Genomic DNA, 144179 nt, shown 5'->3' on the forward strand with positions numbered 1-144179 from the left:
AAGACGTGAGGCAAGTGCTCACCCCCGGTGCTTCCGGGTTCTTGAGCGAAGGGGCGGCTGTATACCGGGTGCTATCTCCGGTCCCTCAGCCTGTACCCCGTCATCCTCTGGTTCGGCAGCAGGAAGTGTTCCCCGAGAGGCCGCCATACTTTCCCCGTCTAAAGAAACGGCTACATGGATACCGGAGGTTTGTTTGCGCTCCACAGGCCGGAAACGTCGCAGTGGACCGCGCGTATTGATGACGCACTTCCGGGAGTTCCGGAAATCGCGTCCAGGGACTGGAGGGACGGTAAGGTAAGCGCCTGTGGCGACCGTTTTCTCTCTACACCCACTATGGGACATACATTGTCGGATGGGCATACCCTTGTGTATGGTAAACAGGGGGGTCTCAAGTCTGGGGGTTTTTTTCCCCCATACCGCGGCCGCGTCACTTCCGGTCTAAGTGTCCACACTATTTCTGGCCGGCAGGGATCTGCTATGGCTGCACTCAGCCTAGGCAGCAGATCCCTTGGCCGGTCAGAGGTAAGAGCATGTTTGATTTTGCCAGTATGGAGGCTTTGGCAGTTCTAAAGAGGGACTTCTCTCTGTCTTGTCTTTCCCAGATGGCGTCCTCTGGTAAAGCCAAGAGAAAGTCCAAACACACCTTCTGCAACAAATGTGAGCAGCCCATGCCGGAGTCTTATGCAAGTGACACCTGTGTATCATGTTTAAACCCGTCTGACAATACCAATTCATTCCTATCGTGGTTTAAAGGGGAGATGTCCAATACTTTTAAAGAAATTAAGGACTCTCTGGTGCCCAAGAAAAGGAAGAGAAGTTCCAGGGGTATTTCCCCCACTGCAACTATCTCCTCCGGGGAATGTAGTGCTTCCTCTTCGGATCCGGAGATACTATTTGAGGACCTAGATGACGATTTGTATTTATTACCCAAGTACAAAGTTCCCAAGCTACTGTCGGCAGTGAAGGACACTATAGAGTCATCCAAAGACGTATCGGCTAGGCCGAAGAAAGACCAATTATATTACTTTCCTCAAGTCCCAGATATGAGATTTCCGTTTCACCCCATTCTTGCTGACTGGTTCAAGAAGGACTGGCCCAACCCTGACAAAAAAACCGATGCAGGAGCCCGCTTTAAAACTTCTTATAGGTTGGATTCTAAGGTTTCGTCCGAATGGGAAAATCCACCCAAGCTGGATCTGGCGGCTGCCCGGATGGTTAAAAAATCGCTGTTTCCCTCTGACGAATCCTCCAAATTGTCCGACCCTTTAGAACGCAAGGCGGATAGCTTAGCCAAAAAGAGTTATCTAGCTGCAGCCTCCACCTCAAAAATTGCAGCTTCCTCAATCCCAGTAGCTAGAGCCCTAAGGGTCTGGCTGAGTCAATTATCCTTAGATATAGAAGAAGGGGTGTCTAGAGAATCTTTGCTAAAAGATGTTCACATGATGAAGTCGGCTGCTGAATTTTTATGTGATGCCCCGGTAGATGTCCTGAAATTTTCATCCAGATCCCTCGCTTTGTCTAATGCGACTAGATGGGCGCTTTGGATAAAGCAATGGACGGGTGATTTATCTTCGAAGTTCAGTTTCGTTAACATGCCTTTCCACCCTTCATCCATGTTTGGCCCTCATTTGAAGGACATCCTCAAATCTTACAACGAGGAGAAGGACGCTTCTTTTCCTGTAGAGAAGAGGAGGCCTAATAAACCATTTTATGGAAGACCCAGATACTCCCCAAAGAAGAATTATTCCTTTCGGGGCAGAAGACCGTTCTATAAGAAAAAGCAGGATTCAACCGCGGCTAAAAAGCAGCCCTTCAACAAGCCCAAAGAAGCCTGACGCCATCAACGCCTCTCCTCCTGTAGGAGGCAGGCTGAGGTTTTTTTCTCAGGTCTGGCAAAAGACATCATTGGATTCCTGGGTAACAGACATCGTTTCCAGAGGGTACTCCCTAGAACTGAATTCTTTCCCTCCACAGAGGTTTATGCTCAACAAGCCCTCCAACCCAGTGGTTCTAGAGTTAGTGGAGGAGTTTATAAAAAAGCATGCTCTAGAAAAAGTTCCAGATCGGGAGAAATTTCAAGGTCTCTACTCCCCAATATTTCCAGTTCCCAAGGCCTCCGGGGGGTGGAGGTTAGTAATAGACCTCTCTTTTCTAAACCAGTTTTTCGTGAAACGCAAGTTCAGAATGGAGTCGATTCGATCTGCCATTGCGAACATAGAAGAGGGAGACTTCCTAGCGTCAGTCGACCTTCAGGACGCATACTTGCACATCCCCGTCCTAAAATCACACAGGAAGTATCTGCGATTAGCTCTAATTTGCAACCATCAGATTCTCCATTATCAATTTACTTGCCTACCATTTGGCATCACCTCAGCACCTCGAGTCTTTACAAAAGTCGTGGTGGTCCTGACAGCAGCCCTTCGCCTACAGGGGATATATGTGACACCCTATCTGGACGATTGGCTAGTCAGGGCTCCCTCGGAAGTTGTGTTAAGACAGCATCTTCTCGAGACCCTCCGAATGTTGAGCTCTCAAGGGTTCATTGTGAACGTAAAGAAGTCCTCTCTGATCCCTACTCCAATCATTTCCTACCTTGGGTTCACGATAGACACCCTTCAGATGAAACTGTTCCTTTCTCCTCAGAGGGCTTCCAATGTCCAACAGGCAGTGCAGGATTGCAGTTCCTTTCTCCTGCAATCCAATCACTGCTCAGTGAGGAAGGCAATGAAAGTCCTAGGTATGATGACTTCGTCCCTGGAGGCTGTTCCATGGGCCAAGGCCCACTTCAGAATGCTTCAGAACTGCATCCTGTCCCAATGGGGCAGGAGCCGAGACTCTTTGGACAGGACTATCATCATTTCTTCTATAGTGAGGAAGGATCTCATTTGGTGGATACACCCTCAACGCTTCCGGGAGGGCAGATCCCTCAGGACTCCGATTCAGACAGTCCTCACCTCGGATGCTTCAGGCTCAGCCTGGGGTGCCCATGTAGGGGACCACTGGGTACAAGAGGCCTGGTCTCGGAGAGAGCTTCAGATGTCTTCGAACTTAAAAGAGCTTACTGCGATCAGGAAGGCACTCATTCATTTCAAGTCCGAAGTTCTTCACAAGTCAGTTCAAGTACAGTCAGACAATTTGGCATCAGTCTTTTACCTGAACAAACAGGGAGGAACACGGAGCCCCTCCATGCAAAGGGAGTGTGCCCGCATCATGCTCTGGGCGGAGGAGAACCTGTTTTCCTTAACGGCCACTCACATCAGGGGTGTGGACAATGTGAGAGCGGATTGGCTCAGCAGAAACTCGATCCTGCCAGGAGAGTGGGAACTAAACCCTCAGGTTTTCAGGAAGATCACCTCCAAGTGGGGTTTGCCCGAAGTGGATGCTATGGCGAACTCCCAGAACAAAAAGCTCCCCCAGTTCTGCTCCCTTTCCAGTGTGGGGGACCCGCTAGCGATAGATGCTCTCTCGATAAGCTGGAGGAAACTCTTTGTCTATATCTTTCTCCCGACTCCGCTGATCCCGAAGGTGCTGCAGAAAATTCGGGACGAGAAGGTGAGAGCAGTAGTAATCCTACCATTCTGGCCCAGGAGGGCATGGTTTCCGCTAGCCTTGAATATGGCAAGGAACCAGGTCTGGAAACTACCCATTCAGAAGGACCTTCTTCTCCAATCAGGGATGCTACATCCGGACCTCGAGAAACTCCAGCTTACGGCATGGAATTTGAACTCAGATCCTTGACAGCTCAAGGCCTGTCGCAGGAGGTTATAGCTACCCTCATGGCTTCAAGGAAGCCTGCTACCTTGAAAGTCTACAGCAGGTTATGGTCCCTCTACTCCGCCTGGTGCGCCAGGACTTCATCCTCTCCTGAGCAGGTAGCATCTCTCTTACAATTTTTACAAGAGGGCTTCCAAAAGGGCCTAAAGCCAAACACCCTAAGGGTCCAGCTGACTGCTATTAACTCCTGCCTGAACGGAATATTTTCAAAAACTCCTCTCGTCAGCAGGTTTTTCAAGGCAATTAATAAAATAAGACCAGTCTTCCAAAAACCGTTGCCAGCTTGGAGCTTGCCCTTAGTACTAAAAAGGTTAACGTCACCTCCCTTCGAGCCTCTGGAGAGTTCGTCCTTAAGGTTCCTCACATTCAAGTGCACCTTTCTGGTAGCAATTACGTCCGCCAGAAGAATAAGTGAACTGCAGGCCCTGTCATCCAAGGAACCCTATCTCAGATTACTTTCGGACGCAGTAGTCCTAAGAACTATGCCGGGTTTCCTTCCCAAGGTTTCCACCTCCTCAAATATCAATCAGGAAATTGTGTTGCCTGTATTTAAAGATAGATCTGAAGATAACCTGCACCTTTTGGACGTAAAGAGAATCATCTCTGCTTACTTGCAGAGAACCTCGGTGTTCAGACAGTCTGAGGCCCTGTTTCTACAGTTCCAAGGGCCAAACAAGGGGAAAAAAGCAAGTAAATCTTCACTGGCGAGGTGGATAAGAGACACTATCAAACACTGTTACCTTTTGGAAGGCAAAGATTCCCCTCTTCTCCTAAAAGCTCACTCTACAAGATCTACAGCTGCGTCCTGGGCAGAGAGGTATCATATTCCAATGGACCAGATCTGTAAGGCGGCGACGTGGGCTTCACCGAACACCTTCATAAAGCACTACAGAATAGATGTAGTATCGTCCGAGGGATCGGCCTTTGGCTCGAGAGTGCTTCAGGCGGCCTTAAACCATTGATCCCCCCCTTTTTTCTTTTTTGCACTGCTTTGCAAATCCCATTGTGTGCTGCCGTAGGACGACCAGGAATAGGAAAATTTATTCTTACCTGAAATTTTCTTTTCCTGTAGTCCGTAGGCGGCACAGCTTTCCCTCCCATTAAATTTACTCTATTGCTGCATAAAATACGTGTGTCTGTGTTCTTGGGGGCAGTTTATATGGCGGGGACAGGTGGTCCCACTATGGTTAATCAATTAATCTAACTTGTCTCACTGCTAGTTTAGCTCTTTCTTTCTTTAGGGGTTAGAAGAAGGCTTAACCCATTGTGTGCCGCCTACGGACTACAGGAAAAGAAAATTTCAGGTAAGAATAAATTTTCCTATTATACACACATTCTTCTATTTACAAATAAACATTTTATACATGGCAATGGCTTCCCAGAGCACAATGGATAAGCTAAGGTAAAGAGGTGATACAGCATAAATGGGTCCTTCCCAGGACCTATTTCTCTTATGTCTCTCTCTCTCTCTCTGTTGATCTAGCTCTCTCCCTCTAAAACTTTAGACAAAGAACTTTGTGGTAAACGTTAAATCATCACACGATAAACCATGTAAGCCTAACTCCAGCCAAAACTTTTTGTTTCGTTTTGGATAGAGCAGAGAAGGGTTAGAGCACCTGTCAGAATTGTATTGCTGTCTGTATCTCTTTTGGGGAAGTTTGTCAAGGCAGGAAGTCATGGGAATTCTCTTAAACAAAGACAGACAAAAATGAAAACACCTTTTTTATTGAGAGGGGTTAGGAATGCTGACATTGGGGGTTATTTACTAAAAGCAAATCCACTTTGCACTACAAGTGCAAAGTGCACTTGAAATTGCACTGAAAGTGCACTGGGAAGTGCAGTCGCTGTAGATCCGAGGGGGGACATGCAAGGAAAAAAAAAACAGCATTTTAGCTTGCACATGATTGGATAATAAAATCAGCAGAGCGTCCCCTCATTTCAGATCTACCCCTCACATTTACAGGGACTGAACTTCCAAGCTACCGGCAAGCTCCTGATGCTTACCGACAAGCTCCTGATGCTTACCGGCAAGTTTCTGATGCATACTTGCGATCGGGAGCTTTCTGATCATGTGACCTCTGTGACAGCCAATCACAGCAGTCACATGACCTAAATGCCCACCTCCGGTGATCTGACGATATGGTTCCTCCTATCGATATGGTTCCAGTCTTGACTGTGTAGGCGCAATCCTTGCCAACGGAAATCACCGAACCTCTTGGGCGACGTGGAATTTAAGGTAAGTGGCCAGTCGGCCTCGCTTCGCTCAGACGACTCGATGCGCTCACCCGGCCTCCTGGCTCTTTTTTTTAACATCCTCCAATCCACGGGGATGTTAAGGAATGAGCCTGGATGCCGCCCGAGGTTCTGAGATTTCCGTGGGCTTCGTCTGCGCCTGCGCAGCCAGGCGGGGAACTAGATCGACAAACCCCCGGCATTTAGAAGCTCTTAAAGGGCCAGGAGGTAGCAGGTGGAAGGGGTTATTATTGTATATGTCAAAATTCAGTGAGGATGTAAGTCCCAAGGCCATAACAAAGAAAAAAAGCCTCTGCTCCAGGTGTATGATGATAACCTGAGGTAGAATATCTTGTAAAGTGCCAGCCCCGGCCCCGCCTCAGTGGGAAACTTGTAAGAAAAGAAATGGCTGCACATCCAGGAATTCCGATTGCCTTTTATTGTTCAAAGTGATAACACCAAAGACACCAACACGAGGTCACGTAGACGCGCTTCACACAAACATCTTGTGCTTAATCATTAAGCACAAGATGTTTGTGTGAAACACGTCTACGTGGCCTCGTGTTGGTGTCTTTGGTGTTATCACTTTGAACAATAAAAGCAGCCCTCAAAATTGCACTCGCCTCCTCACATTTGGCGAGGGAATTTATGTGCAGTGCGAGTGAGGAGCAGGGCTGGACCAGTCTGACAGCTTTCTGACTGAAGCAGTGCAGGCTTTTTTTTTTTAAAGGACATCAGAGCGGCCAGAGGGGGATTCCCTGATCGATACCGCAACCCCCCCCCAGGGGGGGAGGGGCGTGCCGCTCCAGGTGCCACACACCGGGGGGTGTCAGGCCGGCTCCCCCCCCCCAAATAAAAAAAAAAAGACAGCGCCGCCGCGGGTTTAACATTGCGCCGATGATAGACTACATCTGTAATGGAGAGCCCGAGCGGAGCAGGTAGTGGCTTTGCGGGGGGGGGGGGGGGGGGGGTTTGCGAGCTGTACCTGAGCCAGTCGGCACATCTGAGACTGGCGCAACGATCCCCTTCTATCACGTCTCAGTCTCGGGCAGCGGCTGTCAGCAGAGAAGCCGCCTCCCCCGCTCCTCCTTTATGTCTATACAGTGCTCTGCATGCAGGAGGAGGGGGAGGCGGCTTCTCTGCTCGGCTGACACCCGCTTTCTGAGACTGATCAGAGCCGTGAGAGAAGGGGATTGTTGCGCCAGTCACAGATGTGCCGACTCGCAACCCCCCCCCCCCCACCGCCCCCCCCAAGCCACTACCTCTGGCTCTCTGTCTGCGGTGTGGGTTCTGAGCCAGGTAGATTATAGGTCTGAATGGGGGGGGGTTGTATTGTAAGAAGGGGGGGGGGGTCTCGGGTCTGTATTGTAAGAAGGGGGGGTCTGTATGGTAGGAAGGGGGGGGGGTCTGTATGGTAGGAAGGGGGGGGGTCTGTATGGTAGGAAGGGGGGGGTCTGTATGGTAGGAAGGGGGGGCTGTATGGTAGGAAGGGGGGTCTGTATGGTAGGAAGGGGGGTCTGTACTGTAGGGGGGTCTGTACTGTAGAGGGGGTCTGTATGGTAGGAAGGGGGGGTCTGTATGGTAGGAAGGGGGGGGTCTGTATGGTAGGAAGGGGGGGTCTGTATGGTAGGAAGGGGGGGTCTGTATTGTAGGAAGGGGGGTCTGTATTGTAGGAAGGGGGGGTCTGTATTGTAGGGGGGGTCTTCACCGTAGCGGGGGTCTGTACTGTAGCGGGGGTCTGTACTGTAGCGGGGGGGAGGGTCTGTATGGTAGGAAGGGGGGGTCTGTATGGTAGGAAGGGGGGTCTGTATTGTAGGAAGGGGGGGTCTTCACCGTAGCAGGGGTCTGTACTGTAGGGGGGTCTGTACTGTAGAGGGGGTCTGTATGGTAGGAAGGGGGGGGTCTGTATTGTAGGAAGGGGGGTCTGTATTGTAGGAAGGGGGGGGTCTTCACCGTAGCAGGGGTCTGTACTGTAGCGGGGGTCTGTACTGTAGCGGGGGGGAGGGTCTGTATGGTAGGAAGGGGGGGTCTGTATGGTAGGAAGGGGGGTCTGTATTGTAGGAAGGGGGGGTCTGTATTGTAGGGGGGGTCTTCACCGTAGCGGGGGTCTGTACTGTAGGGGGGGCCTGTACTATAAAGGGGGTCTTCACTGCAGGTGGGCCTGCACTGTAGCCGGGGCCTGCACTATAGGGAGGGGGTCTGCACTGTAGGGGGGTCTGTGTAACATGTAGGGGGCCCAGAACTGTTAAGGGGGGGTGTCTGTGTAACATACAGGCATCTAGAGGTGCAGGGTGCTGTGTAATGTAAAGGGGTCCAGAGGTGCACGGGCTGTGTAATGTAAAGGGGTCCAGAGGTGCAGGGGCTGTGTAATGTAAAGGGGTCCAGAGGTGCAGGGTGCAGTGTAATGTACAGGGGTCCATAGGTGAAGGGTGCTGTGTAATGTAAAGGGGTCCAGAGTGCTGTGTAATGTAAAGGGGTCCAGAGGTGCAGTGTAGTGTAAAGGGGTGCTGTGTAATGTAAAGGGTCCAGGGGTACAAGGGCTTTGTAATGTAAAGGGGTCCAGAGGTGCAGGGTGCTGTGTAATGTAAAGGGGTCCAGAGGTACAGGGTGCTGTGTAATGTAAAGGGGTCCAGAGGTACAAGGGCTGTGTAATGTAAAGGGGTCCAGAGGTGCAGGATGCAGTTTAATGTAAAGGGGTCCAGAGTGCTGTGTAATGTAAAGGGGTCCAGAGGTGCAGTGTAGTGTAAAGGGGTGCTGTGTAATGTAAAGGGTCCAGGGGTACAAGGGCTTTGTAATGTAAAGGGGTCCAGAGGTGCAGGGTGCTGTGTAATGTAAAGGGGTCCAGAGGTACAGGGTGCTGTGTAATGTAAAGGGGTCCAGAGGTACAAGGGCTGTGTAATGTAAAGGGGTCCAGAGGTGCAGGATGCAGTTTAATGTAAAGGGGTCCAGAGTGCTGTGTAATGTAAAGGGGTCCAGAGGTACAAGGGCTGTGTAATGTAATATTGCTGTTAATATTTATTTTTTGTAACTTCATTCTGCATAAAACATTTAACAATGTAATTTCATGAGATCGTTTATGAGGGTGTGTTTAGGGGCGGGGGAAGGGGTTGGGTGGGGCAACTGGTGGCGAGTAACTTTCAAGGCCTGGCTAGTGGCTCGTGACTTCAAATTTTGAGCCCTGATAAAAGGCAATCGGAATTCCTGGATGTGCAGCCATTTCTTTTCTAACAAGGCCATAACAGCTGTTAAAGGGGTTGTAAAGGTAATTCCCCCCCCCCTAAATAGCTTCCTTTACCTTAGTGCAGTCCTCCTTCACTTACCTCATCCTTTCATTTTGCTTTTAAATGTCCTTATTTCTTCTGAAAAATGCTCACTTCCTGTTCTTCTGTCTGTAACTACATGCAGTAATGCTAAGGCTTTCTCCCTGGTGTGGATAAAGACTTTTGAGGGGGGAGGGGGCGAGCAGGCAAGTCAGGACACTCTCTACTTTGCAGATATAGAAAGGAGCTGTGTGTTAGTGGGCGGTCTGACACTCCTGCTAGCCCCCTCCCCCCTCAAGAGGCTTTCTCCACACCAGGAAGAAAGCCTCGCATTATGGTGTATAGTTACAGACAGAATAACAGGAAGTGAGGATTTCTCAGAAGAAATAAGGACATTTAAAAGCAAAATCGAAGGATGAGGTAAGTGAAGGAGGACTGCACTAAGGTAAAGGAAGCTATTTAGGGAAAAACATTTTTTCCTTTACAACCCTTTTAACCCTGACAGAGGATTTACCATTTTTCCACTTTAAAAAAACAAATCAAAACTAATAAAAAGCTTTGTCTAGGGTGCTAAATGCACTAAATGAATACATCCAGCATGTTATGGAATGGCCTGCCCAAAGTTGAAACCGTGTTTAGATATTTTGGCACTCCCAGCCTGCTTTGAATTCTGGAACATCTGTCTGGGGATAACATAAGACTTTATGGCTGCAATCACAATGCTATTGACGTGAACCACTTTAAAACCACTCTCCCCCATTTTTAGTAATATTATTTATTTTTACTACATAATTTCCGTTATGATATACAGTCATATCCTTCGATCTGACCCTAATGGGCCTTTTTTAATTAGTTCCACTGATGTGATAATATGATATTTTTTTTTTTTTTTTTTATTATTATTATTATTATTATTTTTTTTTTAATGATTTCTTCTGTTCTGTGGATATTGTTGATCCACTCCATTTTATGTACTATCTGTTTTGATATGTTTACACATGTGTATTGCCTTATTATATTATACTTTTTCTGAAATACCAATAAAATATTTAAACAAAAAAAAACACTGCACCCATTTAGTTGGAATCAATAACTTTGTTTCGGTTAGCAATGTTTTAACAAATAACAAACTTTGAAAATGAATTCTAAATTACAGCCCTTAATCTTTTTCTAATAAATATCAAATAACACAAAGATCAAATAAAATGTCTAGGGCTTCATTCACATTTATGTGTACATTCTGTGCATTGATGAGTGATATACTATAGAAGCCCATTAATTTGAATGAAACCTAAAGCCTAAGTCTAGGTTTCAAACAAATTATTTAAAATATCAGGAAACCTAGACTTAGGCTTTAGGTTCCAGTCAATGTCCAGTTTTGGATATTTTTTTTTACTTTCAGGCAGAGCATGAAATAGCTGAAATTGTTCTCAAATTTCTTTTCCGTTTGTGAACAAAATCGAGTGGGGATGAATGCTTCTCAGCCATTCAGAGGAAGCCTTGTATTTTTATGAATGAATACAAATCTTCCTCTACTTGCCCAAGATGGAGAGGCGGGCGGATGATGTCACAATCTTCACTTCAGCCAATCGGAGAAAGCCTTGAATTCATTCATAAAAATACAAGGCTTCCTCTGAATGGCTGAGAAGCACTCAGCCCTGTTTGATCCTGTACCGGCAGCAGAGGGGAAATCTCCGTACTTCTGCAGTAACACAGCACTGCAAATTGTGTGTGGCTGTATCTACCACAATATTTTACAGTGCTGAGGGTGGCCACACAACTTCGTTATGGAAATAGTTTGTTTGGTCCAGACTAACCCTAATATTAACTATTTAAAATGTCAGGAAACATGGACTTCAGCTTTAAAGAACCTCAAGACAGAAACACTTTTAGCTGGTGCAGCTCACTACTGTACAACACACAGTGCATTTTTCTGAAGTGTAGGAGATTACTTTATACTGTGTATAAGTGTGTTGTAAATGCCTGAATGAATGACAACACATGTACTGTATACAGTGTATTGTGGTGAACATGTGTTAGGTGTGAATACAGCCTAATACAAATACATACATGAGCATCTAACTCGCGGTGCAGCCCTCAGTGTATATACAATTGATTGTTTACAGAAAATAGGTAGAACATTAACAATGTTGTAACTGTGTGAACTGACATTCAATATCTACAGCAGAAACTCTGGATAGAAGCAGAATTCAGCTCAGATTAGTTATATTTCGGTTGAAGAATTCAGAATTATGCATGAAAGAGAATTGAAAAATATGGTTTCTCAATCCATTGTCAGTTGCTTGTCTTATATCTTTGGTATATCTGCAGATTTAGAACCTGTAACACAAATAAGCAAAAAGGAACAATTGGTTAGATGAGAGACACACTTCTACAACTGCAATATTGCATTCTGCTAAACTGCCCATCTCCCACAATTACAATATGACTTCTTGAAACAGAAGGTATTTACGTGTCATCACTTCTAGCACAAATCCCAAAAAGGAAGGGTCCATTCCTTGTGCATTGAAGCACAAGGTCCGAGGCGAGTCCGGAATATGGGTACGCCCTTGACATCCTCCTGTTCAGTGCAGAGCTGCTGGTTCTGCATTGTACACAATGAAGTTAGCTGCGACCAGCTGCAAACAGATGAAGAAGCTTGTGGGAGTAAGGAATTAGGTAATATTTCATTTGTTTCCCTTCTCCTATAGCCAAATTAGCATTCAACTTATGCAGTATGGGGAACTCCATAGTTCAGAGTGGGCTTGGGGTATACTCAACAATGACAGCTAGTCATCTCTGGCCCAAACAAAACCAAAAATCCTCACCTCTAAAGCACTGCAAAATACAGTGGGCCAGATCCACAGACGAAGTACGCCGGCGTATCTACTGATACGCCGGCGTACTTTCAAATTTCCTGCGTCGTATCTTTAGTTTGAATCCTAAAACCAAGATACGACGGCTTCTGGCTTCGATCCGACAGGCGTACGGCTTCGTACGCCTTCGGATCGTAGGTGTAATACTTTGGCGTCCGCTGGGTGGATTTCGCGTCGTTTTCCGCGTCGGGTATGCAAATTAGCGAATTACAACGATCCACGAACGTACGTGCGGCCGTCGCATTTTCTAACGTCGTCTGTAGTCGGCTTTTTCCAGCGTATAGTTAAAGCTGGTATTTTGCAGCATATAGATAGAATTGCCATGTTAAGTATGGCCGTCGTTCCCGCGTCAAAATTTGAATTTTTTTTTTTTTGCGTAGGTCGTCCGTGAATAGGGATGGACGTAACTCACGTCTAAGTTAAAAAAATGACGTCCTAGCGACGTCATTTAGCGCAATGCACGTTGGGAAATTTCGGGACGACGCATGCGCAGTTCATTCGGCGCGGGGACGCGCTTCATTTAAATGAAACCCGCCCCCAACCCGCCCAGTTTTAAATCCGCCGCCAGAAATACACTACGCCGCCGTAACTTACGGCGCAAAATCTTTGTGGATTTGAAAGTACGCCAGGTAAGGTACGGCGGCGTAGTGTATCTCTGATACGCTGCACCGATCTACATGTATGTGGATCTGGCCCAGTGTGCTTTCTTAACCACTTGGGTACTAGCCTGTATACGCCCCTTCATTATGAGGCCATTTTTTTTCCCAATGATAATTTCACTGAAAATTACTTATTCATACCAAACTGTATCCAAATTAACTTTTTATCATTTTTTCAAATAGAACTTTCATCTGTTGGTATTTAACCACTGCATTTTTTTTACTATATTAAGAAAGAAACGCCAAAAATGTGGGATTGCTTTCATATACCTGTCTTTCCTTACTTTAATCAAAATGACCTTAAGGCTGGGTTCACATCTCTGTGCGGAGCGGCTCACAGCAGGGAGTCCGGTTCGTCCCTGTTGTGTTGTGTTGTGTTGTTGTGGGATTTTCCCAGGACACGTGACTCAAAAACCGCATAAAAAAATGCAACACAGGCACATTTAATGCATTTCAGTGAGAGGTGTGTTTTTGGTACGTTTGGATTTTTTACATGGCAACGGAAGCCCAACAGACCAGTGTGAAGACATACATAACATTTTAAGGAATGCATTTTTTTCAGCTTTTCTTGAGCTTTTCTCACTTCAAAAACTGCTCAATGTGAAAGCAGTCTTACTCCATTGTAAATGGGCTGAACGTTTGTGAAAACTGGCAGTGTTTACATTTGTGATGCTGCCATTGATTTATAAAGATCACAAGATACAGAGTATCACTCTGGTTCTGTACATTGTGATCTGAACTGTCCAATTATAGCTTGATCACAGGCACATTGCCCGCCTGTGTGTGTTTTCTGTTATAGCTTTTAGAAACCGTGATACTGAGGTGGTTATTAAAGAAAACCTGTTATGACAGAAGTATCTATGCTGCTATTGCTAATTTATCTTCCTGAAAAACACTATCACCCTTTTTGTCAAATTGATGCTTTGACTTCAATTCTTTGTCACTGACCCAGAAAAAAGGGCTATTTGTTGCATGGTTGCAGCAGATCAGTAAATCAGAAATGACCGAAGCCAGAGACAGCTAGACAACCACAATTTTCAGGAGTTATGCCGCGTACACACGACAGTTTTTCATGACGAGAAAAATTCAATTTTTTAAATTAGTCGTTAAAAACTATCGTGTGTAGGCTCCAGAGCATTTTTCTCGACGAGAAAAATGAGCATTAAAAATTTAGGGCCAGATCCTCAAAAGGGATACGCCGGCGTATCTACTGATACGCCGTCGTATCCCTGTTTCTATCTTTGGAACTGATCCACAGAATCAGTTTCCAAAAGATAGGCAGAAGATCCGACATGTGTAAGGGACTTACACTGCCGGATCTTAGGATGCAGTACCGCGGCCGCCGCTGGGGGCATTTTGAGTCGTAATGCTGCTTCGGGTATGCAAATTAGCACTTACGGAGATCCACGAAGCTTTCCTTTTTTCTCCGTAAGTATTAAGTTGCATGTGTAAAATTAGGGCTGCTTTTACAAAGTGTAAACTGTTTACACCTTGTAAAAGTAGACCCTTCTTACCCGCGACGCTGTTATTTTTATTTATTTTTTAAAAAAATTCCCGCCGTATCTTTTTTTTTTTCCCGACGCAACTTTTTTGACCCGGCGCGATTTCCGAAGCTCGGCGTAACGTAATTTCGCGCTATGGAAAATGACGTCACGAGCATGCGCAGTACGTCCGGCACGGGAGCGCGCCTAATTTAAATGGGACTCGCCCCCATTTGAATAGGAACGCCTTGCGCCGGCGGAATTTAAGTTACACACCCGAAAATTTCTAGGTAAGTGCTTTGTGGAAGGTAGGTAGAAATTTTCCGGCAGTGTAACTTAAATGGGAAAAGATACGTTACGGCGGCTGGCTGTGGATCTGGCCCTTAGAACTTGTTGTTTTTCAAGTCGTTGTTTTTCTCGTGTAGAGGCTTTAACAACGGGTGAAAAAACACGCATTCTCAGAAGCAAGTTAGTTATGAGAAGGGAAATTTGCATAATCAGCCCAAAGGGTGGCGCCATTCGAATGGAACTTCCACTTTATAGTGCCGTTGTATGTGTTGTACGTCACCACGCTTTGCTCAAGCATTTTTTATCACGAACGTGTGTATGCAAGGCAGGCTTGAGAGCAATCATGTCGAGAAAAACGTTGTTTTTTTCCATGGCATGAAAAACGGTCTTGTGTACGCAGCATAAGCCTACAATAATAGCATACTTCTTAAAATTATATTATAACAGGTATTCTTTAAAGGGGTTGTAAAGGTAAAATGTTTTTTCACCTTAATGCATTTTCAGTTTTAGGTTTAATACTGCTTTCATTTGTAGTTTGTACATTTCCAACTTGCAGTTAGCTATTTTAATATATACACTCATCAGTAGAATGCAATAAGCATACGTCATAAATTAAAACTTTTGTGTGGGACCAGCAAACTACAACTATTTTATCAGCCTACCTGTAGAATCTCCAGCACATCCCTTTGCATCTCCAATGTTTTTTGGTGTAGTGTGTATTGTACATTATTGTACATGATGCAGTTCTGAAGCATTAGCAAGACATCTCTCTGGAATTCTGCTTTTGTCCTAATTAATCCTTGCGATAAACGACGTTTTATTGTTTTGAGGTCCATAGGCCTAGAATTTTGTCAACATATACATTTATATTTGGACAATAACAGTACACTACTCATATAATTAGTGTTTTCAGCCTAAGGTGTAAAACTAAAGAAGGCACAGTGATCAACTACTCGTAGGCTATATAGGTAAGGGGAACCCAACCATCAAATCTTTATTTACCAGCTGTGTTATTTACCAACTCAGATTACCGATATATTCTGTAAAATTTAAAACAAAATGTCACTTTTCCTTCATATCTATTTGTCTCATAAAGTATATGCTTGTTATGCCCTGTACACACGATCGGTCAATCCGATGAGAACAGTCTGATGGATTTTTCCATCAGTTAACCGATGAAGCTGACTGATGGTCAGTCGTGCCTACACACCATCGGTTAAAAAAACGATTGTGTCAGAACGCGGTCACGTAAACCACGTACGACGGCACTATAAAGGGGAAGTTCAAATCCAATGGTGCCACCCTTGGGGCTGCTTTTGCTGATTCCGTGTTACCGCGTGTTAGTAAAAGTGGTTAGAGCTGATTCGCGCTTTTCTGTCTGTTACAGCGTGATGAATGTGCTATCTCCATAACGAACGCTAGTTTTACCAGAACGAGCGCTCCCGTCCCCTAATTTAGTCTGAGCATGCGTGGATTTTCAACCGTGCCTACAAACGATCGTTTTTTTTTTCTATCGGTAAGGTATCCATCGGTTAATTTTAAAACATTTTTTAACTGATGGATAAATAACACGATCGGTTTGGTCTGATGAAAAGGGTGCATCAGACCGTTCTCATCGGTTTGAACAATCGTGTGTACGCGGCATTAGCCTCTAGTACACTTATCAGGACTGTAAATATATTATGAAAAATAACTAAATGGGGTGGATAGATTCCTGCTTTAACCACTTGCCGACCGCGCTATAGCAAAAATACTGCTACAGCGCGGTCGAGTTACTGTGACAGGACGTCCCTGGGACGTCCTCGTGCACTTCCGCGTTTGCGCGTCCCCTGGGGCGCGCTCGCGGAAGTGTCCGTGCTCGCCGGGTCTAGAAGACCCGGCGCATCACGGATCACGGTAAATTGCCGCGAATCGCGGCTGTTTACCACGTGATCGCTCCGTCAAATGACGGAGCGATCACTTGTAAACAAACCGGCGTCATTTGATGACGCCGGTTCCTCCCTCTCCTCTCTGTACCGTTCGGTACAGTGCGAGAGGAGAGGAGAGAGGGGGGGGAGCGCGGGGTGTCAGCAGTGCTGTGGCTGGATCTGTGACAACTGCAGTCACAGATCCAGCCATCCCTCCCAGCTCAGCTATCCCTGCCCAATACATACAATACTCTGCCATACCCCGTTACTCTGCCATACCCCGTTACTCTGCCATACCCCGTTACTCTGCCATACCCCGTTACTCTGCCATACCCCGTTACTCTGCCATACCCCGTTACTCTGCCATACCCCGATACCCTGCCATACCCCGATACCCTGCCATACCCCGATACCCTGCCATACCCCGATACTCTGCCATACCCCGATACTCTGCCATACCCCGATACTCTGCCATACCCCGATACTCTGCCATACCCCGATACTCTGCCATACCTCGATACTCTGCAATACCCCGATGCTCTGCAATACCCTGCGCAATACTCTGCAATACCCCAATACCCTGCGCGATACTCTGCAATACCCCAATACTCTGCAATACCCCCAATACCCAAATACTCTGCAATACCCCCAATACCCAAATACTCTGCAATACCCGCAATACCCCAATACTCCGCAATACCCCAATACTCCCCAATACCCCAATACTCCGCAATACCCCAATACTCCGCAATACCCCAATACCCAAATACTCCGCAATACCCCAATACTCCGCATATATAATGTTTTGGGGTTCTATGTAATTTTCTAGCAAATAAATTGTGATTTTTCCATGTAGGAGAGAAATGTCAGAATTGGCCTGGGTGCTCCAGAACGCCTGATGGCGCTCCCTGCATGTTGGGCCTCTGTATGTGGCCACGCCGTGTAAAAGTTGCACACATGGGGTATCGCCATACTCGGGAGGAATAGCAGAATGTGTTTTGGGGTGTCATTCGTGGTATGCATATGCTGTGTGTGAGAAATAACCTGCGAATATGACAGAAACAAGTTTTTTTTTTTTGTTTTTTACAGAATTTTCGGTCGTTTTTCTTTTATAGCGCAAAAAATAAAAAACCCAGAGGTGATCTAATACCACCAAAATAAAGCTCTATTTGTGTGAAAAAAAGGACACAAATTTCAAATGGGTACAATGTCGTATGACGGAGTAATTGTCATTCAAATTGTGAGAGCACCGAAAGCTGAAAATTGGTCTGGTCAGGAAGGGGGTTTAAGTGCCCAGTGGTCAAGAGGTTAAATACAAGACTACTAGTTGTTGGAAGTGGCTGTTATCACACACACAACAGAGTTGTAGGAAAAATTGGCATTCATTATGGGAAAAAAAAAGATGAAAGTTCTTTTTCACTTAAAGCGGGAGTTCACCCGAAATTTTTTTTTAACATTAGATTGGGCCTAATTAAGGGAAGCAGAATCGGGTGTTTTGGTTAAAATCAATGCAGTACTTACCTTTTTTGAGATAGATGTTCTCCCGCCGCTTCCGGGTATGGTCTTCGGGACTGGGCGTTCCTATTTGATTGACAGCCTTCTGACGGTCGCATACAGCGCGTCATGAGTTGCCGAACTTTGGTGCGGCGCTATACGGCACCTGCGCACCGACATTTGGCTACTTTCAGAAACCGGTGACGCGCTGTATGCGACGGTCGGAAGGCTGTCAATCAAGTAGGAACGCCCAGTTGTATATGGCCTAGACATGTGTGCTTTGTTCCAATTCGAAATTTGGACACATTTTTTGTTATTTGGAAATTCGGATGTATCTGAATTTCCGAATTACAATAGTAATGAATTTAAACAAATGTTAAATAACAAAACAAAATTTGGGCAAAATTTGAATCGAAATTGAATCAAATTTTAAATTAAATTACAATAATGGAATACAATAGAATATAAAAGAAAGGAATACATAGAACAGAATGGAGCAAAACAGAATATAATATAAAATAATAGAGTGGAATCAAATATGATAGAAAATAAAGGAATAGAAAAGAAAAGAATATAAAATAAAACAGAATAGAGTAAAACAGAATAGAAGAGAAAATAAAAAAATTGAATAAAATAGAATAGAAAATAGGGGAACAGAAAAGAGTAGAATAGAAAATAAAAGAATAACATACAATAGAATAGAAAATAATAAAATAGAATAGAATGAAGTAGAATAGAAAAAACAATACAATACAATAAAATAGAATATAACCGTCTTCTGAAATTAGAATTCCAAACTGAATAGATTGGAATAGAATAGAAAAAATAAGAATAGAATAGAAAAACTATAGAATAGAATAGAGTAAAATTGAATATAACCATCTTCCAAAATTCTAATTTAAAAATAAATAAATGTGAATTCTAATAGAATAGATTAGTATAAAAAATAATAGAATAGAATTAGAAAAAAACTAAAGAATAGAATAAAGAAGAATATAACCATCTTCCAAAAATGTTAATTTAATACATTTGAATAGAATAGAAAAAAAGAGAATAGAACAAAATAGAAAGAATATAACGGTCTTCCAAAATTGGAATAGAAAAGAAGATAATAGAAAATAATTGAATAGAAAAACCAATACAATGGAATAAAAAATAAAAAAAAGGGGGAAGAATATAACCACCTTCTGAAATTCAAATTTCAAATAGAATAAATTTGACATTGAATGCCAAATTAAAAATTTAATTTGAAAACCAATAAATGAAACAAATTCCAAAAACGGATTTAACTAGACAAAATTATTTAAATAACAAATAAAAACAAAACTAATATGGCCCGTACAGAATAATTTTACTTTTGTTCATAGTGTGATTTATGGTTCAATAAAGAATTCATATTCCTAAATTGTACTTTAAGCAACCAATTATAGTTCACTCTGATAAAGTCACAAAAAAACAGAATTGGTTTTGATTAGTTGCTATGGGTTACTGCACTTAAAAATTACCAATTAAGAATAAGGGGCCAGATTCACAGACTAAGTACGCCGGAGTATCTGCTGATACTCCGGCGTATTTTCAAATTTGCCGCGTCGTATCTTAATTTGTAATTCACAAACAAGATACGACGGCATTTGGGTAAGATCCGACAGGCGTACGGCTTTGTACGCCTTCAGATCTTAGGATGCAATAATTCGGCCGGCGCTGGGTGGAGTTCGCGTAGTTTTCCAGCGTCGGGTATGCAAATTAGCTTTTACGGCGATCCGCGAAGGTACGCGCGTTCGTTACGTCGTCGCTAGTCGTCTTTTCACGTCGCAAAGTTACGGCTGCTATTGAGGTGGTGTAACAATAGACAGCCCATGTTAAAGTATGGCCGTCATTCCCGCGTCGAATTTCAAATTTTTTTTTTTTGTGTAAGTCGTCCGGGAATACGAAAGTGCGTTACGCACGTCGCCATTCAAAACATTACGTCGGGGCGACGTTATTTCGCGCAAAGCACGGCGGGAAATTTCAAAACGGAGCATGCGCAGTACGTTCGGCGCGGGAACGCGCCTAATTTAAATGGTACACGCCCCATTTGAATTAGGCGGGCTTGCGCCGGACGGCTTTACGTTACACCGCCGTAAGTTTACACGCAAGTGCTTGGTGAATCAGGCACTTGCGCTGAAAACTTGCGGCGGTGTAACGTAGAGACGATACGTTACGCCGCCGCAGATATCTGTGAATCTGGCCCAAGGACTCTTTGATAGGTTGCTTTGCCTTTAAACATTTTTAACCTATGTCCCTATGCTTTTTATTGGACATTTCAGTATGAAGAAAAGTTGCCTTCCGTCAGGACTATGGACTAGATTTACTGACCTTCTAAAGGCTCTTGAAATGTATAATTGTATACAAGCTTTAAGATGATGCTTAATGATATAAAGTTGTTACTGAACTGACCGCTTAACTATCTCTGTATATCCTGGAGCCTGTCCTTCTCTCACTGGCTTCAAGAATGGTCCTGCATATCTGCAATAAAATTAAAACGTGCCTTGGAAGTTAGCAAATAAGCAAAACGACTGACCACTATGGACAAGTTAAAAACGACCTATTTTAGTGGTATGACTGCAATATCTCTACTCCTCTATGTGGCTTTCTACATTTCCTGCCTCAACTGTATTTTGGCTGTGTTGGCTTTGCTTACCCAATTATAAAGCTGTATGGGGAAAGGTTGCGGAAGGTCAGTGCTGAATTTTCTGTGTATGATACTGTATACAGTGCAATCCGGAAAGTATTCACAGCGCTTCACTTTTTCCACATTTTGTTATGTTCCAAAATGGATTCAATTCATTATTTTCCTCAAAATTCTACAAACAATACCCCATCATAATGACAATGTGAAAGAAGTTTTTTGAAATCTTTGCAAATGTATTAAAAATAAAAAACAAGAAAAAAATCACATGTACATAAGTATTCACAGCCTTTGCTCAATACTTTAACGCACCTTTGGCACCAATTACAGCCTCAAATCTTTTTGAGTATGATGCTACAAGCTTGGCACACCTATTTTTGGGCAGTTTCTCCCATTTTTCTTTGCAGGACCTCTCCAGCTCCATCAAGTTGGATGGGAAGCATCAGTGAACAGCCATTTTCAGATCTCTCCAGAGATGTTCAATCGGTTTCAAGTCAGGGCTCTGTGTCTGCTTTCCCCCCTTCTTCACTCTGATCCTTTTCTGTCTGCCCCCCCCCCCCCCTTCGTCCATTTCCCTGGTTTCCCCTCTCTTTCCTGAAGTACCCCCCCTGGTGGGCTACCTGCTTTTAATGTACCTGAATGACCCTATTGTAAATAATTGATAATGAGTGCCTTTGGAATCTTAGCTTAAATGTTTTGCTTGATTTTCGCATACACTTCTGTGAATCCTGCTATTTAGAATAATGTAATGTGTACCACTTTTTACTTTTATTGTTTTATGTTGATAAATAAAAACATATCTGTTAAAAAAAAAAAGTCAGGGCTCTGGCTGGACCACTCAAGGACATTCACCGAGTTGTCCTGTAGTCACTCCCTTGTTATCTTGGCTGTGTGCTTAGGGTCGTTGTCTTGTTGGAAGATAAACCTTCCCAGTCTGAGGTTCAGAAAGCTCTGGAGCAGGTTTTCATCAGGGATGTTTTGTACATTGCTGCATTCATCTTTCCCTCAATCCTGACTAGTCTCCCAGTTCCTGCAGCTGAAAAAGATCCCCAAAGCACCATGTTGCCACCACCACACTTCACTGTAGGGATGGTATTGGTCAGGTGATAAGCGGTGCCTGGTTTCCTCCAAACATGACGCTTTCCATTCAGGCCAAAGAGTTCAATCTTTGTTTCATCAGACAAGAGAATTTTGTTTCTGGTGGTCTGAGAGTCTTTCAGGTGCCTTTTTGCAAACGCCAGGCAGTCTGTCATGTGCCTTTTATAAAAATATTTATATAAAAATTGTATTTTCATATTTATGTATATTTATTATACACCTTTGACACTCAAAAAATAGGTCATACAAATTTTCCTATTTCACTAGCGCCCCCTATCATTCATCTTCTCCCCCGATCGCTCAGCTTGCCCGGGCAGCCCACTCTAGGAAGAGTCCTGGTGGTTCCAAACTTTTCCCATTTATGAATGATGGAGGCCACTGTGCTCATTGGGACCTTCAATGCTACAGGGATGTTACTGTACCCTTCCCCAGATCTATGCCTCAATACAATGCTGTCTCGGAGGTCTACAGACAATTATTTGGACTTTATGGCCTGGTGCTGCGACATGCACTGTTAACTGTGGGACCTTATATAGACAGGTGTGTGCCTTTTCCAAATCATGAAAAAGTATAAGTGCCTGAGCTATGGTGTCTGCAATGAATAATCAAATATATTGATATAATTAAATTATTGATCAATGGGCTGCTGCTGACGTGTAAGGTAAAAAAAACCCTAGTGGTGATACAAAATAAATATACTCAGCGCTGCTCCTAAACATACAAATAAATCAATATGTAAACAATAATATATTAAGTGCTGTGCAAACACAAAAAGTGCAATCAAATAAAGTCCGTCAGTGCATAATACACGTGTACACTTCTACTTGTGAGGATATAAGTGCCACTCCGTGCTTCCCTCCTGGGTCCCCACTCACCAACAGTAAGCTTTAAATTTACAAGGTCTTTATCCTACATCAATGGTTGAGGTGTCTCCCTCCAAAATCAAGCTTTAAAAGTTCAACCTAAAGCATTTGCATACACTTAAAAAAGTGAATGTACAAAACAATATATCTTGCCTTCCCTCAAGAAATACCTGTGAGTAGCTATAATCTTCCATACAGGTGTTAACTTTTTTTTAAAAGACATTTCTTCTTCCTTGAATACTTTAGTGTTTACACGCAGTCTAAAAAAAAAGGATATGAACATAAGACTATATAAAAAATAATAGGATTCTATTTTATTAGCAAGATAGCCAAGTAACTAGAATTTTCAGTGGGAAAAATGAGCAATGCCAACCTACTCACCTCAGTATAGGTTTTCTTTTATTAGGTAGTGGGTACTTTTAACCTCTCCTGGCATAAATCCCAAGCATTACTTGTTGTTAGAATTCAATGTAAAAATGGTTACTCATGACCATTGCTGCATTAACCTTAAGCTTTAAACCCAAGTAACGCTCAGGGTTAATGCTAGGCATTCAAAATGGCAGAGTGGTGGAAGATCAGTGAACACTCATTCATGGATCTTCCTTCTCTGTTCTATGCTTAGAAGCACTCTAAGCATATCCAGGTTAGCACCTGGATACGACTGGTAGTAGCCAGTATAGGAGCAGATCAGGGACTATACATTTGATCAGCTCAGGCACAGTACAGATGAGAAATCAGGGGAACTTGCCATTGCAAAACACTACCACATAGAGGACATATCAACCTCTTGTTATGGTAATAATGTGAATGAAAAAAGAATACAATAAAAAAAAAGTAAGGATCCCACACCCTTGCCCCATGCTCATATGTAAACATGTGTATCCCCAGGACAAATGTGCATATGTAAATTTCAATTGTGTAAGACATATTGGGTATCACTGTGGATGCTGGAGTTAGAGGAATAATGCTAGTTCCATTGTTTATGAATAACTCTAAACTGCTGAGCTATAAAGGTTTTTAAAGCATTACCTGTTTGAGAACTGTAATTTTCTCACCATTTTGTGGATACATGCAAATTTAAGGCTAGACATATTTGGTACATATTTACTCCACACACTCTCATTTTTGAAATTTAGCAAAAAAATGGAAATTAGATTAGTTTGTATGCACTTTAATAATTTTTGTTAGTTCTTACTTCTTACTGAAAAATATCATCAACATTTGCAACTATTATCTTTTTATTGTACAGGTTCTCTGCTTTACAAAAATATATAATGTTTTAGGGGTTTAAGTCATTTTCAAGCACAATTTAACGTGTTGGAAAAAAAAAAAAAAAAAAAGATACTTTTTTTCCTTGTTTTCCAGGGTACAATGTATTACTAGGCAACTTAAACAGAACCTGTCCAAACTTAAAAAAAAAAAAAAACTGCAGGCGATAGCACAGAAAGTTTTTTTTAAGTTGGCATATTCTTAAGCTGGGTATATATTGTGACAGGAAGTAAGGTAAATCTGTGGGTGTTGTCACAGACGGGAGATACATTTCTGCCCTGTTTAGACAATACACCAATTATTATCGGGTGTCGGCTGCAGAAGTAGCCAGAAAGGTTTAAGGGCGTTGGAAAACTTCAGCTGTTCAGAATGAGGCAATTAAGGCCTTTATAAGTAATCCAGAGGATTACTACTGATTGCTGCATCCTGAGGCTTTCTGAGTGAAGGACTGCAGTGAGGTGAAATACTTCTGAAGAGGTGAGGTGCTATTGATTTTTCTGTGTGATAAAAATCAACAAGACTTTTGTTTTTCTGCTGTATGATCAGCAGTGTCTACCCAGCAGTAGGCTGTGCTAGACTCCATAGATAGGTTCCTGTGTGGTGAAGGTAGACGCCCCAAGTGGTCAGGGTTTATTTTATGTTTGATTTTGTTAATGCTGTTTTCAACCGTCTTCGACTGCCTTTCTGTATAAATTCAGTGTGTAGTGAACCCATCCAGGGGGTCACACACCCCACTCCCGAGCTAACCCCTTACAATATGTAACGAAAATTGGCCGATTCAGCAGGTGCAAGCCAAATTTTGTTCTGCGTACACCCGTCTGTTCAACAAAAGCGAGTAGTTAGACTATCTTCTGTCGAACGGTCCTACTGCAAAACTAGCATTTCAATCAGCGCATGCAGCCAATGGCTGCAGCGCTAATTTGTGTATTCTGATGGGGGGGGAGAATACATTAGAACAGCATGGGAGATCCCTGTATCAACACTGCTTGTGTTGATGTGTGGATCTGTGAGTTTTTCCAGACCAGAGCACAGAGCAGCCCCCTACCTCCTCTTCAGGAGTTCGCTGCCAGTGCTGTCAAAGCCATGTGCTATAGGTTTCCCCTCCAGCAGGTGTCCTCCTGGCTTGGCCACGCCTTCCACTCCCTCCTTACATGATTTTACTAACAGCAGCAAAAGCCTATGGCTCCAGTCTCTGCCTTGAGGGGGGTCAAGTAAGTGTTTGTAGGGGGTTATGCAGGGAATGCATTAAGGAAAAAGTACTGTCGGGCTTTAAAACAATTTTTATACATTGTCTTCTAATTTGTATGGTTAACATTTTCTTATGTTAGGATTGACAGAACACCATTGATAAGACACTTTCTTGATTGGGAGCCACTACAGAAATTTATAGCTCTAGTGCATGGGTCTTCAAACTACGGCCCTCCAGTTGTTCAGGAACTACAATTCCCATCATGCTCAGTCATGTCTGTGAATGTCATAGTTTTATAATGCCTCATGGGATTTGTAGTTCTGCAACATCTGGAGGGCCGTAGTTTGAAGATCCCTGCTCTAGAGACTATACAATGATTCAGAAGCTATATGCTGGACTACTTTAGTATGAATGAAGAACAGGAGCCCAGTAACTAGATCCCCAAATTTACAACTGTAAGAGCGGGGAAACGTTTTTAGCCCCTGCTGGGTTTCAAATTATGTCTCTGTCCCTACTGAAGCAATTTTTCTGCCAGAACCAAAATATTCTTTGTGTACCCATAAAGGAGATTTCTTATCCTTTTCTATCTGACACCTGTCACCTGGACAGGAAATGAGGAAAAGTCTTCCCTTTAGTGACAAAGACAAACAATAAAATCCTGGCAGTGGTTCTAAATCTAAATCTCCATTGCACTACTGGAAAATGTATTTTACTTATGTGTCCCTTTCTGCATACATTTATGCCCCACTTCCTGTTTTGTCTGGCACCTGTCAAACTGAAAGGGGGACATTTTCCCTCACTTTCGATTCTAACATCTGTCACTCTGAGAAATCTCCCAAATAGGTACACAGACAGTAAATTTACACACATGGCTGGTGATAGCCATTAATAGTTCTGCCTCAGACGATGTCTTGTTCATTTTGCTAGGTGTCCCACTAAGGATGAAAGAACCGAAAAAAAGAAGCCACAGACTATACTGCTACTGCACAATGAATGCGTTACAGGTCAGATCACATTGTGAAGAAGGGTTAAACCACTTACAATTTAAGAAGTGGAAGATTTTTGGGTATAACACATTTTGTCCTGTCATAAATGCAGATTTCATTTATACTGTTCAAAGTGGTAGAACCATGATCATTTTCCAACACAGACTTGCAATGCTGTGGGTGATCATCTTCTTTCATGTTTTCTGGGTCACTGCTTGCTTTATTGTCAGTTGGATCCTGATAAGTAAGAAAATCATTATGCATATTCTAAGAATGTAACACTGTGTACAAAAAATTAACAAACCGAATATATTACCAAAGTTACTAGTAAAGATGGGTTCTAAGTCAAATGTGCAAGGACATTTTTAATATAAAAAAATTTAAAATTCACCTTCAAACTTACTGGTTGCTATGAAGAAAGCAGCTCTTTCATATAATTGAATTTTGTTCTGTTACCTGTGAAGAGCTCACCAAAAACTCCTTTCTTACATCTGCTGTGTCCAAAGGCTGACTTTCACATGTCTTTTCTTCTTCACTCTTCCAGATACCATCGCAAATATGGGAGTCCATATTTTTCTCTAACTTTTTACCTGAGCCAAGTTCATTGTCTCTCTCAGTGAATTTCTCATTATGTGACTCAGATTGGGTTAGAGATTGGCAAACTTTTAAAACTTCTGTGCTTGTGGTAGATAAATCCAATTTAATATCTTTAGCCTAAAATTAAAATGTGAACACAATGTAAACAATACCTCAGAAAATAATGCCCCATATGTAAATGCCTTATAAGTCAGAAGTGCTCCAAAACAAGTTTTCACAAGTTCATCATTACAGAAAAAATAATACATGCACATATTTTTCCAGTAAAAAAATGTGCCTTTATTATCCCCCCCCAGAAGCCTGCAAAGCATAGCACCCATGATCAGTGGATCACAGGTGCAATGTCAGACTTCTTCAGGTGCATCCAGCTTTCTTGCTCATACCTCTGTATGGGCTTTCTGTTAGAAAGTTGTAGGAAGTGTCATCAGACTATGAGGCCACTCAACAGTGCCTTTTCAGTCTAATGAGAACTACCAGTCAATCTGCGCAATGGTCTGTACTTCCCAGGGATATATTTTGTCCCTTTTTAAAATATTGGCGCTACATTGGCTGTTCTCCAATCAGCTGGTTCCATTCCAGTCAGTAGACTGTCAGTAAAAATTAGGAACAATGGTCTGGCAATTACTTGACTGAGTTATATAAGGACCCTTGGGTGCAAGTCATCTGGTCAAGATGACTTATTAATGTTACATTTTCCAAGTCTATTTCTAATTCTGTCCCCTGTTAGCCATGAGGGTGCTTTCTGAGATGTGTCATGAGGATAAACACTGCAGTTTTGGTTACTGAAGCCCCCCGATCCCCTTGTGAAGACTGAGGAGAGGAATAAATACAATACCTTTGCCATCTCTCCATCCATAGTAACCAGATTCCCTTCATCATTCTTTATGGGGCCAATAAGGTCTGTCCACCCTCTTTTGTTGTTTATATACTTAAAACATTTCTTGGGATTTTTATGCTCTCCTCCGCTATGTGTCCTTCATGTTCTATCTTAGCCTCCCTAATTGCACCCCTACATTTCTTGTTGCATTCTTCGTAAAGTCTGAATGATGATCCCCCAGCCTTGTATTTCTTGAAGGCATTCTCCTTTGCTTTTATATGCATTTTTACATTGGAGTTAAGCCATCCTGGACTATTGTTCACTCTTTTAAAAAATTGTCCCAATGGGATGCACTGGCTAATGCCCTTATTTAATATGCTCTTAAAGCAAATCCATCTCTCCTCCGTGTTCTTTGTTCCTAAGATTTTATCCCAACTTCTAGCAAGGTTCGTAGTTTAGGGAAGTTGGCTCTTTTTAAATTCAGTGTCTTTGTATTCCCCTTATGTTTCCTATTTGTGTGATTTATACTGAAGCTAATTGACCTTTGGTCACTGTTTCCTAAATTGCCCTGTATTTCCACATCCATGATCAGGCCTGTATTGTTGGTAATCAGTAGGTCTAATTGCTGCTAATCCAGGTTAGGGGGCCTATAGCATACTCCCAGTATTATTTTCCCCTTAGTTTCATCCCTTTGGAGCTTTACCCATAAAGATTACACCTCCTCCCTAACTCCCTTAGTGATATCATCTCTCACATTAACTTGTACACTATTCTTGATATACAGACATACCCCTCCCACTATTTTACCCTCTCTATCCCTGCGATAAAGTGAGTACCCTTGAATGGTTGCCAGCCAATCAGAGTTGTTGAAGCAAGTCTCTGAAATTCCCACAAAATCAAAATCCTCCTTGTAAAACAGTATCTCTAGTTTTCCCATCTTGTCCGCCTTGCTCCTGGCATTGGTGAACATGCCATGTAGTTTAGACTGGTCGCATACTGTCCTCTTATTGGGTGTTCCAAGATTGCAAATAGGACTTGTTACTATACTTAACTTGGGTTTATGTGCTTTTGTCAACCTACCACTAATGCCCCCAATACTACTCTCTGAAATATGTTCCGCGCTGACTATCTCTACCTCTGGACCTTCCCCCGTCACCTAGTTTAAAAGTCCCTGTAACTTTTCGGCTATATTCACACCAGCAGATCCACACCCTCCTCATTTAGGTGCAGTCCGTCCCTTCTATAGAACTGGTGACAACTGAGAATTCAACCCAGTTCTCCAGGAACCCAAAACCCTCCTTACTACAACAGCTCCTCAGCCACTTGTTTATTTCCCTAATCTCCCTCTGCCATTCTGGTGTGGCTCGAGGTATCGGTAGTATTTCTGAGAATACTACCTTGGAGTTCCTTTTCCTCAATTCAGCTCCTAAGTCTCTAAAATAGTTCTTTAGGACACTCCATCTGCCTCTGACTTTGTCATTGGTGCCAACGTATACCATGACAGCCGGGTCTTCTCCAGCCCCTCCCACTAATCTGTCCACCAGATACATGATGTGCCGAACCGGAGCGCCCGGTAGACAGCATACAGTTCGGTGCTTCAGGTCTGTCACAGATTGCCCTCTCTGTCCTTCTAATAATTGAGTCCCCTACCACCAGAATCTGTATTTCCTCCCCCCACTCTCACTCGAGGAGTTCTTCCCTTGCAGCTAGGGGATTCCCTCAGCTCCAGCAGTGCTGATCCCTGACTGGTTTCACCAATGTCACTCATCTGTCATGAGATCAAAAGTTTCCTTAATATGTACAGACAGTAAGGATATCAGACACAGTTCTGTCCAGGAGAGAATCTCCAGGGCTAGAGAAGGATGCTTGATTGGGTCCCCCACCTTCTGATACATGCTGCGGTGTATCATTGCCTGAAATATAACTGCTATTTTCTCCTCTCTCCGGTACTTGGGGGATTGATTATTTAAATCCACCGCAAAAAACTTTGCAACCTTTTGGAATGGAGCAGGGTCCATGCCACTGCTGAAATTGCTGCCGTCGTTAGACCTAAAGTTGGCATAACCGGTCTCTTGGATATCTCTGTGATAGTCTTGGTCTTCCCGACCAAGGAGACTAATTTGCTAATCTTCTCTGTAATGAAGATCAATATCCTATTGTGCCTGTAACCTTGAACCAACTGCATAAGGAGACAGGCTCAGTTTGACTTCTCCACACTGACCGTTCTTCAGAATCTCTAAAAATGTTTGGAGCACTAGGTAGAGATCAAATCTTTACTTTTCTCTGTCCCTGAGAAGATAGAATAAGTGCCAAAATAAAGGCCAATTGGAAGGTGCGGGTAGGGATCCTGTAAGTCCAAAGAGACCATGAAACCCCCATTTAAATGGCAGGTTTTTAAATAAATGCTTTCAACACAAAATGTTGTGTATAAGAGGAAAGTTCAAATTTTCTTTCATTGTACATAAAAGAGAGAGATTTCTCTACCCCTAGCCTGGTATCACTTGTTTTATCTCTTTTGCTCACTTGGAAGTGGACCTCTCATCTTGGTGATGACCATTTTTTTGTGTTCTGTCCTTTACAGAAAAACATGTTTTTTGGTAGGAAAACTTGAACATTTAGGAAGAAACTGTATTCCTTTTATCTCCAAGGACCTGTCAAGTCTCTAAACCAGAACCACATCAAATCAAAAGTCACCTTCCCAGACTTTGAGCCATATTGCCTTTTTAGCTGAAATTATCGGGGCTTCTGCTCTTGCTGTGGCCTTAATTAATTCAACCTGGACTTGAACAGGTGCTGTGCCAGATGAGAGGAGCATGTGGCAGGAAAAGTATTCCATAAGCCGCACATCGCTGCAAGTCCTCTGTAAACGAGCATGTGGAAGTCTCAGCCAGGGCTACAACCAGGCCATGCCACCAATGCGTTTTTCTATGCCCCCGGAACTTAAGCAAAGATTCTGTTTTTCTGTCAATCTGACCTAAATGAGGCCAGAATCCTCAAATTATTGATCTGTTCAGATATGCCCTCAAATGGCGGAACCAAATCTTTTCCATCCTCTAAAACTGAAACTGGGATGTCAAAGTGTATTGTATGAAAAATTAAAGGCCTAGGCTCTGTGTCCCTAGTTTATTAACATGTTAACATATAGGGGGTCTTAGGTCTGAGATAACTGATCTTAAGAAGTAAAAAGTCTGACTGAAGAAATCTCATCCTGCCTAGTCTCTATCTTTGAGAAGCAGCAGGGTCACCTTGTTGTTTAAGCCACCTACCAGAAGTGCATTAGCTTCCACCACGTAACTCTGGACACAATGTTAATTCACCCATTCTTACACCGAACTGCTGATCGGGGAGCACCATACCACCCCAAGGGTGGTCAAGACACGCTACTATATTCCCCTCACCACTGCCCATAGGCGAGAAGAACTATGCAAAGCAGATCCAGCAAGCCCACCAGAGTTGACCCCAACACTTCACATGGGAGGTCCAGCTTAGCAGAAAGAGAAACTGTCAAGTAGGAAGGCAAGATACAGCACTGAGTCTGAGACCTGACTAAACTGATGGGGGCTGATGACCACAATCACCAGACCCTGGGAAACAACAAAACAAATGCAAATGATACCGAGGACAAGGGGCTAAGGGGGTAAGGGCCTTTAACCTCTCTTTGGTTTGTTTCAGTGTACTGCATATTCCCAAAGAAACATATTTAACCTGTCCTTCTGCACTTGATAGCTCTTTGAAGCCAAGGCAACTTATTCTCAGTTTTAGGAGTTCGTGCTGATCTGGACTTGTGTTAAGCTCACATATGGCTGGGAATCTGTTTATTGTCTGTTGTTCAGAGAAAGGAGTCTGTTAAAAAACAAAAACATTTAGGAAGACCTTTTAGTTCACTCTTATTTTGTTAAATTTTACAAGATAAAGAGACATACAGTTAGAACATTGTCCAGTACAAGCTATAGGTTAGATGTTCAAAACAATAACAGGGAGGGATAAGGTGATAAAGAGGGGTAGTGGGGAATCCTGCCATGACTAAACATTAAATGAATGTTTGGCCATGACAGAAAATAACTAATAACACATTATTCTGTAAGTAGCTCCTTGGAACTGTTGGTAATGATGAAACACCATCCATGTGGCACAAGTAAATGTTTGGAGATCCAATTTATTGTATTCTGTGGAAATTAGGTGTTCACGATGCACAACTGCATCCAATTTCATATACATGGCCCCTTTGATATACACTAGTGTCAATGAATAACTACTCTCCAAGCTGTAAGAAAATGACTCAAGATATATTTCCTAATAGCTTTAATTGTGCCAGGAATGTTCGACAGAAAAGTGGTTGTTGGAATATTTGGTATCTTAGTATCTGTCACCCTAGCATAGATTTGTAAGATGTAAGTCCAAAATTGTTTAATAGAAGCACATTTCCACCAGATGTGAATCATATTACCAACCACAGCATGGCATCACCAACATTCATCTGGAACAGAGGGAAATAATGCATGAAGGATAGCCAGGCACCAATAACAGCAAGTAAGAATTGTCTAATTTTGCTCTTATGCCTTGATTGCCATAGATAGTTTATGAGAGAGGCTGAAGGCCTTATCCCTGTCTTCCGGACCTATGTTCCATTCTCACATTATTGTGTACTTAGATGAACCTGATGCATCAGAATATTCTAAAGTTCCAAGAATATGTGTAGGGGCAGAAAGCTGTACAATAATTATTTTAAAGGCGGTAAGTGGTGACATCAGTTTAGTCTTGTCTGGGAAGAATTGTACAACATTTTACAAAATTTGTGAACTTTTGGTGGGCAAATCAATTAGCACTTCTCTTCTCTCTGTGGCATGTTGAGTGTCATATTGCAATGTTTGCACCACCCTTAGATGGGATGTTTTAGTCCATACCTCCAAATAGGGATCAGCCGAACACCCCCGATTCGGTTCGCAACAAAACAGGTAAAAATTTGTTCGAACACTGTTAACCACTTCAGCCCCGGACCATATTGCTGGTCAAAGACCAGGCCACTTTTTGCTATTTGGCACTGCGTCGCTTTAACTGACAATTGCGCGGTCGTACGACGTGGCTCCCAAACAAAATTGGCGTCCTTTTTTTCCCACAAACATAACTTTATTTTGGTGGTATTTGATCACCTGTGCGGTTTTTAGTTTTTGCGCTATAAACAAAAGTAGAGCAACAATTTCGAAAAAAAATATTTTTTTACTTTTTGCTGTAATAAATGTCCCCCAAAAATATAAAAAAAATTCCCTCAGTTTAGGCCGATACGCATTCTTGTACATATTTTTCGTAAAAAAAAAAATTGCAATAAGCGTTTATTGGTTGGTTTGCGCAAAAGTTATAGCGTTTACAAAATAGGGGATAGTTTTAAGGCATTTTTAGTAATATTTTTTTTTTACCAGTAATGGCGGCGATCAACACATTTTTATCGGTACTGCGACATTATGGCGGACACTTCAGACACTTTTGACACATTTTTGGGACCATTGACATTTTCTCAGCAAAAAAGGCTATAAAAATGCATTGTTTACTGTGGAAATGACAATTGCAGGGGGCGCTGAAGGGGTTAAGTGTGACCTCATATGTGTTTCTAACTGTAGGGGGGCAGAGCTGGACGTGTGACATCATTGATCGCCTTTCCCTATATCAGGGAACAGACGATCAATGACAGCACCACAACGAAGAACAGGGAAGGTGCGTTTACACACACCTCTCCCCGTTCTTCAGCTCCGGGGACCGATCGTGGGACTCCGGCGGCGATCGGGTCCGCGGGTCCCACGACTTTGGACCGGGTCGCGAGCCCGCGACCCACGGCTAGGCATTTAACAATCATGTACAGGTACGTGACAGTGCCCAGGCGGGCCTTAAGTGGTTAACCACTTCCGTACCGGCCCATAGTCATATGACATCCACAGGGGATCTTCCATCCCAGGTGGACGTCATATGACGTCCTGGGCTTTGTGAGGGGATATCTGAATAATGCCTGCAGCTAGAGGCATTATTCATATAACATTGTTTGCCGGCAGCGATTCTGCGCACCATAAGAACAATCATAGCGGCAGTTGCGCCAATTGATCATTCTTATAGACGGTGGGAGGGGACATCCCCCCTCCTGCCGCCATCCGGTGCTTCTCCGGGCTCTCCCGTGCCATCGGTGGCCCGGAGAATAAATTGTCCAGCGCCGGATGGGAAGCATAGAGATGACTGGTGACCAGATGGTCACCAGTCATCTCTATGACCGTCGGAGGCCCGGGTGATGAGGTCACGCCCGGGTACCTTGAAGTAAACAAAGCCGCAATTGCGGCTAGTAAGCATGAGATCAGTGATTTTTTTTTTTCACAATCTCTCCTCCAGGCTGGAAAGCATGAGATGTGGGGTCTTATTGACCCTGCATCTCTCCATAAAGAGGACCTGTCACACACTATTCCTATTACAAGGAATGTTTACAAAATGTAAAAAAAAGTGTAAAAAAAAAAATAGTTAAAATAAAAAATGTATAATTTTTTTTTTTTTTTTTTAAACGCCCCTGTCCCTGGTAGCTTGTGCTCAGAAGCAAACACACACACGTAAGTCCCGTCCACGTATGTAAACGCTGTTCAAACCACATATGTGAGGTATCACCGTGTGCGTTAGAGCGTGTGCAACAATTCTAGCACTAGACCTCCTCTGTAACTCTAAACTGGTAACCTGTAAAATTTTTCAAAGCTTCGCCTATAGAATATTTTAAGCAACGAAGTTTGGCGCCATTCCATGAGTGTGCGCAATTTTAAAGTGTGACATGTTGTTAGGTATCTATTTACTCGGCGTAACATCATCTTTCATATTTTACAAAAAAAATTAGGCTAACTTTACTGTTTCGTTATTTCTTAATTCATTAAACCATTTTTTTTCCAAATAAAAGGCGTTTGAAAAATTATTGCGCAAATACCGTGCAAGAGAAATAGTTGCAATAACCGCAATTTTATTCCATAGGGTGTCTGCTAAAAAAACATATATAAAGTTTGGGAGTTGTAATTTTCTAGCAAAAGAATGAGGATTTGTACATGTAGGAGAGAAGTGCCAGAATAGGTCCAGTATGGAGGTGGGTATAAAAGCCCTGTATTGAAGTGGTTAAAAAGAAAAAAAGAAATCCAACGATGCGATGCAATCCATTCTCGAGCGATACGGAGAAAAAAAAAGCTGATTCGATTCCGCTGCTACGAATGATACCGCTTCTATTGGAGGTGTCCGGCCGAATGACACGCGACCCGTTTACCCAGTGACGTGTACGGGTGACTCTGCCCTCTGATGCAACGGGAAACCTGCGTTGCATTAGAGGGGAGCGGGGTCACCCGTACACGTCACTAGATAACCCTGGCGTTTCCCCTTGTGTCAGGTGGCCCGCCCTCAGCTATATAAGACCACCGGGCAAGACTTGTGGGGATGAGGCCCTTGGGGAGGAGGTTGCCTGGTACGGTTCAGGAGGGGGGGCGCTCTCTCATCCCCCCCTCTTTTGCTGCGGCCTGCCAGGTTGGGTGCTCGGATAAGGTTTGTGTATGGATTTTTTTTATTTTGGCGGAGAGTTCCCCTTAAAATCCATACCAGACCTGAAGGGTCTGGTATGGATTTTGAGGGGGACACCCTACGCCATTTAAAAAAAAGAAATGATCACAGGGTTCCCCTTAATATCTATACCGGCCTGATATGGAATTTGGAGGGACCCCCCACACATTTTTTTTTTTAATTTTGGTTTGGGGTTCCCCTTAATATTCATACCAGACCCAAAAGGGCCTGGTAATGGATTAAGGGGGAACCCATGCCATTTTTTTTCAATGACTTTTATCTGTATTGCCTGGACCCGACAATTCATTATATCCGCGACTTTTTTTCCTTTAGAAATGTCATTTTTTGCAGAGACTGTAATAAATAGGGTTGTACCGATACCACTTTTTTAGGACTGAGTACAAGTACCGATACTTTTTTTCAAGTACTCGCCGATACCGAATACCAATACTTTTTTTTAAATGTGTCCCCAAATGCAGCCATGTCCCCCCCATATGCAGCCATGTCCCCCCACATATGCAGCCATGTCCCCCCACATATGCAGCCATGTCCCCCCCCATATCCAGCCATGTCCCCCCCCCATATCCAGCCACGTCCCCCCCATATATGCAGCCATGTCCCCCTTACCTACATGCTGCCGCACCGCCGCTTAGTTAATACAGGCGGGGAACATTGATTGGTCCCCAAACACTTTTTATGACAATAACTTGCATAGTAACCTTTAACCGCTTGCCGACCAGCCGTCGCAGTTTTATGGCGGCAGTTCGGCTCTGCTGGGCAAAATCACGTATATATATACACATCATCTCATTGAACCGCCCCCGACGCGTGTGCCTGGCGGGCGCTATGACCACCGGGCACCCGCGATCGCTCGTTACAGAGCGAGAACCTGGGAGCTGTGTATGTAAACACACAGCTCCTGGTCCTGTCAGGGGGAGAAATGCCTGACCGTCTGTTCATACAATGTATGAACAGCGATCAGTCATATCCCCAAGTCAGTCCACCCCCCCTTCAGTTAGAACACACCCAGCGAACATACTTAACCCCTTCCTCGCCCCCTAGTGTTAACCCCTTCCCTGCCAGTGGCATTTTTATAGTAATCAATGCATTTTTATAGCACTGATCGCTATAAAAATGCCAATGGTCCCAAATGTTTTTTTTACGAAAAATATGTAGAATACGTATCGGCCTAAACTGAGGAAAATTTTATTTTTTTATATATTTTTGGGGGATATTTATTACAGCAAAAAGTAAAAAATATAATTTATTTTCAAAATTGTCGCTCTATTTTTGTTTATAGCGCAACAACTAAAAACCGCAGAGGTGATTAAATACCACCAAAAGAAAGCTCTATTTGTGGGAAAAAAAGGACGCCAATTTTGTTTGGGAGCCATGTCGCACGACCGCGCAATTGTCGGTTAAAGCGACGCAGCGCCGAATCGCAAAAAGTGGCCTGGTCTTTGACCAGCAATATGGTCCGGGGCTGAAGTGGTTAAAATTAGCACTTTTGATTTCTACCATCTACTTTTAAAGAGTGTTCCGTGGCTTTCGAATTTGCCGCAAACACCTCAAATTGTTCGCTATTCGACGAACGGGCGAACAGCCAATGTTCGAGTCGAAGTCATGTTCGACCCAAACATATAGCTTGTCCCTACAATCAAATGTAAGTCTACACATTGCTGGGGGAATTGCAGATTGTCAAAGATTGGCGTCATAATACTCATGTAAAAAGAAATAGGCAGGTGGAAGAGAGTGCAGTCCCAGACTGTCAACATGATGGATCTATCCACCTAAGGCTCATAGGTCAATTTGTTTTTCACCCCGATATAGACAGGTGTGTGCCTTTCCAAACCATGTCAACTGAATTTATCATAGGTGGACTATGTACATGTGATTTATTTTTAATAAATTTGCAAAGATTTCAAACAAACTTCTTTCACGTTGTTATTATGGGGTATTGTTTGTAGAATTTTAAAAAACGTAAATAATGATTTTAATACATTTTGGAATAAGGCTGTGACATAATAAAATGTGGAAAAAGTGAAGCGCTGAGAACAATTTCCTGATGGACTGAAATACCAAATTATTATTTGGTAAAATGTAAAAGATGTTACACCAACTAAATAGATTACAAACATGTCACAAAACAAAATTTAGCTTGGTCGGTGAACAGCGACAAACTACGGTACATTAAATTATCCAAAGGTGATGGTTTAAAAGCTCTTACAGGTTAACAATTTAGAGTTACTCAGGAAGTCTGACACTAGAATTATTGCTCCCTTTCTGGCACCTCACATGTGTAGTGCAATCACCATTTATATTTGTGTGTGGGGCCTACGTGCGTATTGGCCTTTGTGCTTTCAATTTTTTTTGTTTTTACATTTATTTAATTACATTTTTTCTGATCAACTTTATTGCCATCACAAGAGATGAACAACATGCCTTGTGATAGCATGGCTGTGACAGGTCCTCTTTATGGAGAGCTCTGGGAAAATACAGATCTCTCCTCTGGCCTCCAAAGTAGCCGACTGAACCAAAGTCAGTTTGATCAGCTGCTGTACAAGCCGCTAATAAATAAAAAGAAAACAAGAAACCAGAAGTGAAAAAAAAACGCTTTCGGTTTCTGACATCACACAGCCAGAGGAACAATGTCAGTACTGCTCACATTGTGCAGGGAAGTCAATTGCGCCAGTCGTATCGGTACTGTGCTCCCAGATGGGATAGGAGAGCCCAGTAAAAGCAGCAGCAGAGGTGAGGGGCGGCAATAGCTGATTGGATCACTTTTACATAGTACTGGGATCAAGGTTGTAGCCTCTATAACCACCTTAATACAAGGCCATGGTTAAACACTCATGCATCCTCAGCAGGAAGAGTCAGTGCATTAACAAAGCTAGAACAGTGGGAATGGCCCACTTTTTAACCACCATTTGTATGTATAAAGCCTGTCAGTAAGTGGTTATACCAAGAATATGGCTGCAGCTGTAAGCCTTGATCTTCACTTTTGCAGTGCCGAAAAGGGCAGCGCCCTTCTCGCTGCTGCCCTCAGTGATTGCCGGACTCTCCCATTCGTCCAGGAGCCCGTAACAGCAGGACAACAGCCAGGGTGGCTTCACACAGAGGAGAGATGTTGGAACATCCTTGATCTTCTCTAGGACTAATGAAGCCCTGAGGAGACAATGATTTTGTCACTTCCAGTTTCAGAGCTGCTACCCCTGTCCCTGGCCGTTACATTAATGACAGCATTGAAGTTAAATATATATATATATATATATATATATATATATATAAAAAATAATAATGTTAAATGCGTGTTAGGACATGTGTAGGTTCAAAAAAAACATATGCAAACAGCAACTGCGTCATACATGGGAGGTATCACGTGAACGTCTGAGCGAGAGCAATAATTCTAGGGCCATTATTTATGATTAACATTATGCTGATAACCTGTAAAGACTTGTAAAGCATTACCTATGAAGGTACCATAGTTTGTCCCCATTTCTCAGGTTAACGCAGTTTTGAATTTTGACATGTTTGGTATCCATTTACTCAATGCAACATTATCTTTTATATTTTACCAAATGGGTGGGTATTATATTGTGTTTGTGTTCACTGAAATTCATTATAAATGTATTTATTCCTGAAAGTGTGCATTTGATAATCAGCTGCACAAATACTGTGTGAAATAAAACCTACTATTTTATTCTCAAGCCTTTGCTTTCAGAAAACATAAAATGTCTTTTAATTTCCAGATTAGTAACAGGGCTATAATAAACAAAACTGCAGTACTAAAAAAAATAAAAAAAGTCTTTAAATACAACCTGTATGAAAAAGAAAACTGTATATGGTAATGAGATTCTTACATAACGTAAAGCGATTTTTTTTTTTCATTTTTACCTATAGTTAAGCCTAGAATAAGGCTTACCTATAGGTAGTGGAAATATCTCCTAAATGTATGCTGTTTAGGAGATATTTTACTCGTAGTACGCCAATGTCATCATCTGCGCATGTGCTGTAAAGAAAACAGACCTCCGTACCATTTCTTCCCCACCATGTGTCGTGACTGATGTCCGTGACCCTAGAAGGAAGAGGGGCGAAGATGGACGCGGCCTACACAGGGGACAGTGCAGGCGTGGTTTGCAGGCACGTGTCACATAATGGAATAATATGCATTGCATACTAGCTCATTATGCTTTTAATTTGCAGGGAGCAAAAAGGAAGTAAAACCCATCAGGGTTTACTTCCTCTTTAAAAAAAAAAGTTGTTAAATGCATATAATGTTTGCAGTAATATGCCGTAGATTGGCAATCTTACCCAGAAGTGGGAGATGGTACCTGTCAAAACCAAATGTGGCAGTGGAGGGTGCGAACAAGCAGAGCTCCCCTTTTGGGTGGAGCTCCACTTTAAGGCGATGATTCATCTTGGGAAGCAGAAGTCTCTGATAAAGCAAAGCCAAAGTAAAATAAACTATCCTTTTTATCCTCAGGATTAAACAAAGGATACAAATTATTTCCCACCAAGTAAAGTAAGCTTTTCACATGCTGTAGTACACCCTACAAGGAGAGATCTTTTTATGACCTTCAGCAGTGGGAATCATGCAGCCTACAAAACCTCTGTGCTTTTGGAATCGGGCTTCAACAGTCAAGTCATCAAAGCTAGCAACCTTGAAGCAGGATTGGACAGAGTACCCCGAGAGTCAACTTGGAGTATGACAATGCCAGAGTTCCACGCCCATCTGGTGCAATAAAAATCACCAGAATGCCTTTCCTCTCTATCCTCTTAGGCAAAAGAGGCAGGGGTTTGAAGGGAGTGAGAGAAAGCATAAATAAGGTTGAACAAATTCCACAGTTGCGATAGTGTACCTTATAAGAAGCAGACTATCTTTGAGCATCACAAGGATAGCCAATTTTGAGATGGCTTTTCCTTTCAGAACTTGGGCTTCAACAGCTGTTAAAGGCAGCGACGGTGTAGCATCTGAAGAGCCCATGGAGCGTCAGTAAGGAGTCTGATCAGGTTGAAGTATCACATTCTTCTTTGCCAGTCCGGAGCTATGGGGATCACTGGAATGTCCTCAATCTTAATCCTGTGATGAGGTAGAGGAATAAGGAGGGAGAGTCCCAGACAGCCGAGTCTACTCCAGAAGACTCTCAAAGGCTGCATATATAGATCTGCTATTCTGTATGCAGACACAGGTAGGTTGTAAATAAGACATGAATGACAGAGGGACCAGAAGATAAAGTCTAGCTTGTAGTTCCAGGAAATCACATCTATCTGAGATGGCTCAAATGCCTGCAAAGACCTACAGATGTCCCGCCTCTTTGGAAATGGAGGGCACCAGCTTAAGATGAAGACTTATCTTGAAGAAATTGGAAGACTAGGGTTTGCGGGTGGACTGAGAGCCAGGTTTGGACTTGACTTTGCAACTTCAGGTCTAGGAATAACAAATCTCAGAGAACAGATGAGTCTTCTGGCACTGAGCCCTAGGCATCTTCTGCCGAGATAAATGGGTACTTTTGCCTCAATGACATCCTTGATAAGGGCGTCTAGCACAGCCCCAAAGAGACGCTTTTTGCATGTGAATTCTGAAGCCCAAGACCTTAAAACGAAAAATTCTTCCTCATGTTCATTCTTGGGGGAAAGGAGATCCCAAAAGCCCATCTACGCATTAGTCTGTGTAGGCTACTGGCATGAGCTTAAAATTGCTCTCTAAATAAGGAATCGGCTTGCATAATAACTGGATTTTTTTTAGCCATTAAGCTAGAGTTGAGCAGACTAGAGTCAGGTCCAGGGCAAGTTGCAAGGCAGGGCTTGTCAAAAAAAAAAAAAAAGTTTAGGAATGAGCCTCCAATCCCTACCGCTGAATTTATAGTGGGGGAAGCAGCCTTTTAACAAAGTCCTCCTCAAACATGAACAGGGCTGCTAGTCATTTGCAAAAAGTAATTATCTTTGTAAACAGGGCAGCTGGTGCACTGGAAAGGTCTCCGCAGACTTGGGGACTCTAAAAGAGCCTAGACAGGGGACAAATCTAATAGAAGCTGCAAGATGATTCCTTGAGTTTTAATAAACCACATCAATAAGAGCCAAAACAGTTTCTCTAATTCTAAAGGCTTGAGTATCCTTAGATGTAGCTCGGTTGGCTATGGATTAAAGACAGTCAAGCCTTCAGTCCAGAGACCATGTCCGATGCCAACAGGCCCACTAATGCTGCAGGCAGATTATATTCTGCAGGGGAATGACCTTACAGGTCTGTGACCTCTGCCTTCAAAATTAGCGATCAAGGTTGCCATTTGGTCCCTAAATCCTGCATGGCAGCAGTTAAATCCTGCCCGGTTAAGGGTAAGGAGGGGGCAACAACCAATAAAGCCAAGGAAGGCTCTGAAGATGCATAAACTCAAGCAGAGGGAAACATTTCATATTATCATTGTCAGACCATCTAGGGGTGTATATTATAGGTTACACCAGAACCATTAGTGGATCTTGAGCTTTAGACACGCAGGAATGTTACCCAAGTGTCTTGGATACAGAATTTTGCACTGCATAAAAAGGTGCCAATGTAGCGCAGAGTACAAAGCTAGGCCTTGCATACTTACGAATCAGGCTGCTTGTAACAACAGAGGTTCATGCAGCCAAGGTGACCAGCTCAAATGTAGGCTGGCAGCAGAGACAAACGGGGTATAAATTCACATGCCACTTACAGACAGGATCAGTGGCTGGAAGTTGCTTCCTTAACAATTAACAGCAGAAAAGAGCATGAAGCACGCCTGACAATGCACCCAGCAGTTAACGTCAGCCCTTGATTCCACAGTTCGATCCCCTTCTGTGGTAAACCAACAGAAAGTAGCGCTAAATTCTCAGCCCACACCGCTGACTCACAAGATCGGTCTTCAGTGCCAACTGGGGCTGTACCATGGCTCTAAACTTAGAAAGTCCTCGGGTGGCTGAATCAGAACACACAGATCTGGAAAGCAACACAATGCAGAGCTCAGTGCCGAAGGAAACATTCTGTGGCTAGTCTCCAATCATACAGTTCAGTAAGCCCTGGGTACAGCTTCCAGAGCTAGCACAGAGGGAACATCAAACTGTATCGCTACCAGTTCAAAACAGCTTGCAGAGAAAACTTCATTGAAGAGAACACATATCTTGGTAGAAGAAAAAAAAGTAGCTAGCAAAAAAGACTTTTCTGAGCAGATGTCCATCCTCCTCCTGTATACTAACCAAAATAGACATCCTGGAAGTAGAAAGGGTTATACCGAGCTGGCTCACATTTTTTTTTTTTTTGCTAGTGTCTACATCTTCCTGTAGGTGTAAATGGCCATAATGCCTCAATGAACAAGAAAGATAGTTTGTTTTAAAGCCTATCTCTAATCTCTCTAGCTGCTTGTACGGTTAGTGAATTCTTCCTAAAAACGATACACTGTAAAAACACAGAATGTTAGTTTACATTAAAATGTCTGTATGCTACCAAGATTCTGGTAAAAAAGAAAGCAGTTGCGATTTCCATGATTCTGTTGGGAAATTAAAATGTTTGTAAAGGCACACTGTTTCTGTACCGTTGCATACTATTCATAAAGGTAAAAAACCCTTTTGTGTGCAGCAGCCCCCCAAATACTTACCTCAGTCCCCTCTCGATCCAGCAATGTCTACGAGAGCCTTGGCGGATTGGCTCCCGCTGTTATCACAGCCAATGAGGAGATGGGGGGGGGGGGGATTGGGTGTGGCCAAGTCACAGCTCAGTGTGTAAAATTACACACAAAGCCACAGCTGGGAAACACGCCTGCTTGGGTGCCTCCTTTGTATAGAACCTCCTGCAGCAAAACTGACATTTATAAAAGACAAACAAATTACATTTAAAGTCATTGTAAAGGCAGGTTTATTTATCCTAATGCATTCTATGCCTTCAGATAAAAAGCCTTCTGCGTGCAGCACCCCCCTCTCAGACCAATCTCAATTCAGTGATGTTGCAAGCGAGACAAGGCTTCTCTCCTATCTCAATGGCTGAGACAACAGTGAAGCGCCATTGGCTCACGCTGCTGTCAAAGTCAGTGAGGAGAGAGAGGGGGCAGGGCTGGGCAGCTCTTTGCAAAACCACTGCACAGAGCAGGAAAGTATGATTTTTTTTTTTTATATTAAAAAAAAACCCACACGACTTTAATACCACTTTAAAATATAAATTTCTACAAAATGCATATAGCTTCAGGAGGTTAATGAGGGTTTGTTTAAAAGTGCTTTTACAACTTGTTCAGAATATGTACATACTTAAAGCAGAACTAAACCCATCAATTTCCTAAAACAGTAACATTCAAGGCATGCCATGATTGAAAACGGTCAGAGATGCTTGCGCTTTCAACTAAACCGTCAAGCCATGAAATGGCTGGTGTCATAACTAATCCAACGTGCAGCACTATGGCAACTGCCGAACAAACGGAGGCTAAAATTGTAGCTTCCTTGGCTGTAACAGATAGGAGGGTTTAGTTATGCTTTAAGTGTGCACAGTTTGGGCACAGGTTCACTTCAACAATTAACAAACATGTCTGTAGTGCATTTATTGCTATCAATGTAGCAATAAAGAACTAAGAAGAATATACTTACAGAACGGTGTAACCAAAGTTGACTTATTTAATCTGCATGTATAGTAGAAAAAACGACCATAGATACCACTAAGATTTTCTTTGGCATATAGCCAACATAGTGCTTTTTATTTTCAATTTAATCAACGTATACATTAAATATAAAAAAAAAAAAAAATACTATATTACAGAACAGTTTACAGAATTCCTGAAAAAATACTTACAGCTGGTCAATGTGTTATTTTTGGTAAGGATCTTGAAATCAAAGCCCAACCTTAAAGGGTCAGTCCACCCGAAAACTATTTCAGTTATAGGTGGAGTCTGGTTAGTCGAGTGAGCTGATGGCTTCCTAAATCTCTCTCAGACTCCAGTTGTTGGTATCCCTGCCATATTTCCAGACTCCCATTTTCCTTCTTCATAACAAACTGAAAACCAAACAAAAGTGGGACACCGCAAGCACGCGGATCCAGAAACCCAAACATAGAACTTCATCACCAAAGCCATAATAAGTTTAGGAAACCATTTGATTTAATTCAGAATTATCTAACAAAAACTGGGTTATTAGTATTGGGTGGACTGACCTTTCAAACTCAAGTCCATTTCATCTTCAGGGAGTAGAATCAGAAATGTCTAGGACATGACAGTCTGGGTAATCATAACATACCCAACATCACGGGCAGAATATTGAGAGGCCTAGGAATGACTGGTTCCTCAAATTTAAGTAAAAGACAATAGAGTGTGTACAGTGATGGAAAAAAGTATTTGCACCCCTGCAGACTTTGTACATTTGCCCACTGACAAAGAAATGATCAGTCTATAATTTTAATGGTAGGTTTATTTTAACAGTGAGAGACAGAACAAAAAAAGTCTAGAAAAGAGCATTTAAAAAAAAAAAAAAAAAAAGTTATAAAATCGATTTGCATTTTAATGAGTGAAATAAGTATTTGATCCCCTATTAATTAGCAAGATTTCTGGTTCCCTGGTTTTGGACATGGTGGACAGATTGGAATCTGATTGCTTCTCTGGACAGGTTTCTTCTGTACAGGTTACAAGCAGAGATTAGGAGCACTCTCTTAAGCCGGATTCACACCTATGCGAATTGAGTGCGGCTTAAACCGCATCCAATACGCAGAACATTTCTAAATACATTGTTTTCAATGAGGCTGGTTCACATATGTGCTATGCATTCGCACTGCGCATTGCAGAAAAAACGTGTGCATATTTTAGGCATTGCGGTGCAGCTCAGGTGCGAATTCAGGCCCATTGTCTTCTATAGGTACGCAGCTGATTCGCAGATGTGTTCATTTCTCTTCAGTATTTCTCTCATTCAGCTCAATACACTTCCCCCCTCCCCCCTCCCAGGTCTCCAAATTCGCAGCAAAAACGCAATAGATCTGCTGAACACATCTCTTATCTCTCTGCAGAGATAAGAGAGCTGAAATTCGCACCGCACTAGCGATTGCGGCCTTAAAGGGAGTGCTTCTAATCTCAGCGTGTTACCTGTATAGAAAAAAAAAAAAAAAGACATCTCTCCACCATGACCAAGACCAAAGAGCTGTCAAAAGGATGAAAAACACAAATTAACTGTCAATCGCCCTCGATCTAGAGCTCCATGCAAGATCTCACCTCGTGGAGTTTCAATGATCATGAGAATGGTGAGGAATCAGCCCAGAACTCCACAAAAGAATCTGGTCAATGATCTCAAGGCAGCTGGGACCATAGTCATCAAAAAAAACAATTAGTAACACACTACGCCATGAAGGACTGAAATCCTGCAGTACCCGCAAGGTCCCCTTGCTCAAGAAAGCACATTTACAAACCCATCTGAAGTTTGTTAATGAACATCTAAATGATTCAGAGGAGAACTGGGTGAAAGTGTTGTGGTCAGATGAGACCAAAATCAAGCTCTTTGGCATCAACCAAACTTGCCGTGTTTGGAGGAGGAGGAGGAGTGGTGCTGCCTATGATCCCAAGAACACCATCAAACATGGAGATGGAAACATTATGCTTTGGGGTGTTTTTCTGCTCAGGGCAAATTCACTGTGTCAAAGGGACAATGGACAGGGCTATGTACTGTCAAATCATGGGTGAGAACCTCCTTCCCTCAGCCAGGGAATTGAAAATGGGTCATGGATGGGTATTCCAGCATGACATTGACCCAAAACACACGGCCAAGGCAACAAAGGAGTGGCTTAAGAAGAAGCACATTAAGGTCACAGAGTGGCCTAGTCCGTCTCCAGACCTTAATCCCATGGAAAATACGTAGAGGGAGCTAGAGGTTGGGGTTACCAATTGTCAGCCTCAAAACCTTTATGACTTGGAGAGGATCTGCAAAGAGGAATGGAACAAAATCCCTCCTGAGATGTGTGCAAACCTGGTGGCCAACTACAAGAAACGTCTGACCTCTGTTTTTGCCAACAAGGGTTTTGCCACCAAGTACTAAGTCATGTTTTGCGAAGGGGTCAAATACTTATTTCAGTCATTAAAAGACCCCAGACTAAGTGCTATGTCACGAAACACGTCGGGGGAACTCCACTGCCGCCCCACTTGTATACAAGCGCATTTTATCTCAGCTAAATGAGAGTGTGATAGCTGTAAATAAACAAGTTTACGTTTTTCAAGACGGGATTACGCTATGTGGCCACTTCTTTCTCTTATCTTTATATATATCTGACAAATTGTGAGAAAATCAGCCTGGGGATCCCATTTCCAGCACAGCTCCCAGTTTCTTCCATCCATCTATCCAATAGAAGATAGGATGATCGGTTAAGGTGTGATTCTGCCATGGATCGTTTATGAAATCAGTCATTACAAGCCCTTTTTTGACTTTTGGTGGCATATGTCATCCTAAGTCAACGTGCTCTGGTAAGCCTGCTTTGCTTTCGGTGGCAGGATTATTGCGCACTGGAGAAGTCACTTATTGAATTTGCTCACTCATTCACTTGATTGACTTTCTGATTTATACAGACTTTCATACCTAGCACTGGTTGACTTCATTTGTTTTGCGTTTCTTTACAAAATATTAGGTGCAACAGCTCATGTTGTATCATGTGCTAGTGGCACATTTTTGTTCTTTGAAAAGGGGACTCTTATATCATTGATGCACATTCACAGTGTTCTCATTTTATATATTATGTGTTTTCATATTTTCACATTCACTGGTTATTGATTTTCATTAATGATTGTCATTATTTAAGCGCTACACATTTTTCTTTTGTCTTTTTTGCTTTTCTCAAACGAGCCGTGTTAGCAGCTACTATTCACCTATTGTCGGCAGCGCATCCATATTCTTCCAGTCATTAAAATACAAATCAATTTATAACTTTTTTTTAAATGTTTTTTTTTTTTCTGGATTTATTTTGTTTTTATTCTGTCTTTCACTGTTAAAATAAACCTACCAATATAATTATAGACTGATCATTTGTCAGTGTGCAAATATATAAAATCAGCAGGGAATCAAATACTTTTTTCCTTGTTAGCTTCCAAAGACAGGCGATTTGGTGGCTTTATGTTGTACAGAAAATAGCAAAATTAAATACCATGAATGCTGAATATGTAAAGAATAATAAATAGTAAAGACAACAAGCTATCAATCTGTGTGCGGAGAACTACTTATCATGGAATGCAGAATGCATTTCTATTTCACAATTCTGATTCAGTCATCCTCCATTCAAATATCCAAAATCTATACAGAACCAAGGAGTGTTTAGTAGATGTCTTATTCTACCTTTTTAATGTTCCAAATAAATGATGTGAACTGTAATCCAATTTCAAGTGAAACCTGTATAAATTCCACATAACCATAAGAAACGTTGTTGTCATCTGTACATATCTACACGTTATAATCAATACTGTCTGTATAGTGCCACTTCATGGGAGGACACAAAAACATGACTGTGCTCACTATAAGACCCAGATACTGGGGTTATACAAAGTAACTTGCTTAAATAGACATCACATGATACAGTCTTCATTGGTTACTACATGATATTCCATATGATGTATAGGCCGTGGTCACTTCATTTCTTCATTTTCATATCCGCTTCAATTGCACAGCGACGACCTCTAGTACCACCATCCTGTTCAGTGGGAAAGGCAAAAAGAAACAGAGCTGTGAAAAGCAATGCAAGCATCCATTCAAGGGAATAAAGGTTTGTAGCCACTTCACTGTGAAAGGCTTTGCTGTGACTCACAAATATCTTCTCACATACCTGAGATAATTCTAAGCTGGAACGTCTGCCTTCTCATCTTAGTGCTGCTGTATTAAACCCTGTCTGTATTCATAGTTCACTGTTCTGAAACGTTGCTTTAACTCAACTGCTACACTGTGTGAAATTAGTAGATCTTCTTTATCATGCACTGCACAGGAAGTTAACTGACTCTGCTACCTTCGAGATTAATAGACTGAAGAAAATTCTGCATGCATGTAAGCGTATTACAAATAAAACAAAACAACAGCTTGAAGTACAGAAAGAGGCACTAGGGAAGCACTGCTCGACAGATGCAAAGCAAAGGGAAGAAAGTCAAACAGCTCTAACTGAAGGCTACCAAATCTTGGTACATTCATTCCATCCATCACATTGCAGCTATTCAATACTTACAAAGAGAGAGAGAAGGAAGGCAGGAGAGCCCATGGGGACACTGTCCTGTTAAAGGACAAACAGAAAAACAGGTCAGATTCCACGGAGCATCTCCAACACAAAACACGGACAAGCTGACAACACAAAAGCAGAAGAGGAGCCAGGACTTTAACGTGAAGCTTAGAAGGAAAAGCAAAACTCGAGGTTTAAGAAGGCTTTTAGCCAGCACTGGCTTCTCTTGCTGCTCACATAAAAATAAGATGCCACAAACAACACAACAATTCAATTCCAATATGATGCATATATTTTTCTTCTGTATAACAAAACCTGAAGAAGACACTTAAAATGTACTTGGGTTGGGTACACGGATATCTGCCCCATGTCAGACAGATCAAGTCGTGTGAGAGCTTCTGTCTCCATCGATGTTGGGATAACAAAATAATTTAAAGCAAATAGTCATTTCAGTTTCTAAAATCACACTTAGCGACTCCCCCTTTGTCTGCCTCACTGTTGCGCATACTGATGGACCAATAGTACAGTACAGGATCAAGCAGGGTCTAGGCCAAACATAACGTCGGGAACCAAAGTCATCATTTTGATTCCAGAAGTCTGCAGACTTTGGAGGTTCCCATGAAGCCTTAATTATTTGATCATACAAGCAGGCACCCTTGGGTACCTCCAGTTTTGGAACTTAAAAGCGAAAACAGCAACACTTGAAAAAAAATAATATATATATGCCTAAAAATATTTCCAAATATAATATATTTATGGAAGAATCTAGATCATTCAATAAGACCAATATCAATTAAATTGGACCCTTCTTTGAACCGACATGCCACAGCTTCATCATCTAATTTCCCTGATGCATCAATCTTATTCTGAAGTGGACCTAAACTTGATTTTAATGTTCACTTTAACCCCTTGGTGACTCAAATGTTTATGCCTGAACACAATTTTGACATGCGTTAGTAAAACTATATATATATATATATATATATATATATATATATATATATATATATATATATATATATATATATAACCTATTAGGGATGCACCGATATATCGGTGCCGAAACATATCGGCCGAAAACAGCTGTTTTGGGCACATGCCGAAATGGCTTTAAAATTGCCGATAGGACTAGTGGCTGCAGAGCGGTAAAACACACTGAAACTGTCTCCACACACTGCTAGCACACAGCCCCGCCTGCTCCTAACCCCACGCTGTGATGAACAGAAAGCCGTTCTAATGCTAAGATGTGCTCTGTCTATCACAGCGTGGGGTTAGGAGGAGGCGGGGGCTGTGTGCTAGCAGTGTGTGGAGACAGTTTCAGCATACGGGCGACGGTGAGTTGCTTTTCCTTCTAGCAGCCTTCCGTCCACCCCGTCCCCCACATACCTCCCTCCTACTGGATATATCTTCGGGACTCTGTCCCCCCTCCTCCTCCCCCCCTGCTGCCTAGTCTGGCTTCTGTGACTGTCCCTGACGCCAATCCACTCCTGAGGTGACAGGGTTAATAAAGAGAACCTGTCACCTCCAATTGTGTAAAAAAAAAAGAAATAATAATTCAATGAATAAAATAAGTAATTAAAGTAAAGAATAAGAATATTAAAAATAAGAAAATTATACAAAAAAAAAAAAAAAAAAAAAAAAAAAATAAAAACGACAAGCTTACAAAAAAAAAAGTGATAAAGTAATAAAAAATAAAAAAATAAATAAACAAAAGGCAGGCAATTGGGGGCACAGTGAGGCGGCAATTGGGGGCACAGTGAGTGTATGTTTTAACATACAATTATAAGAAAAAAAAAGAAAAGTCATTTTCGGTTTCGGCCTGACATTTTTTCATAGCAACTACTTTGTGTATCCAGGTAAATATTGGTGGTAAATATAAAAAAAAAAATAAAAAAAAAAATCGGGAGATATCCGTTATCAAAAACGATCCCAAAACAGTAAAAAAATAAATAAAAATTGTTTTAAAACTTAGCTGTATTGCCAATTACCAGAAAACAATAGTGTCCATTATTGCCTTTTTTTTTTTTATCCTACCTAAAACAAACATACTGACACCAAATTAAAAAAAAAGTTAAAAAAATAAATAAAACCTAATCAAAATATATTGACCCAAACACTGACCTAGATCAAACCTTGATCCACAGTGGATATAATAATAAAAAAAATATATATAATTATGTCAAGTTTCTGTGATGTAAAAAATTGAGACAAACATAAATCATTTCAGAACCTTCCCCCCTTTAACCAATTTCCATACTGGGCACTTTCGCCCCTTTCCTTTCCAGGCCAATTTTCAGCTTTCAGCACTCTCGCATTTTCAATGACAATTGCGCCGTCATGCAACGCTGTACCCAAATTAAATTGTTATCATTTTGTTCACACAAATTGAGCTTTCTTTTGGTGGTATTTATTCACGACTCCATCTTTTATTTTTTGCGATACATCGTAATATTTTAAAAGAATTCCAATAAAATCAAATTTTGGTATAAATTTAAGCAAACTGTATTCTGCTACATGTCTTTGGTAAAAAAAAAAATCCCATTAAGTGTATAATAATTGGTTTATGTGATCACGGACAGATGTGTGCAGATGATAATTGGGACAGATGATTTTACTGTTACATATGTGTTTTCACTGTGTGGGGAAAATGTTTTGGGGACACTATTTTGGGGACATTCTGTGTTTACATTGTGTGGGAAAACTAGGACGGTGATCAGTGTGTAAAAAGCTGTATAAAAGCTCATACTCCCTGATCACCGACCAGCTGCAGAGATCCGCTCTCATCTCCTCACTGACAACTTTCGTGTGAGGAGAGCTGATCGCCTAGCAACTGGCTCATAGAATGCATTAAGGTGAAAAAACATGAGGGTTTACAACCCCTTTAAACGCTCAGTGTTTTTGGATACGAGGCATGGGACATCTTGACTTGGCAACATTTGCCGACTCTTCAGATTGCGAGGGCAACGCCTGTGCACAACCCTCTTAAGATCACCCCACAGATTTTCAATTGGATTCAGGTCTGGGCTTTGGCCGGGCCATTCCAAAAATGTAATCTTCTTCTGGTGAAGCCATTCCTTTGTAGATTTGGATGTATGCTGTGGGTCGTTGTTATGCTAAAAAGATGAAGTTCCTCTTCATGTTCAGCTTTCTAGCAGAAGCCTGAAGGTATTTGGAAATGTTACTAATTCCATCTACCTTGACGAAGGCCCCTGTTCCAGCTGAAGAAAAACAGCCCCAAAGCATGATGCTGCCACCACCATGCTTCACTGTGGGTTTGGTATTCTTTTGGCGATTTACAGTGTTGTTTTTGCACCAAATTTTTTTGGGGAATTATGGCCAAAAAGTTCAAACTTTGTTTCATAAGACCATAACACATTTTGCCACGTGCTGTTTTTTGCAAAATGTAGCCAGGCATGGATGTTTTTCTTCGCAAGAAGAACTTAAGCAATCAGGAAAGACCTACTAGAACAGCTGAACTTTATTTGGTGTTAATCAGAGGCACTTTAAAATAATGGCAGGTGTGTACTGACGCCTATTTAACATGAGTTTGAATGCGATTGCTTAATTCTGAACACAGCTACATTCCCCCTAAAATGTCTGTTTGTACAGTTTATAGGTCACTTTAAAGGCGGAAAAAGTTCTGAAATTATTTATCTTTCTCTCATTCTTTTACATCACAAAAACCTTTAAAACGGGGATGTGTAGACTTTTTATATTCAGTGTAGCTATTTTTTTCTTTATTTAATAGATCTCTCTCTCTAGATCTATTTATTTTTTTTACACACTTTAGTTTGGTTTACATCTTTCTCCCCTGCAAGGTGAGAAAGATACAATATATATTTCTCTCCATTTTCTCCGGGTTGGGAGTAATGGAACTGCACAGGGCCCGATCATTGTGGTAGGTAGCCAATCAGAGTCCATCACATCGATCATGTGAATGGGAACTGGGAGTTCCAGGTCCCGATCACTGGTACGAGACCCAGGGCTCTTGGCGAGAAGGTCTCTGTGCTGGGAGTGTGCAGAGCGGCACGCTCCCTGCACTACATTTACTGTATATGTACAGGCGGCGTGTCAATGGGTTAAAACCAGGGTGTCCAGTCACTCAAAAATGTATCCTCCCGATCGCTAATCAATTGCCTACTTCAATTTTACAGCCCTGCTGTAAAGGCATGTCTAGAGTCTTTGTAAGATCACTGGTTTAAGGTAATTTACAGGGGAGTGCCAGTCTTGGCAAAAATAATAAAATAAATCAAAATCAGTAGATAAAATACAGTAGCTGCTGACTTTTTTTGTAGTAAAAGACTCCTACCAGCCCGGGATCTAGTGCTGACTTCAGCCTGCTCTTCGCCGGTCTTTGGGTCTCCAAAGCCACCATGTTGACTGTGCAAAGCTAGCTTCAACTTCCTGTGGGCTCACAGCTGGCTCTCGACTGCACATTCTGAATGGTCCCAGAGCCTCCCAGGACCTGCGACATGTCCAAGGAGGTTACAAACGTGGATGAGGGGGGATGGGTGGTAGGCACTTTCTCTTGGCTCGCCTAGGTGAGCCAAGTGGAAGTGGGAACGGGTGCCTGTCAAAACTAAAGTACCCGCTTCCTAAAAAAAAAGTTTACGAGGAGAATGGAGGAATAAACGGTACTTCCTCCTGTCAGGTGAAGTTCCGTTTTAAGCCTTAAAAGGAATTTCCAAGTCATCTTATAGACAGCTTGACCCGGGTCTTTCACCCTCTCCCCTGTCTGCTCCCTCTATAGATGATTATAAGCAAATACTTCCCCTGTCTATAAATACTATTGTAATGAAAGAAGGGGATAACAAGCACTACCAATGTCTAATGTTGTGGTGATCAACCAAAGCCATTTATTGCTAATTTGGTGAATCTAATGATGGACAAAATAGGTCCTTTCTAATACTCCTTTACCCACAGATTTCTGAGGAGGAACCACACTTAAATAAAACCACACTGCTAATGTTTGGCATGTTATGCAAATCGGATGCTGCAGTGGCTCAGAGGCATCTAGTGCTTGCTGATAATATTTAATATGACAATATCAGAGCTTAAAAAAGAAGATCAAAAACCAACTGCAAAATTATCATAGGATTTAAATACTTATTTTCTTTATCAAGAAGCAAGTTGCGATATAAATTTGTGCAGCTCTAAAGACCAGTGGGAGGTCACACCTGATTCCACAAAATCTAATGGCTCACCACTCTAGTACCTTCATGTTAAAGATAGCAGCAATATGGATATTTTGACAACTAATTTATGTTTAGGCTCTAATCAGTAAATATATGCTATGGAAGGCCTCTAGAGCAGTGGTTCTCAACCTTTCTAGTGCTGTGACCCCTTGATGGGGACCCCTAACAGTAAAATTATTTTCGTAGTGTGGGTTGTCAGCACCCAAGGTAAGAAAATGAATTTGCGCCCCCAACCCATGGACATTTAGCACTCCCTGAGTCCCTTCCACTCGTACAATATTAAAACCCCTTCTGGTCCATTTAAGGATGTACCACTCTTTCTCTTTGTACTCCTTACTTTCCCTTTTATCTCTCTCTCTATTATAATTTCTTGTTTTTCCCCCCCATCCCTCTCTCTAGCCATATTTATTGTTCTTTCTCTTCCTTTTTCTTTGTTGCTCCCCCTCTTTTCCTCTCCCTTACATTATTCCTTCTCTTACTCCTTGGTGGGGGGTGGAGGGAATGGGACGAGTAGCAGTGCTGGCGGGGGAGTTGGGGTTAGTGGCAATGTTGGGGGGAGTTCTGATCAGCCAACTGATCTTGCTCTTGATCAAGGTCACCTGCTGATCTGAGAACTGTAGTGGGGATTTTTAATGGCAACTATAATCACAAGTAGTGTTACTCACTGTGTCTCCGACTTTGTGGTGTTTCGTAGCAGTGACACCTATGCCAAAATCAAGAGATAGGGTCTCCTCCAGCCCCTCCCACTTCACATTCCTCACAGTCAGCAGACCTCTAGTCTCTGCCATGAACTGAATGGGCCCTTGCGAAGAGGCTGAGTGGGTGGCTGTGGGCTCCAGGAACAGCCCAGCTGGGTGGCCACAGGCTCCAGGGCCAGCCCTTTTGGGTGGCTGCAAAAAGGCTGGGAGAGCAGTGTGGGCTTCAGGAACAGCCCAGGATATGGTGACCCCTGGCAAATCATCATTCGACCCCCAGGTTGAGAACCACTGCTCTAGAGAATTAAAAGCACATATAGGAGCTGGCTCTTGCACATGTGGCAATTCGTACCTTTTCAGAGGCATCCTGCTTGCGTGTAGAATCTCGGCCCCTCAGGCTCTTAGCGCTTATTCCAGATTCGGATGTTTGCATAATCAGCTGCGTGGCCAAAAATTGCTATAAAACAAGAAAATATAATGTACAGGAAGGATCAAGTCACCATAGGCTTCAAATGCATTCAATGCCAAACCCAACCTTATGCATCACCAAAGAAACAAGTCATTTTCCACAGGCTGACAACAGTAAATTAAAAGTAAAAAAAAAAAGTTAATTAAAATTAAACTATGCAAAGAACAAAAGATTTATAGGCATATTTTAATAACCAAAGTCATACCTGAATTTGTTCCAATACATCCCTTTGCATTTCCACAGCCATATGATAGACGTCATGATCAGAGCTATTATACATCACAGCATTCTGGAACATAAGCATGATGTCTCTCTGAAACTCAGCTGTGGTTCGAATTATACCCGTCTCAATATTTTTCTTTATCGTGGAAAGATCCATAGGCCTTACAAAAAACAGAAACGAGAGAATTATTTTGCATTCATCAGATCTACTGTAGATAACATGTACATGTACGTCGTTCTCCGGTGCCCTCTGCCGCTTACCGGAGCCATCGGTTGCGGCAGAGGCGATCGTGTCTTGTTTGGTATGGAGACAAGTGAGGGGGAAGATGGCCCCCACCCGTCTCCATACCACTGCAGGGTGGAAGCGACGCCAAAAGTCACTTCCGACCACTGCGTAAAGAGACTTTTTTTTTTATTGCATTTTTAGTGTAAAAAAAAGTGTCACTTTTATTCCTATTACAAGTAATTTAAACATCCCTTGTAATAGAAAAAAAGCATGACAGGTCCTCCTAAATATGAGATCTTTTTGACCCCAAGCTCATATTTGAGAGGACCTGTGATGCTTTTTTTCCTATTACAAGGGATGTTTAGATTCCTTGTAACAGGAATAAAAGTGACACTTTATTTTTATAAAGAACATTGTAAAAGAAAAATTATAATAAAAAAAAAAAAAAAAAAAAAAAAAGATAAACACTTTTTTTTTTTTAAATGCGTCCCGTCAAGCTTGCGCGCAGAAGCAAGCGCTTATGCGAGCGGCGGCCGCAAATGAAAACAGTGTTTAAACCACACGTGACGTATCGCCGCTATCGTTACAGCGAGAGCAATCATTTTAGCCTTAGATCCCCTCTGTAACTCAAAACATGCAAACTGTAGAATTTTTAAGGGTAAAAGTTTATGGCCATTCCACGAGCTGGCGCAACTTTGAAGAATGACATGTTGGGTATCAATTTACTTGGCGTAACATTATCTTTCACAATATAACAAAAAAGAAAATTGGGCTAACTTTACGGTTGTCTTATTTTTTTAATTAAAAAAAGTATTTTTTTCCCCCCAAAAAAGTGCGCTTTTAAGACCGCTGCGTAATTATTGCAACGACCGTATTTTATTCTCTAGGGTGTTATATATGGATATATATAAATGTTTGTGGGTTTGAAGTAATTTTCTAGCAAAAAAAACAAAAAAAGTTTTTATCTTGTAAATACCAAATCTCAGAAAGAGGCTTGGTCCTTAAGTGGTTAAGAGTCCGAGTTAGGAGACAACATGTAAAATAGCTATAGCAAGTTTTTTTTCTGGCTGTGAATTAGGTCTCATCAATGCAAACAAAACAGGTATATGATATTAACCACTTAACCCCTGGACCATATTGCTGGTCAAAGACCAGAGCACTTTTTGCGATTCGGCACTGCGTCGCTTTAACTAACAAATTGCTCGGTCGTGCAACGTGGCTCCCAAACAAAATTTAAATTTTTGCTATAATAAATATCCCCCAAAAATATATAAAAAAAAAACTATATTTTTCCTCAGTTTAGGCAAATACGTATTCTACATATTTAAAAAAAAAATAAAAAAATCGCAATAAGCGTTGATTGGTTTGCGCAAAAGTTATAGCGCTTACAAAATAGGGGGTATTTTTATGGCATTTTTATTAATATTTTTTACTAGTAATGGCAGCGATGAGCGATTTTTTTTTTTGGTACTGCGACATTATGGCGGACACTTGACACATTTTTATAGCGATCAGTGCTATAAAAATGCATTGGACTACTATAAAAATGCCACTGGAAGAGAAGGGGTTAACACTAGGGGGCGGGGAAGGGGTCAAGTATGTTCCCTGGGTGTGTTCTAACTGTAGTGGGGGGGTGGCCTCACTAGGGGAAATGACTGATCTTCTGTTCATACATTGTATGAACAGAAGATCTGCATTTCTCTCCCTGACAGGACCGGGAGCTGTGTGTTTACACACACACACACACACACACACACAGCTCCCGGTCCCCGCTCTGTAACGAGCGATCGAATGTGCCCGGCAGCGATCGTGCACGTGCAAGGGAGTCGGGGGGCGTGCGCATGCGCCCCTAGTGGCCTGCGCGAGAGCCGACGTATAGCTAGGGGCTCTCGCGCAGGGGAGCCGACCTGCCGCCGTAAAATGACGGCGGCTGGTCGGCAAGTACTTAAAATCACATGGAAAATTTCACATAGCCTTCAGCCACCACTTAGCAACTCTGTCAATATATGAGGAACAACAATCTCCCATACACCCAATAAGAATGGCATTTTAAGACAAAAAGGTAAAAAACAAAAGCGATATTGATTATTGTAGTCAAATGAAGACTTGGTATTACCTTTGTACAATGCTGTGATAGCCAGGAGCAATGTCATCTGTTACAGGCTGCAGAAAGACATTGGCATACCTAGATATAAACAAATGATAAAAATATCAAAGCCATTACAGGTTACATAGGTTTAATGAAGTAACTTTGTTTCAAAGATGTACTTATTGCTTAACATCAACCAACTCTAAAACTATATTGTTATGTTCACCTCAGCTCCTATTCCTCCTAGAGCACAGGTGTCAAACACAAGGCCCACTGGCCGAATCCGGCCCTCCAGGCCATTTCATGTGGCCCTCGCACCTCTCCTGCAGGAGCGCTCCAGCCCTCCTCTGGACCTCCTCCAGACCCTGTACTTTCTGCTTTTAAGCAATGTATCCAGCTTCTTCCTAGCAGCAGCATAAGGTAAGGGGGATGCACTGTGATGTAAGGGAGAGTGGGGGACTCTACATTAGATGTCAAGAGCCACCCCACCATCAGAAGTTAAGGGGACATCTAATCTTACAGATACAACCGGCACTTTTGAGGGCAATCATAATGCCGATGCAGCCCACAATGAAATGGAGTTTGACATCCCTGGACTAGAGCAATGGTTTTCTGAAGATAACCACTTGTCAGGTGCTTGAACTGACTCCTTGTCTGCCTTTTCCTTGCACGGATATACACAGAGTGCAATTGGCTGATACCAGATCAAATTTAGGTACTAAAAATACTTGAATTTCAAACATATATTCTAGGACAAGTGACTTATGTTTAAATTGACCCTAGTATGTGGATGCATTCATAGAAGATCAGACCTTAGATTATAAGCATCCTGAGGGAAGGGACTGCTGTGAATGTACAATATGTAAGTGCTGTATACATGTTATACATTTATATCTCGTTAGTGTTCAGCTTTACCGTAACAACTTGTCTGTGCATTTGCCTTGACATGAAAACTTGACTCTTACATTTTCCTGCTCAAGAAAGATATTGAAAATACATTTAGACCTGGTAAATACTGACCTGTGATTGGCTGCTGCTCGCCACACCAACATTATAGCTTTTTTCCAAATCTTCTGAGCTTGGATAGCCTCTTGATCTTCACTACAGACAGAACTGAAAACACAGAATAAGAATTTTAAAACGCACATAATCTGCTAAAATAACTTAAATTTAAAAATAAACTCCACCTAAATTCCCTTTGAGCAGAGAAGAGTTAGAACCACCTGTTAACGTTTGGGTTTTGTATCTGGGAGATTTTCCCTCATTTGACAGGAAGCAAAGAAAAATCTTCCAAATGGGGACATTGAGTGCCATAAAAACTCAGAGGTTCTAACCCTATCCACTCTGCTAAATAAAGGATTATTGATGTGCATGCTTCTGCTGGAGAAATTCCTGCTCATGTCCTGTCAGAATGACAAAATATATGTTGAGGGGGATAACTCAAACAGGAACACCAACACAGGCTCTAACCCATCCCCCACCGTTTTAAAAATCTGAAAAAAAAAAAAAAAAAAATCTGGCTGCCGTTGCACTTTAAAGTGGAGTTCCACCCATAAATATAACATTACATCAGTAGTTTTAAAAAAATGTCATTAGTCCTTTACGAAATTTTTTTATTTATTTTTTTAGATGCCTTTAAAGTGTTGTTGCTAGGCAGAATAGTTAATCTTCCCACTTCCTGCACCTAGGTGCTTAAGCTTCCTAACCTACACCGCACAGACTCCTGGGAATGTAGTGGGTGTAACTTTCCAGGAGTCTGTGCACTCCCCAGTCTCAAAGAATCATGTGACTTGGACAACACAGGTGCTGAAACCTGATCTGACACTGCTTGTGCAGCACTGAGCATGTGCGACATCTGCAAGGCTGAAATCCAGGAAGTCATACAATCTGGCTTCATGATGCCCACACTTAAGATGGCCCCAGTCAATTTCTATTTTATAAAGTGTCTAAATGCTGTAACAACCTAACAAAACGGACCTTAGTTTACAGACTAACTTTACTAGAATACATTAAGCTTGTGTATTACAGGGGTATTTATATTTAAAAAGTGAAATTGTGGCCGGAACTCCGCTTTAACTGCCAACCTACATAATTTAGTCTGAAATTTTTACTTACAACTGAGAAGATGCTGGACTGCTAGGAATAGAATCAGCAAGAGTGTGGGATTGAAGCTGGGCATTATGAATACTAAAGCCATCATCACTCTCACTAATTGGTGGCTCATTGTCCACCTCAGACAGGTACTCTTCTCCAGCCTCTTCTTCCTTGGGCTCCTCTGGACTGCCAACTTCACTTGTGACATCTTCCTCCTCCTCTTCCTCCTCTGCTTGCGAGTCCTTCAGAGATAACATAACTTGCGTTAATACACGCCAAATTCAAAAAGAAATACTGAGCAAACTGTAGTAGAGCATCAAGATACCTTGTTACTGCTGGATATAGGTTCTGCTTTAACTGGTTCTGAAACAGAAACAGGAAATAAATAGCATCCTCTATTAAACACACACTACTCTAATAAATACAATTTTACAACATACCACTTAGCACTGGATTATCTTCAGATCCTTTATCTTCTTCACTAGGATATGCTTCATTTGGGTAATTCTCACACTGTGGTGTCTAAACACAGCACAAATTAGCAACAATTAGTAACAAGAACAACCACTGCACCCACTAACTGGGATTCTGTAAAATCCAACAATATATCTGCAAACAGGGGTCAATAAAAGTACCTATTTATGTAAATAAAAACACTATAATCTAGCCTTATCACTATCCAAACTTCCACTGCTGGCTAATTTATGTAATCCTTTAAAAAAATACTGCCAATTGTTACTTTTAGACATTTAGCCTAAAACTGCAGCTAACACACAATAGACGGCCCAGTAACATTGCAACAATGTCAAATACTGTATTGACCACCAACACTGAGGCCTAAAGTCTGAAGGGCAATAAAGTGGCCTTTGTTTGAAAAGTTTGGAGACCCTGTCTAGCACATGTTACACTTGTATTCAGTGTGTAAAATGTTCCAAGACTTCCACCTGATCGCAGGTGCAATGCTGTGCAGGCTCCTGTGGGAAAAAATAAATGCAAAAATATGTGCAATTGTTATTTTTCACTAAAGTATGTTACTCCAACATTTTATACTCCTGATATGTGTCTGTTGTACCATTGACTTGTGTTAAAAAGTATCCTGTTCTATTTGTATTCCTTCCTTTTTGTGAAATACCTGATAATCCTGCCAGTCCCCCGCTTTCTTTTTTTCAAACTGACTATGCCAACCATAGAAGCACATCCATCCCATCGTGGTCAGTTTTCTGACTGTGCCTGCCTGTCCGATGGCTTCTCGGCTCATTCATTGGATGATTGATAGCAGCGCAGCCATTGCCTCCCGCTGCAGTCAATCAAATCAATGACGTGGCGCCCCGGGCCGAGTGATAGTATCACGGGTAACGCGCCCGCAAGCTAACCCCCTTGGGAGAGCGCTTCCCAGAAGGGGGTTAGCTCTTGCAGGGAGGAGGAGAGACAGCCGCCGAGGGACCCCAGAAGACAAAGACCGGGGCCAAAACAAGCTGCACAGTGGAAGTATGAGAGATATAGAATATATATATATATATATATATATATATATATATATATATATATATATATATATATATATATATATATATATATATATATATATATATATATATATATATATATATATATATATATATATACACACACACACACACATACATATACATACACATACATACATACAATTTAGCTCTAAATATATATTTTAGGGCTCAAAATTTCAAGTCCTGAGCTGCTAGCCAGTCTCAAGGGTTACTCGCCACCAGTTAGTCTCAAGGGTTACTTGCCACCAGTTGCCCCACCCAGCCCGCCCCTGCCCCTAAACAAGCCCTCATAAATCTCATGAAATTACACTTAAATGTTTTATGCAGAATTAAGTTATAAAAATAAATATTAACAACAACAACTGTATCCGTGTCCACCAAATGCAGCCCGTGTCCACCAAATGCAGCCTACCTGGTTCCTGTGTGCAGGGGAGGAGAGGAACAGGAGAGCCGCCCAGGTGATCAGAGCGCAGCGCCGGGAACACAGGATAACAGTTTTCATTTTACTTGCCGTGTTTCCGCCACTCAACGTCATTCAACCCCGCCCCTAGCCGGGGAACTTTGATTGATAGATGACTCGTCACCAGGATTTGACGGGTAATCTGTCTATCAACGTTCCGGGACCAGGAGGCGAGGCTGGATCTGATATCGAGCGGCGGGGAACACGGCAATTAAAATGAAAACCATTATGCTGTGTTCCCCGCGCTGCGCTCTAAACACCCAGGCGGCTCTCTCTCTTCCCCCTCAGCGGTCACTGGGAGAAGGACTCCATTCCACATAGGCAGCCGGCGGTGCTTGCCCCCCGGCTCCCAGGCAGCCCTTCCTCGCCAGACCTCAAAATCCACTCGCAAAAGAGCATTTTTAGAGAATATATATATATATATATATATATATATATATACATATATACATACATACATATACATATACATATACATACACACACACACACACACACACACACAAAAGGAACCTTTACAACCCTTAAAAAAAAAAGGGGGGGTCTCAGACACAGATGTCTATTTTAAACTAAATGAGTTGTTTTACAATGTGAAGGCTCTACTTCAGTAAAAGCTGAACTTCGCCTTTACTAGTTTCTCGATTTGGAAAAATACCTCAGTTTTAAGCTGGTGATCTTCTTCCTCTTCTTTAATTGTCTCATTTGAAGTGGTCCCTCTCACCTCATCTTCAGGCTTTTCAAGCTGAAAGGTAGCGCGAGGAGTAATTGAGGTCACCTCTGACTGGGCAGGCTGGACTTCAGACTCAGGAGGTTCTGATTTTATTTCAGGAGTCATTTCCATGATATTCATTAGTGTATCTGTCTGGACACAGGTTGGATCTTTGGGCCTTGGTATAAGAGACTGTGCAATGCTCTCCGATTTTGCTGAATGATCTTGGACAGGCTGATCCCAAGGCCCAGAAAGCGTTTGGGCGTCATCATTCTCTTCACAAAATGAGAGGGCTGCCTCCACTGCAGCTACATCTAGAACCTCAGGATGGTCATCCACCTGTTACAGATAGAAAACAAGCCATTCACAAACACAAAACGAGTAATTTTTACAAGTAATTTGTGAACTATGGTCCCACAAAGACACGTTACCAGTACAGTCTTAAAAAAAAAAAAAAAAAAAAAAAAAAATCCTCAAATACATAAGTGAAACATGCATAAATAATACCCGAGGACTGAATGAAAGGCATCAAACAGATTATTCCTGCCACACTGACAGCGTGGATGGATTTGGACTCCCTTGACTGTCCAATTACCCAAATACCTGCATCTGGTTGGCATTCACCCAACAATGTTATGACAGACTATTTTTTTTATTTTAATATTTCAGGAAATTACAGACTCCATAGACAAAAGTCAAACAAACAATAAATGGAGTTGTTGAACAAAGCGGTGCTGGCAGGGCCACTCACTGCTCGCATTTCAGCGAGCAGTAAATGACAGGCTTAAGATTAATGCTGGCCATAGAGGATTCCTCCAGTCTTTAGATTAAAGATAGCTATAGAATAATCCTTCCCACTGGGGCATTGTATTCGTCCCACTGTCAGAATACACTGATCAAGGGAAGCTGAACAGTCTAAATTTCAATCTAGGGCAAGCTTTAACCATCCGATAAGAAATTACTCTCTGCTTTAATTAACCCCGTTAACACTAAATGCGACTTTGAAATCGTGCTACTTCACTTGAAGTAGCACAATTTCAAAGACGCAGGCCAGTGTGGTTTAAGGTGCAACAGATGTCTATGCAAGTCCTGAAATTGCAAAAAATAGTGCAAGAACCTTTTTCCCAAATCAGTGCAGCACTGCTAAGTCAGAGTCGCACCGATTTATAACGTTTCAATTTCCGACAATAGGGTGCGACTTGTCAAGCGATTTGGAATTGTCAAATTGCATGACAAGCCGCACTTGTGTGAATGGAGGCTTAAAGCAGAGTTCCACCTCCCCCTCCAAAATTGAAATACACATACTGTAGCGGCTGACTTTTAATATTAGGACACTTACCTGTCCTGGAGTCCAGCAGTGTCAGAACTGCAGCCGATGTTTCCATCGGTTGTCAAATGCTGCTGCTGCCACCATTGCCGGTAAGGGAACCCGGCAGTGAAGCATTACGGCTTCACAGCCGGGGGCCGAACTCCTGATGTACCTCGTCGTGGCGAGGTCCAACGGAAGTGGGGGCAGGGTGAGAGTAGATTTTAGACAACAAGGAAAGTTGTTTGCAGCCCACACTATCCAAGAGATGTTATATAACACTGTTTCTATGTGTACACCTCTTCTGTTTTACATAGAGCCCTATTGAACACGTCTTGGCAGCAAAAATTAGATTTTTCCAACAACTTACCTGTAAAATCACTTTCTTGGAGTACATCAATGGACACAGAGCAGCCATAATAAATTACTGTGTTTTAGACACCACTTATAGGTGAACGGACACTGGCAGACCAATCAAACAGGAAGTCCTACTCTATATAACCCCTCCTACACAGGCAGTACCTCAGTTTTGTAGCAAAGCAATGAATAGCGCAAAAAAGATGCGATGTACTCAAAGAAAATTGTATTTATCCTACAGCTCACCTGTAAAATCCTTTTTTCTTGAACATACATCACAGGACACAGAGCAGCCATAATAATAATTATTATGTGGGATGTCCTAGAAATGCCCCTGAGAGGGAGACACAATCAAAGAAACTGCCACCTAAGAAGGACATATTTTGCTGACAGTAACATACTGTGGCCAAAGCAGTATCCTCCATGGCTTAGATATCCATCTGGTAAAATCTTGTAAATGTATGAACCAAAGACCATGTAGTGGCCTTAAAAACCAGAGCCACTGACAACTGATGGCCTAATGCCGCGTACAGACGATCGGACATTCCGACAACAAAACCGTGGACTTTTTTCCGACGGATGTTGGCTCAAACTTGTCTTGCATACACACGGTCACACAAATGTTGTCGGAAATTGCAAACGTCAACAACGCAGCAACATACAACACGAATGTCGAGCCCAGAAAAATGAAGTTCAATAGCCAGTGCGGCTCCACTGCTTGATTCCGAAAATGCGTGGAATTTTGTGCGTTGGAATTGTGTACACACGTTCGGAATTTCCAACAAGTGACAATTAGTGCCACCTGCCAGTGCTAACCAGTACCACCTGCCAGTGCCATCCAGTGCCACCTATCAGTGCCACCTGCCAGAGCAATAGAGTGCCATCTGCCCAAAAAAAATAATAATAATAATAATAATAATAATCATCGGCATCATATCGGCCGCCCCAATTTCTAAATATCGGCATCGGCCAGAGAAAAACCCATATCAGTCGCCCTCTAGCCTACACACAGTCGGAATTTCCAACAAAAAGTTCCCATTGAACATTTGTTGTCCGAAATTCCAAACATGTGTACGCAACATTTAGATGCCCCACACACACACACCTGGTAGCGAGTACTCTCATCAAAAAGGGGTGGGGACCTTGCCCTTTCAAGTCATTGGCTTGAATAATTAACTGGCAGATCCAATGAAAAAATTGTTAACTTGAATGCCTCCTGTCCTTCCTGGGATCTGCTGGCAGCACAAACCAAGATTCCTGACCTGCGCTGACAATTCAAGTAAATCCTGACCACCTGAACTACCTCCAGAATATGCAGTGATCTTACTCCTGCCAACTGAGGATTAGAAAAGAAGACACTGTCCTGATTCAAGTGGAGACTAGAAACCACTCTAGACAATTAAGATGGATGAGGACACATCACCTTATGATGTAAGACACAGGAACAGCTCCTTGCATGAAAGAGCGATCAGCTTACACTCCAAGACCAGAGCGATTGCTCGGCTTCGGCTGCCGACATCGCAGGCTTCCTGGACAGGTAAGTGTCCATATTAAAAGTCAGCAGCTACAGTGTTTGTAGCTGCTGACTTTTAATTATTTTTTGTTTTTAAGCCAGACCTCCACTTTAAGGCCAAATCTCCTTTCCCTTACCGATTGGAGAAATGAAAAAAACTCCCACTCATAGCTGTGAGTGCCTCTACCTGGCTTCACCCCAGCCATAAAATATTTTCAAGTCTTGTAATGAAGTTCCCCTGAACCCGGCTTCGAGGCTCTCAATAGTGCAGAGATAATAGGATCCAAGATCATTAGGTCCAGCTGGACTGGAAGTGTCCAAGGCTATGTCAGTGTACAAAGCCCTCCTGGGCTTATTTGGCTAACACGATTATTAGTGTTACTACCTCCCGGATTCAATTAAGCTGCAGTAGTTGTAGTAGAAACCTCCCTATCATTACTCTATACGTGGAATATGTACAAGTGACAAGAGACAACACCTGTTCTGACCCAGGCAGAAAGTGGTTCACTCAATATATGCCACCATAGAGGCATTGTTGGATTGAATCTACAACTGATTTGTTCAATAATCCAGAGCCAGGTGTACTGGCCAAAAGTTTCAAGATATTGCAGGGCAGTATTCTCTCTTGTGGAGATCAAGTCCACTGAACTGTAGTCACCTTCAAACCAACTGGAGAGTTTAGCACTAGTGGTTATCTTCCAAACTCATGAAAGGAAGAATTTCACCTTCTCCAGATTCCGAACCATCAACCACCAATTTGAGCTCTGCAATACCCCAGAAACAGAGCCCTCTGGCCCAATGCTTGGATCCTCATGTTCCAGACAGAGAGAATGTTCATCTACATAAGACCTGAAAGTAGGACTGTACGTAGAAATGTATCAAAGGAAAAACTGGAACTGACCGTTTCCTGAACAGAGATCATTGAGGTACACCGAGATTGGCACCCCTGCGTTTTCAGCACTGGGGCTGGGAGATTTGTGAACCCTCATAGCTGTGGCCAGCCCGAAGAGCAGAGTCACAAAAATAAAAAAAGACGACTTTGCACTGCAATTGCAGAAACCCTTGATGAGCCTGGAAAAAAGCGGGAGATGAAGACATACATCATTGATGACTATAGACCCTAAAAATCTACCTCTCGCAGGAGAGGTCAACACTAAATGGACAGATCTAAAACACAAGAATGTCCAGCAGCTTAAGATCTAAGCTAGACCTTATGTCCCCCATTTGGTTTTGCGACCACTACAGGTTGAGTTTTTTTTTTTAAATAACGAGCTCATACTTTGTGCTCCAAGAGTCAAATGCAAGCCAAAAAACTGACTACTCTGTGGTAGACCCAGAAGGCCCAAAAAGGCGTACCTAACCTATAGGGTTGTCCCGATACCACTTTAAGACCGAGTACAAGTACCGATACTTTTTTTTTATCTCATGCGACAGCGGCACATGTGTCAGTAGTTTTTTTTTTATATCTCTAACAACTTGTTTAAAAATTTTTTTTTTTTACATTTTTTTTTTATTTATAATGCTTTCATTTTTTAAATGGGGGGGGGGGTGGACTGTGTCAGTGTTTTTTTATTTTATTTTCTACAATAATGTTTTTTATTTTTTCAGCCCTGTTGGGCGGGCTTTGGTGAGATATCAAGGGTCTTAACAGACCTCTGAAATCTTCCCTTTGAGACAGAGAAAGGGACTAGTAGGGACACATGTTCCCCAGTCCCTTTCTCAGCAGCATCAGCTGCACTGAAAATGAATGGATAGAAGACAGCCGCTTCTCTTCATTTATAAACTGAAACATTGTAATCACAGTTTACGATGTTTCAGTTATGTGAATAGACAGAGTCAGTGATCACGGACTCAGTCCATTCGGAGCAGTAAGGAGCCGGATTTACCGGCTCCTACCCCGCTCTCCATCCTGACATTTCCAGGGGGTGGAGGAGGAGCACGGAAGGGGAGAGATACACGGCGGGATACACGGAGGGAGAGAGAAACACGGGGGGGGGGGGGGGGGACATGGAGGGAGGGAGACTGCAGCAAAACGGAGGGGGGATGGAGGAGGACACGGGACAGTCAGCGGTGATCGTGTGTGGGGGAGTTACAAGCACCGATCACCGCTGATTTTAAAGCAGCTGAAAGCCGCGCGGGCGGGGGAGGGCGAAGAGAGAAGCGGAGAAATTACTTTTAAATCTATACAGCGGTGATCGGTGCTTGTAACTTCCCTACGCACTGATCACCGCCAACAGTACAAGTATCGGGTGAAGCATCAGGAGCAAATGCTTGGTATCGGTCCCGATATCAATACTAGTATCGGTGTCAGGACAACCCTACCCTACCAAGCTTCTGCCGGCGAAAGATTGAGCAAACCACCTCAGAGACTGCACTAAGATCTACTGGCCTGAGATACTCTCAACACACAGCAGCCTCAGATGCCTTCCACACACAGGTGGGGGAAAGCTTACAGCATCTGGTATTCCCAGGCAGTCTCCTATCCATATACTAACCAGACTGGATCCTGCTTATGCTTCAATCAACAGAGATCAGGCATGATCAAGGTGAAGCGTCCGCAGTCCATCTGATAAAAAATGAATGCGTCGGGAAACACTGCAATGCCAAAAAAAAACACCACAGTGGCTCAGATGCACCTGACACCACTGTCCATCGGGAGATGTGGACACCACCAGATCACTGAACCCGAGAGCGGTGCACCTGCCTCTCCCGGCTGCCTCTTTTTTGGAACCATTTAACTGGTATATTAGGTAAATAACGTAGCAACTATATTAGCCAACCTAATACACAGTCCTCCAAAGGATGCAGGCCTAAAACAATGTTGGTTTATCTCTATGCAACCCCTTATGTATGCAAGTATGCAGGTACCCAGTTATGTAGGTACCTAGGTATGCAAACATGCAGGTATACAAGTATTCTTGCTTTTCATGCATTTATGTATGCAGTGCAAAGCAAATAGGCACATATGCATGCATCCCAAGGCACATAGGCACATATGTATGTAGTCCTAGGCAAATAAGCACACATGTATGCAGTTTAAACCAAGCATATACATATGTCGTACAAATGAAAATAAGCCAACGTGCTTTTAAGCAATATGCATTTATGGAAGCATGCATGTGCTTATTTAAAAAGTGTTTAGGCAAAAAACACAAAAGCGCATGTCTATGCAAACATACGCTTATGCAACACGTGCCCATGGGAACATGCAATAAGCAAGCTTGCATTTATGAAACGTGTTATTGCAACACGTATCTATGCAAACATGTATCTATGTAAACATAAGTTTTCGCAAACGTGTCCATGCGTCTACACAACATGCATCCATGCAAACACATATTTATGCAATATGCATACATTTATGTACACGTCTATGAAAACCTGCGTCTATGCAACACGCGCTTATACAAGCTTGTGTTCACGCGAGCAAACAAGCACGCACATGTCTATGCAAACATGTGCCTATGCAAGCATTATGAAACATGTATACTATTGCTGCACCTGGGCCCATACTAGTTTTGCAAGATTAGCCAAGTACATTGACATCCAATTCAGCCTCTATGCTGCTTCAAAAAGCCTAAAACTAAGCTCCTGCAGACCAAAATGCATAAAGCCGGCACATCCAGCATACACCTTGCTGGTACTCCGAGGATGGCCATACACGGCTATATCATCTTACATGGCAACTATTTCAAATTGAGCAATTATCTCTTTTAGTTTTAAAATGTATTAACTAATCTTTGTGCTGACTGCAATTTCAGCTGATTAACTTACCACAAAAATGCCACATTGTATTCATATACCTTTTTATGTCGACTGCTACCGCCTGAAAATCCTTGTTTGGAGGATACAGTTGATACGTAGCAGTGTAAACCAGTGATTTGCCTAATGCATTTTTTACGCTTCCGATACAAAGACTAAATATGTATACACGGCCTACACAGAGTACCGTTGCATATATACGCGTTATGCACCTTATTTATAGCATATATTTTTTGTGCATGCTCTGTGCCTTATCTATAGTACATATTTTTGCCTTATACCTATGTATTTCTCTTTTTATTGCCCAGCCTGTGCTGGGTTATTTTTTACAATCAGTGTTTCAATTCGGCACCCTCGGTCATTTTCACAATAACAACTTGTGCCGTGAGTAAGTTTCTAAAGCTATTGTGTCACTTTGGTCTATGGTGTCCACCTGTTATTCAGTAATTTATTGAGTAATTTGTAAATTATTATGTTATAGCTTGGTCTTTGTGTGCCCTCTGAGGTCGCACCACGCTCCTGGTGTCTTCTGCAATGCCTCATTGGCTCCTGTTCGGAGGTACCGGGAGACTGTTCTGGGTAAGCAATGATATGGCTAAACATGGCAAACAACAATATTCATTTATCATTTAAATATTTGTTTCTGGCTCTGTATGGCATTATTATATACCATTATAGTATATTGTATGCTTTCTTTTCTAAACAGTGACTGTTAAAACAAATCCCACGAGGAAGCCCCTGGTGGCGAAACATGTCGGGATACTTACTTCTTTTGTGAAAAGAAAAAGAAAACAATTCTATGTGTGACACACAATAAAACAAGTTGTTTTTGGTTCTTTTTTTCTTTCAAATAACAACCTTTAACTTTGTACAAATAAAAATGTGTAAACCTTATGGTACCCTAAAAATCCCCCCCAAAAAACTTCCCTGTATATACACTTTCCATTCAGAGATGTTGGTGCATTTTTTAATTTGTCATTAACCCACATCACAACCCATTCCCATTCTGGAGACACATTTCACAGATGCCCATGTTCTTGCAAACGTGCTTATGCCACATGTGTTTATTCAAACATGCATTTAAGCAACAAGTTTGAAAGCATGTATAACTATGCTGCACCTGCCCAACTGCACTTGGCCCCATGCTAGTTTTGCAGGATTAGCCAAGCACATATGCATCCCATGCAGCCTTTATTCTGCTTCAGAGCAGCCTAAAAGTATGCTCCTGCAGACCAGATGCACCATTATTCTGGACACAACACACAGTACAAGGATAGGGGGTGTATCGACTTACAGTTGTACAGGCCCCCCGGATTAAGCAGTAAGTATGCAGTATATAATCATGACTTGTCTGCCCACACATTTCTCCCATAGTAAAAACTCACACTTCATTAGTATTCATGGGCTGCTGTTATGGCTCAAGAGGCCCTGCAGAACCTGCCGTCCACATGGTAAACGTGGCCGCCCCTCCACTTCCTGCTTATATAGAAAAATAGGCCATACTGATCAAGCCTGCGCCCTCTAGTGGCTGGAGGAGAAACAGCAGCCCACACTCCTAAAAAGTACACAGATCATGTTTAAACAGCACACTGCTCCTGTGGCCACTGAGAGAAGACCAGACAGATTTCTCCCATTTTTTTTTTTAACCGCTTGCTGCCCACCCACCGTAAACTGACGAATGGACTGTGTGGCACTCGTTCTGGGAGGATGTCATATGATGGCGCCCCAGAACGGCAGCTATCATGTGGGGGCGCGCATCGATCGTGGCCGCGCCGTGTTGCTAGGACACGGTGCGACCTAGATCTCTGTAAAGAGCCGTGGCTCTTTAACCATGTGATTGGCTGTGTCCAATCACAGCCGGTCACATGTAAATACATCAGTGTCATGAATCAGCTCTCCTCACGCCAACAGTGAGTGGCGAGGAGTGCTGATGAGCAGCATCTCCTCACAGAGGAGACCTGGGCAGGTAATCAGTGCCTTGATTACAGGAAAACCCCAGCAGTGCCACCTATCAGTGCCCACCAGTGCAGCACATTAGTGCCTCCTCATCTGTGCGACAGCGCTGAAAGCTAAAAATGGCCTGGGAAGGGGATGAAAGTGCCCTGTATTGAGGTGGTAAAAAAAAAAAATAAAAAAAAAAAAAGAAGGGCAAACTGCAAAATGCAGACTTACCATTCCTGCTGCGGGACGAGTCTAACAAAAGTCCGGCCTTCACCCATCACGGCGGGCTTTGTCATAAAACACTTTCAGGGACTGGGTCCCCCTTAATCTGGGGTCCACTCCCCTGGACCTGTATAACACCCTTCAGGAAAGCACCTTGGTCAGATCAAACACTGCACAGGGTTCCATTACGCAGGGTCCAGCGCCGTAAGGCTGCATTACAAGCAAACATCAAGGAATCTGGTCTCTCCAATGAGGCTTGAGTACCATCTATTTTAGATGACAGCTTTTACAAATGGATCCGATTGAAGTCCACGATTCTTAATGGAACCATCTAGACATCCAAGTATGCTCCAAGAGCACATGTATCACATCAGTGACCACCACCTTACAGACACTGTTGAAAAAAACAGGTACTTCCTGTGTAGGAGGGGTTATATAGGGGAGGACTTCCTATTTGTTTGGTCTGCCAGCGTTCATTCACCTATAGGTGGCGTATAACCCACATAGTAATTATTATGGCTGCTCTGTGTCCCATGATGTACGATAAAGAAATAAAAAGTACCTTGGCACTTGGAAAAGAATAGCTCTGCCTGTGCTACTAAAACATAACCTATGAATTATCTTCACACACTATATCACTATCAGTGAGTGCATGTTGTTTACCTTGTCTTCAATTATTGCAATAATATCACCAACAGTTTCGAAGTCTAATTCCTCCCCAGTGTAGGATACAGCAATGTCCATCTTTTCTGCTAGGTCCAAATCTCCCTTGCTCTCAGATGATTCGTCCTTAGTTTGCATGCTTCCATCACTACTTGCCAAGCATTCTTTATTGATGGAGTCTATGATCATAGAAATGTCACTGCTATCCATGGACACGGTTACAGTGTGTTGATCGGAGGTAGAGTCGTTATCCTCCTGTTGGGCCACTGTAGTGTCAAACAAGATTCATCTTAGAAGCTTCCAGTGATAACTATTTCCAAAAACATGTCCCATGTAAAATCCAACTAAAATCATCCAAGCTAAATTTATTATTATGAGCTAAAGATGCACCCACTCTTATAATGTCTAAGAGAAGAAATTACGTATGACAAGGATTGATAATTATAGCTACTTCCTCCCTTTAGTGTAAAGCACATCATAAGACAAGCAGGAAGCCCAAGGCAAAGAGTTACCTGGGACAGCTGCAGTCATTGGCAGGGCTGACATCATAATAATGGTAGCCTGGGATTCTATAGGGGTCAGCAAAGATTTAGACGGAGATTCACTTGCAGCAGGAGCAGAGAAGGAAGCGAGAGATGTAGCGAAGTGTGCAGGACCAGCTTCTAGAAGCCGGGAAAGAGTGGGAGCACCTAACAGATCAAGAACAGGACGGGAAAACAGAACAACACAAGAGGCCAGGGACAGAAGAACGTAAAAACAAGGAAGGAAAAAAGGAAAAAAGGAAAGAAAAGGGGTCAATGAACAGTGTGGTGAACATAAGAGTACGGAACCAAGTGAAAGGAGAGAAGGGGATTCATAAAAAAGAAAATAAGTTGATAAAGATCTATTATGAGTTATGAGACAGAAATAAATTAATATATTTAGATAGTGGATATCTGTTTCCCCACTTCCCAAATCTGCAGGTGGACCACATACCCGATGCTGCTGGAGATGCAGGTATTGTGCCTGGAACAGGGTGCATCTCACCTCCATGCAGATTGGGGAGAACTCCAACATCCATTAGGACACTTGATCCAGAAATATGATTAGACGCTAAAGCCATTTCCCCTTCATTGACCTGTAAGTAAACAAATAGATATGGCAAGAAACTTGACTACTAGTGGAGTTTCCTCCCTAAGCATAACTATGGGTAGTGTTGGGGCACCCTCTGTGAGGACCAGGGAGGGGGTTCCGTACCAGACAGGGACTCGTGGGCAACAGACTGCCTTTCTTCAGAAGCTCCGATAACAGCGGGGAGGGGGGCGGAGTTGCTTTCTGTCCCGTCTTTTTCTGGGGAGAGTCGTCCATCACAGGGGTCAACGGGGATTCCAAAGGGGCAGGAAGAGGAGGAGGGGTATCAGGAATGCCAATGAAGGAGGAGGAGACTGGGGTGCTTGGTAAAGACCCCACACTTACCTGTAAAGAAAAGATGTAATTAAACATTGAAGTTGTAAATATAATACATGCTCAAAAACCCTGTTTCCAGAGTTCTTACCCCCACACTTCCCTCCTCTGTGCTGCTTGGTGTCAGGTCTCCAAGGCCAAACTCTCCACCGGGAGATGATGAGCCAACAGACGAACGGCCTATTGCAGTTGAAGATCTTCGAGGAATGTTCTTAGCTGCCTGGCGAGCTGGGATAAAAAACACAGACCACATTACTGAACCTGTATGAAAATATACTGTGCATGCATGGTAGCCTCACACAGCTTGCACCTTTATAATCCAAATCAGCAATGGCAGCTTTGCAAAGTTTTTATCCTTAACATTAAAGGATAATTTCTCCTTTGGGAACATGTTATATGTTCTACCCATTTTTAAGGGTGGAACATATAACATGTTCCCACTCCTGCAGCATCTCCCAGATGCGCTGAATCTAGTGACCCCAAGCAGGGGGATCTTCTTCCCTTGCTCGCTGTCACCATTTAAAAAAAATGCAGCCGCTTCGTTCATTCAGAGTTTTGTGAATAGGAAACTACAAGTACCAACAGCCTTTGCGGCTGTCAGGTTAACTACCATGGAGATGTTGAGCGCCCTATGTAGTTTGTTATCTCTTCCTGCGAGTGTGCAACTGCCTGCTTGTATGAGGTACAAGCAGACAGATACACTGACAAGCCTGTGTGCTGCACAGCACCCATGATCTGTTGGTTACAGGTGCCATGCTCTCCAGTCTCCTAGTTAAATGAAATAATAAATGCACATTTTTTCACTTGCAAAAAGATGTGCATTTTTTTTATTTTTTAAATAAGGTGAACTTAAATTACAATGTGGCCTGTGTGTCAACCGTATATGCTTTAAAAAGGTTTTTAAAATCATATACAGTCCCCCCCCCCCCCCCACAAAACTGGAGTTGCCCTTCAAATAAACAGACTAACCAGCCTAAATGATGCAATGTAGACCTTTTATTTGCCAACTGGATATAGTTTAGTGTAAGATATGAAGGACACTTCTTTGGGTCATGCAAATTACACACACAAAAAAAACAAAAACGGTTAACTGGAGAAAGTGATGAGATCTATAGGACCATTAACCTATTTATATGTACCACTTAAGGACCCATTCACGCCGATATACGTCGGCAGAATGGCACGGCTGGGCACATCAACGTACCTGTACGTTGCCCTTTAAGCCCAGCCGTGGGGTCGCCGGCGCGTGCACGCGACCCGGTCCGAAGCTCTGCGGGACTCGATCGCCGCTGGAGTCCCGCAAACGGTCCCCGGAGCTGAAGAACGGGGAGAGCTGTGTGTAAACACAGCTTCCACGTTCTTCACTGTGGCGGCGTCATTGATCGCGTGTTCCCTTTTATAGGGAAACACAATCAATGATGTCACACCTACGGCCACACCCCCCTACAGTTAGAAACAGAGATGAGGTCACACTTAACCCCTTCAGGCCCCCTTGTGGTTAACTCCCAAACTGCAATTGTCATTTTCACAGTAAATAATGATTTTTTTTGCTGTGAAAATGACAATGGTCCCAAAAATGTCCGAAGTGTCCGCCATAATGTCGCAGTCACGAAAAAATAAAATAAAAAAAAATAAATCGCTGATCACCGCCATTAGTAGTAAAAAATAAATAATTAATAAAAATGCTAAAAAATATTGCATTTTTTTCAAAATTGTCGCTCTATTTTTGTTTATAGCGCAAAAAATAAAAACTGCAGAGGTGATCAAATACCACCAAAAGAAAGCTCTATTTGTGGGGAAAAAAAGGACGCCAATTTTGTTTGGGAGCCACGACCCCGCAATTGTCAGTTAATGCGATGCAGTGTCGAATCGCAAAAACTGGCCAGGTCCTTTAGCTGCCTAAAGGTCCGGGTCTTAAGTGGTTAAACCACAAAATAAACCAGCAAATGCAGAGCTACAAAAGTGACCTTGGCCATAACCATTTTATTTTCTTTATATAAATGTCTTTCCAAAAAACACTAAAGGGGACAACCTTGTTGAAAAGGGAAAATGGGCCTTTTTGTGTCTCATCACAAAAAGGCCCAGTCTTCCTGGCTTTAGACCTTAATCCCTTCATGACAAAGGTAAAACATATCAACAATGATACCAGTTTGCAACTTTGGCATGCATTTGTAAAACTGTGATAATTAGAGAGATATCCATCTATCTATCTATCTATCTATCTATCCATCCATCTATCTATCTATATATTGGGGGGGGAAAAAGCTGCGCTGCAATACATTAATGAATCAGAAAAAAAAAGTATGAAAGACAAAACATCAAAGTGAATTGATAATTATCAATTCACTTTGATGTTTTGTCTTTCATACATCTTTGTCTTTCATACACAAGCTCACAGGTTGTCAGGGAAGCGTTCCTCGGCAGCTGACACCGCGTACAGCACCATGGGAGAATTAGCAGGGGAATCAGTGATGGATGGAGACACACTGTCAAGCAAGTGACACACCGTTTCACACCATTTCAGAGAATGGGGCCTCCTTTTTCCAAGTCCCTTAAAGGAGGCTATGTCCTCCGATATGCATTGTCATAGCAACGTTGTGTCACTCATGTGACAGTGTATCCATCCATTTCTGATCCTCCTGTTCACATGATTCTATACACAGTGTTAGCCCCCAGGCTGTGAGCTTGTGGTGTGACAGCTTGTGTTAGTGCAGGTCCATGGTGCAGCCGATGGCTGAACTATCATTCGGACAGTGAGGAGAGGAAAGAGGCGTTTACAGTGCAAAGCCCATACATTGGATGACGTCTCATACATGCCTACAATTGTGAGTGCAATTTTACTTGTATTTTATCCACTTAAAGTAGAAGTAAACCCTCCTATCGTTTTCAGCCAAAGAAACTGCCATCTTGGTCTGTTTAATCTCCAACTGCCATGATGCTGCACATGTGATCAGTTATTACACCAGCCATTGGATGGTTAGACAGTTTGGTTGAGAGCACAACCAATGTGATAGTTAGCATTTCCGGCATGCCAGGAATGTAACCGTTTTTTGAAACTATTAAATCGATGGGCTTACTTCCGTTTTAATAAAGGTCACCTCACTAGGAGCCGATGCGCGCTTTTCTTTTTTTCGGTTTCTGGTGCCCCGCCGGTTCTGAGAGCAGCAAGGCTTTCCAGGATTCTGTTTCCGAATGGTTATTGATTGCTGATCTATAGACTGGCAAAGCAGGTCACCCTTGGTAGTAGTGCATGTTACTAGTATATTGTGTCTAAATTAAATAATAACTCATTAACCTTGGTAAGCAGCATCTGTAGTCTTTCTCTTCAGCTCGGCTTCCTCTTCCTCTTGTTTCTTCTTGCTAGAAGACAAAGATTTCACTGAGTTCACTGGAGGCCAATGAAAACAATTAAATATACAATATGTATGGGGGGGGGGGGGGGGGGGTATCTTACGCCACAATGTCATTCCACAGGTCTTCAAGCTTGCTGTCCCTGTGGCCACTCTGAATCAGTTCTGCTTCCTTTTTCAACTTCCTAATAAGGGTGAACAGCATTATTAAGGACATGGATATATTAGCTAAATTTTTACCTTTACAGTATTTTAGCACCATAATTCATTTTGTTGTATAGGAAAAAAAGTGAACGGAAATATGTGGGGGTAGCATTACACAAGGTTATCAATGAAATTTAATAACAGACAAGACTCATTGAACAAGTCTGTTATGCCCTGTACACACGTTCGGACCTTTGTCTGACCAAATTCACATCGGAATTCCATCGGAGGAAAATAGAACATGTTCTCTGTAAACTCCGATGGGGCATACACACGGTTGGAATTTCCAATGAAAAAAGTTCGTCTGACTTTTTCCATCGTAAATTTCGCTCGTGTGTATGGGGCTTTACAGAGATCATATTTTGCAATCAATGAAATCTGGTGTGGAAAAGAAATTCAGCTATATAAGAAGATGCAATATATTAAAGAGGAGTTCCACCAATATAAAAGTCAGCAGCTACAAAAAGTGTAGCTGCTGACTTTTATTAAATCGGACACTCACATGTCCCAGATTCCAGCGATGCGGGCGTACGAAGCCCCTCTTATTTCTCCCACCTCTCTGCGGTGCCGGCATCGTAACTGTGGGCGCCCGACTGTGGCTTCACAGCTGGGCACGCGCAGAGCATGCACGAGCCGCACACCGTGATTGGCCAGGCAACCATCTGGGACACCTGTGACGTGTCCCAGATGATTGCCAAGAGGGAGGGGGAGGTGAACGTCTTTCCAGCGCCGCAGAGCCCCGGGAGGAAGTGGGTGCCGGAACCTTCTAAAAAGGTTTCTGCCTGCCCCCACACACACAAAAAAAATGACATGTCAAATGTGGCATGTCAGGGGGTCATCTTCTCTTAAAGTGGAAGTTCCATTTTTGGGTGGAACTCTGCTTTAAAGCAATGTCCTACCTAACCTAAACTCCTGTACCCTTTACAATCTTTGGTGATCATATGAATTCTGAAAACATTTAAGGCATCCTAAGTGATCCTAAATAATTTAATTTTGGCCAATAAGCAGCTGAAAGGAAAACACTTTGCATACCCAACCAGGACTGGAGCATTGCTCTACCAGACAACATTTTAGCACTTTGCAGCACCCTCACTAAGATAATAAACTGGTAGGTATCAAATTATGGGTCTCCACAGAACAAGCCCTGTCCCCCATACCACTACCCATGCTCATCTGCTGCACAAAGCTCACATCATTGGCACTCCACTTGCATCCAATGATATGGTCCACATAGTTGGCAGCCCAAACCATATTTAAACAAGGGACAATACCCACCAGCCCCTCCCTACTGATCCAATACAGTTATCTGAGAAAAGACGCTCACACAGGTGCACTTCATCGATCAATCATAGTGGCCTTCCTATGCCTTCTGCTGACATTAAGTTGGTCCCCAAAGGTCAATGCCGGTGGGGACAACTAGCTCTCCCCGAAATTATTTCCCCAAAAACATCTAGCTTTGACTGGCCTTTCTACTCACTTGTACGCTATCTCAACTAAACAGGATCATTCCTTTTGCTATAAATGCCTTTATGGAAATGGAGAATAACCACTGCCTTTTGAGTGGGAACAAGACCTACAAATTCACTTCACCCCTGAGGAACAGACTAAACATCTCACACCCCCTTGTCCTTAATGTCATCCATAAGCAGCAGATAAGAAGCATAAGGATACAAGCTTGTCCTGAGGTGTAACAAGCCCCCTTCAAACATCTCTTTTTATCATCCCAAACCCATCAGATCAATGCTGACATTGTGAGTCATCCTGCACGTTTTCTGGTCTTGCCTCAAAATCAGTCATTTCTAGGACCAAGTATAACTTATCACCCAGACATCCCCCCAAAGAGCCTTCTTCCTTCTCCATCAGAACGTTATTCTTCTCAAATCCTAAAAAGAATCCTTTGTTTTTCATACAGTAAAAGCTGCCTGAACTCCTATCCCTGCTTTGTGGAAACAAAATAAACTATAAAAGAAAAAAAAAAAAAAAAAAAAAAAAAACGGTCCGATGCTGTAAATTACATGAAAATCTGCTATTCCACTGAAAGTACAGCTGCTTAGGCAAAAGTTGATTGGTACATGAGTACAATAAAAAGTTTGGGAGCATTATTTGTTAGCATATACAGTGCCTTGAACAAGTATTCATACCCCTTACAATTTTCCAAATTTTGTCATGTTACAACCAAAAACAAATGTATTTTTTTGAGATTTCATGTGCCTCTCTCTTTTCAAGGCACTGTATATCTACATGAACGAGTTGAAAAACATTAAAAAGAACACCTGTATTTCTCCTGCGTGTCTTTTATCAACTTTTTCAGTTCCTCAATTCTTTCTGCTGTCAGTTTCCGTACAATTACATCTTCTACGGTCTCCACAACCTCTCCTCGTTCCCCTCGTTTCCGTCTAGAAATGAACAACATAAGATGACCAGTAAGGCTGTGAACCTCTACCCAACAGAGCCAAATAAAACCATTATGCTAGGGTAACATCGATAATTTAACCTTTTGCTACCGAGAGGCCCAGAGGCGATTCAGTTCGCATGTGTTGCGCTATACAAGTTTCTCACTCACTGAGAGATTTAAATATTTGAAATGTGAATACTGCCAACTATCAATACCTAAAGGAATTTAATTGCCAGGTTAGTCAGTTTATTCCAGTCAAGGAACCTATATGACCAGACTATAGTGACCCAAAGCATTTATACGTATATTTTGAGCAAGCAGTGACACACTTTACCCTCTTTGCTGACCAGCAACGTACCCCTAAGTCACTGGACTTTGAGTGGTTATATTAGTATAAGCTCGGTATTGTTTTTTTTAGCTCGAGGTCAGCTTTCTTGTAAAAATCAATCCTAGCAGCTGTCATGTCCATGCAATGTACAGACTGGACAGTAAAAGGGTTAAATGTATTGTTTAACCACTTGGCAACGGTTGCTTAACTCTGGGAGGCCGTTAACGGCCTTTCAGAATCGGGCGCGCACACAGGAGTGTCCGTGACCGCCGGGTCCAGAGGACCCGGCGCATCACGGTAAATCGCTGCTAATAGTGGCGGTTTACCACGTGATCGCTCCGTCCAATGACGGAGCGATCACTTGTAAACAAACCGGCGTCATGTGATGACGCCGGTTCCTCCCTCCCCTCTCTGTACCGATCGGTACAGTGTGAGAGGAGAGCGGAGGCTGCAGCAGTGTGAGCTGGATCTGTGACAACTGCAGTCACAGATCCAGCCATCCATGATCAGCCATCCCTGCCCCAATACTGTGCAATACCCCGCCCATACTGTTCAATACTCCGCAGTACCCCGCAATACCCACTTCCTACCCTCCGGCTGTCATATGACGTCCTTGATTTGTGCAGGGATATCTGAATGATGCCTGCAACTACAGTCATCATTCAGATATCGGCTTATTCAGCCAGCGATTCCCTACACCATAAGAACAATCATAGCGGCTGTTCCGCCACTTGATCGTTTTTACGGGAGGCGATACGGGACGCCCCCCCCCCCTCCCGCCGTCCTCTGGTGCGTCTAGCAACTGTCAATACTTTCAATATTCAGATATTGGCACCATATCTTGTGGACTCTATAACTTTCACAAAGACCAAATAATATACACAAATTTGTACTTATTTATACCAAAGATATGTAGCAGTATACATTTTGGCCAAAATTCATAAAGAAAAAATACAAATTTGCTAAATTTTATAACAGAAACAAAGAAAAATTCACTTTTTTACAGAATTTTCAGTCTTTTTTCTCTTATAGCGCAAAAAATAAAAAACCCAACAGTGATTAACCACTTAAGACCCGGACCAAAATGCAGGTAAAGGACAGTTTTTGCGATTCGACACTGCGTCACTTTAACTGACAATTGCGCTGTCGTGCGACATGGCTCCCAAACAAAATTGGCGTCCTTTTTCCCCCCCCACAAATAGAGCTTTCTTTTGGTGGTATTTGATCACCTCTGCGGTTTTTATTTTTTGCGCTACAAAACAAAAATGGAGCGACAATTTAGAAAAAATGCAATATTTTTTCCTATAATAAATATCCCCCAAAAATATATAAAAAAACTATTTTTTTCCCCTCAGTTTAGGCCGATACGAATTCTTCTACCTATTTTTGGTTAAAAAAAAAAAAAAATAGTGCTTACAAAATAAGGGATAGTTTTATTGCATTTTTATTAAAAAAATGTTTTTTACTACCAATAGCAGCGATCAGCGATTTTTTTTGTGACCGCGACATTATGGCGCACACATCGGACAATTTTGACAAATTTTTGGGACAATTGTCATTTTCACAGCAAGAAATGCTATAAAAATGCATTGTTTACTGTGAAAATGACAATTGCAGTTTGGGAGTTAACCATTAGGGGGCGCTGAAGGGGTTAAGTGTGACCTCATATGTGTTTCTAACTGTAGGGGGGCGGGGCTGGACGTGTGACATCATTGATCGTGTTTCCCTATATCAGGGAACACACGATCAATGACAGCGCCACAGTGAAGAACAGGGAAGCTGTGTTTACACACAGCCCTCCTCGTTCTTCAGCTCCGGGGACCGATCGCGGGACTCCAGCGGCGATCGGGTCGGCGGGTCCCGCGGTCACGGAGCTTTTGACCGGGTCGCGGGCCCGCAACCCACAGCTGGGCACTTAAAGAGGACGTACAGGTACGTGCTTGTGCCCAGCCGTGCCATTCTGCCGACGTATATGTGCAGGAGGCGGTCCTTAAGTGGTTAAATACCACCAAAAGAAAGCTCCATTTGTGTGAAAAAAAGGACGAAAATTTCATATGGGTACAGTGTTGTATGACTGAGCAATTGTCATTCAAAATGTGAGAGCACCGAAAGCTGAAAATTGGTCTGGTTATTAAGGGGGTTTAAGTGCCCAGTGGTCAAGTGGTTAAAAAAAAAAAAAAAAAGTATCAGACGTTTCTAGTTTTGTTGCTTTCAAGGTATGAGCATTGAAATTTCCAATATAATTGTAATCTTGAAGAAGTCTTTACTTTCCTGGGATTTTTTTTGCAGTCGGTTTACAGATTGAGTTTAGATGCAAGCTATTTTTTTTTTTTTTTACAATTTACTGTAGTCAATCCAGAGACTAAATCTAGACACAAACCAATTCTAAAATTCCAAATATTTTCCAACTCATTTTTTCTTGTTTATATCAACACGGTTTTTGTATGCTGTGTTTAAAGGAGATCTAAAAATAAGATCTCACTAACCTCCCTAGCTGCATGTACTATGAAATAATTCATTCTCAAAGATCATACAGGCAAGGACAGCCATTTCATGTCTTGCCACATAAGTTTTTTTTTTTTTTTAAATATGACAGAAGAAAAATATATACTCACTTTGGGGTCTCTGTGGTTTCCAAAAGCTCCGAGTACTGCGAGGCACAATGCTACACAACACAAAATTGGGTGCAATTAATACTCAAAAACAACTTATAGATCAAAATCACAATAAAAACCATGGTAATAAGAAGAGTAAACTAAAAAGAAAATATTAAATCACATCAAATCAATTTCAACAATATACTAGACTAAGGGCCCCATTCAGATTCATACCTTACTGTAAAAGGTGTTCCACCACGTTACTGAAAAGCTCGTAGTGTGGCGAGTATTATTTTAAAATGGCACACCAATGTGGCTTTTAGGCAACTGCATTGCAACACAACGTAACACATTACAAGTCAGTCAGCTAATGAGGAGAGAAAGGAAGTGGGCCTGGGCTGGGGCTCCGTGTTTGAATTAACACAGGGAGCTGTGGCTCGACTCGGGTGCCTCCATAGCAAGCTGCATGCTGTGGGGGCACTTAACAGGAGGGAGGGGCCAGGAGTGCTGAAGAGGGACCCGAGAAGAGGAGGATCTGGGCTGCTCCGGGCAAAACCACTGCACAGAGCAGGTAAGTATAACATGTTTGTTATTTAAAAAAAAAAAAAAAAACACTAAACTACAACTTATAAATAAAGTGTAAGAACATTCCGTGATAAAAATTGTAGCCACTGACAAATTTGCCCCAAAAATATAATTGTTAAAGTTGGTACCTTGATTTTTTTTGTTTTAGATTGTGGGGACAGATTGAACCCCTCTACTGTGTTTCCCCTTCAGGGAGACTGACCCCTCTATTTCCCCTTCAGTGAGACTGACCCCTCTATTTGTCCTGGTGACCATATTTATAGAGACAGAAAGGGAGCAAAAAACTTTGGTCACCAGAGCGAAAGGTGTGGATAAATTATCCAAAGGGGTTCTATGGTCCAGTAACAACTGTACAAGATTGGAAGCTCTCAAAAGTTTGGAGAGTTTCCTTCTCATTCCCTGTTGCATCTCTAGTACAGAAATATTTTCAGCGATACAGATAGACAAAAATTAACTGACAGGGGGGTATTTACAATTTGCTACTGTATACAAAGCTAAACGACAACACTTTTCTCTTTTGCGCACATTAGAAATTGCAATTAAGATGGTTGATAATAATGAAACTTAAATGTATACACATTCAAGTACTTACCTTCTGTGAGAACCAATCAGGAGGGCGCCCTGGTTCTGCAAATGGTTTGATGGCGCGGCTTACAGACACCCTAAAACATAAACATAAGAACGTATTTTGTTTTTCTGGGCATTTTTGGAACTCAAGCTCAGAATTCCAGAATTGTGATCTAATGACTTCAACAGAGTCAGATAAAGACAGCTATAGAACAGGTTACAAAAATGGCGCTCAGCTGCAAAAGTGTAGAAGAATATGTAAACCCAACGTTTCATATTCCTGTTCTGTGCCCGCTGGACCATGTATTGTATGAAAGAGTTTCCTGTTCTCTTTGTTTTGCTACCCCCTCCCTCAGTCACTGCCCCCCTGCAGCGTGACAGCACCATTCCCCTCCCTCAGTCACTGCCCCCTGCAGCGTGACAGCACCATTCCCCTCCCTCAGTCACTGCCCCCTGCAGCGTGACAGCACCATTCCCCTCCCTCAGTCACTGCCCCCTGCAGCGTGACAGCACCATTCCCCTCCCTCAGTCACTGCCCCCCTGCAGCGTGACAGCACCATTCCCCTCCCTCAGTCACTGCCCCCCTGCAGCGTGACAGCACCATTCCCCTCCCTCAGTCACTGCCCCCCTGCAGCGTGACAGCACCATTCCCCTCCCTCAGTCACTGCCCCCTGCAGCGTGACAGCACCATTCCCCTCCCTCAGTCACTGCCCCCTGCAGCGTGACAGCACCATTCCCCTCCCTCAGTCACTGCCCCCTGCAGCGTGACAGCACCATTCCCCTCCCTCAGTCACTGCCCCCCTGCAGCGTGACAGCACCATTCCCCTCCCTCAGTCACTGCCCCCCTGCAGCGTGACAGCACCATTCCCCTCCCTCAGTCACTGCCCCCCTGCAGCGTGACAGCACCATTCCCCTCCCTCAGTCACTGCCCCCTGCAGCGTGACAGCACCATTCCCCTCCCTCAGTCACTGCCCCCTGCAGCGTGACAGCACCATTCCCCTCCCTCAGTCACTGCCCCCTGCAGCGTGACAGCACCATTCCCCTCCCTCAGTCACTGCCCCCTGCAGCGTGACAGCACCATTCCCCTCCCTCAGTCACTGCCCCCCTGCAGCGTGACAGCACCATTCCCCTCCCTCAGTCACTGCCCCCCTGCAGCGTGACAGCACCATTCCCCTCCCTCAGTCACTGCCCCCCTGCAGCGTGACAGCACCATTCCCCTCCCTCAGTCACTGCCCCCCTGCAGCGTGACAGCACCATTCCCCTCCCTCAGTCACTGCCCCCTGCAGCGTGACAGCACCATTCCCCTCCCTCAGTCACTGCCCCCTGCAGCGTGACAGCACCATTCCCCTCCCTCAGTCACTGCCCCCCTGCAGCGTGACAGCACCATTCCCCTCCCTCAGTCACTGCCCCCCTGCAGCGTGACAGCACCATTCCCCTCCCTCAGTCACTGCCCCCCTGCAGCGTGACAGCACCATTCCCCTCCCTCAGTCACTGCCCCCCTGCAGCGTGACAGCACCATTCCCCTCCCTCAGTCACTGCCCCCCTGCAGCGTGACAGCACCATTCCCCTCCCTCAGTCACTGCCCCCCTGCAGCGTGACAGCACCATTCCCCTCCCTCAGTCACTGCCCCCCTGCAGCGTGACAGCACCATTCCCCTCCCCCAGTCACTGTCCCCCTGCAGCGTGACAGCACCATTCCCCTCCCTCAGTCACTGCCCCCCTGCAGCGTGACAGCACCATTCCCCTCCCTCAGTCACTGCCCCCCTGCAGCGTGACAGCACCATTCCCCTCCCCCAGTCACCGCCCCCCTGCAGCGTCACCGCCCCCCTGCAGCGTGACAGCACCATTCCCCTCCCTCAGTCACTGCCCCCCTGCAGCGTGACAGCACCATTCCCCTCCCCCCTGCAGCGTGACAGCACCATTCCCCTCCCCCAGTCACTGCCCCCCTGCAGCGTGACAGCACCATTCCCCTCCCCCCTGCAGCGTGACAGCACCATTCCCCTCCCCCAGTCACCATCCCCCTGCAGCGTGACAGCACCATTCCCCTCCCCCAGTCACTGTCCCCCTGCAGCGTGACAGCACCATTCCCCTCCCCCAGTCACTGTCCCCCTGCAGCGTGACAGCACCATTCCCCTCCCTCAGTCACTGCCCCCCTGCAGCGTGACAGCACCATTCCCCTCCCCCAGTCACTGTCCCCCTGCAGCGTGACAGCACCATTCCCCTCCCTCAGTCACTGCCCCCCTGCAGCGTGACAGCACCATTCCCCTCCCTCAGTCACTGCCCCCCTGCAGCGTGACAGCACCATTCCCCTCCCCCAGTCACCGCCCCCCTGCAGCGTCACCGCCCCCCTGCAGCGTGACAGCACCATTCCCCTCCCTCAGTCACTGCCCCCCTGCAGCGTGACAGCACAATTCCCCTCCCCCAGCCACTCGCTGTGCCCCTGCAGCGTGACAGCACCATTCCCCTCCCCCAGTCACTGCCCCCCTGCAGCGTGACAGCACCATTCCCCTCCCCCCTGCAGCGTGACAGCACCATTCCCCTCCCCCAGTCACTGCCCCCCTGCAGCGTGACAGCACCATTCCCCTCCCCCCTGCAGCGTGACAGCACCATTCCCCTCCCCCAGTCACCATCCCCCTGCAGCGTGACAGCACCATTCCCCTCCCCCAGTCACTGTCCCCCTGCAGCGTGACAGCACCATTCCCCTCCCCCAGTCACTGTCCCCCTGCAGCGTGACAGCACCATTCCCCTCCCTCAGTCACTGCCCCCCTGCAGCGCGACAGCACCATTCCCCTCCCTCAGTCACTGCCCCCCTGCAGCGTGACAGCACCATTCCCCTCCCTCAGTCACTGCCCCCCTGCAGCGTGACAGCACCATTCCCCTCCCTCAGTCACTGCCCCCCTGCAGCGTGACAGCACAATTCCCCTCCCCAGCCACTCGCTGTGCCCCTGCAGCGTGACAGCACCATTCCCCTCCCCCAGTCACTGCCCCCCTGCAGCGTGACAGCACCATTCCCCTCCCCCAGCCACTCGCTGTCCCCCTGCAGCGTGACAGCACCATTCCCCTCCCCCAGTCACCATCCCCCTGCAGCGTGACAGCACCATTCCCCTCCCCCAGTCACCATCCCCCTGCAGCGTGACAGCACCATTCCCCTCCCCCAGTCACTGTCCCCCTGCAGCGTGACAGCACCATTCCCCTCCCCCAGTCACTGTCCCCCTGCAGCGTGACAGCACCATTCCCCTCCCTCAGTCACTGCCCCCCTGCAGCGTGACAGCACCATTCCCCTCCCTCAGTCACTGCCCCCTGCAGCGTGAAAGCACCATTCCCCTCCCTCAGTCACTGCCCCCTGCAGCGTGACAGCACCATTCCCCTCCCTCAGTCACTGCCCCCCTGCAGCGTGACAGCACCATTCCCCTCCCTCAGTCACTGCGTCACTGCCCCCCTGCAGCGTGACAGCACCATTCCCCTCCCTCAGTCACTGCCCCCCTGCAGCGTGACAGCACCATTCCCCTCCCTCAGTCACTGCCCCCCTGCAGCGTCACCGCCCCCCTGCAGCGTGACAGCACCATTCCCCTCCCTCAGTCACTGCCCCCCTGCAGCGTGACAGCACCATTCCCCTCCCCCCTGCAGCGTGACAGCACCATTCCCCTCCCCCAGTCACTGCCCCCCTGCAGCGTGACAGCACCATTCCCCTCCCCCCTGCAGCGTGACAGCACCATTCCCCTCCCCCAGTCACTGCCCCCCTGCAGCGTGACAGCACCATTCCCCTCCCCCTGCAGCGTGACAGCACCATTCCCCTCCCCCAGTCACTGCCCCCCCTGCAGCGTGACAGCACCATTCCCCTCCCCCCTGCAGCGTGACAGCACCATTCCCCTCCCCCAGTCACTGCCCCCCTGCAGCGTGACAGCACCATTCCCCTCCCCCCTGCAGCGTGACAGCACCATTCCCCTCCCCCAGTCACTGTCCCCCTGCAGCATGACAGCACCATTCCCCTCCCCCAGTCACTGTCCCCCTGCAGCATGACAGCACCATTCCCCTCCCCCAGTCACCATCCCCCTGCAGCGTGACAGCACCATTCCCCTCCCCCAGTCACCATCCCCCTGCAGCGTGACAGCACCATTCCCCTCCCCCAGTCACCATCCCCCTGCAGCGTGACAGCACCATTCCCCTCCCCCAGTCACCGTCCCCCTGCAGCGTGACAGCACCATTCCCCTCCCCCAGTCACCATCCCCCTGCAGCGTGACAGCACCATTCCCCTCCCCCAGTCACCGTCCCCCTGCAGCGTGACAGCACCATTCCCCTCCCCCAGTCACTGTCCCCCTGCAGCGTGACAGCACCATTCCCCTCCCCCACAACAATAACAGGTGACTCCTGTGGTCACATCGCTCACCAGTTCTGGTCGCCGCTGCGCATGACTGAGGAGGCAAGGCACAGCTTCTCCCGGATGGACCATGGCTCGGTGGGTCCCGCGTTCAGCAGCTTGTGCTCTATAACCAGAGAACAGAAAGGTGTCACTCGAAACTCAGTACCGCACATTCAGTGTCATGTCGTATAACTCCTCTAAAAGAACCATACGTATTACCCTACAGACAATATGCTTTTATCATCACTATTTATCTGCCATCGCCACAATACTCACTGCCGATCCCCGCCGCCATTTTCCTGGACACAATACAGCCTAGAAAGGAAGCGCCGTCGCGGAGGTGATGATGCAATCCGAGCAGAGAGGAGGCTGCTGGGAGTTGTAGTATAGTGACACATAGGGGGCGGTGGGGAGCATGGTTTAGGCCTTTCTGATGGATAAGTGAGTGCTGGCCTTATAGTTCTTGCTACTTACTGTCCATCCTAATGCTAAGTTCCAGGTATGATCTTTATTGCATAGTTATATGGGTCCAGTGTGTACCAATGTAAGTATGCATGTTCTATACCTGGAAGCTGGAAATCACTGTGGTAGGTGGCGCTACAAGGTGCTCAGAGCTGTACCATTGACATGATTATATCTTCTTAGTCCTCTCCATAAAATGAGCAGAAATTTTTGCTTAAAGTAGAACTATAGGCAACACTTATTTTTTTCATTTTGGATATAGTAAGGGAGGGTTATAGCCCCTGTCAGGTTTTTTTTGTACCATCCCTGTCCCATTGCAGATATTTCTCTTCACTTCCTGCCCCATAGCCAAACAGGAAATTAAGGGAATCCCTAGCCCCCCAGGCCCTCAGAACTAGTGTACCCACTATAAAACTTCAGGGCGGGTCTTAAACAGTCTTAAAGCGGAGTTCCACCCAAAAATGGAACTTCCGCTTATCCCACTCCTCACCCCCTTGCATGCCACATTTGGCATGTAATTTTTTTGGGGGGGGAGTGGGGGCTTCAGGAGGAGTGGGACTTTCTGTCCCACTTCCGCCGAGGGGCTGGTAAGGCGATCGCCTTTTGGCAGCCCCTCCCTGTAGGCGATCGCCTGGGACACGTGACAGGTTCTAGGCGATCACCTGTCCAATCAAACAGCGCAGTGCCGGGCCGCGCGCGCATGCGCAGTGGGTGCCCGGCCGTGAAGCCGAAAGCTGTCACGGCCGGGTGCCCACAGTGACAATGAAGACGCCAGCCGGGGAGAGGAGCGGAGCCCCGGCCGGCGCGTCGCTGGAACGCTGGAGCAGGTAAGTGTCTGTTTATTAAAAGCCAGCAGCTACACTTTTTGTAGCTGCTGACTTTTAATAAACATAAATATTGGCTGGAACTCCCCTTTAAACAGCAAGGGGTGTGGCCTTGACAGGAAGGGGTGGGTCACATTTAAATTAGGGGGTGCACGAGTCTAGTCAGGCCTAGGGCAGCACAAAACCTAAATACACTACTGGATGGGGGCACACCATAGATATCACAGGCTGGATGGGGGCACACCATAGATATCACAGGCTGGATGGGGGCACACCATGGATAGCACAGGGGGCACAACATAGATATCACAGGCTAGATGGGGGCACACCATGGATATCACAGGGGGCCCACCATGGATATCACAGGCTGGATGGGGGCACACCATGGATATCACAGGCTGGATGGGGTCACAGGGGGCATACCATGCATATCACAGGGGGCATACCATGCATATCACAGGGGGCATTCCATTCATAGCACAGGGGGCACACCATGCATAGCACAGGGGGCACACCATTGATATCACAGGGGGCACACCATGCATGTCACATGGGGCACACCATGGATAGCACAGGGGGCACACCATGCATATCACAGGAGGCACACCATGGATATGATGGAGGAGGGGTGGGGCACTGATCTTTGTATGATGGAGGGGGGGCAATGACCCCTGTATGATGATGATGAAGGAGGAAGTGGGCACTAACCCTTGTATGATGGGGGAGGAGGTGCACTGACAACTATATGATGGAGGGCGGACACTGACCCCTGTATGATGGAGGGGGGCACTGACCCCTGTTTGATGATGATGGAGGAGGAGAGGGAACACTGACCCCTGTATGATAGGGGAGGCGGGGCACTGACCCCTGTATGATGGGGGGGGGGACACTGACCCCAGTATGGTGGAGGGGGGGACACTGACCCCAGTATGGTGGAGGAGCAGGGACACTGACCCCTGTATGATGATGGAGGAGGAGGGGGGCACTGACCCCTGTATAATGATGGAGGAGGAGGGGGGGCACTGACCCCTGTATGATGATGGAGGAGGAGGGGGGCATTGACCCCTGTATGATGATGGAGGAGGGGGGGCACTGACCCCTGTATGATGATGGAGGAGGAGGGGGGGCACTGACCCCTGTATGATGATGGAGGAGGAGGGGGGCACTGACCCCTGTATGATGATGGAGGAGGAGGGGGACATTGACCCCTGTATGATGATGGAGGAGGAGGGGGGGCACTGACCCCTGTATGATGATGGAGGAGGGGCACTGACCCCCTGTATGATGGAAGAGGAGGAGGAGGGGGGCACTGACCCCTGTATGATGATGGAGGGGGGGCATTGACCCCTGTATGATGATGGAGGAGGAGGGGGGGCACTGACCCCTGTATGATGATGGAGGAGGGGCACTGACCCCCTGTATGATGGAAGAGGAGGAGGAGGGGGGCACTGACCCCTGTATGATGATGGAGGGGGGGCATTGACCCCTGTATGATGATGGAGGAGGAGGGGGGGCACTGACCCCTGTATGATGATGGAGGAGGGGCACTGGACCCCTGTATGATAATGGAGGAGGGGGAGACACTGCCCCCTCTTCCATCATACAGGGGTCAGGGTCCCCCAGCATTGCTCACCTCATTTATCCCATGAAAGATGGTGAAAACGAGACATAAAGGGAAAGTTCGTTCTGCACACAGGATGACAGTAGCGGGGCAGACAGCATGACAGGAGCAGGAGGGGATACCATCTTTCATAGTGGAAAAATGGATATTACCGCGCTTATCAAAGGAGGGGAAACAGAGAGGGGAAGAAAGGGGGAGGGGAAATGAAAGTGATGAGAAGTGGAGGTACAGCTGCGGCACTGGAAGGTGTATCAAACCATAAGCAATTGAAAATGGGGAGGGTAGTGCTGCGCTAATCAGTGGTGAATGGATAAGTGAATAAGCAGGTGGGGGCGGGGAATGAAAATAGGTGTAATTGAAATGAGGAGCAGTATAGCCCAAATGGCATCAGCATAAAAATAAATATAAATGATCAGTGAACAATAACAGTAATGGTGCAAATCATATAACTACACAGGTTCCTCTTAATGTGATGAAATACACTATAAGTAATGGTGCAAAAAAAATTCCAGGTAGCTGTGCTAAGTGACACTCCTATACTGATGATAAACAGTCCATCAACAGAGTTTGAAAAATATTAGCAAAAAATATAAGTAAAATTTCAAAAGTCCAAGAAAGCAAAAGTGCAAGTGTAGGTCCGCAATATGGACTGAGAGGAAAATGGGTATCCAGTGATCCTTTTAGGGTAAGTAAGGATGTCCCCTTACCTTACTGCTGTAAGGTAACAGCATATAGATCCAACCACATTAGATGGTTCACTCGATGGGCTCTGATCCAACAACGGCAGGTCCTCCTTGGAGTTCTCGTCCCAGATTGGTCAGTTTCTCGCCCCAAAGAAATAAAGCATCGATGGTGTGATACCGTTTTAAAATTTTAATTCTCAAAGAAAATAGACAGGGGTACTCACATAATCCAAAATACAATTGAGCATATAAAAAAGAGGGGCAATCTGTCGCCAACGTCACCTCCGATACCTCTCAGTGGACTCATGCGCATTCGTCACTATCATGTGACTTCCTCAGGATACCAATCTGCACACAGGATTGTAGCATGCAGATCGGTGTCCCCTCCCCCACTCTGTCCTGTAAGGCCCGATCCGGTGGGCCCGCTCTGTCATGTAAGGGGTTATTTCTATTAAGTTGTGTGTAGCCGTTCGATCGGTGTGTGAGGGGTTAATCCGAGTCGGCTGCATTTGTCGTTTGTTTGTTTCTTTTGTCTGAAACTGGCGCATGCGCAATAGCGTCAAGAGGTACCGTCTTTCACAGGATACTGATTTTCATGCTAAAACGGTACCTCTTGACGCTACTGCGTATGTGCCGGTTTCAGACAAAAGAAACCGAGCGCAGAGCTGCTCACAACGAATACAGCTGACTCGGATTAACCCCTTACACACCGATCGAGGAAGACACAAACTCCATCTAGATGACAGCAGCTGCGTCAGTGTTGCCAACCGCCGTATTTTAATGGGCAGTCCGTAAAAACAAGGCACTTTCTCCCTGTCCGTGAAAGGGAGAAAGTGTCTGTAACAAATAGCCGTGAATGGGTCGGCCTTGGCGAGCTGCGCGACTCCCGAGCTAAGCCGCCGAGTCGATCCGATCCTGTAATCTGCCCAGTCTGCCCAATCAAATACAGCCTGTCCCATCACATTCAGCCTCTGCCCCATCAAATACAGCCTGTCCCATCAAATGCAGCCTCTGTCCCATCAATTTCAGCCTCTGCCCCATCAAATGCAGCCTCTGTCCCATCAATTTCAGCCTCTGCCCCATCAAATGCAGCCTCTGTCCCATCAATTGCAGCCTCTGTGCCATCATTTGCAGCCTGTCCCATCAATTGCAGCCTCTGTCCCATCCAGGGGGATTCCGAAAATGACATTCACCTTACAGTTGATTAAGGGGTGTGGGGGGGGGGGGGGTGACACCAAACTTCCGAAAATGGGGGGGGGGGGGCTGCTGCCGACATTCACATTAAAGTTGCTTAGCGGGGGGTTTTGCCGGGGAAGTGACATCTTGATCTAACTCAGATGTCAATCAAACTGCCCGGCCGTAGTAATAGATACTACGAGCGACGGGCAGAAGCTACTCGGCGCATTGGAAAGCGCTACAAGGCGGGACAAAAGCCCGCAAATGAAGTGCTGCGTCTGCAATCTTGTTATTGCATTTACGTGGCGCTTCCCGTAATGCACATAGGCCAGCGCCACATAGTGCATTTAGCAAAAGGACATAAAAAAAAAAAATCTTAAAGGGGTCGTTTAAAAAAAAAAAATTGTGACTACAGAAGGGGGGGGGGGGGGCGCCACTGGTTACAGTATAAAGACCAGCTCAGCAGCAGTGTATACTGATAAATTACTCCTATGGCTACTATGCAAACATGTAACATTAAACTGCAAAATTCTTCCTAGGTCCATTTTACCCAAGTTTTACAAACCAATAAATATGAATTTGTTCCAGAAATGTTTCCTGTGTAAGCCACAGGTATACAATGGGTGTGTAAACACGCATCTGCTTATGATTGGCCCAGTACAGCAACAGCTTCCTGAGGTCGGTTCGGACTAGGAGCCTAATGCACCTAAACTGATCCCTAACCTGTAGCTAGTACATACCTCCCAACCTTTTGAGATGGGAATGAGGGACACCTATTACCAACAGTATGTAGGCATAGGACACACACCCTCTTGCCACACCCACTTAAAGGAGAATTATACAAAAAAACAATGTTTAGTTAAACCCACAAGTGCTTTTTTATTATCACTACTGTTCTTTTATTTTGGCTTTTGAAATTTACAAATGCAGCCATTTAGAATTTGGATGAAAGGTTTAGCACTTGGAAACACTTTATTTTAAAAGATAAAAATTGCATTTAAAGCAGAGTTCCACACACAAATGGAACTTCTGCTTTTCAGAACCCTCCCCCCCTCCGGTGTCACATTTGGCACCTTTCAGGGGGGGGGTTGCAGTTACCTGTACCTTTGGGGAATAGACCCCTGCAGAATATGCGGGGGTCCACGTCACTTCCCGTCCCCCGCTGTCTTCTGGGAGACACACGGGTCCCAGAAGACAGCAGGGACCATTTGCATTGCGAAGCGCGACTCGCGCATTCGCAGTAGGGAACCAGGAAGTGAAGACGCATGGCTTCAATTCCTGTTTACCTTACCCAAGATGGCGGTGGCCTCGGGTGCTGACATCGCGGGCGCCCTGGACAGGTAAGTGTCCTTATTTTAAAAGTCAGCAGCTGCAGTATTTGTAGCTGCTGACTTTAAAAAAAAAAAATTTGGCGGACCTCTGCTCTAATATAAGATGTCTGCACCCCGCACTCCTCCATAGTAAGTAAGGAAGGGGGAAAGCGGACATCTTGTTACACCCACCGGAGTTTTCCATTTTACACGTATATTTTAACAGGAAAGTCAGTTTATATAGTGAAATCCAGTACTTAGAAGTCCGTCTGATTGGTTAGATATTGAATTTTAAAAGCAGAAAACTTCTGTTAGAATAGCAAACCTGTGAGATGAGCAGGCTTGCCGCTGATTTTAAAATTCAACATCATAACAGTCAGACGTAGTTCTAAGTACTGGATTTCAGTATATAAACTCACTTGACTGTTAAAGCGGGGGTTCACCCTATAAAAAAAAAAAAAACATTTTTTTTCCTCTAGCATAAAATTAGGCATAGTAGTGCGAGCTACAGTATGCCTGTCTTTATTTTTTTTAGCCCCGTACTCACTGTGCAATCGTATATTGAAGATTCCGACTCCCCGCGGGGAATGGGCGTTCCTATCCAGAGGGAAGGTGATTGACGGCCGGCTCTGGCACGTCACGCTTCTCCGGAAATAGTCGAAATAGGACTTGGCTCTTCACCGCGCCTGCGCATAGTCTGTGCGCAGGCGCCCTATAGCGCCGTGAAGAGCCGAGACCTACTCCGGCTGTCTTCGGGGAGCGTGACGTGCCAGAGCCGGCCGTCAATCACCTTCCCTCTGGATAGGAACGCCCATTCCCCGCGGGGAGTCGGAATCTTCAATATACGATTGCACAGTGAGTACGGGGCTAAAAAAATAAATACAGGCATACTGTAGCTCGCGCTACTATGCCTAAGTTTATGCTAAAATGTTGTTATGGAGGGTGAACCACCGCTTTAAATATAAGTGTAAAATGAAAAACACCGGTGGGTGTAACAAGATGTCCGCTTTCCCCTTCTCAGAGGATCCTTACTATGGAGGAGTGCGGGGTGTAGCAAGATGGCGGCGACGGAACGTCACTTCCGTTACCAATTCTGACGGGTCGCCATATCTGGCGGAACACAGCCCGTTGGCACAAGATTAGCCATCATTGCAGAATAAACTCCCTATAGCCATCATTGCAGAATAAAATCCCTATTGACTCTAGCCAGGTCTGTATGTTCTACATCAGGAAGCTAAACTTTTCCCACTCTCTATAGGGAGCACAGACTCCTCCCTACACTGCGCTTCCGCCGGAAGTTGTGTGTTAGCCGGAAGTAGGAGAGAAGAGTGTGGAGTACACGTGTGTGAGTGTGGCTGCCGAGTTCCAGGATGACCAAGGTGAAGAAAGAGAAGCGGCGAGAGGCAGAGGAGGAAGCGGAGACGGCGCCCGAGGTCCCGGAGCGCTCATATGAGGAGATGCTGACCAACATCAACCCCATCGCACAGCCGATGGCGGGACGGAAACTTACCAAGAGACTGTACAAGTGTATAAAGAAAGGTATGGAGTGGGCTGTGCGCCTCTACACTGATCTAGCTGGCATATTGCGCTCTGTTCCCTATGTCTCCCTGTATAAGGCAGAGCTGGTAATGGCATTCTGCTAACCCAGGCACACATGGGAGAGGTCTCCAGATATTTACCTGCATAGGGCTAGTAGTATTTCTTGGCTTGCATGTATTACATTTTTTTGCTCAATAGGGGGCAGGGCTGAGCTGCAGATGTGAGTGTGAATGGACGTGCAGAGCAGCGGTTCAGGGCCCCCATAGCAAGCTGCTTGCTGTGGGGGTGTCCTGTCTGAATACCGATACACATCAGAAAATGTAACGGCAGTGATGTTCTGAGCAAAAAAAGCTTACTGCGTGTGCACCATGCGTTCCAACATGGCTGCTATGCATTCCAATAGGTTTCCCAATCTGACAGAACACAAAGGGAGCAGCAGCAGACATTTTCTTCCACCCAGTCAAGTCTTCAATTTCGCATTTATTTTAGCAGTAAACTCGCCTCATGTACTGAAATACAGTATTTTTTAATCCGTGACACTGTTTTGATGTTGCATTTGAAAAGCAGAAAAAAGCCTGCAGTCAGAAGGTAGAGACGGCCATTTTGGTGCACTGCTCCGCGCCAAAGTGATAGTTGTTTGGTTCAGATAGACATTTGTTTGACACCCTGACTCGGTCGCAGTGAAAGTCTGTCGGTATATAAGGTGAGTTAAAGCGGGAGTTCACCCGAAATTTTTTTTTTTTTTTTTTTTTAGATTAGATTGATGCTCATTTTGTCTAGGGGAATCGGGTAGTTTTTTTTAAAATCGAAGCAGTACTTACCGTTTTAGAGAGCGATCTTCTCCGCCACTTCCGGGTATGGGCTGCGGGACTGGGCGTTCCTATTTGATAGGCTTCCGACGGTCGCATACATCGCGTCACGAGAAGCCGAACGTCGGTGCGACTCTGTACGGCGCCTGCGCACCGACGTTTGGCTACTTTCGGAAAATCGTGACGCGATGTATGTGACCGTCGGAAGCCTGTCAATCAAATAGGAACGCCCAGTCCCGAAGACCATACCCGGAAGCGGCGGAGAAGATCGCTCTCTAAAACGGTAAGTACTGCTTCGATTTAAAAAAAACTACCCGATTCCCCTTGACAAAATGAGCATCTAATCTTAAAAATTAACTTTTCGGGTGAACCTCCACTTTAACTGCTCAAATAAGTGTGAAATGTAAAACTTGCCCGGGTGTAACAAAATGTCCGCTGCCACCTTCGTGTTCTGTCGGATTAGGAAACGCATAGTGCCCATTCATGTGCAATACGCAGTTTTGTTTGCAACGTTACTTCTGTTGCATTGTCTGATGGGTAGCAGTATTCTGATAGAACAGGGGCATTCACAGGAGGGAGGGGCAAGGAGTGCTGGTGGGGGACCAAAGAACAGGAGGGTAGGGACTGCTCTGTGCTTTTTGCACTGCACAGAGCATGTGACATGTTGGTTGTGTGTTTTTTTTTTTTTTGCTTTTAGTATTACTTGCAGGCAAAACTTTGTTTTTCCTTTTTGGGGGTTGGTAGAGTAGAGGGATTTGAACACGTCTGGTTTTATTGCTGTCTGTGCCCGTTGGGCAGATTCACCTCCTCTTTGGGATTAATTTACTAAAGCTGGAGAGTGCAAAATCTGGTGCAGCTGTGCATGGCAGCCAATCCACTTCTAACTTCAGCTTGTTGAATTAAGCTTTGACAATGAGCCCATGTTCACGTCGGGCCGATTTGACGTGTCAAATCGCCGCCTATTTCTGGCCACGGCACACTGATTCCTAAAGGTAGTTCCTGCACTACTTTTGGCAACTTTAGTGGCGATTTCGATAGACATCTGTGCTGGAACCCTCACAGATGGCTCTGAAATTGTGCATTTCAGTCCTACTTCGGAAGCAATTTCAAACCCACCTTCAGCCCTGGTTCACACTGGGCTGCGGGAGTGAAGCCGTGCGAGTTCAGCTGAACTCGCACGATTTCACTCCCGCCGGCAGTCCCGATTTCGGCCGCGATTTAAGAGACATCTGTGCAGGTTTCTGCACAGATGTCTATGTAAATCGCGGCCCGAAATCGCAAAAAGTAGTACAAGAACTACTTTTTGAAATCGGTGCAGTGCCGCAGATGCGGCGTCGCACCGATTAGGACGGCGCCATTGCCGACAATTGGCGGCATTTGAGATGCGATTTCACATGTGAAATCGCATCTCAAATCGAATGAAATCGCACCCAGTGTGAACCTGGGCTCAATGTAAACCTGGAAGCTGATTGGCTACCATGTACAGCTGCACCAGATTTTGCACGCTCTAGTTTTAGTAAATCAACCCCTTTGTCTTGTTGACCGTTAACAAAAGTTAGTGATGCACTAAAATTTTAGCCGCTGAAAATAGGGTTTTTAGCATAGTGTAGAAAGAAAGTGCTGATAGTGGCTGACAGAATTTTGTTGTGAATTTTTTTTTTTTTTTTCCTTCTGGTGTGTTTTTCCATCAAACACAATACACAGGTGCATTTCTGATAGGCTCTTGCTGCATTTTCAGTGGGTATGCACGAACGATGCAACAAGCAAGATTTTTAAAGCAGAGTTCCACCCATTTAAAAGTCAGCAGCTACAAAATGTATAGCTGCTGACTTTTAATAAACAGACATTCACCTGTCCCACAGTCAAACAATGCTCCCCTCCGCCAGCATTGTAAGTGTAGGCATCCGGCTGTGACAGCTTGCTGCTTCACAATCGAGTGCGCACTGTGCATGCGCAAGTCGTGACGTCGAGTCAAAACCTGTGACATGTCCCAGAAGATTGCCAGGGGGGAGACGAGAACTTGCGCTTGGGGCCACAGCGCCAGGAGCAGAAGTGGGAGCTGGGTACCTGTGAACGCTGAAACCCCCCCCCCAAAAAAATGACATGTCAGGGGGTAAGGATTTATTGAAGAGGAAGCTCCATTTTTAGGTGGAACTTTGCTTTAACACCACTTCAAAAGGTGCAGATAATGACCGACAAGGAATTCATTTAAATTCATGATATTAATTTAAAAGTCGAACATTTTTTTTTTTTTTTTTTTTCCCCCTCTTGTTGTTCTTACACTGTTAGAACATTCATTGATGTACATTGCTGGGTGAAGCATTTAACTTCTTGAGCTAAGACCTACTCGGGAGAGGTGATCTGCAGTAGAATACACGCCCTGGAGAAATGGCATATGTCATTGTCCTTCTCTCTCTTTGTGGGAGTTGGGATATTTCTCTGGTGCCATATCAAGGTGGAAGGAAATTAGCAGCATGGCTTTTGGGGTGCTAGGCGCTGTCAGTCACCTTCCAACACGTATAATATTCATGTGCCCAGGCTCTGGTCACTTGCAGAACCCTGGTGATTGTCACTTGGAGTGCACAGTATCTGAGTTTTCTTGAGTCACATTAATTACAACAGTGTCAATATATTTTTGGCCAGCAGAGGGTCTTGTATAGTAGACTACCATCTCTTGATGTGACACTTGGTTACTCCTCTTCCAGCATTTACATACCGAAGCTTGAAGCTCCATTTTTTTCTTAAAATGGTAGTAAAGTCTTGAATAAAAAAATAAAAATCTCCTGCACGTTATTGTCATAATATGCTAGTATGCACTGCACACTAGCACATTATGAAAAACTTGCCTTATAGCAGTGTTTCTCAATTCCAGTCCTCAGGCCCCCCCCAACAGGTCATGTTTTCAGGATTTCCATTATTTTGCACAGGTGATTTGATCAGTTTCACTGCCTTAGTAATCACCACAGCCTTTTCATCTGAGGGAAATCCTGAAAACATGACCTGTTGGGGGGGCCTGAGGACTGGAATTGAGAAACACTGCCTTATAGTAAGCCCTCCAGAAAACTGTCACCCCCTGCTGGGGCTTCCAGATTCACAGGCTCCACTGTTTGTAATGTGTGCTGGAGCCACGATTGTGGCACAAAGCTCAGAAGGGACAACATACTGTCCCTTCATAGCCCAGCTTGCTTGTGCCCCGTGAGATCACTGGCTGCAGAAATGGTGAATATCTCCTAAATGGTGCACAATTAGGAGATATTCCTGGTACCTGCAGGTAAGCCTCATTAGCTTACCTGTAGGTACTAGTGATCAAGCAGTGTTTACTATTTCTTTAAGCTTGCCAAACCCAAATGCTCACTGTGGTAACCTGAATTTTATTAAACTATGTTTTAATGAATGTATTCATAAATATCTGTTCATTGTACATAGCAGAGCTCTGTAAATCTCAGGACTCTAATGCGTTTATTATCCAGAATGCGTGTTTGTGTCACTCTTTGGATGCCCTTTAGACATTGATTTTCTTCAATCCTACTAATATAAACAGGATTGGGCAAAGACTGGGATATTTATAGGGCAGTTGCATTTTTTTAATTTCTTTTTTTTTTAAAGTGGACTTGAACTTTTGGGTCTTGCACCTACCCTTACTATCTGTAGATCCAACATGCAGTTAATGTTTCATGCATGCCGAACACCCAGTGGTTAAATGCAATTTGTGGATGGTGATCAGCTCACAGCTTATATTCGGGATTGTCCAATTATCCGTGAGGCCGATATTCACAAACGTACCTGATATTACGATTATTGCTTCAAGGGGTCACACCGGTACCGTTTTTTATAGAGCGCATGGTCGGCTTTATTGTAATAACTGATGCAGCTCAGCAGCCCGCTCGGCTGTTCTTTCAAACAGCGGAAGGGGACGTGTCACCGCCTTCTGCCCGGGCTATCCCATCTGGAGGCCCGAGCAACCAGCCATCCACCGGCTGGCAGAAGACCCGACCAAAGCCGATGCTTTATTCGGATCTTGTAACCCAGAAGCGATGTCATAACATCACTTCCCAAATTGCTGGCATCTTAAAGACGCCAGTTTTAAAAATGTAATTACTTTTTTTTTTTTTTTTTTTTTTAAACGCTGATCTCTTGATGTTTTGAATACTTTCAAGTCCAGAGGAGGAGTTTTGGGACTTTTAGATCCCTGATCCCTCCATAAAGAGTACCTGTCAATGCCTATTTACTGTCAGACGGGATGTTTACATTACTTCTGCCAGTAATAAAAGTTTATTTTTTAATATCTAAATGTACAGAAAAACGGCCTGAGAGGTGGCTAAAATATCGGTATTGGCACTGAAAACTTTGGTTGATCCCTAGGGTATATCCAATTGTTTGCAACTTGAATATAGGGATGGTAAAGGACAGCTAACGATGCTGTTGTTGGAATACATGCGTCCTAATGACGGTGTCTTTCACATTAATAACACTTGGCAGTGCCCATGCCGGTTAATCCAGTTGTCTTGTAGAACTACCACTTCAGCGTCCTAAACTTATATAGGTGATTCGAGGGGCTGCTCTTCCCTGCCCCACACTCCGATTTCACTTGCTGGCGACTACATCACTAATGTGTCATAGCTCTGCATTTAGGACCTCCCATAATAAAAATACACATGTTTTTTCTTTAACTGAAGAATTCTGCCATAGTTCACATTTGAAATGCACCCAAAATAGGTGCCTGCTTTCCCAATTTGACATTTCCGTGATTATTAGCAACTGAAAGCACAGTGGTAAATGGCATAAACTTCAGGTGCATATTTGATAAATATTAACAGGTTGTTTGACCAATATTTTTTTTTTTTCAGCCGTCAAACAAAAGAATATTCGGAGAGGTGTAAAAGAGGTGCAGAAATTCATCAATAAAGGAGAAAAGGGGTAAGTTAGTCACTCGCATAAGAGATTTACTAAAACATGAGTACAAAATCTGGTGCAGCTGTGCATAGAAACCAATCAGCTTCCAGGTTTGAGGCTGGGTTCACACTAGTCCGACATACGCTCCAGCAATGTTTCCCTATGGGAGCCGTCTTAACTGGTCCGACACATGTCGGCCCGACTTTGCAAACGCTCCCTGTACTACTTCGATCCTACTTCGATCCTACTTCGATCCTACTTCGATCCTACTTCGATCCTACTTCGATCCTACTTCGATCCTACTTCGATCCTACTTCGATCCTACTTCGATCCTACTTCGATCCTACTTCGATCCTACTTCGATCCTACTTCGATCCTACTTCACTCCATTGAACATCATTGAAGTAGGATCAAAGTCGGAACGCAGTCTTGCACGCTCCGACTTTGGCATGCAACATGTATTCTACTGATCTTGAGGGGGAACTCCACGCCAAATTTTAAGCAAAAAAAAACCGGCATGGGTTCCCCTCCAAGAGCATACTAGGCCCATGGGTCTGGTGCGGATTTAAAGGGGAACCCCCCACGCCGAAAAAACGGCATGGGGGTCCCCCCAAAATCCATACCAGACCCGCAGCCCGGCCGGCCAGGAAAGGGGGTGGGGATGAGCGAGCGCCCCCCCTTCCTTCTTAACCGTGCCATGCCACATGCCCTCAACATGGGGAGGTAGGTGCTATGGGGCAGGGGGGCGTACTGCCACAGCACCCTGCCCCCATGTTGATGAGGACAGGGCCTCTTCCCGACAACCCTGGCCGTTGGGGTCTGCGGGCGGAGGGCTTATTGGAATCTGGGAGCCCCCTTTATCAAGTGGGCCCCCAGATACCGGCCCCCCACCCTAGGTGAATGAGTATGGGGTACCCCTACCCATTCACCTGGAAGTAAAGTGTTAAAAAATAAACACGCTACATAGGTTTTTAAAATATTTTATTAGTCAGCTTCGGGGGCCCCCCTCTTCTTTAGCTCTTTTATGAGGGGGGGCTTGCTTCTTCCGACGTCTTCTGTGGGGGGGGGGCAGTCTTTACCGCTGTCTGGTTCTCTTCCGCCGGTTGGGGGCCGCTTTCTTCTTTGGCTCTTTTACAGCGGCCCCCTCCCGGGCTTCCTCCGATGTCTTCGGGGTGCCCAGGCTTCTGTCGCCTTCTGCCTTCTTCTTCGCTGTTGACACGTCCCTTCTTCCAGCTGTAATGCTGTGTGCACCGACTTATATAGGTCTCTTATGACGTCACAGTCCCATCATGATGGGACCGTGACGTCATAAGAGACCTATATAAGTCGGTGCGAGCCGCGCACACAGCATTTCAGCCGGAGGAAGCGACGTGTCAACAGTGAGGGAGAAGGCGACAGAAACCTGGAGACATCGGAGGAAGCCCGGGGGGGCACTGTAAAAGAGCTAAAGAAGATAGCGGCCCCCACCCGGCGGAAGAGAACCCCCCCCCCCCACCACAGAAGACGTCGGAAGAAACAAGCACTCCTCGTAAAAGAGCTAAAGAAGAGAGCTGCTGGATGCGGGTGGAATCCCACTTTAAAGCGGAGGTTCAGCCAAATAACATTTTATATAAGACCAAATTCTTTATACTACCAGCATGTACAGTCGGCACTTTTTTTTTTCAGGCTGTACATACCTTATCTATATTTGCAATACGGCTTCTGGGTACTTCTCCCGCGGGAGTAGGCGTTTCCAAGCTGAGCCGCAGTGTAATCTGGGCGTTTGCCCAGATGATTGATGTCTATCAGAAAATGTTCCCCCCCGGCGGATAAGCCCCTGCCCCCCGTATTGCGTAGGCGCGTCACAGAGTTTCCGAAAGGAGCCGAACATGTAAAGGGGCGAGTCGGCTCTACATGGCGTCTGCGCACTGACTAGGAGCCCTGTAGAGCAGACTCGCAGCTTTACCTGTTCGGCTCCTTTCGGAAACTCTGTGATGCGCCTACGCAATACGGGGGGGGGGGCGGCCTTATCCGCCGGGCGGAACATTTTCTGATAGACATCAATCATCTGGGCGCAGATTACATTGCGGCTCAGCTTGGAAACGCCTACTCCCACGGGAGAAGAAGCCGGATTGCAAATATAGATTATAAGGTATGTACAGCCTAAAAAAAAGTGCCGACTGTACATGCTGGTAGTATAAAGAATTTGGTCTTTTATAAATGTCTTTTGCGTGAACCTCCGCTTTAATGGTTAGTTTATTCAGAATTTACTAAAGCTATATTTGGTACTTCGTCACTATTGGCCATATTTTCTTGGCCTTTAGGACAGTGCTGAGTTGGCGTAAGTTAGAATAGTGAAGCCTAAAGCGAACCTTGGATGCCAGTCATCAGAACAAAGTTCTTTTACTCTGAAATGTGACCGCCTCTTGCACATATACTATACACCTATTCGCCAGCACACCAAGGATCATTTAAAAAAAACGTCAAAATTTAATGCATGTTAGCGATCCAGAAAAAGCAACGTTTCGAGGTCGCACAGGACCTCTTCGTCAGGCAAAAGATGCACATATACGTCGGCAGAATGGCACGGCTAGGCACGTACAAGTACGTCCCCTTTAAGTGCCCAGGTCGCGCTCGCGACCTGGTCCGAAGCTGCGGGACCCGCGGACCCGATCGCTCCTGGTGTCCTGCGATCGGTCAGAGGAGCTGAAGAACGGGGAGAGATGTGTGTGTAAACAGTGGCAGTATATCTTTTTTTGGGGATATTTATTATGGCAAAAAGTAAAAAATATTGCTTTTTTTTTTTTTTTTTTTTAAATGTCGCTCTATTTTTGTTTATAGCGCAAAAATTTAAAACCGCAGAGGTGATCAAATGCCACCAAAAGAAAGCTCTATTTGTGGGGAAAAATGGGATGCCAATTTTGTTTGGGAGCTACGTCGCACAACTGCGCAATTGGCAGTTAAAGCGACGCAGTGCCAAATCGCAAAAAGGGGCAAGGTCCTTTAGCTGCATAATTGTCCAGGGGTTATGTCAATGTGATCTTCCCGAGGGCTTTGCCTTTTTTTTTTTTCTTCTTCTCTCTTCTCTGTGTAATAATGTTGTGTGATATTTCAGAATCGTTGTGCTTGCTGGAGACACCCTTCCCATTGAAGTCTATTGCCATGTTCCTGTCATGTGTGAGGATCGTGGAATTCCGTACACCTACATCCCTTCCAAATCTGTAAGTAACCAGCTGATATTTAGCAGATAAAATGATCAGCTTAAAATGTGTTCTGTGGAATGCATTTTGAGTTGATGTTCAGAAAAAACTTTTTGTAAGGCCCTTTTCACACGGTTGGACCGTTCAGGTCCACCTGTCGGTTTTGTCGGCAGACCTGAACGACCGCTCCATGCTATCCTATGGAGCGACGGATGTCAGCGGAGACCTGTCCGCTGACATCTGATCCGCCAAAATCAGCCGTATGGCGATACGTCCCCATCCATCCATATCGGATGAAAACAGACATGCTGTCCGTTTTTCATCAGATCTCTCCATAGGAGACAGCAGTGCTGCACAACCCCCTCCCCGCTCAGTGAGCAGAGAGGGACTTGTCATCCGCCGGCTCAGAAGAGATTAGCGGAGAGATTTCCTGCTGAGCTGGCGGACTCACTATTGGTACTAAACATCAAATGCAGCATACACCGATCAGCCATAACTTTGACCACTGACGGGATAGGGGAAAAACATTGAATATCTTGTTACAATGGCATCTGAAAGTCGTGAGATATATTGGGCAGCAAGTGAACATGTGTCAAGTGAAGTGTTGAAAGCATTAAAAAAAAAAAATGGGTATTGTGGTTTTGTTTATGGGGCTGTATAGCGCCCAGACTGGTCTGGGTGCCCATGCTGACCCGTATCCTCAGCCAAAGGCACCTACCATGGGCATGTGAGCATCAGATCTGGACCATGGAGTAATGGAAGAAAAATGTTATGTATTAAAAATGGTCTGAAACGCTCAAAACTTATTAAAACATGCGTGAACATAACCAAAGTGGAAATACGGTTTTAATGTAACAGTAACTTACCAACCTTATTTTTGTTACAGGATTTAGGTGCTGCAGCTGGCTCCAAGCGACCTACGTGTGTTATAATGGTTAAACCAAACAGTGAATATGAAGACTCGTACAATGAGTGTATGGAAGATGTACAAGCTTTACCATTACCTTATTGAATGACTACTTTCTGGAGGAAGAATAAAAAATCTACTTTTGTTTTGTATTGTACAGTTTGAGCTTCAGTTTCTGGTGTTTTTATATATACTTCAATTCCTTGTCTAAGTTGACTGGTTTGATAGACGTGAACCTTTGTTGGCTGCAACAAATTAAACTGCCCACTGTGTATGGGCCTAAACACACTTTTACTTGTTTTCATTAATTATAGTAAGAACATGGATGTACATTGGAGGCCCATTAGAAACCGAAGCACCCGTAAAACAAGCTCATAGGTGTAAAGTAGCCTTTTAATGTGCGTACAAAGCTAACATTTTAATGTTTTAGTGAAGGTTTATAAAAATTTAAGTTTGCACAGCAGCACTCTGAAAAATCAACTCCCTTTTTTTTTTTTTTTTAAATAGCGGTGCACTTTTTGGTATGTGAGGGTGCCTGGGCAAAGGTTAATCCAAAGTTTGCTAGGGTTTCTTTAAAGCAGAGGTTCACCCATACCTTACACATTTTCCCCTTCGCTTCATGCTCGTTTTGTCTAGGGGAATCAGCTATTTGTTTTAAAATATGATCCGTACTTACCCGTTTACGAGATGCATCTTCTCCGCCGCTTCCGGGTATGGGCTGCGGGACTGGGCGTTCTTTCTTGATTGACAGTCTTCCGAGAGGCTTCCAACGGTCGCATCCATCGCGTCACGATTTTCCGAAAGAAGCCGAACGTCGGTGCGCAGTATAGAGCCGCACCGACATTCGGCTTCTTTCGTCTACGAGTGACGCGATGGATGTGACCGTCGGAAGACTGTCAATCAAGAAGGAACGCCGGCTCCCGAAGACCCATACCCGGAAGCGATGGAAGAAGATGCATCTCGAAAACGGGTAAGTACGGATCATATTTTAAAACAAATAGCCGATTCCCCTAGACAAAACGAGCAGGAATCTAAGGTGGAAAAAAAAAAAGGAATTGGGTGAACTCCCGCTTTAAGCAATCGGCAATTTCTGCCTCTCCGATAAGTTCACACTGACACCATTGATCTTTTTAGCGATCTGTAAGGGGACAATTCTTCCCAATGACCACAAATGTAAGGGGTATTCTTCCCACTGATCATCGCACGAATGTATCATGAGTTGTAGTAATTTATTATTCCTCTGTGTTAAGAGGGTTGAGAAAAAGCTGGCAAAGGTCCTTCTGAGCAGAAGGCCTAATGGCTGTATCTCTGGTGTGAGATCTAAGACATTGCTGCCTCCAACTGATGTCACTACTGTTCTCACCCTAACATAAAGTAACTGCTGTACCAGATGGCTCACTCCATACAAGGACAAAGATCAGAACAAGTTGGGGTAAGTCAATATTAAGGAAAGATCTGTTTTAGGGAGACCAGGCAATACTAGTGACTAGTCCTTTGCCCTCTGCTTTTGGACACTTCCAGAGTTCAGTTTTGCTTTCATTTTACATGAAGATCCTCGCTTTTCAACCAATCGGATGACGCGCTTCACAGCCTCCCCTGTATCCTCAGATCCATGACGTTTAATTGGGGATGACGTACTATATAGGCTGGTGAATGCTACTCTAGAAAGACGTACTTTGGGTAATATAAAAAGTATCATAAAAACCTACGGAGGATTAATCATTAACTGGCAATTTAATCAATGGACAATTGAATAAAATAAGAAATTAATGCAACAATGCACAAAATGTCACTTTTCCTTCATATCTATTTTGTCTCAGAGTATATGCTTGTTAGCCTCTAGTACACTTATCAGGACTGTAAATATATTCTAAAAAATAACTAAATGGGGTGGATAGATTCCTGATTTAGATACAAGACTACTAGTTGTTGGAAGTGTCTGTTTTCACAAACACAGAATCTCTGAGTTGTAAAAAATTGGCATTCATTACGGAAGAAAGAGATGGAGGTTCTTTTTCACTCAAGTTGAGGTTTAAGGACAGACTTCCTGTCTGTTGGTCCCAGTAAAAAAAATCTGCCTAGACATGTGTGCTTTGTTCAAATTCGAAATGTGGGCACATTTTTCATTATTCGGAAATTCGGATGTATCTGAATTTCCGAATTACAATAGTAATGAATTTAAACATATTTGAAAAAACCAAACTAAATTTTCGGCCAAAATTTTTATAGTTATTGAATCAAATTCGAAATTGAATTACAAGAATGCAATAAAATAGAATAGAAAAAAACCCGGAATAGAACAGAATGGAGGGAAACAGAATAGAATATAAAATGGAATCAAATATGATAGAAAATAAAGGAATAGAAAAAAATTAAAGAATAGAATAAAAAATAGGGGAACAGAAAAAAGTAGAATAGAAAAATTAAAATAATAAATTTCAATAGGATACAAAATAATAAACTAGAATAAAAAAAAAACAATACAACATAATAAAATAGAATATAACCGTCTTTTGAATTTCAAATTGGAATAGAAAAGAATAAAAATAGAATAGAAAAATAGAAGGATTAATCATTAACTGGGAATTTAACCAATTAAGATATAATAAAGGATAATTACACTAATATCACTAGAACCAGATACCAAACAAATACAATACCTATCACCAATAAATAGAATTGTAGAAATCCTTACATGAACGGACAAAAATCAATAAATAATAAATAGATCAGCATAAATTGAAGGCGAGAACATTTATAAAATAAATTAATAGAAATAAAAAACAAATAAGAATAGAAAAAATTCAATTATGTAAATCAATGGACAATTGAATAAAATAAATGTAATGAAAGATTATTTTTCTTAAATGAAAAAATGTATTAATAAAAAGCTAAGTCAAATGGTTATGACCAAAAAATTTACACACATATATATATATATATATATATATATATATATATGTGTGAGGAAAGGCAGAAAAAGCAAAAGGATGCTGATTGAAACCCTTATAAAGAAATACAAGAATAAATAAAAAGGATATATGGTAATAAGTAAATATAATGATAAATCAATATATGGTGATTTAGGAGAACATATTGAAAATATATATATCGGCAATAAATATATATACATAATAGGGTCCCCTATCCATATGTGCATGTATAAACAAACTCCCCAAAAAAACTATATGTACATATATGCACACACAGAAAACACAAACCCTCAACCATTATATTTACTTATTACCATATATCCTTTCATAATCCTTTTTATTTATTCTTGTATTTATTTATAAGGGTTTCAATCAGCATCCTTTTGCTTTTTCTGCATTTCCATATATATATATATATATATATATATATATATATATATATATATATATATATATATATATATATATATATATATACCATTTTTTTGGTCATAACCATTTGACTTGGCTTTTTATTAATTTTTTTGTTTAATAATAATCTTTTTCATTCATTATTTTATTCAATTGTTCATTGATTTACCTAATTTAATTTTCCTATTTTTATCAATTTATTTTATAAATTTTCTCGCCTTCAATTTATACTGATCTATTTATTATTTATTGATTTTTGTCCGTTCATGTAAGGATTTCTACAATTCTATTTATTGGTGATAGGTATTGTATTGGTTGGTATCTGGTTCTAGTGATATTAGTGTAATTATCCTTTATTATATCCTAATTGGTTAAATTACCAGTGAAAAGTGTATAAAATGATCACACTCCCTCAAGAGTGTCAGCAAATTAAAACAGCGCTAATCAAATATATGTGCATATTCTACTAAACATAAACAATATCACAAACCATATATAATAGTGTCTTTTTTTTTTTTTTTTTCAACAGCGAGGAGTTTATTCCAAAATTACAGGGTTGTGAATTGTGTGTGTGTGTGTGTGTGTGTGTGTGTATATATATATATATATATATATATATATTAGTGTCAACCATATATAATACAGTGAAAAATAATCACTGAACTGTGACTATATTCATAAACACCCGTGATAATAAAGAAACGTGAATTAGGAGCACACGTTTTCGTTATTACAATTTATTCATGAGATTCCATGAATAAGTTGTAATAACGAAACATGTCAGGGCATTGCCACACAGTCTATTTTTGCAAGTGAAACGTGAAATGATTGGATGCTGAGTGTGAAATTTAAACCAAATTTGGATTTGAGGCTCCATCTGACAGCTTTCTACGGCACCGTGAGGCTCCATCATTTTTCTTGCTGATCGGGAGTTATTTGATGTGACACATTGCTGTTTTACAAGTTTTGTTTGTGAGTGTAACTTTTGAAGTTTATTTTGGTGTGTCATTAAACCTGTCTTTGCGGCATCACACTATTTGCGCTTCTCTGTTTCTTCCTACAATCTATGTGGAGCTTTTTGGAGGTTATATCGATAATTCATCTTCACCAACTGGAAACATCTTTTGATAGCCTATTTGCCAAAACACGAGAGTGTGAGGCATAATGGTCTGGTGAGTGTCCATTTTGATGGGGAAGGAATCACGGATCACTGTCGGGTGTGGTGAAAGTTCTTGAAATTTTTGAAGATCGCAGGATCCTTAATCACATGAACTTTTCTTTGATCCACTTTTGAATTTTTAGGAACTTTCTTTTGCACTTTTAGTGATCCTAATTCACGTTTATTTATTATCACGGGTGTTTATGAATATAGTCACAGTTCAGTGATTATTTTTCACTGTATTATATATGGTTTTTAACACTATTATATATGGTTTGTAAAATTGTTTATGTTTAGTAGAATATGCACATATATTTGATTAGCGCTGTTTTAATTTGCTGACACTCTTGAGGGAGTGTGATCATTTTATACGCTTTTCACCGATTTATTTTAAACAGCAGCTAGGCACTACTCTTTTCTCCACAAGCGCAACGGTGGGCGGCTATTAGGGCGCTATCTATAGACTACCAATTTCTCCTCTGGTTAAATTACCAGTTAATGATTAATCCTCCGTAGGTTTTTATGATACTTTTTATATTTCCCAAAGTATGTTTTTAATTTTTTAATTGATCTCTCATTTTCCAATTGATTTCTCATATCCATTCATTCATACGCTCCGTGCTGATATAGCTTCATTGATTGTGTTTTTTATATATATAAAAAACACAATGTATAAAACACAAACAGTTTTCCTATGCATTTGCATTGGTTGACCAATTACAGCATTCACCAGCCTATATAGTATGTCCTCCCCGATTGGACATCATGGATCTGAGGAAACAGCAGAGGCTGTGAAACACGTCATCCGATTGGTCAGTTCCCCTGCTCCACGTCACTTCCGGTGCGACGACCCTGTGCTGCGCTCCACGCTGAGATGCATGCCATCTCAAACGGTGGCTCTTACTTCCCTTGTGGTTTTCCAGGACACTGGAACGTTATCATCACCAGCTCCCCCGTTTGCTAAGGACACTGCTGGGGACCAGGGATTGCCAGACACCTCAAGTGACACCGGACCATAGCAATATACATGCCTTATACTTCCATATTTTGTGAGTAGCCATTTGGCTGTGTTCTTTACACATTTTTATTAAACTTCTTATTCTACTGCACTTAGATTGGCGCATTCTTCTTTCTTCTTCGATCCAGTGATGTGCATGAGAGCAGCGGCTCTCCTGGGTGTCTCTATCCTCATTGGCTTACACTGATGCTGCAGCATGGAGGTGGGCAATAATTTTTATTTTTAAACCTATACTTCTGTAATACTCGACTTGTTTGACCGTCACCAGCTCTCTGCAGGCTGAAGATTGAGATCTGATTAATCGGCAGTCTGATCGCTCAGCTCATGGTCAGAGGTGGCAGGGAACGGCTACAACTGGGATCAGTGCTGCAACCATCTAGGAAAATGCGACTGTTCATTTTTTCCTTAAAGCCATGCTACTTTTAAGGTTTGCCTGGACAGAGTCTAGTCTAACACTCCCCTCCCCCCCAGACTGACAATGCTGCCGTCTGCTGTGCCCCCTTTTCTCCTTCATCAGTGGTGGCACCCCAATACAGGAGGTGGGTTACTGTACAGATCATCAGATGAAAACCAAGGGGGGGAAAAAAACAAATGCAGCCACCGCATCCAATGAGCTGCAATGTAGATCTTTGGGCCAGCCCCTTCCTGTCTTGAGCTTTTTTTTTTTTTATATATATAATATATAAGCTGTCCCATCAACCTACAGTTCAGTGTGGTCTTTGGAAGTCAAGATTTCTACAGAGTACCCTGGATCTCAGGAAAATATAAAAAGATGATGTGCTGTCACCTTTTGGTTCCTGCATTTTCAATCCTTTCGGTTAATATGTGGTCGATTTACTTTAATATGGTATTCACATTCCAAAACCGTGTAAATGAGGGAAATGGCTGGAACAGCAACGTGCAACAACCAATACTAAATGTGAAAATGGTTGACTGTTCAGTCTGTCACATGAGCAAGTATATGCACTGCAGAGAATCTTTCTTGCCATCTACACCAGTGGTTCTCAACCTCAGTCCTCAAGTACCCCAAACAGGCCATGTTTTCAGGATTTCCTTTACTTTCAGCAGCTGCTTTAACCACTTGAGACCCGCGCTATTGACAAAAGACGTCAACAGCGCGGTTCTCAGGTGCCAACTGGACGTCATTTGAAATGCATTACCCGCGCGCGCCACTGGGGGGTGCGCAGCGGGTAACCACTGTGCCGCCGCATCGCTGGGGACCCGATGCGTGTACCTGGCAGCTGCGATGTCCGCCGGGTACACGTGATCGTCGGTGACACAGCAGGGACGTGGAGCTCTGTGTGTAAACACAGAGCTCCACGTGCTGTTAGAGGAGAGGAGACCGATCTGTGTCTCTTGTACATAGAGACACAGCATCGGTCACCTCCCCCAGTCACCCCCTCCCCCCACACAGTTAGAACACACCCAGGCTACAAAGTTAACCCCTTCCTCACCCCCTAGTGTTAACCCCTTCCCTGCCAATCACATTTATACAGTAATTAGGGCATTTTTATAGCACTGATCGCTGTATAAATGTGAATGGTCCCAAATTTGTGTCGAAAGTGTCTGATACGTCCGCCGCAATATCGCAGTCCCAATAAAAATCGCAGATCGCCGCCATTACTAGTAAAAAAATCATAATTCTGTTCCCCATTTTGTAGGCGCTATAACTTTTGCGCAAACCAGTCGCTTATTGCGATTTTTTTTTTTTTTCAAAAATATGTCGAAAAATACGTATCGGCCTTAACTGAGAAAAAAAATATTTTTTTAAAAAAAAAATTGGGATATTTATTACAGCAACAAGTAAAAAAAATATATATATTTTTAAAATTTTCGCTCTTTTTTTGTTTATAGCGCAAAAAAAACAAAACGCAGAGGTGATCAAATACCACCAAAATAAAGCTCTATTTGTGGGGAAAAAAGGATGTCAATTTTGTTTGGGAGCCACGTTGCACGACCGCGCAAATGTCAGTTAAAGTGACGCAGTGCCGGAAGCTGAAATTTCGCCTGGGAACGAAGGGGGTTTATGTGCCCAGTAAGCAAGTGGTTAAATCAGTATCAATGACATGGTATTGATAAGAGCTATTTTAACTAAGGGAAGTTCCCAAAACATGGCCTGTTTGGGGGTACTTGAGGACTGAGAACCACTAATTGTATACTAGCTCAACATGGGTTTGAATAAAATTGCTCTCCGTCATAATATTATTAAACTCGATTTATATAGCGCCAACAGTTTACGCAGTGCTTTACAGTTTATTGCGGGGACAACACAATTATAGTAAAGTTCAATACAAAAGGTACAGGAGGACCCTGCTCGTAGAGCTTACATTCTAAAGGGAAGGGGGGTGTGGTGGTACAAAAGGTAATGGCTGCAGACAATGATTTGTTGGGATTGGCTCGGGGACAGTTGTTAGGTGGGTGTGGGATAGGCTTCCCTGAATAAATGAGTTTTCAGGGATCTCCTAAAGGTGGACGGGGTAAAGGCTGATCGGACATACTGGGGCAGGGAGTTCCAGAGGATGGGAGAGGCTTTGAAGAAGTCCTGAAGGCGAGCATGGGAGAAGGTAACAAGGGAGCAGGATGTGCATGAATGAAAGATCTAATAAAGAGTAATGTGGCCTCACTCAAATGTAATGTGTTAATAGACAGTGATGTGTCAAATGAGGACAAACAAAATGATTGGTACGTCTTCATAAACAAAGTGCAATATGCAAAGTAAACAAATATTGTTGATCAAATAGAATAAATAGTGACAGATATTAATATAAGCTGCACGATTCTGGCTAAAATGGTACAGATAGATCACGATTTGCACGGCTTAACATCTTTCACGTTAAAATAAAAAAAATTGGCCTGACTTTAGTTTTTTTTATTGAAGTGTATTGCCATATGTGACAAGCTGATCGCAGACACTTTCTGATGTATGTTCCAGGGGGCAGGAAGTGTGTTCTCGGGAGGAGGTCCAGGCACACCCTCCCAGAACTGAAAAATGGTCGGCTGTATCACTGTGGGCAAGTGGTTAAACTGATGTATTATCAAAATGGAGTTGGCTCCTGAGTGTCAGAAGCTCGTGAAAATATCTGTTGTCATTTAGCAGATGTTCCCCATAAAAATCTTACAAATTAATGTAGATCTAAACCCACTTATTAAAATCGAATATAAAGAAATATGAGATTTAACATGTTTGACTAGTTTCAAAAGTTGCTTTCAATCCTTTTTTTTTTTTGTAATGGTGTGACAAGTGTCTTCTAGTTGTGCTACTGCCAGGGCCACCATCACGGGAGTACAGGCAGTACACCTGTAAGGGGCCCAGATAGCAACCCCCTTTTTAAACCCCCCTTTTTTTTAGGGGTCCCCAGGGGCCCGGAGCCCCCCAGGGCCCCAGATGGCAACTCCCCTTTTTTTTAGAGGTCCGGAGGTCCCCATGACCCTGGACGGAAACCCCCCCTTTTTTATTTATTTTTTGTTAAAGGACCCATATTTTTTTTTTTAGGTGTCCGGAGGTCCCCAGGGGCCCGGAGATCCCCAGGGCCCCGAATGACAACCCCCCTTTTTTTTATAAAAAAAAAAACTTTTTTTATATATTTTTTTATTTATTTCATATATATATATATATATGTATATATATATATACATATATATATAATTAAAGGGCCCAATAATAATTTAATAATAATAATTAATATATACGTGTTTATTTATTTTTTATATATTTTTTATTTATTTTTTATTAAAGGGCCCAGAGGTTTATTTTTTTGTTTTTTTTAAAAGGGCCCAGAGATCCCGGATGGCAACCCCCTTTTTTTATAATTTATTTTTATATATATATACCTACATTTATTTATATATATATATATATATATATATATATTTATATATATATATATATATATATATATATATATATATATATATTTTTTTTTTTTATTAAAGGGCCCAGAGGTCCCCAGGGCTCTTTTTTTAAAAAGGGGGGGTTGCCCTTTTTAAAAAAATATATAAATATTTTTTATTTATATATTTTTTTCTCTTTTTATTAAAGGGCCCATATATTTTTCTTTATTTCTTCTTTTTTTTTTTGTAAAGCCCCCCCCCCCCGCTTCTCAATTTCAGGCGGCAGCACCCCCCCCCGGTTCTCTGCACCAGGGGGCCCATGCTTGAAGCTGTGTAAGGGGCCCCATAATTCCTGATGGCGGCCCTGGCTACTGCATTGTCACTCTGTCACATGTGTCCCATGAGAAAATTATACGTGAAGCATACTGACACGCACAGCAGGCGTAGTCCACTTTTGTCACTATCTGAGCAATGATGTGTAGCCAACACGGGAGGGAAGTGCTTATATTTTTTTATAATAAATGGTGCTTTAGCAAACTAACATCTTCCCAGTTTGGGATCACATATGTTAATCTAAAAATAGTCTTGGAATGGGTTAGCTCTCAGTGGAGGGGCAATCTGCTCTTATGCAGTGTTCTCTTCACATTTTTAGTAACCAGAACCAATCAAGGTGCTTGAGCCATATATTGCTATTTGATCCTGAAAGCAAATCCACAAAACGTGTCCTAGATTTAAAGCTTTAGAACAGCTGTAAAAAACAACTCCTAATCTAGATGTTCTCAGAAAGATCTGCCAGCCTGTTCTTTAATTGATAGTTGGTACATATCCTTGGTGGGTGGTGGTTGCACTACTGTGTGATTTTCATTAATCCTTTAACAGCTGACTGCTAAGTTTATACTGTCAGCTGCAGGCAGAGATACATAAGACAAAAGTTTAAAGACCTTGTCATCAGTCCCATTATTCCTTTTCTATTTGCAAGGCTGATTTTAGTAAGGGATATCATTGCAGTTTGCTTATAACAGTAATATTCTGGATTGCCCTGTGATTTATTTTACTAGTTCATTTGTCTAGACACTACATGCCCGGGATAACAAAGTAATCATCAATGACTGCCATAGAGGTGGGCAGTCTAAAAGTTAAGGGTCACTAAAGGAAACATTTTTTTTTTTACTAAATAGCTTGCTTTACCTTATAGCAGTCCTGCCTTCATGTCCTCATTGTCCGTTTTTGCTTTGAAGTAGCTGTAATCCTTTTCTGACCTCCACACTTCCTGCTCGTCTGTTTCCTTATTGAAAAAACTCATGCGAGCTCTAACTGTGGTCCAAGACTGTGCTCATTCCCGTCCTTTGTACTACAGCACTGCGTCTGAACGTTGCACCAGAGGACTTCAAGGGGGGTGTGAGCATTGTATGGCTAAAAGACCATAGAACCTCCTCCCTTTGAATAACTTTAGACCCCGCCCCCCTTGCTTTGTGAGCAGGTCCAATAAGAACACACTGTCGTTGGGCGGTATATAGTGGGCGAGTTATTTAAATTTTAATACAGAGCGCTCGTCCCGTTTTTTTTTTAACTGCGCATACGCGATGCACAAAGGATACTGGGAAATGTAGTTCCCAGCATGCGGGCGACGTCGCTCACATGAACGAGCGCCGAGAATCAGGAAGTCTAGGCAGAAATGAAAACTAACTAGAAGCAGGTACGATATATGAAGGAATTGAATCCCCTTTTCACTATTTTTAAAAATAAATCCACTAACACTATTGTGACTCTATACGATTACAGCAGGGCATTTTAGCAAAAAAAAAAAAATTCCTTTACTGTTCATTTAAGTGTTTACTGCACAGAGTTTGAATATATGCAACATTTAGATTTTTGAACAAAATTCAGAGTGGTATGGAAATTATAATAATGCACGTTAAACTTGCTGACAGTTTCTACCCCGAATAAAGATTGCAACCATGATGTAGGCTTTATTCACAATCACATGGTAACAATATGGACTGATTTACTAAAGGAATTTAAATCTTTACATAATTTTGTGAATATTCACCTGAATTACCCATTCATGTGCAGATGAAATAAGTAAACGGGAATTTGCATTTCATTAGATAAGATTCCCAACTCCTTTAGTAAATCAGCCTCAATGTGTTTTTGGAAGGCAAGTCAAAACCAAAAACGTAACCAATTGCCGACCACCCCATAGATGCGGGAGCCGATCAGCGGGTCCTGCAAACTCTGTCTGCCGACACCTGTTGATCTTGATGTCAAGTTACTGTGTGTATTTTTTTGCATTTAAGTCTAAATATGAGGATGTGATGTCTTTTTGACCCCAGATCTCATATTTAGAGGACCTGTCATGTTTTTTTTCTATTACAAGGGATGTTTACATTCCTTGTAATAGGAATAAAAGTGATACATTTTTTATTTATTTTTTATTTCAGTGTAAAACATTATAAAATCAATACAAATAAATAAGAAAACTAAAAAATATTTTTTTTAAAGCGCCCCGTCCCGACGAGCTCGCTCGCAGAAGCGAACGCATACGCGAGTAGCGCCTGCATATGAAAACGGTGTTCAAACCACACAAGTGAGGTATCGCACGATCGTTAGAACGAGAGCAATAATTCTGCCCTATACTCTCTGTAGCTCAAAAAATGCAACCTATAGAATTTTTTAAACGTTGGCCTATCGAGCTTTTTAAGGGTAAAAGTTTGACGCCATGCCACGAGCGGGCGCAATTTTTTAAGCGTGACATGTTGGGTATCATTTTACTCGGCGTAACATTATCTTTCACAATATATAAAAAAATTGGCCCAAATTTATTGCTTGTCTTATTTTTTAATTAAAAAAAGTGCGCTTGTAAGACCGCTGCGCAAATACGGTGTGACAAAAAGTATTGCAATGACCGCCATTTTATTCTCTAGGGTATTAGAAAAAAATATATATATAATGTTTGGGGGTTTTAAGTAATTTTCTAGCAAAAAAAACTGTTTTAGTCTTGTAAACGCCGAATCTGAAAAACACCTTCTGTCCTTAAGTGGTTAACCACTTCCCGACCGCCGCATGTATATGTACGTCCACAGAATGGCACGTACAGGCAAATGGGCGTACATGTACGTCCTTGCCTTCTAGCGGGTGGGGGGTCCGATCGGGACCCCCCCCCCGCTACATGCGGCGGTTGGATTCCCGTGGGCTATTCGTTTATAGCTGCTCCGTCGCGATCGCTCCCCGGAGCTGAAGAACGGGGAGAGCCGTATGTAAATACGGCTTCCCCGTGCTTCACTGTGGCGGCGTCATTGATCGTGTGTTCCCTTTTATAGGGAGACTCGATCGATGACGTCAGTCCTACAGCCACACCCCCTACAGTTGTAAAACACACACTAGGTGAACCCTAACTCCCTACAGCGCCCCCTGTGGTTAACTCCCAAACTGCAACTGTCATTTTCACAATAAAGAATGCAATTTAACTTGCATTTTTTGCTGTGAAAATGACAATGGTCCCAAAAATGTGTCAAAATTGTCCGAAGTGTCCGCCATAATGTCGCAAGTCACGAAAAAATCACTGATCGCGCCATTAATAGGAAAAAAAAAATTAATAAAAATGCAATAAAAACTATCCCCTATTTTGTTAACGCTATAAATTGTGCGCAAACCAATCGAATAAACGCTTATGCGATTTTTTTGTACCAAAAATAGGTAGAAGAATACGTATCGGCCTAAACTGAGGGGAAAAAAATTTTTTATATATGTTTTTGGGGGATATTTATTATAGCAAAAAGTAAAAAAAATTGCATTTTTTTTCAAAATTGTCGCTCTATTTTTGTTTATAGCGCAAAAAATAAAAACCGCCAGAGGTGATCAAATACCACCAAAAGAAAGCTCTATTTGTGGGGAAAAAAGGATGGCAATTTTGTTTGGGAGCCACGTCGCCCGATCGCGCCGCAATTGTCAGTGAAGCGACGCAGTACAGAATCGCAAAAAAATGGCCCGTCATTGGGCAGCCAAATCCCTCCGGGGCTGAAGTGGTTAAAGTTCACTAAATCTGAAGTTGGGCAAATAGGTTGAGTCGCTAAACCCAGGACAAATTTGCAAATAAAGACTTCTGATTTTCTTTTCTGGAATGCACACTAATTCTGGATCTGTGACTGAAAATGTCCATATTATATCCAGACAACTAGCATTTCACAAGGAGGTCAGGAGGTCAGCAAATACCACCAAAGAAAGCTCTATTTGTGGGGAAAAAAAGGACGCCAATTTTGTTTGGGAGCCACGTCGCACGAGACGCGCGCAATTGTCTGTTAAAGCGACGCACGTGCCAAATCGCAAAAACCTGGCCTGGGCATTTAGCTGCCCAAAGGTCCGGGGCTTAAGTGGTTAAACACTAGCTAGGCACACAGTTAACCCTTTGATCGCCCCTGATGTTAACCCCTTCCCAGCCAGTGTCAGTATAGTGACTGCATATTTTTAACACTGATCACTTTATTAGTGTCACTGGTTGCCAAAAAGTGTCAGTGTCCAAATTGTCCGTTGCAGTATCGCAGTCCTGCTATAAGTCAATGATTGCTGCTATTACTAGTAAAAAACTAAAAACTAAAATTCCATAAATATATCCCATAGTTTTTAAATGCTATAACTTTTGCGCCACTAAGAGACAGCAGCAGAAACCCATTGGCTCTCACTGCTGTCAATCACAGATAGTGAGCAGGGAGTGGGGCCAAGCTGCATTCTGTTTGTCTTATAGACACAGGGTAGGGCTTGAGAGTGAGCACAGATATGTGCCCCCATAGCAAGTGGCTTGCTATGGGGCCACTCAGAGAAGAGGAGGAGCCAGGAGTGATGGCAGAGAACCCAAGAAGAAGACCAAAAAGTGCTGCGTGGAGGTCCCTAACAATAGGGAACTCGACCCAAAGGCTTTCTTGTGCCTCCAGGCGGATTGGAATGGCTCTCCAGGAGCTACTGAGATAAAACTTCCAGAATCCCTGTGCCAGCTGCATAGGCTCTGCTATCACAGGTTTCACCTCTTCATAATAATGTATCTGGGGGAGAGAAAGAATATTACATCAAACTATCAAACTGTCTTTAAGATGAAAAGATTACCACACATGGCATATTTTGAAGCACAACTGTGACAAGCCAAGAAAATGAAACTCAGCATATTTTGAAAAAATAAAATAAAATATTAACTTCAATGAAAACCATCTGCCTGTACCGTTCCAAAGCTATATTGTGTTAAAGCTCTATATGCAAACTCTACACATCCTACAGGTTACCACTTCAATACTGGAAACTTTCACCCCCTTCCTGACCAGGCCAATTTTCAGCTTTCAGCGCTGTTGCATTTTGAATGACAATTGCGCAATCATGTAATTCTGTACCCAAGCAACATTTTTATCATTTTTTTGGGACAGATAGAGCTTTCTTTTGGTGGTATTTAACCACTTCCATACCAGGCACTTACGCACCTTCCTGCCCAAGCCAATTTCAGCTTTCAGCACTGTCGCAATTTGAATGACAAATTGCGCGGTCGTGCTACACTGTACCCAAACAAAATTGGCGTCCTTTTTTCCCCACAAATAGAGCTTTCTTTTGGTGGTATTTGATCACCTCTGCAATTTTTTTTTTTGCGCAACAACTAAAAAAAAGGCTGAAAATTTGGAAAAGAAATTCCGTTTTTATTTTTTTCTGTTAATTTTTTTGTAAATAAGTACGTTTTCTCTTTCAATTACGGGCACTGATATGGCGGCACTGATGGGCACCGATGAGATGGCACTGATGGACATCAATGAGGTAGTACTGATGGGCACCGATGGGCACTGATTGGCGGCACTGATGGGCACTCATAGACGGCACTGATGGGCACTCATAGGCGGCACTGATGGGCACTCATGGGCGGAACTGATGGGCACTCATGGACGGCACTGATGGGCACTCATGGGCGGCACTGATGGGCACTCATGGGCGGCACTGATGGGCACTCATGGACGGCACTGATGGGCACTCATAGGCGGCACAGATGGGCACTCATGGGCGGCACAGATGGGCACTCATGGGCGGCACTTATGGGTGGCACAGATGGGCACTGATAGGTGGGCACTGGGCATGGATGGGCACTGTGGGGTGGCACAGATGGGCACTGTGGGGTGGCACAGATGGGCACTGTGGGATGGCACTGATGGACACTGTGGGGTGGCACTGATGGACACTGTGGGGTGGCACTGATGTTTCAATGTTGCCAGTCAGTGCCCATACGTGGGCACTGATTGGCATCTTTTTTTTTTTTACTGCCTTTTTTTTTTTTTTTTACTGCTTTTTTTATTTATTTATTTGCCCCTTTTTTGCCCAGTGTGGGCTTCCCTGGTGGTCCAGTGTGGCGATCCAGTGTGTCAGGAGAGCCGCCGATCGGCTCTCCTCGCGTTTGTCAGACGCGAGTGAGGAAGAGCCGATTAACGGCTCTTCCTGTTTACATCGTTATCAGCCGTGGTTGGACATGGCTGATCACGTGGTAAAGAGCCTCCGCCGGAGGCTCTTTACCGAGATCGGAGATGCAGGGTGTCAGACTGACACCCCGCATCACCGATCGCCGCGCTGCGCGCCCCCAAGGGCACGCGCGGCATGAAATCCTGCAGGACGTCCATAGACGTCCAGTCAGGATTTCAGAACCACTTCCCAGACGTAAATCCCCTATGGACCGGGCGGGAAGTGGTTAATCACCGCTGGGTTTTTTATTTTTTTGCTGAACAAATAAAAAAAGCTAAAATTAGCTTCTGTTACAATTTTTTTAATTTAGTAATATTTCTCCTTCATTGATGTGCACTGATGAGGAGGCACTAATGGAAATTGATAGGCAGCACTGATTGGCATCACTGGTGGGCACAGGTGAACATAGCTGATGGAGCTGCACTGATAATCAATGCACTGATTATCAGCGCAGACCCCCCCGTCAGGAGAGCCGCTTATCGAAAACCTGACACTTCTTATTTACACTGTGATCCATGTGATCAGCTGTGAGTGGACACAGCTGATCACGTGGTAAAGAGCCTATGTCATAGGCTCTTTCAAATGATTGGAGATGCGGTGTGTCTGGGTCACACGCCGAACCACCAATCGCTGCGCATCCCCGGGAGCAGAGGCGTTGCTAGGGGGGTGCGGGGGGTGCGGTCCGCACCGGGTGACACCCGCTAGAGAGGTGACACCATCCCGTTTTTTTTTTGCTGACATGCCCAGCCTGCCCTGTATCACCCACTGCCTGGGAGCGTGCACAGCGGCTTGTTCTAAAGGACATCATATGATGTCCAGTCAGGACAATGGAGCCCCCGCCCTGCCTATAGCAGAATGACGGTGTTAAGGTGCATCTGTAGCCAAAACGTATTTTTTTGTTTGTATTAGATATAGTCAAAAAGGATTAGTAAACATTTTAATTGTAGTCTGTGTCTCAAGAGGGTGATAGGAAATAACAACTGTGATGGTTGTCAAGGCAACAGAACATGAGGAAAACCTTCCAATGGGGACACCTGTCCTGGTGATAACTGTATCAGAGGAGGTGGAGAGATTTCCCCTTACTTTGGTGTGTCCCTGTAGAAGGAAAGTGAATGGAAAGTTCTTCAAAGGAAGATAGGCAGCAAATAAGAAAACTGTCCAGGTTTCACGGTCCTCTACTGTATACAACACAACATTTTCCCAGAGATTAAGGCTGGCCATAGATTACACCATTTTCTTTTCTTTCACCACAAGTGAAAGAAAAGAAAATCACTTGATTCCCCCATCATCACAGTCAGTGTTGATGGGGAAATGCCTTGTGCTGCGCTATTGTATTCTGCCAGCAGGGGTCACAGGGAGCCCAAAACCCACTACCCACAGTCCGAAGCCCAAAACCCATAGCCCACAACCCGCAGCCCAAAACCCACTACCCACAGTCCGAAGCCCAATACCCATAGCCCACAACCCGCAGCCCAAAACCCACTACCCACAGTCCGAAGCCCAAAACCCATAGCCCACAACCTGCAGCCCAAAACACACTACCCACAGTGCGAAGCCCAAAACCCATAGCCCACAACCCTCAGCACAAAACTCACTACCCACAGTCCGAAGCCCAAAACCCACTACCCACAGTCCGAAGCCCAAAACCCATAGCCCACAACCCGCAGCCCAAAACCCATAGCCCACAACCCGCAGCCCAAAACCCACTACCCACAGTCCGAAGCCCAAAACACATAGCCCACAACCCGCAGCCCAAAACCCACTACCCACAGTCCGAAGCCCAAAACCCATAGCCCACAACCCGCAGCCCAAAAACCCACTACCCACAGTCCGAAGCCCAAAACCCACTACCCACAGTCCGAAGCCCAAAACCCATAGCCCACAACCCGCAGCCCAAAACCCACTACCCACAGTCCGAAGCCCAAAACCCATAGCCCACAACCTGCAGCCCAAAACCCACTACCCACAGTCCGAAGCCCAAAACACACAGCCCACAACCCGCAGCCCAAAACCCACTACCCACAGTCCGAAGCCCAAAACCCACTACCCACAGTCCGAAGCCCAAAACCCATAGCCCACAACCCGCAGCCCAAAACCCACTACCCACAGTCTGAAGCCCAAAACCCATAGCCCACAACCCGCAGCCCAAAACCCACTACCCACAGTCCGAAGCCCAAAACCCATAGCCCACAACCTGCAGCCCAAAACCCACTACCCACAGTCCGAAGCCCAAAACACACAGTCCACAACCCGCAGCCCAAAGCCCACAACCCACAGTCCGAAGCCCACAACCCGCAATCCAAAACCCACAACCCACAGTCCGAAGCCCAAAACTCACAACCCACAGTCCGAAGCCCAAAACCCACAGCCCACAACCTGCAGCCCAAAACCCACAGCCCAAAACCCACAACCTGCAGCCCAAAACCTGCTGCCCAAAACCCGCAGCCCAAAACCCGCAGCCCAAAACTCGCAGCCCAAAACCAGCAGCCCAAAACCTGCAGCCCAAAACCCGCAGCCCAAAACCTGCAGCCCAAAACCCGCAGCCAAAACCCGTAGCCCAAAACCCGCAGCCCAAAGCCCAAAACACATTTCAGGAAGTTAGACCAGAAAAATATAAATAAATGGAGATTTGGAGGTGTCTGAGATCGGTAGAAAGTACTTTTTTGGGGTAAAGGACACACACCTGAATTGGATATATTTTTTTTAAACCAGAGTTTAGTTTAACATCTACAAAAAAAGGAATGTGATTTACCAGCTATAAGGGGAAGGGAAGACCAGATTTTTTTTTTTACACTAAACAATATCCTTTTAAACACCCCAAAGCTCAAACACACATGCCTTCCTCTGCAGCCTTCAGCTGCATGGGACAGTGAATGAATGGGAAGTGCTGTGTGCTGAGAGGCTTGCTGTTCATTCACAAACTGAAGCATAGCAAACTGGTATGAACACAGTGAGTGAGTGTGTTCATTTAGAAAAGAAAGCACTGGTAAATTACATATCTACTAGCCCCATACCCCCTGTGTATGCCTATTGTGCTAACTCTGGGGCCAATGGACAACCGCTGTCATTTCTGAGGAAGCCTGGCCACTGTATGTACAAATAAGCAGTCATCAGCCCACATCCCTTGAGCATCTTTACCTAGGCAGCACTTTCCTAAATGTGAATTTTAGACTCAGACAGCCATTATTATTTAAATTGCAACTTAACTTTCTGGTTAAATCAAGTATAGTATATTCCAGGTGCATCAAAACAAAACCTGTTGAAGTCTTGGTGTGTTTTCTTCCAGTTTGCTGTAGAGAAGGACTCTTTTAGCTAGATTCAGAGAGACTTAGGCTGGCGTATCAGTAGATATGCCAGCCTAAGTCAGAATTTGCGTTGGCGCTAATTTAAGCGTATTCTGGTAACTAGATACGCTTAAATTAGGCTCAGATACGAGCGGCGTAAGTGTCTTACACCCTCGTATCCTAAAGTGTAATTTTTAGGCTGACCGCTAGGTGGCGCTTCCATTGCGGTCGGCGTAGAATATGTAAATCACTAGATAAGCCTATTCACGAACGTACGCTCGGCCGACGCAGTACAGATACGCCGTTTACGTAACGCTTTATCAGGCCTAAAGTTATTCCAACAAATAGTTGGAATAGTAATGTTAAAGTATGGCCGCCGTTCCCGCTTCGAAATTCGAAAATTTTAAGTTGTTTGCGTAAGTCGTCCGTGAATAGGGATTTACGTAATTTACGTCCACGTCGAAATCAATAGGCCCGTGTGGCGTACTTAGCCGCAATGCACACTGGGAAATGTAGGCGGACGGCGCATGCGCCATTCCAAAAAAACGTCAATCACGACAGGTCAAAGCATATTAACATAAAACACGCCCCCTCAGCCTATTTTGACTTAGGCGCGCTTGCACCCGCCGCATTTACGCTATGCCGCCGTAAGTTAGGAGGCAAGCACTTTGAGAATACAGTACTTGCCTCTCTAACTTAAGGCGGCGTAGCGTAAATACGATACGCTACGCCGCCTTAAAGTTGCTGCAAACTACGTGAATCTAGCTATATCTCTCTGAATTGAAGATGTATCCATGTATCCGACATAGGCCTATTGCCTTGAAATCAGCAAATCTCAACGCCCATGTTGATTGAACAGATATAGCTCTGACTCAGCAGGGTGCGTGTTGGACCTCTGCAGAGAGACTTCTGATTCTATTAAACCTGTATTCATACCTTAGCAGAGCATTTTAAAAGCATTTTACAGGTGTTTAATAAGCTCTGTGCAAGCATTTTTGCACATGTATCAGGCTTCAGACATTTGTTACCTGGGCTGGGGGGGGGGGGGGGATCAGTTCTAGAGAAGAGGAGGAGAGGAGTTCTTCAGGTGCAAAAATGCGCATATTGCACATTTACAGGCGCTGTTATTAAAGTTTATGGGGCCAAAAACTCCTGATTATACAAAAAAATAGAAGCTTGTGTACTTTTTTGAGCATAGAGCGAATGAGAGTACAAGTGCTAATAGGGACGATTAAAGAGAACGAGAATCTGCATGTTGAGCATTGCCAGACATAGGGAAACAAGCAGAAAAAATACAATCTGCATTCACATTGGTCATTTTACAGGCTTTCGTTCTGTTGCTAAATACCGTTCTTAACATTAAATAGTACAGTAAATATTGGACAAACGTTACACAATATGTTTCTGGATGTAATACAGTTGCAGAACAGCAGGGGGTGGAAGTGCACTTGTCAACGTAGGATCTAAACTGCTTTAGTAGATGCCGATTTCCTTTGGTTCCTTGATATACATTCAAGTGTCCCCAAATAAGAAGCCTCATCCAGACCAATGATATGTAGAAGTTTTTAGTACATACATGTGATGTCATGACAGTACAATTAGCAAAATTATTAAGGTAACTGCACACCTGTGGAAGAAGGCTGTCCTGTTGTAATTGTATTTGAAGTTATACGGATGAGTACAATATCTCACTTCTTGTTTTATTTATTACAGGTACTTCTATAGCGTTGTCAATTTACACATATTGCATATTTATTATACAGTCATATCAATCCCTGCCCTCGAGAAGCTTACAATCTAAGGTCCCTAACTCACATTCATACATACACATACTAGGGCCAATTTAGACAGGAACTAATTAACCTACCAGCATGTCTTTGGAGTATCAAATTTGAACTCTTCGGACCCAGGTGTAGAGGGAAATCATTAAAGTGGATGTAAAGCCACTCTCATCCTTTCTAAACTACTGTCATAGTGCTGATCTATAAGGATATAGATGCCTCCTGCATGTATCCTTACCTGTCAAATGTCTCTCCTCTATCTGTTATAAGAACTGAAAACCTGCAGATTCTGTGGGTGGGTCTGTTGTCTGGAGCTCAGTGGGTGGAGTCGTGATGTCAGTAGACTCCCAGCCCACCTCTACACTCCCCTTGTCAACATGCATTTTGTCCTATGTATTCCTTACACTAAATTCTGCTATGATCACTAACATTCAGTCAAAATCCAGAAAAGTAACCACATGACTTCAGAAAAGGAGTGGGGGTGGGAATTTAAAAAATAATGCCCGTCTCAGGCTAGTGCATGAGATATGTAAATAACCTGTCATTCACAGCAAGGGGGAAGAACGGACAAAAGTTTTCTCCTGTTTGTCCGTTTATCTCACTGAAAAAAGAAAAGAGGATTGCTTAGAGCTGGCTTAACTCTTTGTGGCAAGACTGGGCACAGATGATAGGAAATATTATACTCTACATTGTGACAGCCGAAAAAAAAACATTTTCATTTTGGGTGTACATCCACTTTAAGTCACATTTACCAGGGGGAAACATAACCAAGCCATTTCAGAAAGTAAACCTTTCCTAAGATAAATATGGAAGCTACCAATGCTGACCTCCTTGTGAAATGCTAGTTGTCTGGATATAATATGGACATTTTCAGTCACAGATCCAGAATTAGTGTGCATTCCAGAAAAGAAAATCAGGGGCCGGATTCAGAAAGAGATACGACGGCGTATCTCCTGATATGCCGTCGTATCTATGCGGTCGTATCTATGCGACTGATTCAGAGAATCAGTTACGTATAGATATCCCTAAGATCCGACAGGTGTAAGTGTCTTACACCGTCGGATCTTAGGCTGCAATTCCAGGCTGGCCGCTACGTGGCGCTTCCGTATTTTTACACAAGGAATATGCAAATGAGGATTTACGCCGATTCAGAAACGAACGACCGCCCAGCGTTTTTTTTTTACGTCGTTTGCGTTCGGCTTTTTCCGGCTTATAGTTACCCCTGCTATATGAGGGGTAGCTAATGTTAAATATGGCCATCGTTCCCATGCCGAGTTTTGAAATTTTACGTCGTTTGCGTAAGTCGTTCGCGAATACGGCTGGACGTAATTTACGTTCACGTCGAAAGCAATGACGTTCTTGCGACGTAATTTAGAGCAATGCACACGGGAATATTTTACGGACGGCGCATTGCGCCGTTTAAACAAAACGTAAAAAACGCGGGGTCAAGACACATTTAGATAAAACACGCCCCCTACATCCCCATTCGAATTACGCGGCCTTACACCACAACACATACGTTACGCTGCCGTAAATAAGGGCGCAAGTTCTTTCAGAATAAAGAACGCGCACCCAAAGTTAGAGCGGCGTAACGTATCGAAGATACGTTACGCGGGCCGGACAGATACGCTCAGGTATCTGGATCCGGCCCCAGAAGTCTTTATTTGCAAATTTGTCCTGGGTTAGCGACTCAACCTATTTGCCCAACTTCAGATTTAGTGAACTTTAACCACTTCAGCCCCGGAGGATTTGGCTGCCCAATGACGGGCCACTTTTTGCGATTCGGTCCTGCGTCGCTTAAACTGACAATTGCGCTGTCGTGCGACGTGGCCCCCAAACAAAATTGACGTAATTTTTTTCCCACAAATAGAGCTTTCTTTTGGTGGTATTTGATCACCTTTTTTTGCACTATAAACAAAAAAAGAACGACAATTTTGAAAAGAAAGCAATATTTTGAATTTTTTGATATAATAAATATCCCCAAAAAAGATATAACATTTTTCTTTTTCCAAAGTTTAGGCTGATATGTATTCTTCTACATATTTTTGGTAAAAAATCGCAATAAGCGTATATTGATTGGTTTGCGCAAACGTTATAGCGTCTATAAAATAGGGGATAGTTTTATGGCATTTTTTTATTAGTAATGGTGGCGATCAGCGATCTTTATTGTGACTGCGACATTATGGCAGACACATTGGCCACCTTTGACGCTATTTTGGGACCATTGTCATTTATTCAGCGATCAGTGCTATAAAAATGCACTAATTACTGTGTAAATGACACTGGCAGGGAAGGGGTTAACCAGTAGGGGACGAGGAAGGCGTTAAGTGTGTCCTAGGGAGTGATTCTAACTGTGGGGGGCATGGGCTACATGTGACATGACACTGATCACTGCTCCCGATGACACGGAGCAGTAGATCAGTGTCCTGTCACAAGGCAGAACACAGGCTTACACAGACATCCCCATGATCTGGAGATCCGTGACACGATCGCGGGCACCCGGCGGACATTGCGGCTTAAAGGGGACGTACGGGTAGGTCCATATACGCAGCCGTGCCATTCTGCCGACGTAAATAGTCGTGCAGCTGTCGGCAAGCGGTTAAAAAGTTTGTTTGGAACAGCTATTTATTTTATTAGCACATACAGTGACTGTGTGTGCTGTTTAACCTGTATGTGGTGTAGGGGTCTTTTGCCCTCTACTGTTCGTTGCTTATATTAGAGTTTTATGTACAATTATGTGCATCATTTCCTGCACTTGCTGCCGGGGCTGAGACCCTGAAAGAGGAAGTGGAGAGAGACAGAGAAAGTCTCTCACAAGTGTGCTGTCTATGCTGCCAAACCCAAAGCCAAAAGGGAGCGCAGGTATCCCTATGATCTAATAGTTTAACTGCAGTTGCTGAGTGTATATATAAATTATTGTGACAGAATATTTGCAGTAGTCACTTTCATGTATATTAGTAGTTTAACCCACCTATTGCAATATAGTTTATATGCAGCTCCTACTATTCTAGTTAACCCTGTCCTTTCTTGTCTGGGATTCTTATAGCTAGTTTTAGCTTACAGATCAATAACCTGCATAGGCCAGGGCCAGTTCATTGCTTCCAAAGGCCATGTCGGTAAACTAGGTAACATAGGCTTAGAGGTCCGGTTTCTTGTCAGATAAGAAACTGTTAGGGAGGGACTAAAGCACAAAGTACTGTAGACAGGCGGACTCTGAGTTCCAGTGTCACACCGCAGTTCCTGCCGTGAGAAGCTTCATTCCAGGCTGGTTGGACAACAGTTAGAGAATCTCCCCGTGTTCGCAGATCTTGTCTTCAGGTTTTCGACACAAAGTAAGATGCTGAATCATCCTCAGATAAAGTAAAAAACTAAATTTATAAAAATGCCATAAAACTATCCCCTATTTTGTAGATGCTATAACTTTTGCGCAAACCAATCAATAAATGCTTATTGCGATTTTTTTAACCAAAAATATGTAGAATATGCGTCGCCCTAAGCTGTGGATTTTTTTTTTTTTATAGATTTTTTGGGGATATTTATTGTAGCAAAAAGAAAACAATATTGCATTTTTTTCAACATTGTTGCTCTATTTTTGTTTATAGCGCAAAAAAAATAAAAACCGCACAGTTGATCAAATACCACCAAAAGAAAGCTCTATTTGTGGGAAAAAAGGACTTCAATTTTGTTTGGGAGCTATGTCGCACGACCGCGCAATTGTCAGTTAAAGTGACGCAGTGCCGAATCGCAAAAAGTGCTCTGGTCTTTGGCCAGCCAAATGGTCCAGGGCTGAAATGGTTAAACACGTCTATAGTTGATTTGGATTGAGTATAAATATATTTGTGTTGATTGCTGGACACATCAGAGGGTGTTCATATTAATAACAGTTGCTCTGCACGTTAATGTATATACTGTACATTTTCTGAAATGCAACTGATAGAAGGAAGTGGACTAGAAGCTGTGCCAGACATGTTTGCTTACCCTGCGGCATTGGGGTAATTTTGGAAATGCTCCATATTTCCGTAGTGTATAATTAGGAGACAAAAGTTTGATCCCACTAATTGGTTCTCGATATAGGAGTACCAAAGGCCAAGAGATCAGGAAAGCCTTACCTACGGAGTGTGGCCAATTCTTAAAAGATTGGGGGAAGTTTAAGATAGACAAAGGACTGCTTTATTGTGTGGTGTTGTATCACGGCCACCCTGGTAGACGACAACTGTATATTGTTAATGGAAGATAGTCTGGTTTTCAGAAGTCTGCGAGATCACCATGGCCACCTGGGACCTGAGAAAAACCATGGCCTAGTTCAAGACCGTTTTTATTGGCCTAAGATGAGAGATACTGTGGCTAGCCTATGTAGCCATTGCCTCCGATGTTTACTAAGGAATGTTCTGCCATTTCAAGCTCCAATAGGACACTTGCACAGTTTAGGCCCTATGGACTTAGTCTGTATAGATTTTCTTTGCATTGACTATGATTCAAGAGGAACTGGAAATATAATTCCAGATACGCCCAAGCTTTTCCTACCAAAGATCAAAGAGCAGTTACAGTCATGAGGGTGCTTTAGGCGAAGTATTTAATTCATTACAGCCTACCCCACAGGTTACACTTAGATCAAAGATTTTGACAGCAAGATAGGGATGAAATGGTTTTTTCAGCTGATGATGCTCTCCCGGAGAGTTGTTACTAGACACTGCTTGATATGCTAGGTACCATACCTGCTAACAACAAGCATACCTGGAGTCATAAGCCTCGTACACACGGCTGGGAATCTCGTCGGGAAGAAAACGTTGGTTTTCCCGACGAGATTCCTGGCAAGCTTTTCTTGCAAAGCCGAGTGTACACATGGCACATTCAAAAGAACCGCAAGAACGCACTCGTCACATTCGATGCCGTCACTGCCATCTTGCTTCACCCTACACTACCCTTGTAAGCTACTGCGCATGCGTCAAAGTCTCATCGAGCACAGGTAGGACAGGTAAGCTTGTAGCCCGCATACACACACAGAATTCTCATCGGCAAAACAGGGCCGACAAGAATCCCCGATGAGAAAAATAGAGAGCAGGTTCTCTATTTTCTTGTTGAGATTCCCGGCAGTTTTTTCGACGAGAAAACATACACACGACCGGTTTTCTTGGCAAAAAGCTCTGCCAGCAGTTTTCTTGCTGAGAAAACCAGCCGTGTGTACGAGGCTATAGGGTTGAAGTATTCTGGAGTTAAGTATTCTGCTCATTTTCTGATGATTGGGGAGGAGGGAGCATCAATTGCCATTGACCTCATACTAGGAATCTCCACTGATGGTATTAGTCATCAAAGTCATTATTAATATGTGGCTCGTCTGAAAGATTGACTCAAGTCTGCTTACCGTTTAGTTGAAGAAAAAGCCAGTAAAATAAAAATAAAAAAGGGAACCACAGAAGGTTTAAACCCCTTGTAAGATACAGAGAATTGAAACCAGGTGACAAGTCTTGCTAAGGAACTTGGGAACATCTGGAAAGCACAAGGTCGCCCACAGATGGCAAAAAGAGACTTTTACAGTGGTGAACAAATTGCCTGGGTAGCCCATTATACAAGATAAAGGGACCTAAAGGTATGATCAAGGCGTGGCATAGAAATCATTTGCTGACTATTCCTCAAGGCAGTGATGAAGGTATCTCAAATGACACTTGAGAGCAGGGGCGGACTGACCATTCGCGCACACGGGCACTGCCCGAGGGCCCCATGCCACTAGGGGGCCCCATTAGGGTTGCCAGCCTCAGTTCAACCAGGGACAGTATGTAAAAACCTGTGTTTTTTTACATCTGTCCCTGAAATGTTCCTTACCGACATCCTTTTTTTCGAAAAATCCCAAGATTATAGCTTCCCAGCCTCTCCAGTACCTTCTCAGTGTGTGTATGTATACTGTGTGTGTGTGTGTGTGTGTACTGTGTGTATATATACTGTGTGTGTATATTGTGTGTGTGTGTATACAGTACTGTGTGGCCCCATAATCTATTGCCTGGGGGCCCCATAATCTCCTATTGCCTGGGGACCTCATAATCTTCTATTGCCTGGGGGCCCCATAATCTTCTATTTCCCAGGGGCCCATAATCTCCTTTTGCCCGGGGGCCCCATGAGTTGTCAGTCCGCCCCTGCTTGAGAGTGTGACTCAGACCCAAGTTCAGGGAGATCTCTAATCTGATCATCCTGATAACCATGGGAGTGATTGGACTGTAGATCCTGAGGCCTTTAGCTCAACCCTCTTTCCTCCTTGATAGCCACTAGACCTTAATCTCCAGAGATTGTTCCTCAGTTAGTGAGCACACCTAGTCAGGAACCCAGTTCTACACAGCCAGTGCCATTCCTTTCCATAACTCACAGTCCTAGTTCTGCGCCTAAAAACACAGGATTACCTCACAGGGAAGTGTGGAGAGGTTAGAGAGTCAGACATCCTCCACCTGTTTTGGCCTATGAATTATCATATCCCCCAAATGATTGGGAGACCCCATGTTTATCACCCCACGTTTGTATAGTGCATGGGTAGGAGCAGTATCCAACTGCATGTTGCCAGCTTTTGCTTCACCTGGCATGTATTGCTATTTACTTGTTGTTTCTCCTCAGCAAGCCAATGTAATGGGGAGAGAACAGCACTGTTTCTTAAATTGATGTTTATTATGCATGTTGTGTTGCCTTTGACTGGACGCTAAGATTTCACCAGGGGGAGTGTGTAGGGGTGTACTGCCCTCTAGTGTTAGCTGCTAATATCACAGTTTTATATATAATTATGTACATCATTTCCTGCCCTGTCTTTAAAACAAGTAAATATAGTATACCCTACTATCTATTTACAAATGCTAGTAGAATAAGTAGTTAAATTGATTGTAAAGTATTTTTTTCCCCTAAAACAAAAAAAAACGTTTTAAATGTACCTGCTTTGTGCAACAGTCTCTTACATCCTCTTCTGGAGTCCAGTGCTGTCCCCTTCTTCCCTTCTGTGTGTGCTCCCATACCAAGCCGCTTGCTATGAGGTTATACACGCGTGGGCGTGCTTCTGAGCTGGCCTGTGTGAATCCAAAGATATACACAGCGTGGCTCAGACCCGCTCTCTTGTCACAGGATTTGACTGACAGCAGCAGGAACCAATGAGTCCCACTGCTGCCTGATCTTCCATCAAGAAGAGAAAGAGGGGAGAGAAGAACTGCAGCCGGGCATGGCGCTGGATCAAGAGAGAAAATAAGCAGTGGAACATTTTTTACTTACTATAAATAACAACCATCCAGTGGTCAGTCCAATGAACTTCTCAAAAAGATTATGGCAAGCAATGGTTTCCTTGATGCAGCCCTCCTGGGTGATCTTCAGAATACTGTAAAAACATACACAAGAAGGCGCAAACCGCTAGTGCGATGCCTTACCACCATAGCCATGTTTAAAAACACATGACAAAATTATACTCACAAAGGAAAATAAAATAAAGCTATTCAAATAGACAGCTCCAGCAGGTGGGCATGGGTATATACTGTACATCTGATGCCACACAGGTGGGGAACTTCACGCGTTTTGGAGGATAGACCCCACCTTCCCCCTTCTCAGAGCGGGTGGTGGTAATGCACTAGCGTTTGTGCCCTCTTGTGTATGTTTTTATGGAAATGCATTGAGGTTAAACATGTCCTTAACTATATAAGCCCCTTTAATGTTGAATAGAGAGAGTTAGTTCCATTTTAAGTAGCTGTGGCAGCCATGTACATGGTATTGTATATAATGGTTACATAATTGCAGTATTGATTTTTTTTTTGTACCATGAAATACTTGCCTAGTAATTATTATGCGATTGGTTTATTAAATATGATATATAAAATAATTCTTTTGTCTGTATGATGCAACAAGTGTCCATTGTATTGCAGTACTGGTTGCTAAATACGTACATCATGCAATCATTTTATTTTATACATTTAGGGCCAGTTCACACCAGACGCAGTTCCGTACAGTTTTGTGTGCATTTTTTCTGCACTAAAAATGCATGCACAGTGTTTTCCATGTATTCCAATGGCTCTAGTTGGCTCTAGTTCACATCATGCAGTCAGTTTCCGGTGCAGAAACTGACTGTATGGTTCGAACTAGAGCCAACTAGAGCCATTGGAATACATGGAAAACACTGTGCATGCATTTTGTGCAGAAAAAAACCACACAGAACTGAACGAAACTGTGTCTGGTGTGAACTGGCCCTTAGGGTAAACACTTTCCTTTCATTAGGCTGCTCTGTATAGGAAGATTCAATAATAAAAACATTTCAAAAGTAAGCCAGTTGACTGAGCAGGAAGGTAAAATTCCACAAAATCCTGTGTTAAAAGTGCTGCCATGGTTTGAAGAAAGAAAAAATAGAATTTCTGTAAATGTTAGAAAATCAGAGCTGGCTAGAGATTAAATTGGCAAGTTATTTTGTAATAAAATCGAAATTCAAAATTCCCTTTGTAGCAGTTTATATACTGTAGTATATGTTGTTTCATTCTTTAAAGAAGTATTGTTTTTTTTTTTTTTTAAATAGAACTAAAGGCAAAGGCTTTTTTTTCATTTTGGATAGAGGAAGGGAGGGTTATAACCCCTGACAGTTTTTTGCCATCTGTGTCCCATTGTGAAAATTCCCTTCACTTCCTGTCACATAGCCAACACGGGAAGTGAGAGGAAGTCTCTTCAAAGAGAGGCATTTCCTGGTTGCCACCAGGGTCACAAAAACAAGTGTCTACATTAGATGACTTCTTCCAAATCTTTGGTATTTTCTTTTACTTTCACTCTTAGTGATATCATCAACCAGGATAATAGAGAAGGTCAATCTCTGCAATGGGGACTGTGGCAGTGTGAGGCCCTGCCATGGTGTTAAAAGGCAGTCTGGGCCAGGATTTGTAGACAGCTTGCACACTGATGGTGCAGGTGCGTGCTGAGTTGTTAAGGTAATCAGAACTAGGGTCCTGGGCTCCACCTTCCCGAGGAGTCTGTGAATGTGTGGTTAAAAAGGGAGCATCCAGAGAGGTGTGCATGTCTGCACAGTACTGTTTGGGACAGGACAGACAAAGGCCTGAGCAACGGTATTGTCAAATAGAGCCAGGAGGCTGAACATCACAAAATGTTGTGTTGATGGAGCAGCGCGAGGAAGCTGACTGCTGCCAGGGAAGCTGACTGCTGTGAACTTTTTTCTTTCTGTTTTAAATAAAAGTGGGCCTACAAGCCCTAAAAAATACATATTTGGCATGGACTAAACTCACTTCTGATCGCTACTTTTGAGTTAAACAGCCCCCAAAGTTGATACTGGACTAACAGCAATATAAAATTGACAGGTGTTCCAATCCCTCATTAATCTATCCAAAACTAAAAATATTTTAACTGCTTTCCTAACCACTGTAGTACATTTACTGCAGCAAGTCGGCTTATACAGGCACTGTATTGGAACGCCACCTTCTCACCCTGAGCCTCTGGAACAGCCACAGGGGTGGAAGCGAGGTCTTGAACCCTCTGTCCGGTGACCAGCGCTTTAGCTGGGGACGTTTCTTGCAACTCCACAGATACTGCTGTTGGTGATGGGCAGAGCATAGTGAAGTGTGGCCCTGATACCAGCTCTTCTGCTGGAGGCTCATCATGTTGTTCTTCCTCAGCAGAAAAATCCCCTGTCTCTGCAACTGATGTCTGGGGATAGAGGTTCACCATCCCCTGTCCGTGAAACCCAGAAGATGCCATCGGTGCTGGGCAGAGGTTAGCAGTACTCTGCCCTGCTGTCAGCTCTTCATCTTTGGGGATGGCAATATCCAGATTTTCCACTGCCGATTCTCTGGCATACTGCTGGACAGGCACATTCCTCCATCCAAGATCATCCCATGCAGAAACAGGATCATCAAGGTCAGTCAGCACTTGCTGCATCCGCCATAAGACCTCTGCGTCCATAGCTGCGGGGGCAGGTTGGCAAAGCACACTGTTACTCTGCCACATTGCCGACTCTTCAGCCAGGATTTCAGAGTTGTCCACTGGTATTTCCTGATAGTCCCAGGCAAAGGGAGCCCAGCCCTGGCGCTGAGCAGAGTCTAGCAGTCGTCTGTAGGCGATCTCCAGCTCCAAATCCTGAACGGACGGAAACTCTATATCTTCCAGTGCCCAGTGCACTTCCGAAACGTTCAGTAGCCCTTCTCTAAAATCCATGATTTCGTCCAACCACCACTCCAAATCACTCCCAAAGTTAGAGTCCCCTGTTAGCTTCACATACAACAGTCCCTGGCCGCCGTAGCTTAAGCCTTCCGTTGGGCTGTCATCCACTATCCAGGGACATGCTTGGGATACATGCCACGAAGAGCTCTGTAGCTCTCATCCAGCCGCATCTCTGCCCAGACCAGCCTGCTTAATTCAACTGTCTGTTCCTTGTGCGTTTTTTCTCCCAACAGCACCCGCAATCCATACTGCGACCAGTACCTTTCCCGGTTGGAGGGGAGAACTTTTCCCTGGTGTCGCTGCTGACCGGCTAGCACTTCTTTCCACAGTTCGCAGCGAATAGATTCAAACCATCCCAACAGGACCTGCTCTGATACTGGTCCTTTGTGCTGTATCTGCTTCTCTCGCAACCTCCTTCCGAATTCCTCTTCCATGGCGGCTGGTATCTGTACCTCTCCTCTCCTCTTCTGCTATCCGAACCTTGGATCCAAGTGATGGTTGGATGTCCCAGACTGCAGGAAGCATCCCGCTGCTAGCCACAAATGTATCGGAACGTCCAGCACTCTGCTTGAGTCCTTCCGTCATATACCGCTTCCTATCAGTCTGGATATAGATATGAGATATTCCAGCTGCTCACAAGCACACAACGAGACGAGACTTGTTTGTCTGCTGAACATGGAGTGTTTAATAGAACCAAGAATACAACCTTTTATACAGTTTAAAGAGGAGGTAACCAGAACATAAATTAACATGAGCTAATTAACTAATCATTTACCCAGATTAGGCGACTCATAGATATGACCGTTCAGGGTAGACGTCACGTCTCCTCACTCACCTGCTATACAATACACATTATCATAAGTGTAAACACAGGACATCTTCACACAATAGCAGGGTCAATTAGCACAGAGAACAGACAGATGGCTGGAGGGAATGGCATTAGCATCTCCTTACACTGTATGTTCCAACAGTATGAATCAGTCACTCTAACATACAGGGTCCCCAGGCATACAGCTCACAAACAGCACCATTCCCCCAAATGCCAGGGCCCATGATTGCAAGGCAAGAGGCTAGCATTTAGTCCCCTCCAAAAGCCTCTCTCCCGGATGAGTCTGTCACAGGCACATTCACGTAATTGTACGTTGCAGCTTTCTTCTGGGTCCGCTCGCACCAGAAGACTGTGCTGTCATTCGCTCTAGCATAAGCCAATTAGTGTGTCCTGGCCAATACTCTATGGCCCGGGATCTGCTGATCAGCTAAGTGAATGACAGAAGAGAGCCCCGTGTTGATAAACACATGGGCCTCTACAGACAGCAGCATTTTTTCCCCCTCAAAAACCGACACATTGCATAGTAAAATCATCACACAGTACACACACACTTAACATTGTTAGGCACACATTTAACCCCTTGATTGCCCTAGATGTTAACTTCTTCCCAGTCAGTGTAATTAGTACAGTGACAGTGCATATTATTAGTACTGATCGCTGTATGAGGTTGGACTCACATATGTGCGAATTTGAGCCGGTTCACACAGGTCTGGGGCGGCCACGGTACAGATTGCAAAAGGGCCCTATGTGTTTTTGGGTCGGGTTCAGGTGTGAACCCAGGCAAAAATTCTTACTTGAACTGGTGAACAGAAAGGTACCGGAACCCAGACACAAAACCATGGCTGCACATATGTGAACCTGGCCTTAGTGTCACTAGTGATGTCAGTGGCAGGTAGTCCATTCCCCCCAGCGTCAGTTAGTGCCAGATTGCCTGCTGCACTATCGCAATCCTACTATGAGTTGCTGATCACCACCATTACTAGTATTAAATAAATATATACAAATTTCAGTATCTATACCATAGTTTATAGACTATAATTTTCATACAAACCAATCCATATACATTTATTGAGATTTTTTTACCCAAGACATTTTGGGTACAATTTATGAGGATATTAGATTTTTTATTTTTTATTATTGAATAGGTTTCATAGCAGAAAGTAGAAAAGTATTTTTATGTTTATTTCGTAAAAAAATAAAAAACCCAGTAATGATCAAATACCACCAAAAGAAACTCTTTTTGTGTGGAAAAAATGATATAAATTTCACTTAGGTACAGCGTTGAATGACCAGGCAATTACCAGTTAAAGTAATGCCATGCTAAATAGCAAAAAATGGCCTTGTCGTGAAGGGGTAAAACCTTCCAGAGTTCAAGTGGTTGAATTATGCACAAACTGAACTGATCCCACATGTTGGGGTCCCAAAGTATAGCTGGCGGTTAAGGCCCAAACATAAGCACAATTTTTTGTTTTGTTTGGATAGCGCAGGAAAGGGTTTAAATCTCAATATCAAGGCAGTTGATAAGTAAAACAAAAAAAAAAATATTTTGTAGAGTGGAAAAACGTTGGACATCTGACAATTTTTTTTTTTTAATGTTAGAGAGTTACATCACATAGGAAGAGAAATTACAACTGATGTGTAGTCATTAGAGAAGCTCTAGTTTGGTCCACTGGTAATACAAACATGTATAACATCATGTAGGTAAACTTCAGCTGAAAGGTTTGGACGCCACACAATGTTTTTACCGTTGTCTATGCTTTCCTGTTCCCCTGTCACCTGCTTCCCCCCCCCACTTTCTTGTATGGGTGTCAGGCAAGAGACTAATGCCCCGTGTACACACGATCGGATTTTCCGTCTGAAAAACCTTGGATGGTTTTGCCGACAGAATTCCGCTCAAGCTTGGCTTGCATATATGAATGTATATGGGAGTGACTGTTTCATTAGTGATCAGCTGCTACACTTGCAGGGCTCTAATGAGGAAAGTGGCAGGGTCTGAATCCCCTTAGATGTGAATAACCCGTTGGGAGAATCTCACCAAAACCAAAATATTTGTTGCAGAGGATGTGAGGATGCATAAAATATGACCTGTATCTTAGAACAGGCTTCTGGGAATATCAGAGACAATCATACAAGCAGAAAATGACAATTCTAGGGAGTGTTCTGTACACCATCTGTGTACATTCCGCATTGCCATACTGCATTGAATTTTACAGAAAATTACAGCACTGCAGATTTAAAAGGAAAGGCTATTTTTAAAAACATTATATTACAGTATGACTTGTGTCGCAATTGAATACGGTATATTACAGTATATCTTGTGTTGCAATTTTATACACTATATTATTTTATTTTTATTTGTGATCTTTTTTTCCCCACGAAAGTGGTGTTACCCTTTGAGTATAGCGCCAGCTATTCATCCAAGTCTACAGCACAAATAGTTGTGTTTTATTTTTGTCATTAGGGAGATTCCAAGAGCTGAGTGCAACTTGTTCGTCTGCAGTTGGGAATGTAGATTTATCATGTTTTGTTAGACTGATCCCAAGGAATCATGTGTCCTTTCTTGTTATATGCTCCCAGAATTCTTTATTCCCTAAAATACAATCATCTATTACTTCAGCTGTGAGGATTTAATCTCTGCTCTGCCACATGCCTGTATTTAAAAATTTTCAGATTCACCAGTTTGCATAACGTATCTAAAAAGGTTAATGCAATAATGAGAGGGGTTTCCATCAAAGATAGACATCAATGGTCTCATTTATATATTTTTGATGCTTAGTAAATATAAACACAGCAGAGTCTTCTTAAAACAGAAATATATATCTATACAGTATGTGTGTGTATATATATATATAGCTTTTTTTTCTCAGAAAATAGATGCAGGAACTCAACCACGGCCTTGTTCAGATTTCACAAACAGTAGAAGGGTCTTAAAGGGGCATTAAATACCAGGATTGCATTACATACAGAGTGTAGAGTTCGGGGGGGTTACACACAGAGTGCAGAGCTGTCACTTGTAAACACAGAAACCAGACTTCTGTGTTTACAAGTGATTGTGGTGAGCAGGCACCAAAGGGTCTGAGCCAGAGGTGGTGGAACTCAGTTCCCCCAAGTTCCCCCTGAAACAAAAGCCCTGTATAATATTATATATATATATATATATATATATATATATATATATATATATATATATATATATATATATATATATATAGTCTCCCCGGTGACATCTCTAAATAGCATACCATCTTGCTCATATATAGACCGGTTAAAGTCTGCGATCATCTTTTTACATCGACTTGGGAATTCCCAATCTTTGGATACCTATTGATGATCTTATGGTGACGGCTGTCACAGAATTTATTTTGGACTGTGTCTATACATTATAATTCATTTCAGTGACTATTCAATGATCATTTGACTCACTTTTCTGATTATCGTTTTCACCATATATTTTTTGCCATATACACACAAAGAAAATCTTTTACGCTGTCCATCACCACGTTCAGCAAATATATGGGCTTAGCCAGTATTTACACACATTTAATATGTTTTGTTTGGTGTGCATACATTAACAACTTTCTTCAATGTTATAGAGAGGGGTATCCTATCTCTTCTTATATTTAGCGCTACACTGTACCACTCTTGCATTATTTACAATATTTGTCCTTTTGTTGTGTTAGCAGCTTTTCACTTTTGGCGCAGTATTTTACATATATTTTTTATCACTGTGTGATTCTATAGACACATGGGCTGCTCAGATGCGATAGGGAGGAAATGTTCAGCATAGAAACTCACTGAAAACTGAGCATGTGCAGATATGAACAGAAAGTGGCGATAGAGAACAGCGGGATCAACCAGGTTTTTTTTTGCAGAATACAGAAAACAAATCTCATAGTGACGGAGTATGAACAGCATGTAATACACCATTTTATTGAGAGTTTTCTTTATGATGTGGGTTTAGTGACACCAAGTATTTTCACCGACAGTCTGCTAATATGGTTTTCATCACTTAGGACATAAAAATTGAAGATTCTTCTATAAATTCTAAAGTCAGATTGGGCTATTAGGTTTTAGAAATCTGCCTCACAGCTTTCAAGCTCAACTCTGGGAAAATAGCAAAACTCCCAAAGGATTTTTTTTATGTGCAGTCCTGAGAATTTCTACAGAGCAGCCATGTCTGGAAGGACAGAAGACCAGATTCCTTTCTGCTGCAGCTAATCAACATTAACAGGTTTTATTCCCCCCCCCCCCCACCTGTGCCTAATAGTAGAAGGATAGTAAAAGTAGAACCAGCAGATCGATTAGCTCATCTCTCTCTCCTCCTCCGCATGCTCCTTTGTTAGCACATGAGCTCTGCTGCACGACCGATTGGCTACTTGTGCTGCTTTTCACACCTCCAGCTCGAGCTCTGCTGTAAATAGATTTCAAGAAACCAAATCAAATTCAGGTACTTACACCGCTTGTTATATAAAAAAAAAATGTATTAATAAATACAGAGCTGCATTAATGAGTGTCTTTTACAATCTGCCCGGAGGCCAGCTGTAAAGACAACTTTGGAATACTACGAAACCAACAAGCAGGGCTCTCTGATTCCTCCTATATTAAATTGTATTGTAACTAATTAAAAGTCAGCAGTTACAAACACTGTAGCTGCTGACTTTTAATAAGGACACTTACCTGTCCAGGGTGCCCGAGATGTTGGCAGCCGAAGCCGAGCAATCGCTCAGGTCTCGGCTGCCCCACCGCCATCCTCGGTGAGGGAATCGGGAAGTGAAGCGTTGCGCATGAGCGAGCCGCATGGCGCTATGTGACTGGGCGGATGTCTCCTGGGACACACACAAGGTCCCAGGAGACACTGCTCCCCATTTCCCAGTAGGCAGCACGAGGAGGAGAGGAAAGACAAACGTGGACAAGGAAGTTGCAGATTATCTGCCTAGTAACAGCCACTTCTGGTAAAAATAAAAAAAAAATATATATATATATATATATATATATATATATATATATATATATATATATTTTTTTTTTCAAATTTTTTTTGTAGCCTTTTTGGCTATTTTTTTTTTAGGGAGGACCTCCCCTTTTATAACACACATCCTAATTGAAAAGTCATACGCCTGCTGCTTTCAGATCAAAGAATAATAGTTCTGTGATGTTGTATCAAATGTAAAAAGAGCGCGGCACCCCCTCCCAGAATGGAATGGCATATTGTAATGCAGCATATCAGCAATTCTTAGGCGACGTGTATGGAATAGTTCCGGTGTCCTTTTGTGGGACTTCAGGAGAGGTTGGCTTGGTTTCTGCTTTACCTGCCAAGTTTTGGAGACACCCACTGCGATTCACTCTCTCAGATCTTCATCTCAGCAGCTGTCAGTGACATGCGGATACTTGCTCCAAGGATTCTATGTAATTCTCCAAGTAGAAAAATCAAGCTAGACAGCTTGTTGTTTTAATGTGAACACCACAAATGGGTAAATTCTAGAACAAGCTCAAAAAAGGACAAAAGTTCAGTGAGTCACCTTCAAAAGCACACTGTAATGTCGGTCATGACTTATTTCCCTGTAACTTGTCAGTACCAGATAAATTTTTTTTTTTTTTCTTTTGCAAATCACTTACTTAGCTGAGAACCACTGTATAAGTTGTGTAAAAGTGAAAAAGCCACTCTAATCATGTCAAGTGGGGGGAATATCCCCCTATATGTACTGGATAACAGAAGCACAAAAAATATGTTCACCTTAAAAAAATAAAAAAAGGGGGGGGGCGGGGAGTATTCGCCCCTCTACACGCTCTAGTGCATCCTCCTTTATCCTGACGATCAATCCAGCTTTGAGGTTAGGGAGTCAGGCACAGGCTATTTGCCCCCTTTGCGTTAACATGTTAACCACACTGTGGTGCAATTCATTTTGGTTGACTTGCATTTAAGCACACCACTGTGCAAAAAAATTGAAAACGTACAGGTGTGGCTTTAAATACTTAGTTACTGACCCAGAACAAGCACATGACAAGACGAACACTCATGCTGCACTCACACCCGAGCGTTTTTTCCCAGGTGTTTTGTCGCTCATTTTTATGTGCGTTTTAAAACGCTTTGGCCTTTGGGTCTAGTAAAGATTTTAGTTCTCCCCCTAATGAGTAACTTGCGTTTATATTTTTACCCCTCAAGTGCATTACTTTACACTTTTTCAATGTTAAACTTAATTTGCCATGCATTAGCCCACTCCATTCATTTATTCAGGTCCTTGTGTAAAGTTTCTATATCCTGCTGTGTGGTTATTGCCCTGCATATTTTTGCAAACACAGAGATTGAGCTATTTATCCCACCCTCTATATAATTTATAAATAAATTAAACAGAATTGGTCCCAGTACAGATCCTTGGGGTACCCCACTAACCACTCTGAGTAGACGTTATTTATCACAACCCTTTGGACACGCCCCCGTAACCTGTTGTCTATCCAAGAACGAACCTTGTGATCCATGCCTGCAGACCTCAGCTTGTAGATTGAGCCTAGGTTCACACTGCTGCGAATTCAAAATCGCGGTAAAATGCGCGATTTTACCGCGATCTCGCCGCGATTTCGGACGCAATTTAATGTAAATCGCCCAGTACAGGAACTACTTTTTGAAATCGCAGATTAGAGGTCGACCGATATGGGTTTTTCTCTGGCCGATGCCGATGCCGATATTTAGAAATTGGGGAGGCCGATGGCCGATATATGATGCCGATTTTTTGGGCCGATTTTTGCATTGGGATGCAATGTGGAGGGGAGATGGATGGTGCTGGGCGTGGGTGGGAGATGTGTTGTGGAGGAGGGATGGATGGATGGTGCTGGCCGTGGAGGAGGGATGGATGGATGGTGCTGGCCGTGGAGGGGGATGGATGGATGGTGCTGGCCGTGGAGGGGGGATGGATAGATGGTGCTGGCCGTGGAGGAGGGATGGATGGTGCTGGCCGTGGAGGAGGGATGGATGGATGGTGCTGGCCGTGGAGGAGGGATGGATGGATGGTGCTGGCCGTGGAGGAGGGATGGATGGATGGTGCTGGCCGTGGAGGAGGGATGGATGGATGGTGCTGGCCGTGGAGGAGGGATGGATGGATGGTGCTGGCCGTGGAGGAGGGATGGATGGATGGTGCTGGCCGTGGAGGAGGGATGGATGGATGGATGGTGCTGGCCGTGGAGGAGGGATGGATGGATGGTGCTGGCCGTGGAGGGGGGATGGATAGATGGATGGTGCTGGCCATGTGTGCATTGTGGAGGGGGATGAAGATGATTGAGTTGCATTGTGAAGGTGGATGAGGATGAGAGTTACATTGTGAAGAGGCAGATATCCACCCAGAGTCATCATCCATTTTCACAATGCAACGCAATGCCTGCTTGTCAGTCTTAGCCAGGTGTCCCATTAAAGGAGATTAAAGTCTACAGGGGGCACAGCAGCACA

At 43.6% G+C, this 144179-nt stretch overlaps 2 protein-coding genes across 8 annotated transcripts; one reads left to right on the forward strand and one right to left on the reverse strand.

Annotated features, from left to right (window-relative positions):
* Window positions 1-10465: 10465 nt before the first annotated feature.
* BRD8 (bromodomain containing 8) lies at window positions 10466-87821 on the reverse strand. 7 transcript variants are annotated; one of them, XM_040344369.1, is made up of 27 exons: window positions 87728-87821; window positions 87479-87575; window positions 83118-83187; window positions 81959-82008; window positions 78894-79016; window positions 76521-76601; window positions 76362-76426; window positions 73158-73294; window positions 72860-73078; window positions 72599-72740; window positions 72136-72192; window positions 71624-71889; window positions 61806-62198; window positions 59602-59683; window positions 59487-59524; window positions 59183-59403; window positions 58088-58180; window positions 57095-57163; window positions 54736-54913; window positions 54414-54518; window positions 31164-31301; window positions 26501-26758; window positions 26100-26281; window positions 22771-22860; window positions 20408-20476; window positions 15233-15410; window positions 10467-11606 (listed from the first exon to the last, which is right to left on the reverse strand). In XM_040344369.1, exons 1-27 carry the CDS (start codon window positions 87744-87746, stop codon window positions 11562-11564), a joined length of 3465 nt encoding a protein of 1154 aa, XP_040200303.1. In that variant the 5' UTR covers window positions 87747-87821; the 3' UTR covers window positions 10467-11561. The 7 variants fall into 7 exon arrangements, with proteins under 7 accessions (XP_040200305.1, XP_040200303.1, XP_040200302.1 ...); XM_040344368.1 differs by having other exon boundaries at window positions 72136-72312; XM_040344371.1 differs by lacking the exon at window positions 72860-73078 and having other exon boundaries at window positions 10466-11606; window positions 72136-72312.
* Window positions 87822-94741: 6920 nt separating this feature from the next.
* On the forward strand, window positions 94742-105142 carry NHP2 (NHP2 ribonucleoprotein). Its single transcript, XM_040344375.1, has 4 exons — window positions 94742-95066; window positions 100723-100792; window positions 103863-103968; window positions 104834-105142. Exons 1-4 carry the CDS (start codon window positions 94898-94900, stop codon window positions 104957-104959), a joined length of 471 nt encoding a protein of 156 aa, XP_040200309.1. The 5' UTR covers window positions 94742-94897; the 3' UTR covers window positions 104960-105142.
* Window positions 105143-144179: the final 39037 nt, after the last annotated feature.

This window comes from Rana temporaria, chromosome 3 (genome assembly GCF_905171775.1).
Source record: "Rana temporaria chromosome 3, aRanTem1.1, whole genome shotgun sequence".
Classification (NCBI taxonomy): domain Eukaryota; kingdom Metazoa; phylum Chordata; class Amphibia; order Anura; family Ranidae; genus Rana; species Rana temporaria.

Excerpts from the sequence above, each read along its gene's own strand:
- NHP2 (XM_040344375.1), top strand. The coding sequence starts at position 94,898 with ATGACCAAGGTGAAGAAAGAGAAGCGGCGAGAGGCAGAGGAGGAAGCG. Across the intron at positions 95,067-100,722 it reads GTACAAGTGTATAAAGAAAG|CCGTCAAACAAAAGAATATT; the intron begins GTATGGAGTGGG and ends TTTTTTTTTCAG. Across the intron at positions 103,969-104,833 it reads CCTACATCCCTTCCAAATCT|GATTTAGGTGCTGCAGCTGG; the intron begins GTAAGTAACCAG and ends TTTTTGTTACAG.
- BRD8 (XM_040344368.1), bottom strand. Across the intron at positions 73,079-73,157 it reads CAGAGGAGGGAAGTGTGGGG|GTAAGTGTGGGGTCTTTACC; the intron begins GTAAGAACTCTG and ends TTTTCTTTACAG. Across the intron at positions 59,525-59,601 it reads AGATAATCCAGTGCTAAGTG|AACCAGTTAAAGCAGAACCT; the intron begins GTATGTTGTAAA and ends TTTCTGTTTCAG.